Source organism: Hyaena hyaena, unplaced genomic scaffold, assembly GCF_003009895.1.
Source record: "Hyaena hyaena isolate Hyena2069 unplaced genomic scaffold, ASM300989v1 scaffold_96, whole genome shotgun sequence".
Lineage (NCBI taxonomy): Eukaryota > Metazoa > Chordata > Mammalia > Carnivora > Hyaenidae > Hyaena > Hyaena hyaena.
The window spans coordinates 2,948,503-3,067,502 of NW_024080729.1; the positions used below are offsets into that span (position 1 = coordinate 2,948,503).

The 119,000-nt window shown below is 47.4% G+C and overlaps 2 protein-coding genes across 2 annotated transcripts; one reads left to right on the forward strand and one right to left on the reverse strand.

Annotated features, from left to right (window-relative positions):
- Nucleotides 1-28,367: 28,367 nt before the first annotated feature.
- Nucleotides 28,368-40,695, forward strand: BNIP5 (BCL2 interacting protein 5). The gene is made up of 11 exons (XM_039235292.1): nucleotides 28,368-28,989; nucleotides 29,940-30,059; nucleotides 31,580-31,644; nucleotides 31,878-32,118; nucleotides 33,172-33,303; nucleotides 34,830-34,888; nucleotides 35,193-35,433; nucleotides 36,550-36,681; nucleotides 37,578-37,642; nucleotides 38,556-38,801; nucleotides 40,660-40,695. Exons 1-11 carry the CDS (start codon nucleotides 28,368-28,370, stop codon nucleotides 40,693-40,695), a joined length of 1,959 nt encoding a protein of 652 aa, XP_039091223.1.
- An 8,666-nt stretch (nucleotides 40,696-49,361) lies between these two features.
- PNPLA1 (patatin like phospholipase domain containing 1) lies at nucleotides 49,362-91,863 on the reverse strand. Its single transcript, XM_039235314.1, has 8 exons — nucleotides 91,659-91,863; nucleotides 67,362-67,594; nucleotides 66,179-66,244; nucleotides 64,794-65,003; nucleotides 62,797-62,857; nucleotides 54,052-54,615; nucleotides 51,106-51,184; nucleotides 49,362-49,491 (listed from the first exon to the last, which is right to left on the reverse strand). The coding sequence occupies exons 1-8, from the start codon at nucleotides 91,861-91,863 to the stop codon at nucleotides 49,362-49,364; spliced, it is 1,548 nt and encodes a 515-aa protein (XP_039091245.1).
- Between the last annotated feature and the right edge of the window lie 27,137 nt (nucleotides 91,864-119,000).

Below are 119,000 nucleotides of genomic sequence, written 5' to 3' on the forward strand. Positions count from 1 at the left end.
GCACTATTAACAATAGCCAAACTATGGAGAGAGTGATGAATGGATAAAGAAGATGTGGTGTGTACACACACACACACACACACACACACAATGGGATATTGTTCAGCCATCACAAAAATGAAATCTTGCCATTTGCAAGATTTCGACAGGGATGGAGCTAGAGTGTATTATGGAAAGCAAAATAAGTCAGTCAGAGAAAGACAAGTACCATATGATTTCACTCATTTGTGGAATTTAAGAAACAAAACAGATGGACATAGGAGAAGGAAGAAAAGAGAGAGGGGGAAGCAAACCACGAGAGACTCTTGATTATAGAGAACAAACGGAGGGTTGATGGAGGGAGGTGGGTGGGGGATGGGCTAAATGGGTGATGGGCATTAAGGAGGGCACTTGTTGGGATGAGCATCGGTGTTGTATGTAAGAGATGAATCACTAAATCCTACACCTGAAACCAATTGTACCCTATATGTTAACTAACTAGAATTTACATGAAAACTTGAAAACAAGACGAGCCCCCTTATACCAAGATTTTGACATCTCGTTTGGCTCAAAACTCACTTGAACTAAACAACTGATGATCTCTGTCTCTTTTTCTTGTGTAAAATTTATATTTGGAGTGTGAAATGACTTCTTCCTGTGTGTGGGGTCTATAAATTTACCTCTGAAGCCCGGGGAACACAAGCCCTTGAAACCAGAAGTGGTTTCCTTTGATGAGTCCTCGGATATGACTTCAAGTGCTCTGTGTTTGGCTGTTGCTGAAACGAATAGTCTCTTTTTCTACAGGAAGCGCGAAACTCCTGTGTGTTCCAGGAAGTAAGAGTTTCCACGTATTCTCTTGAGAATAATGAGCACTTCCTGGAGGAAACAATATAACTCAATATGTTGAATTTTTTTTCACTTAAGAACCAATCACTCAAGAACACACTCAGTGGTAAGAAGCATTTGAGAAGATGCTTTGCTTCATGAATAATTAAAAGCAAATCAGAAATAAGAGCAGCTCATCAGATCAAGAACAGTGAACAGGCTCAGTGGTGTCTACTGTGTCCGGTATTTTTTGCCGTAAGCATCTTTGCTGCAAGAGTTTTCGCTGCAAACGTTTTTGTCACATAACTAATTGGCCATAAGGTGATTTTGCCATAGAAGATAAAGTAATAACTGGTTGATGTTTGGTTTTGTTTCTCCATGGACACAGTTCCCATTTATATGTTATATAAAACTTTGCTAGCCCTCGTAATGGTCTATACAGCGTTGAGCAGAGATGGTGGTCTTAAAATAGTCGGTGATAACAACTATGTATACCTATTTGATAATAAGTTCGGGTGAGAAAGTTTACTGGCAAGTGTGAAATAGCGTGGAAAGCAGACCGCATACTATACGTCAGAAAATGATACCTTATCAGTTCTGGTGATCACAACGCTTAGTTGTAAATGCTTTACAGCATTGGAATTTCTTCCACATTTCTGTCAGCAGACGTGTACCAACACGCCAAGAACGAAGAACAGTGTGGAAGGTTTTCAGGACGCAACACAGGGCTCGGTTACAAATATGCATCCTAGTGGGGCGCCTGGGTGGCTCAGTCAGTTAAGCGTCCGACTTCGGCTCAGGTCATGATCTCTCGGTTTGTGGGTTCAAGCCCCATGTCGGGCTCTGTGCTGACTGCCAGCTCAGAGCCTGTTTCAGGTTCTGTGTCTCCCTCTCTCTCTGACCCTCCCCTGCTCACACTATCTCTCTCTCTCTCTCAGAAATAAATAAAAAACATTAAAAAAATTTAAAAATCAAATATGCATCCTAGTATTTGGAAACTGATACCTCTCTTAATGAAAATAAGTTTTAATGCAAAAGAAAACCTGCGATTGCATCATGAGGAGACAAATCAACGAGCAAAAAAAAAAAAAAAATGGATACAGTTGTCCCCCCTTATCTGGAGCTTCACTTTTCAGCCTTGGTTAACCCCGGTTTCATTTACCCTAGTCTTGACCTTGGTGGAAACGGACAATTAGACGATTCTCCTTCCTATGTCGTCGGGAAGTCAGGAGTAGCCTAATGCCTTGTCACGGCACCTATGTCCTTGCCCTCATTTGATCTCCTCACGTAGGCATTTTATCATCTCACAACATCCCAAGAGGAAAGGTGAGCAAGATACTTTGAAAGAAAGAGACCCCATTTACATAACTTTCGTTACAATATATTGTTGTGATTATTTTATTATTAGCTATTTTATTAATAGCTATTGTTGTTAGTCTCTTATTGTGCCTAATTGATAAATGAAACTTTGTCATAGGTAGAGGATAGGAAAAAACATCATATATCTAGGGGTGGGTACTCTCCTAGCTTTCAGGCATCCCCTGGGGGTCTTGCATTACTATGGTTGAGAGACTTTGAAGGCAGGCACATGCTTAGGTACCATCCAAAAATAAATTCTATTCTTTGTGCAAAATAAATAAAATGTATTCTTTGTGTTGCCGTGAATCTACGCTCTGTATATTGAATGTATTCAAATATTTTGTATTTCGCAATATTTTTAATTCCAGTATTCATTTTCAAGTTTCATTATTATGCTTTTTAATGAACGTGCCTCTTGTATTTTTTGTCATTTTATTTTTTATGACAAATTGCCTCGTGGCGATTCTGTTCATGTTTTTCATATCTCATTATGTCTTTTTAAATGTCCCCCTTTCGTTTTGCATTATTTTATCATTTATGGCAACATTGCCTTCAGCTACTTAGTTACGCAGTGAAAATGCTTGCGGTAGAGATGTCTGAAGCAACGATGTTTATGGTGAAACTACCTCGACCCGTGTCCATGGAGGGTGTGGGTGTGGAGACCCAGCCACTCTCAGCGACCACGGCTGGAGGGGTAAAGAGCTGCAAAGTTCTGGAAGGAAATTCCGTAGGGCCTGCCAAAAAATGGAATGTCCCCCTCGTGACCGGCCATTCTGTTTCTGAGAAAACACCTTTCAGAGCTCTTCTCACAGACAAGCAAAAATATCCTCATAGAGATAGTCTCTGAAGCCCTAGGTTACAATTAGAAAAACTTGGGAAAAGCCCAAATGGCTAACATTAGGGTTTGGATAAATAAATACAGTGAAATCCTATTTTGTTCTGCAAGAGAGTTGATAGAAATTATTATCAAGAAATCAGACTGGAAGCACAATATATTCTCCAGATTTCGAGTCCTTCAAGAAGTCACAAGGCTCTTACTCACCTCTCAGTGCCCCCAGTGAGAAAGGAAACATTGAACTTGGATGTCCTAATGGTCAAATACCTTAGGTTTAAAAGAAGGAAGGGTGTTACCTTGGAGAGAGAAGCGGAGACCAACTGCCAGACAACTGATTCTGATCCACCCCCTCATCCCCTCTCCCCACACCCCTGCCTGTCTAGGTAGGGGTGGGAGTGGGGCCTGTAAATTTCACTCCAGCTCTTGGAAGGAGAAGGGTCATTAGTGGAAGGCTGAGAAGCCAATGTGGGTAACGGGAAATACAGGGATGCTGCTGAACTCCTGTCCTGGGTATTGACTCTCTCTTGGAGTTCTGAACCCTTTCACTCACTCGCTTGAAAAAAAGAGAAATTCTTTGGAGCTTGGAAGGAAGAAGGGATCTCCCCTGCTCTTTGGGCCCAAACTCCCTTAAGAAACAATTTATTGTGGAATCACCACCACCAGAGGAACATAAACAAGAAAGGGCGAGTGGGAGTGGGGGGCAGGGCACCTGGGTGGCTCAGTCAGTTGAGCTTTGAACTGTTGATTTCTGCTCAGGTCATGATCCTAGGGTTGTGGGACTGAGCCCCGCATCAGGCTCTGTGCTGAGTATGGAGCCTACTTAGGATCCTCTCTCTCTCTCTCTCTCTCTCTCTCTTTCTCTGCCACTCCCCTATTTGTGTGCCTGCTCGCCCGCTCTCTCTTTCTCAAAGTAAAAAAAAATAATAATAATAATAAAAGAAAGGACGAGTTGTAGAACAGTGTGTACTAGATGTTTCTATCTGTGAACATAATAGTGACATTATGTGATGCTACACTATTTTCTAGTAGAAAGAGATCTCAGAAGGGCTTATTCAAAACAATGGCTATCTCTAAGGTGGGGGAGGTGTTATGTGGCCTGCAGCCTCCAGTGTTTTAAGTCACAGACACATTTATTCTCGAAGGAAGCTGCTTTGCTCCCAGCACTCCCAGCAAAGTTGGCCCACGGGCTTGCCTGCCCATCAGCAGGCTCTTGTTTTGATAAGACCTTCAAGAGTCTGTCCTGGACTGCTTGTTTTCCGGTTCCAGGGTAGGAGTGAAGTGATCTTCCTTATCAACTGAGGGACTGTCACCTGCCAGCACAAAAGCCCGCCTTTTCCCTGAAATGCTTGGGCCGAGTACCCAAGATGCTAACAGCTGATCAAATTCCCCAGGGAATTCCAAAGCCTTCAGAAAGGGCTGGCCCTCAGCGATCACCTTGGGGACAACATCTGCAGGTGAGAGCCTGGTCCTGTCTTGGACTTAGCGGGAAGGGTCAGAGCTGACTAAGAGCCTTGTCACTAAGGTCAGACAGTCCTGTGAGTAATGTCTTGCCTCGGCTTTGGTTTCTTTGATACTGGCTTTACGGTTTTTTATTTCAACATTAATTATTTTCCCTTGTAGCTCATTGTATTTTCTTAGTTTTTAGGACCATGAAGGTAAAACGCTTTGAAGGTAGCAGGACGGCACCATCATCTGTCTGGGGCGCACCCTTCTGCAGGACCCTCAAGGCGATTGACCCAGGGCCCTTCTGAGTGCTGCTTATAGCAGGAAGGGGAATATTCCAGGGGGGTCCTGACTCGGGGGAGATGAGCAGATGAACCACGAGCCTGGATGAGAGTTCTGGCAGGGGCTCCGGAACCCAGACTGCTGAACAGCTGGGTCTGAGAGAGAGCGTATCCATTTTGTGCAGCTGCTGCGACAAAGCCACCAAAGACTTGGAGGCTTCACACAGCAGAAATTCATTCTTTTGTAGGAGGCCAGAGGCCCAAGATCAAGGTTTCAGCAGGTTGGTTCCCCCTGGATGCTCGAGGGACAATCGGTTCCATGCCTTTCTTCTAGATTTTGGTAGTTGCCAGCAAGCCCTGGCATTTCTCAGTTTGTACACGCACCTCTGCGACTCTCAAATCTCTTCTGTCTTTCTAAAGACATCGCCATTGGATTCAGAGCCCACTCTAAATCCAGGAAGATCTCATCTTGAGGTCCTTAATGTAATTACATTTGTAAAGACTTTTTTCCAAATAAGGTCACATTCCCATGTTTCAAGGGTTAGTACTTGGTCATATCCTCTTGGGGGCGGTCATTATTCAACCCACTACAGTTAGGGACCCAGTGAGAGAGAGAATGAGAGAGAGAGAGAGAGAGAGACAGAGAGGTTGCTTCTGCTCTCATTGCCCTTCTGGCTACTGGAATTGGTCATGACATGGTGCAAATCTCTCTCTAATAATTTGCATGATCTCATATTTGCAAATGAAGCTGCCTGGAGCCTAAGTTGTAGCCTTTCAGGCAGTTCAGAGCTGGCTGGAAGATGGGCATAATGGGGCCCTTTTGCAGAAGACACAGGGGTGCTTAAGAGAAGGGGAAGTAGACAGGCACTTTGGGACAGGGGATCAGCTCCTGAGGAGCGAGGGCCTACTCCAAGCTCCTCCTCCCCTCTGTTGTTGCCACTCCCTGGCCTCGGCTGGTGGGAAACGCCCACCAACGCTCTCAGATGGGAAGGCCTGCTTTGGGTTTGTTCAGTGTCTGGAGAGCTTGAGCCCCACGTGGCATTCTCTTTGGGAGCGCGGTCATGACAGAGAAAGTCTGGCCTGCAGGTTGAGTTTCTCTGTGAAACTGAGAGACCCAGGGTGGCATGTCTGAAGCCCTGTGTGGAAGGAAGTTTCCACAGGGCTCAACAACCTAGAAGCTGTCACTGAGTGAGTAGCTCTAGGAATCCACCCCTCACACCTCTTTACCAAAGTGGGCAGCCATTTCTATAGTTTGCCTGGTGGGGGACCAAGCCCGGAAAATACTGTTAACCAGTTTTCAGAAATAGAGCATATACGGGTGCCTGGATGGCTCAGCCGGTTAAGTGTCTGATTTTGGTTCAGGTCATGATCTCACGGTTCATGAGTTTGAGCCCCACATCGAGCTCTGTGCTGACAGCTCAGAGCCTGGAGCCTGCTTTGGATTCTGTGTCTCCCTCTCTCTTTCTTGCCCTTCCCCCGCTCATGCTCTGTCTCTCTCTTAAAAAAAATAAACATTAAAAAATGGAGCATATAAATAATATATATGTACTAAAGCAGATGTGGAACATTTGGCAAAAGAAAAAAATGATCACCTATAATTCCATTCCAAATGAAAGTCATTTAAAATATTTAAGTGATTATATTTCCATTAAAACAACACGTGTATGTTATAATATCATTTAGATTATTCCGCATGTGCAATTTTATATCCCGAGTTTTCTACTTAATGTGTCATAACATATATAAGTGGAAATAAACAGTGTATACAAGGTGTAGCTCTACATTAACAATGAAGTTGAACATGTATTATGTGTTTACTGATTACTTTTAAATGTGTAATTATTGTTGCATCCTTTATAAAATAAGGAGAGTAACCGTTTGCCTGTATCATTTGTTGCAAATAATTTTTCCTAGTTTGGCTAATTGCCTTTTAACCTTTGATAGTGATTTTGATTTGCGGAAGTTTATCATTTTGGCTAAGTCAAATCTATCATTATGTTCGACTCTTCTCATTATTTGTTTTTGGTTTTTTGTTTGTTTTGTTTTGAAGTAAGCTCTAGGTCTAACGTGGGACTTGAACTCATGACACTGAGATCAAGAGTCACATGCTCAACCGGCTCAGCCATCCAGGCGCCCCATCTGCAAATTATCATATACGACTGTATAAAGTGGATTGAAATGGGTCCTCCCCACCTTCCAGCTAATTTCTCCAACACCATTCTCTATATAATCCACTTCTTCATGTTGGTTTGTGAGCTTGCTTTCTCATGCATAAAATTCATATATTGTTTGGAATGGTCTCAGAGCTATCTACTTCCTTGTGCTTGATTTGTCCATGAATTCTTGTTGATGCATGCTTGTGTTATTTCTTTAGCTTTATAATACATGTAATATCTGGCAGAGAAAATGTCCCTTCTTTATCTCAGTTATTTTTATCTTCCAAAAATTTTACAGTAAACTTACCTGTTAGTTTTCTAGTGAAATACAGCCAAAGAAAAGTTGCCAGTTTCTAAATTCCAATTCTGTCCAATTTTTTTGAATTTTAACTGAAACTATGATAAACTATGAATTAACCAGCAGAGAATTGGAGGTTTTATTTAATAAGCTTTCCTTTCAAGAATATGGACATTTCTGTATTTTCTCACATCTTTCATACTGCTTATAGATCTCATAACTTCTTCTCATACAATCTTCATACACTGCTGTTGTGGCTGCAATATTTTCTGCCACCACACCTTCTAGCTGGTTATACAGAAATTAAATAGTAAATAGAAAAGATTGTAAATAAGGTTAAATAGAAAAACTTGACATTTTGTGTGTGTATTTATTTCGCACACAGGCTCTTGTGTTTTTAATTCTAAATTTTTTTTTAATGTTTTATTATTTCTAGGAGAGAGAGAGAGAGACAGCATGAGCAGGAGAGGGTCAGAGAGAGAGGGAGTCACAGACTCTGAAACAGGCTCCAGGCTCTGAGCTGGCAGTCAGCACAGAGCCAGACGAGGGGCTCGAACCCACGAACAGCGAGATCATGACCTAAGCGAAAGTCGGACGCTTAACCGACTAAGCCACCCAGGCGCCCCTTGTGTTTTTAATTCTAAACATTTTTAACTGATTCCAGTTTTTTGGCTGTATAATTATATTTCTACAAGTGATAACAATATTGCCTATCTGTATCTATATTATGAAAGGATTTCAAGCTAAAATCGAACCAAAGGATATGAAATGGAGACTCACACACGGACACTCAGAAAAACAGAAATTAAGAACCATGAAATGCCGGAATTAGAGAAGACCAAGACTTATCTCCTAATCAGTAAACATCTGCCAAGAATCTCTCCCTATCCTCAAGCCAGTGAACCCACTGCTTGGACTCTGGCTGCACTTTCCCTCTCTGTGCTGCTTGACTGGAAATACAGCCCAACCCAAACCCTCAGCGGACTCCCCCACAGCTTGTTAAAGCATGTGTTTCCTGAATTGTAATTCCTCTGCTGTTCCAAAATAAACTCAAGTTTCTGATAATTTGAGCATGTCTCAGCTGACCTCCTTATTTAGGTTGACATTCAATGGTGTCAGAAGTGAGATCAGAAAGCCATGACCCTCCCGCCCCAGGAAAGAGGAGCTTCAGAAAAAAGCATGTTGCCTGCATGGAGCCCCTTGAGCTCATTGCTTTCATGAGCAGCCTTCTGCTTCTGGTTTTGTGAGTCTCCTCTCACTTTTTTTTTTTTTTTTTTTGGATTTGGATAAGGACAGATTGTCCTTCTGGTGAGTACTCTTTTGGTTTCTGAATTTAGAATGCACTTGGTTTCCGAATTTAGAATGTGCTTGGTTTATGAATTAGAATGTGCTTGGTTTAGATTTAAACTTGTGAGTTTTCCTGAGAGCAAGATTAAACGAAAATCAACGGGCATGGGTTGAGCACCTTGACGCTGTTAGAGCACTTACCACCTTTCTGTGAGAGAGAGAGCCATCTCCGAAGCACAAGGCTGCTGAGTAAAGATAAGGGGATCACGGATGAGCAAGTTTCATGGTGGGGCACTTGCCACCAGCAAGAAAATTCTGTGCAACGAGGGACACCTAGTCAAAGGTCCGATAACTTGGGCAGCGGCCGTCTGTCGGGAAAAAGGAGTATCTGTGAAAGGCACACTGTCAGACAAAACCGAAGTCTCAACCCCAAACCTGTCTCCTAGGCTACCTAAGATTTTTTTTTCCTTTGGTCTCAGGACAGCTCCAAAATTGGGATCCAGTCATCTAAGTGCTTTAAGGATGGCTTAAAGGATGCCTCCTTAGCAACTATGGTTGGTTTTATGTTAAAACAATTATGGTCTCTCCTCATGTGCATGTGCTAATCTCACGGAAGACAACCTGGAACACCGGCATTATGAGGAATGTTCCAGTTGACAGGATCATTCGTTTAAAAAGTGCACTCGAGGGACACCAGGGTGGCTCAGTCGGTTGAGCATCTGACTCCTGATACTGGCTCAGGTCATGATCTCAGGTGGGATCAAGCCCCGAGTCGGCTCTGTGCTGACTGAGCATGGAAGCTGCTTTAAGATTCTCTCTCTTGGGGCACCTGGGTGGCTCAGTCAGTAAAGCATCTGACATCAGCTCAGGTCATGATCTCACAGCTCGTGGGTTCAAGCCCTGCATTGGGCTCTGTGCTGACAGCTCAGAGCCTGGAGCCTGCTTCACATTCTGTGCCTCCCTCTTTTCTGCCCCTCCCCTGCTCATGCTTAGTCTCTCTCTTCTTCAAAAATAAATAAACATTAAAAAAATAAAATTCTCTCTCTTTCCCTCCGCCTTTCTCTCCTGCTCACGTGTTCTCTCTCCTCTAAAAGAAAAAAAAATGTGTTCGAAAGCAAGGGTTCCCAAATCAAACAGAAGGGGACATGGGACACTTATTTTAATTGGCATGCAGAAGCCCCCAAAGGGCTTCAAATGTCCTAAATAGCTTCATTGAAATATTCATCGCAAAAGGTCAATGAAAAATTAAAGGCATGAGGGGCGCCTGGGTGGCTTAGTCGGTTAAGCATCCGACTTTCGCTTAGGTCATGATCTCGCGGTTCGTGGGTTCGAGCCCTGCGTCGGGCTCTGTGCTGACTGCCAGCTCAGAGCCTGGAGCCTGTTTCGGAGTCTGTGTCTCCGTCTCTCTCTGACCCTCCCCTGTTCACGCTGTCTATCTCTCTCTCTCCTAGAAATAAATAAAGATTAAAAAAATAAAAATAAAAACATAAAAACCATTTAAAAAAAAAAAGAAAAATTAAAGGCATGAGGTACTTAACACAAAAGGCCGTGAGACTCGTGTCCCTTTGCTATTCCTTCGACTCTTCCTTCGCCTGAGTCGTTATTCTTACCCATCCTCTGAGTGGTCTCTCCACTCTGAAGAGGCTACGTGACTGTAAACAAAAGTCGGCTGTTGGTTGTCTTACAGATGCCCCATGTCTACCCTTGAAAGAGAGCCCTCCCGTAGGCCCCTCCCAGGGTCGACGGGATCTGAGGGATTTTCTGGTAAACTGCTACCAGTGATTTCCGGAAACGGTCAAGGGAAATTAAAATTAAAGTTAATGGAGAGGCACCTGGGTGGCTCAGCTGGCTAAGTGTCTGACTTCAGCTCGGGTCATGTTCTCATGGTTCGTGGGTTTGACCCCGGCGTCGGGCTCTCTGCTGTCAGTGTGGAGCCTGCTTGGGATTCTCGGTCTCCCTCTCTCTCTCTGTTCCTCCCCTACTTGCTCTTTGTCTCTCAAAATAAATAACTAAACTTAAAAACAATAAAATAAAGTGAATGGAAAAGCTTTCCAATTTCTGACTAGATACCAGAGCCACACTCTGTAGTTAATACATATATTTTTAAATTTCTGGGTTTTTAAAATTTTTAATTATTACTATTTTTTTAATTTTTGAGAGAGCACAAGAGGGGGAGGGACAGAGAGAAAGGGACAGAAGATCTGAAGCTGGCTCTGCACTGATAGCAGCAAACCTGATATAGGGCTTGAACTCATAAACTATGAGATCATGACCTGAACCAAGGTCAGACGCTCAAAGGACTGAGCCACCCAGGAGCCCCACATACTCTCTATACTTTAAACCCCACTCGCTTTAGATCCTGTAGATGGGATCATAGGAAAGCTGACCACAGCCAGCAAAGGGTGAGAATTCTCACGAGGGTCAGCCTCCGGAACCTCTGTCCTGCTCAGTTGAGAGAGGAAGGTAAAATTTCACATTGTCTCTTCCTTCCCAAAACCAAGTCCATTGGTTACTGATCCTTTTTCTTCCCAGGTAGCTGTTACTTTCTTGTTTTGTGTCCTAAGAACTTGGGAACCATTATGTTGGAAGTCCCAAAATATGGCTTGACAGAAATGTGGGTTGCAACCCATTTGCAGGAAGGGTCTATTGCCAGCCCTCTGTGGGGGAGGGGTGGCTTCCTAAGTCTTTCTTTTATTTATTTACCTTTGGGAGTGGCTTCAGCTCTTTGGCAGGTATCATCTCTCACAGCCTTTGGGGGAATGCCTCTTGGGTCCCTGGTGTTGTTCAATACCACGAGGAATATTTACTGTGAGTCCTGGCTGAAACCTGACAAAATATTTGAAAAGATTTTTTTTTTAAGTAGCTCTACGGTCAGAAGTTAGCTAAATTGTAAGCTGATACAATTCGTATCTATGCATATGTGCGTCTCTGCATCTATATCTATCTGTCTATCCATCTACCTACCTAGTTACCTTTTATGTATAACTTTTATTTCCATCTCGGGTCTTGATGTGTTGGTCAGAAATTCCCGGAACAATGTTCAGCAATTATGAGATAATTGGCTCTATCTTTTCTTCCTGGTTTCAACTGGAAATAGCTCTGATATTTCATTGTCGTGTAATGATATTTGCAGATTGAAGAGATTTGTGTCCTTCTTGTTGATTGTTGTTTTGCTTGTTTTGTTTTTTCCTGGCCTTGAGGGACAGTTCATCGTACATCTTTTGCCTGTGCAAGGCTCCCTCTGGCATGGGTTATACAAGGGGTTTTTTTGTTACTTTTTTTTTAATGTTTATTTATTTTTGAGAGAGAAAGAGACAGAGTGCGAGCAAGGGAGGGGCAGAGAGAGAGGGAGACACAGAATGTGAAGCAGGATCCAGACTCCGAGCTATCAGCACAGAGCCGATACAGGGCTCGAACCCACAAACCGTGAGATCATGACCTGAGCCGAAGTAGGATGCTCAACTGCCTGAGCCACGCAGGCACCCCTGTGTTATGTGTGTTTATCCCAGGTGTGTCTTCCTCTCCCAAACTAACCCTGCTTGTCTGTTGAATATGTATCTTCTCCCATGTATTCTTACAAACTCAGCATTGTCGCTTTGCCTGTTTATCTTCTTCATTTACATAGTGTTCTTTGGTGCATCTCATTCTGTTTCTCACTTTTTTTTTTCCACCAAACACTACATTTTTAGGATACTTCCATATTGCTCTGCGTTCATCCAATCAGATGCCTCTAATGTGGCAATAATTCTTGGGGGTGTAGAAGAATTTTATCCGCCCTCCTCCCCGGAGCTTTTAACTCTCTGTTACCACAAATAGTGCTGCGACGACTCCCTTGTTCATGTGCCCTTGAAGAGCTGTGTGAAAATTTCTAAGAGTAGAACTGCTACATACTGGCACCACAGACATCAGTCCACATGCCCCCTGTCCCCAGCAGAGCATCAAAATTCCTGTATCCCCATAGCCTCACTACCATTCAGGATTTAAAGTCCTGTAACATGTGAAACCCAATTTAAAAAACCACTTTTTTTTCTTTTTTTTAAAGTTTATTTATTTATTTTGAGAAAGAGAGAGTGTGGGGGGGGCAGAGAACAGGGGAGAGAGAGAACCCCAAGAATCCCCTGTACAGTGCAGAGCCTGATGCAGGACTTGATCCCACCAACTGTGAGATCATGACCTGGCCATAAACCAAAAGTTGGATGCTCAACCAACTGAGCCAACCATGCGCCCCAAACCACTGTTTTTTTCAGTGGTTACTTTCATTGATCTAAGTCATATTTTGGGTAGTATTTAAGATAAGTAATTTTATCATGAAAAAGAATATAGTTAAAAAAAAAACAAACCATCAGGGAGTGCCTGGGTGGTTCAGTCAGTTAAACATCAGACTCTTGATTTCAGCTCAGGTCGTGGTCTCACATTCGTGAGTTCGAGCCCTGTGGTGGGCTCTGTGCTGATGGCACAGACCCTGCTTGGGGTTTTCTCCCTCTCTCCCTATCTCTCTGCCCTTTGCACACACTCTCTCTTTCTCTCAAAATAAATAAATTAACTTTTTAAAAAAACATCCATCTTGGGGAGCCTGGGTGGCTCAGTCGGTTAAGCATCCAACTTCGGCTCAGGTCATGATCTCGCGGTTCGTGGGTTCGAGCCCCGCAGCGGGCTCTGTGTGGACAGCTCAGAGCCTGGAACCTGCTTCGGATTCTGTGTCTCCCTCTCTCTCTGCCCCTCTCCCGCTCATGCTCTGTCTCTCTGTGTGTCAAAAATAAATAGACTATAAAAAATTTTTTCTTAAATCCATCTTTTGAAAAAACATCCCCATTGGGATTGCGTGTAGAAATTGTTAAAAAATTTTGTTCAAGCTCACTGACATGGTGCCGTGACAGTCACAGTTTCTTAATCTTAAAGTGCCTTTGATTTCTTAAGATACAGTCTACTGGATGTTATGGCAAAGTCATATAATATTGTTTTAAGTTTAATGTATTGCTTGATATTAAGAAATACTGTTATATCACTGCTCTAAGTGGTTCTGATGTATCCCTGAGAGTGATCTGGAAAACCCAAAGCATGTGACTCTCAGTATTAATTAGGGTCAGTAAACTACGGCTAATCGCCTATTTTTGTATGGCCCAAGAGCCTTTGAGAATGATTTTTACTTTTTTTTTTTTTAATTTTAGAGAGACAGCTGGAGTAAGGGAGAGATGGAGGGGGAGAGGGAGACAGAGAATCCCAAGCAGGCACCACACTGTCAGCACGGAGCCTAACAGGGGGGTTGATCCCACGCCCCCAGGATCGTGACCTGAGCCGAACTCAAGAGTCAGATGCTCAACCAGCTGAGCCACCTAGGCGGCCTGAATTGTACATTTATAGATGGTTGATAGAAAGATTTTTTTTAGAAGAATAATATTTCATGGCATGTAAAACTTATATGAAATTCAAATTCAGTGCCCATAAATACATTTCTGTTGGAACAGAGCCATGATCATTTGTTTACATGTTATCTATGGCTCCTTTCTCGCTCACTCTGTTCACAGAGTTGAAGAGTTGTAGCAGAGGTCGTGGGGCCCACACAGCTGAAAATGTTCACCATCTGTGCCTTTGCATAAAAGCTTTGCCAAACCCTGGTATAAATTTTTTCATCAACAAAAGTTTATGGAGAGCCCACTGGTTCTGAATGTGCTGTTCTGGTCCCCATGGGCGATTACGATGGGAGAAGTCACAACCCAGGGTGACAACTCCTAGGATGAAACAACGTGGGGGGGAGGGGTGCGCAGCAGAGGAATATAGCAGAGATTGCTGAGCCACATCGGGGAGATGAGAGAAAGCTCATGGAGCTGGTCACGCGTAAGCAGACACCTACAGAGTTAGAAAGAGCTGGCCATGGGAAGATGGGTGAGGGGAGGTTGGAGGTGGCAGGAGGAATATTCTGGGCAAAGACAACAGCAAGTCAGAAGTGACCAGGGGGATCATGGCTTGTTGAAGGAACTGGGAGATGTTTGCATTATCATTTGCATTATGGGCTTATTTGCAGTTAAACCAGGTTTAGTTTGCATATGAATAAATAATTGCCTGCATAGGGCTCTTAGTGGTACAAGCAAAGAAGGGGGAGGTGAAATCATTGATTGGTTCACTCATTCATTCAATGAGCATTGACTGAGTACTTTCTCAGTGCTGAGCACTACGTTCTGAGGAAAACCTGAGGAGGTCCCTGTCGTGAAGGTGTCGTCACGTCTAGTGAGGGAAGCAGATAGAAAAATAATTTCCACAGGTATAAAGAGTGCCCATACTGCCATGCCAGGGGGACCCACATCATTTCCTATCCACTTCTCCTTGGCTACCTAGTCATTTTCCCAGCCTCCCTTGCAGCTAAAGACGGACATACAACCAGTTTTAGTCAACAAGACATAGAAGAGATCTGCCGAGAAGTGTCTGGGGAAACTCTTAAGATTAAAGATGAAGCCACACAGGACACCATCACTTTGCCCCTCTTGTCTACCTTTGAATTTGAATGTGTTGGTGGCATGATGGGATCTGTGGAAGCCATCTTGTGATCATGAGGTGACAGTCCTTGTCAGTGTCATCAAGCTGTTGCACCAAACTTGCAACTACCTCCCTTCAGGGACTCCTGGTTGGTTAAGATCATTACATGTTGGGGCGCCTGGGTGGCTCAGTCAGTTAAGCGTCCGACTTTGGCTCAGGTCATGATCTCACCGCTCATGGGTTCGAGCCCCTTGTTTGGCTCTGTGCTGACGGCTCGGAGCCTGGAGTCTGCTTCGGATTCTGTGTCTCCTTCTCTCTCTGTCCCTCCCCTGCTCGTACTTTATCTCTCTCTCAAAAATGAATAAGTGTTAAAAAATGTTTTAATAAAGATTGTTACACATCATTGCTTAAGCGTGTGGTTCTTCCCTGGGGATGATTTCACTCTCCAGGGGATATTTGGTAATATCTGGAGACATTTTTGGTTTTCACTACTGGAAGGGGGGTTACTCCTAGGATCTAGTGGGTAGAGGCCAGGGCCTACAATACACAAGACAACTCACACAACAAATAATTATCTGGCCCCAAATGTCAGGGGAGCCAAGGAGAGAGACCCTGGTATGAGACATTGTTGACCAAGGGTGTCTGGCCAGAGCCCCCGGAGGGTGGGCAGACCAATGTCCACCTCAGGACATGGGAAAGAGGAGTGTGGGGAAGTATTCAAGCTGGCCTCTCTCACACAGCACTCTTAGGCTCAATGCAAGTTCGGTGAGAGAGTTGTGGTCCTCAGGCCCCTCAGCTGCTCCTCTGCACTCAGTGTCGCCACTGCCCGAGAGCCTACTATGTGTCCCAGGCAAGGTGCTCATGGGAATCACCTTCTTGAACTTTCCTGGCAATTCTGCCAAGTCGGTATCATTTATTCCCATTGTACAGCTTGAAAACTGAGGTTCAGAACAGTAGGGTGCCACAGTTAATGACGTGTTTGGAGACTGACAGGTTTTCTTCTGCCATTTAGCCATGTCCCTTAAGCATTTCATCTTTTTGAGTGTCACTTTCCAGGTTTGTAAAATAACAATATCTACTTTATTGTTAATAAATAAACATTATTATGGGGACAAAAATAAATAACAGAAGTAAAAGCTCTTAGTACAAGTCCTGACATCTAGTAAAAATTTCACAAATGGCTGTTAGTAGTAGTAGTAGTATGCCCACTGAGCATGAGGAGGCACTGACCCGTAGTGCAGCTCTGGCCAAAGTCAAAGCTATGCCATCACGATGGTCCTTTGAGTTGCTCACTGGCAGTGGGGACCCAGAAACAACTGCGGATGGGGAGATTCTGGGAGCTACTGGATGACTGGAAGAGTCACTGAGACAGAGGAGAATGGATGGGAATTGAGATTCATTGAGCACTTAAGACACAAGACCTAACTTCAGTCATTTTGCGCAGAAACCAAGAGAAATTGTGAGGACTTTGGTCCTTGGTCCTTGACCAGTCTCGGGAAAGTGTGAGGTCACAGTGTGCAGGTACCTCTCTCACTGAGGGCAAAGCAGACATCTCTCCAGGAAGCTCTGTGAATGGAAAGCCCAAACAGGGTTGGAGTTGAACTTTGAGTTGGTGGATTCCAGGCAGGGGGTGTGGCCAGGGGAAGGAGGGCGTTTCCACGCTCTGCTCTTTGCTCCTGCGGTCACCATTTCCATAATGCAAATCATCTTGCTGGGAGGGAGTTAGATTTCTGGGAATCAGGGTTCTAACCTCAGGCAGATTTGAGTGTCTCTCGTGAAAATTCTTCTTTAAATATATCACTCAGAAAGCCCGTGCCCCTTGGCTCCTGAAACTAGAGCACTCTCTTCTACCTGCCCGTTTTCAGTCAGTACCTTCATTTTCCCCGGAGACCGAGTTTATCTTTTGTGACCTTGTGTTGCATACAAAGGCTACACAAGAGCGTAAATAGTCTTTCTGAAAAAACAAAGATATAGACTCTCAGGGGGGAAAATTTCTCCATTTTGTGAATATGCCATTGTTTTTCCTTTTCTTGTTACAGGGCCTTTGAGTACTTTCACGGTTTTTGAGTTTGGGGCTATTACACATGGTGCTGATATAAGCCCTCCTGTAAGTGTTACGGCAGAGCCCGTGCACACGCTTCTGTGGTGTTTGCATCAGGAATGGACGTGCCCAGGTCTGAGGATGGGTGTCTGTCCATCCATCCAATTGGAGATGTTGCCGCTCAATTTCCCAGAGTGGTCGCGTCAGTTTCCACGGTTCCCATCAGTTTCCGTCCAATCCCAGTTTCTCACAGAAGGGAGCGCTGTCCCAGGGCCATTATGGGTATTTGGCACCTTCTCTAACCAGGCAGAGGCGGCAGCCTAACCCAGTCCCTGCTGCCCGTCAGAGACCAAGGCTTGGGCGAGGGGGTGGAGGTGGGGGATCTGTGGAGAGGCACTGGCTGGCTATGTGATGTGTGAGGCTTGGTGCCACATGAAAACGACAGGCCCCTTGTTCAAAAAGTGCTAATTATTTCCAGACTGAGACAACAGAGCATGAAACCGACCGTGGCTCTTTCTGCCGGCAAGCCCTGGGCCACTGTACAGGTCACATAGCCATGGGCGGGACTCTGATGGGGACAGTTCCCAATCAGTGCTGTGAGGAAAGTGGACAGAAGAAGAGAGGGGGGAAATTGAGAGAAAATATTTTTTGAAAATTGTATTCAAATATAACATATAGAGGGGGCGCCTGGGTGGCTCAGTCGGTTTAGCGATCGACTCTTGATTTCCAGGCAGGTCATAATCTCAGGTTCATGAGTTCAAGCCCTGAGTCATGCTCTGCTCTGCGCTGACAGCACAGAGCCTGCTTGGCATTCTCTCTCTCCTTCTCTCTCTGCCCCTCCCCTGCTCATGCTCACTCTCTCTCAAAATAAATAAAACGTTTGCAAGTAAATACATAAATATAACATATAGAAAAGTGCACAAATCATAACCACTGAGAATTTTTACAAAGAGAATAAACCTGTGGAGCCAGCACCCCAATCAGGAAACAGAACCCAGCAGGTGCTTCTCACGGGTACCACTGTTGGGACCTCTCACAGTTTACATTATGTTTGCCCGTTTGGGGACCTGGGAAGCAGACTGCATGTGTTCGTTCATGTCTGGCTTTTTTCTCTCTAGTTCATGTTTCAGCCACGCTGCTGCGTGGAGCCGCAGCTGTAAATTTCTCAGACTGACAATACCTAGTGTCAGAGAGGATGTGGGGGGCCAGAACTCTCATGCGCTGCTGGAGACAGTGGATACTGATTGTATGTACCTGTGCGTGGACTTACTGGGTCATAGGGGAGGTTTGTGCACAGTGTGCCCTTGACTCTGCCCCTGTTCTTCCATTTGCATTTTTTTAAATTGTGGTAAAATATGCATAACATAAAATTTACTGTTTTTTAAATATTAAAAAAAAATTTTTTTTAATGTTCAGTGTTGAGAGAGAGAGAGAGAGAGAGAGAGAGAGCATGAGCAGGGGAGAGGCAGAGAAAGAGGGAGACACAAAATCCGAAGCAGGCTCCAGGCTCCAAGCTGTCAGCACAGAGCCCAACAGGGGGCTTGAACGCACAAACCGTGAGATCATGACCTGAGCCAAAGTGGGCTGCTCAACCGACTGAGCCACCCAGGTGCCCCTAAAATGTTTTTATTTTTTAAAAATGTTTATTTATTTCTGAGAGAGAGACAGAGCACGAGCAGGGCGGAGACAGAGAGAGAGAGGGAGACACAGAATCTGAAACAGGCTCCAGGCTCTGAGCTGTCAGCCCAGAGCCTAATGCAGAGCTTGAACCCATGAACTGTGAGACCATGACCTGAGCCGAAGTCGGGCACCCAACCAACGGAGGCGTCCAGGTGCCCTTAAAATTTACCGTTTTAACCATTTTTAAGTCTACGGCCCCCGTGACATTACATTGTTCAACACCAGTCTGCCATTCATCTCACGCTCTCTTTCATCCACCCAAACTGAGACTCTCTGCCCATGAGATAATACCCGCCATTCCCTCCCACCTGCTTGTAGGGTTCTTCTGTGTATCTCTCTTCCCAACTACAGTGTGACCGCCATGAGGACTGGGTGGGGCTTATTCACCTCTGAATAAGAAAGAGCAGGTTTGATGCACACGGGGCCTGGAGGACCTGGCTAAGAAAACACAGTTTCATTAAATAAATGAAAAGAAAAAGTGTGCATGTAGGTGGGATATAATTTAACCCTTGTTTGCACTTGGGTCAGCTCTTGAGCTAATAAAGTGTCTAAATTCAGGGTTGAGACAGTGCTCAGCACATAGCTGGATCCAAAACCTGTTTGCTGGCAGGATGGATGAAACATTAAGAAGTGTGCGACCAATAATAAAATACTGGCCCTTTACTGAGCACTTACTAGGTACTAGGAGGCATTGTTAACACAGAAAGGACGGAGAAAAGTGCCTGGCACTATATTTTCTTCTTCTCCTTAGGAAAGTCATCCCATTTGGCCCGACAGTCACCCTCCAAGGTGACTAAGTTTTTGAATGAACTCAGAGACTTTGCGTTCCCCACTGGAGGTCACACAGCTGACACACGGTTCCAGGTCTGTGAGCCTCCGAAGTGCAAGGCTTTCAGTGGGTACTTGGCAACGCCTCCCCATGACAATGAACCAAAATTGGATTTCTGACCATTTTCTGCTTTTGTTTAAATAAAACTAGTTTTCCTTTTTTTGATTGTAAACATGTATAAATTCCCTAAAGAAATTCAGACATTACAGAAAGTGAAAATGTGAATTTTTAAGACTTCTAAGAATGTTCCAGGAGCCTGGGAAGCTCAGTCAGTTAAGTGTTTGACTTCCAGTTTTGGCTCAGGTCGTGATCTCATGGTTTGTGAGATGGAGCCCCGTGTTGAGCTCTGTGCTGATAACTCCCAAGCTCAGAGCCTGCTTGGGATTCTCTGTCTCCCTTTCTCTCTGCCCCTCTCCCACTGGCGCTCGTGCTTGCTCTCAAAATAAATAAATAAACTTAAAAAAAAAAAAGACTTCTTAAGATGTTCTGTCAAGAACACCACGGTGACCCTATCCAGGGATAGTGGGATTTGGAAAATGTGTCCCTTATCAACTCCCCCTTCTGAGTTTTTCTTCCAGCTCAAGGGATATATGTGTTGCATTCAATGACCTTTCTTGTTAGAGCCTTCTCTCTTTGGAGAGAACTGAAGGTTGAGGTGATAAAAACTACCTCCTCCTCCTTCCCCCTACCTGTGCTTCCCATAAGGGTTTGTTTTCTTTTCCAAGGACTGGCCTTCCTCCAGTCAGGTCTAAGGTTGTTTTCTGAGCACTAGTTTCTTATTGAGGTTTGGGTGTGATAGGGAAGTTGTCAAGTGAAACTGTTTTTCTCCAGGTAGCTGAGGTAAGCCTCCTATCGCTGGAAGGGCAGGAAGCAGCCCCGTGATAGGACGGGACGGAGCCATAACTGGCCAAGTTTGGCACGTACTAGCCCTCGGCTCCCTGGATTGGCTGCCTATGAGCTCAGCTCCTGGGACTTCGGGTATATATAGGACCAAAGCATCCTCTGAAACACTAGAAATTGGCAATAACAGCATCTTCTCCCTGGGGAGTGAGGAGGACTACCCCTCGATACGACTTCCAGGCAACAGGGAGTGGACCCAGACGCCGCGGGGCTACCCGACGCAGAACCCCCCCGGTCTGGAGATCTTGGCCGAAGGTGTCCTGTGACAGAAAGAGCGACTTCTGTGGTCTGAGGTTAGTTGAACGATGCTCTCTCCTTAGGGGGCTGGAGTAGTGGGTAGGCATCTTGGGGTCCTAAACGTAAGGTAGAGCCAGGACTCAGACCCTGAGTCTAACCCCAATTCTGCTCCAGCTTGTTGGACCTTCCCTAGACCCCAGTTTCCTCATCTTTAGAAAGATAAAGCAGACTTCAGGGAAGGGATCTCAACCACTGTCATGCAAAGAGCCCTGAACTAACTTGGACTTACAAGCTCTGAATTCAAGTCCCAGCCCTGCCCCTCAGTAGCCCAGCAACCCCGAGCGAGGAATTCCACTTCCTTGAGCCTCAGTTTCCTCATCTGCAGAATGGGAGCAGCATGACCCATCTCTCCTGCTCATTTCTCTACTGAATGTTGTAAAGGTCAAGTCGTAGAGTTTATGTGAAGGTACATAGTAAAGGGAAACCTCACATAAACGGGAGGTGTTATTGTTACCCATGGCCGGATTCGATTTCTATCACTTTAAAGTTCTTGGGGTTTGGTCCAAGGTCAAGAAGATTTTGTGAAGAGTTCTGGGGGCCTGCTGCTCCGGCAGGGATTTGAGGGGAGATTAGCACATTGCGCTGCCTGTGGTCTTGGAGAGAGGACCCAATGGGGTAGGGACAGAACAGGACATCAGCAGAGCACAGCCTCGTGTTGGGGGTGGGGAGGGGTGGTCCTCTTAGGAGGTTTCCAGCTTTGGCAATGAGGACCCCACTGCACCTGCCCAAGTCTGCCCCACTGCGACTCATAGCACCTAAAGTTCCGCCCTCAGGTAGCTCATTCTTTTAGGTTTTGAAAGATCCTCAGGACATGCAAATGCCCAGCCTTTTGGAAAACAGGCACCAGGCGAAAGTGTGTTTGGCGGTGACAATAAGGAACAGGCTGATGGCCAAAGTCCATCCCTTTACACTGAGCGGCAGGTCATCCCGGGCAGGGCTGTCACTCCCAACGGTGCCATGTGGCTGCTCCAATGTCCCTGTGATCTGAGGCTTCGTGCAAAGGTCCCACCATGCTCTGCGGTGGTCGGGCACTGGCTGGAGTCTCTGTCCAGGCTTAACCCTCGTGGTTTGAAGTGGACAAGGACCAGCGGGCGAATATCCAGAGAAGGGTGCCCAGAGACTGGGGTGATGGGGAGGATGGACGGGAACAGAGGTGACTCAAGGGGTGACACCACCTCCCCTCTGGGGCATGCAAGGCTGCCGCGGGTGACTTAAGCTCAGTCTAAGGAGGACTTCCCTTAAAATCTGAGCTGGCTGACAGCGGAATGCTCTGCCTTGATGGGTGGTGAGTTCAGTTCCCATTGCAGGAAATGTTCCAACAGGGCTCCAACTCTCCCCTCCAGGAATGTGGCGTAAAGGAGGGGGGGCTAGACACTTCCAGGTCCCTTCTGGCTCTCAGAGCCTATCAGGAGTCCCAGAAAGGAGAAAGAATACCTTGAACTGTTGCCATCTAACACTGAGAGGTGGGCGTGGGTAGAGGATGGGTCTAGCGTTGAAAGAAGAGTTGATGGCCTTGTCCCCCACTTGAGTCTGGCCAGTGGAGGTTGAGGGTCTTTCCCAAGAAGACCCTCACTACTCGGTATGTGGGGGGTGTGAGCTGGGGGTGGGACCCACATGATTGTGGGAGCCCAGGTTGAAGGCTTTGAACTTGGACAAAACTCTTACTCCGGGAGTTTGGAGTATCCGTGGGGACACTTGTGCCAATGAGAGGTAAGTGTGACCTCAGGGTACAGCCCTTGACCCTTCAGCTTACTGGCTTCCAGCCCGGAGGCCTGTGAGCCCCACCTGGGGTTTACGATCTTTGCCTGTGTGGTGCAGGTGTTTATACACAAGCACGTGTAGACCTGTGACTCCATGTATACAGGTCATGGCATGCATGTGTGTAGACATGGTTATCTGCGCTGGTGTGGAAAGCAGATTTGCTCATCATTAAGTCCTTGTGTGTGTGTTTATGTTTACAGAAAGCAGCTTGGTGTAGGAGAGAGAGGGAAGGCTTTAGAATCCAGTTGGGTTCAAGCCCCAACTCACTATGCGTCCCAGTTGTGGAAGCCCCGGCGGATCTTTCAACCTTTCAGAGGTTCAGTTTCCCATTGCCAGCCTGTCTGGTTCAGCTGGGAACCAGGCAAGCTCAGGTCCTCTCTCTGAACTTAGACATGAGTTAGACTCCCTCTCTCTGAGTGAGACATGAGAGTGGGGCAGGGGAAGGGATGTGTGGCAAACAAACTCGAACAACTATTCCCTTGCATTTGGGGCAAGAAAACTACACGGTGTTATGAATCCACATAGGTTTATGTGTGTTAAGTGTGAATCTATGACACATGAATGTGTGAGCCCATTCAGGCTGCAGTGGCCCAGAGACTAGGGGGCTTAAACAACAAACCTTTATTTCTCACAATTATGGAAGCTGGGAGTTCAAGGACAAGGAGCCAACAGATTTGGTGTTTTAATATTTTTTAATGTTTATTTGTTTTTGAGAGAGACACAGAGTGTGAGCAGGGCAGGGGCAGAGAGAGAGGGAGACAGAATTTGAAGTAGGCTCTGAGCCATTAGCACAGAGCCCAAGGCAGCGCTCAAACCCATAAGATCATGACCTGAGCCAAAGTTGGACGCTTAACCGACTGAGCCACTCAGGCACCCCTTGTTTTTTTTTTAAGTGTTTTTTTTTTCTTTTAAACATCTTTTATCTTGAGAGAGAGAGAGAGAGAGAGAGAGAGAGTGCACACATGGGAGGGGCAGAGAGAAAGGGAGAGAGAGAGAATCCCAAGCAGGCTCTGCACTGTCAGCACAGAGCCCAACGCCGGGGCTCAAACTCACAAACCATGAGATCATGACCTGAGCCAAAGTTGGATGCTTAACCGACTGAGTCACCCAGGCGCCTCCAGATTTAGAGTCTCGTGAGGGCCTCTTGGTTCATAGATGGTCAGCTTCTCAGGGTGCACTTAACATGGTGGAAGGGGTGAGGGAGCCAGTCTCTTCCATGAGGGCTTTGCTCTCATGACCTAATCTCACTGGGACATGAGGATTTAATATATGAACTTGGGGGGTGAGGCATAAACATTCAGTATAATGCAGTGAGTGTCTGTGGGTGTTGACTCTGGGCCCCCACATGGTCACCACCCACACTCCCTTGGGAGGGCAGGGCCAGCTATTTGCTAAACATTTATTGTGTGAAGCCCAGGGGTGGAGAGGCGGAGCGGCAGAATATCCCTGTGGACCAGTGCCAGGGCAGTTAAAGGGTAGTGAAGCCAGATGAATAAATTAGAGAATGGTGTACAGATGAGGTCAGTGTGTAATTTCGAAAATAAAATAAAAGTGGCAGTATGCTTAGAAAAAAAAACAGTGAACTTCCTGCTCCGTAGTAACTCAAGGTCAGCCCCCTGTGCGCTCTCTGGTGGGTGGTTGCTCTTTCTAACATTCTAACACGTCACTGGCCTGTGTCATGTCTTATCAGAAGTCCTGTGATCTGCATGTCACTTGGGCTGGGCGTTCCCACTTGGGCTGGACTTTGTTCTGAAGCCTGCTTTCTGCCAAGGCCATAAACGAGTTTGCAAGAGCCGTTGGGTTTCCACGCAGGAAGAGTTTGCGGCTGTTTCGGGGACACGGGTGTGGAAGCACATCCAGGAATTCCCCGACGGGCTGAATGTGGGTGGACGCCCAGGCAAGGCAGGGGCACAACACATGGAAAAAGAGGAAGGAAAGAGAAGGTCTTGCTTTGATGACTTCTCGATCGGCAGAACTTTACAACCGTAGAGTCTGCAAAGATTTTTTTTTTTAAATTTTTTTAAATATTTATTTTTGAGAGAGAGAGAGAGACAGAGTGTGAGCAGGGGAGGAACAGAGAGAGAGGGAGATGCAGAATCTGAAACAGGGTTCAAGCTCTGAGCGGTCAGCACAGAGCCCGATGCGAGGCTGGAACCCACAAACTGGGGGTTCATGACCTGAGCTGTAGTCAGACGCTTAACTGAGTGAGCCACCCACGCGCCCCTGCAAAGATCTAATTTCAGCACACATAGAATTTGTGTGTGTGTGTGTGTGTGTGTGTGTGCTGCATGCATGTGAAAACACAATCTTTGCAGAGCTTTAAAAGTCTGAGGACACGTTGGCCAAAGGCAGGATCTTCCAGGGGGTCTCCCTGGGGGTGGGTGGGCTTGGCTTCCTTGGCCAGCCACACTCTCTCACCTCCTGGGGCTAGTGTTGGCAGACAGAGGAAGAGCAGGGGTAGGGGGAGAGCAGGCTGGGCTGGGTCACGGCCGCCGGAAGGAGGAAGAGTTGTGGGAAGCATGGAGGGGGCATGTGAACGTGGTACCCAATGCTGCAATCCCGGAGTCTCTCTGGGGAACTGCTCCCATGGCTACAGCCTCTCCCAGCCCTTGGGGCTGCCACAGCTACTGCTCTCCCTCACCACCTCAAGGGCACGGTGGCTCCAGGGAATGGGGTGGCCAAATCAAGGTGGTTTTCTGGAGAAAACATTAAGAAGGAAGCCACCGCTTGGTGGAATTGTACTGATGCTCTGATTCCAAGTAGCGGCGTGTCTTTGAAATGCAGTAGGAGGACACTGCGGCCGTCAGCAATGGCAGAAACCGTTTCCATAGCAATGACAGCTTTTAAACAGATTACTGCGCCTCTTTCCCATTAGCTGGGGAGGATGCTTTGACCCTCTGTGCCATGTCCCCCCCACCCCCACCGCTGGAGCCAAGTTTGCATAGGGGGACTGAGAGGGACAGGGGTGTTCTGTGTGGTCTGCTGGCTCGGTGGTTTTGTGATCGAACAACTTCTCAGCCAACCCCATCCACTGTGCCCTGACCACAGGAACGTACGGAAAAAAGAGAGAGACCCCGACACCATTCAGTAAATATTCCTGGCTCCGTTGACTTGGATCTTAAATTAAATAGAGCTTCAACCTAAATGTATCTTCTCTTAAGACCACATGCTACTAAAGAGAGAGCAGCTGTCAGGGGAATAGAGCTTTCCCGTCACCACCACTTACTAGGGTGCCCATTTGAAGAAGACCAGAGCCTTCTCTCCGAGGGCCCAACCTGTAGTTCGCTATCCCTAGCATCAGCCATAATTCCCGGTGCTTAGTGGGTGCTTATTAAACGTTTGTTGAAAGACATAAACAAGAAGAAAGAGAATATTTTCTTCTATGATTTCTTCTGCTTGCCCCACCCCACACCATATTTCAAAAGGACAACCGTAAAACAGCCCCCGAGGCTTTCAGGAGCATTCGTCAATCTCCATATAAGGTACGGACATGTAGCGCTACAAGTTTTTGTGTAACTCAACTGTTCCTTTTAAGGAACATTAAACAACAAATAAAGCTTTCCAAATTGCCTGCTTCCTCCCCAGCCCATTTTCTCATTTCCTCCAAGACCGTCCATGTGTGGACACCCAGCAACTGCTGGTGCCCGCTGGCCCCTGGCTGCCCTTCACAGCCCCTCCTCCCCCAGATCCGTGCTTGAAGGAGGGAAGACACCCTGAATGGTACAGTCACCTTCAAATCTCTCTGTATTTCCCCATGCTTTTCCTCTCTCTCTTTATGCATTTTCCTCATATACACACGGATCCCTGCACATCCAAAATTGCAAATCATAGATTGTTATATTTGCCTATAAGCTGGGCATGTAATAGAGCACATTTTAGAACAATGAATTAGTCAGTAAATGCAGGAGATATGATGTAAGTACATAATACATGAATATGTAATATGCTAAATAATACTCAGTAAATGCGTGGTGGGGTGATGATTACAGATTAGAAGAGGCAATCCATGTATCTGAACTCCACGGGAAACTCTGGGGGGCTCAGATTTGGGATTCAAGACCATTTTTAAAAATTTTTCTTTTAACTTCCACCAAAGGGCAAAGGGTGTCTGAACAACTTGGGGAAAATTGGGAGGCCACAGGAGTTTTGGATTAAAGACCCACAAATTAAGTGCGCTGCTCACATCCTGGCCTGCTTAAAATGCTGCCCAGGAGGAGATGATTCTTTTTGTCTTTCGCATGGGCAGCTGCCTCCTTCTAGATGGAGAACAAAAGGCCCCCGCTGTTCTCATGTACGTTTGCTGTATGTTAACTATACACCTGAAGGTACCTTATATACATTGCGCGGTTTACTAAGTTTGTGTAGTACATTTACTCACCTGTTGAATGAGTACTTATTGAGTGCTAGTGATGTGCCGAGTGCTGTTCTAGGCACCTGGGACACAAAACCTCACAAAACAGGCAAAGGGAAGGGGGAGAGACTCAGACAATAAGCAATGACACACACGAAGGTGTGATATTGCGTAACATCACGTAGTAAAGGTGGGGACTATGTGCTCATGAGGGATGCACAGAGAGGGCTTCTCTGGGAAGGTGACATTTCAGTAAAGCCCTGAAGGAAAGCGAGTGAACAAACCATTAGAATGTTCTAGAAGAGGGAGCCGTCAGTGTGAAGGCCCTGAGGCAGTGAGCAGCGCTGTGTGATAAGTAGAGTGAGTGACAAGAGTTGGCAGGAGGGGGTAATGGGACCAGGTTGTACAGGGCCTTGCTGGCCACCATAAGGACTTTGACTTTGACTCTGACTGAAAGGGGGGCTGCTGGAGGCAGGAGAGTGACATGCTCTAACTTAGGTTGGAAAATCCCCCGTGGCTGCTGAGGGGAGAATCTGGAAGGAGAAGAGGAGAGCAGAGGAACTAGTTGGGAGGTGATGACGGAAGCCCAGGCCAGCAGAGCTGGGGCCTCGACTCAGGCGGTGTTGGAGGAAGTGGGGAGACAGGCCGGGGTCTGGACCTGCTTTATGGACCCGACAGTCTTTGCTGATGGATGAGATGTGGGGAGTGAGAGAAAGCAAGGAGTCAGGGATGACTTAAATGTCTGGCCCGAGCGATTGGAGGAGTAGAGTTGCCAGATACTGAACTGTCTTGTGAAATATTCTTTTATTTATTTATTTATTTATTTATTTATTTATTTATTTATTTCTAGGAGAGAGAGAGAGACAGCGTGAGCAGGGGAGGGTCAGAGAGAGAGGGAGACACAGACTCTGAAACAGGCTCCAGGCTCTGAGCTGGCAGTCAGCACAGAGCCCAACGCGGGGCTCGAACCCACGAACCGCGAGATCATGACCTAAGCGAAAGTCGGACGCTTAACCGACTAAGCCACCCAGGCGCCCCTGTCTTGTGAAATATTCTTAACGGCCTGTGAGACAGACAGGCAGGTCTCAGGCACATTACAGATGGGGACGGTGGCGCTTGAGCTGCCCAGAGTCCCGAGGGGCAGGACGTGTTTAATCCTAAACTAGGACAACTGTATTAGTTTCCTGTTGCTGCTACAACAAAACGCCAGAAACTCAGAGGCTTTGGAGCAACACGGATTCCTTATCTTTCAGTTCTGGAGGTCAGAGGCCCACAGTCGGTCTCCACGGATGAAAACCAAGGTGTTGGCAGGGTCGTGCTCCTTCCGGAGGCCACGGGGGAGTTACAGACCAGCGGTGCCGGGGCTGACCTCCCGTAGTTTGGTTTCCACCTCTGGGAAAGGCGGACAAGGATAGCCCTCCCTCCCAGGCCTTTTGAGGAATTTAGCAGAGACGGCAGCTCTGAGGGCTGATATCACTCACATTATGGGCAGGGTGGATCGGCGCACGGGTCAGCACCCGCCGCGTCTCTGGCAGGACTCCTGTAAGGGAGCTCTTTGCTTTGTTCGCAGTGCAATGGAGCATCCACGGGGACCCGGGAAGCCTCTGTCAGGGAGGAGAGCCAGGTCTCTGGAGAGGTCACAGAGCCCCAAGAAGTACCGCAGGTGCTTCTCCCTGCCCACCACGCCCTCCAGGAGGATGCTTCACCGGACAGCCAGCGATGGGACCAGATGTCCCCAGAGCCCAGCTCAGTCTGTGGAGGCCCAGGATGCCACGGCCATAGCCCTCAGCCTGGAGGAGACCAGGGAGTTTCTCCCCGGTGACCAGAGGCTTCCACAGGACACCAAGAAGGACAAGGCCCAGAGACGGGGCCAGCAGGGCTGGCTGAAGACCTTGATGAACCTCTTCCTGAGGACAGGCCCTGAAGAGCCCAAGGAAAAGGCCGGCCGGAAGGCAAAGGGGAAGGAGGGCCTCCCCAAGCCCGCGGAAACCCCGGAGGCACCGGGGGACACAGCTCCGAGGAAGAAAGCCCACGACAGGAAGGCCAGCCGCAAGAAACACGGTCACAAGAAGCACGTTGTTGAGGAAACCAAGGGGGCCCAAGATCAGGAAGCCGAAGGCCAAGAGACAGGGCTGCCCAAGATGGCTGCCACCCCACGCTCTGAGGAAGCTGACGTGGGGGGCCCAGCACCCAACGGTGAGCAGACCACGCCTGGTAACCCCACTGCCCCACCCCCAGGGTACTCTAGGCCGACTCCTCAAACCTCTCAACAGAGGGGACATGGAAGTTGGGACAACCATCAGGGACAGCTCCACCGTGAAATTTCTTTGAGGTAGAACAGCACGCTGGCTGAGAGCCTGAGGTCAGACCCCAGTTCCACCACTCATTAGCTGTGTGACCTGGGGCTGGCGACTTTCCTCTCTGAGCCTCAATATTTCTTCATCCATGACATGGAGATGATAACAGTTGCTATCTCAAGGGATAGCAGTGGCCCGGGGCTGTCACGCAGAAAGTGCTCCGTTAAGTGGCAGCTGCTGTTGTTAAGGACTCTAGTGGAAGGAGCACAGACTAAGGAGAAATGGAAGGCAGGGAGGGAGGCGAGGAGGGAAGCCCTGCCCTCAGCGTTATCTGGGGATAATGCAAGGACTGAGGTTGTGGCCAGAGAAGTAATAGTGGGCCACCCTGGGGCGGGGTCTATATTTCACTATTTCTGGAATAAACCTGCTCTGTGACCTTGAACAAATTGCTGCCTGTCTCTGAGACCTTTGGTTCTTCATTTGTAAAGTAAGGAAGCCAGTCCCCGCAAGGTGCCTCTCTGACTCTCAGGTCCTGGAGGTGAATCCCCCGTAGGCGCCTGGAGGGAGACAGAGCCTTGTAGCTCAAAACGCACCACGATTTTAATGGGGAGAAGGATATCTGGGTTGATGCCCCTCTTTTCAGCTGGAAACCTTAGGTTTCTAAATATTTTATTTTATTTTATTTTATTTTATTTTATTTTTGATTAAGCCTATTGCTGGCTGCATCTGTGCCTATCCTCCTGTGAATTTCTGTCATTTTATTGTGCTCATGAACAAAGCCAGAAAAATGTCACTGACGCCACTAACCCCCCTCACCCCCCCATACGCTTGTTCTCATCTTCCTTCCAGGTGGGGAAGGTTCTGATCTCCACCCGTCCTTGCTCATTGAAGATGGGGGTCCTGGAGTGTCAGAGGTTGCTTCTCAAGCCACAGGTCATCGGCGGGAAGAGGATCTCAAAAAGCTTGACCGTAAGTCAGAATCTTCTAAGTGTTCTCTTGCCCTGCAGCCGAGGGGGTGGAGGGGTGGCCGCTGCCAAATGAGATGGATTGTTCCAAATGACTGCTTACACCTTGGATGGTTCCTCTCCAAATGAATGTACTGCTCTTGCTCCTTCTGGCGCTTCTGGTCACATTTACTTATTTTAGAGTTTCACAGAAGGGAGGCTCAGGAATTAGAACGGCCACTGGCAAATGTTCCTGCCTTATGTGTTAATGAGCACGGGACTTTTTTAGTCTTTTGAGATTTATGGAAGGAATGTGGAATGGAGGAACATAGAACTTACATATATTTTTAAATATATGCCAGTGTGGAATAGCTCGACTCACAATTGTCGACCGTAGGCCAATATTTGCTTCATAATTGTGCGTGTGTATCATTTTGCGGCTGAACCATTTTAAGTAAAATGATCCCTCATCCTTAAATATGGAAGCCCACATCTCCAAGAAATGAGTACAGTGTCACGCACAGCCACAATGCTGTTATTGCCCCTAACAAAATCGGTAATGAATGCTCTATTAATCTAATTCCCTATAAGGAATGGGCATATTTTAAGAGACGTCAAACATCTATGTATCTTCCAGAGAATAAACTAAAAGGCATCTAGTTGGCTATTTTGCAGGCTATTTATTTTGCATGCTGGTTTTTCAGACGAGAGGACGTCAGCCGGTAGACTGAGTCAAAGAACAAAAGCCAGACAGGATTTATAAATGAGAGGGAGGTGAGGGAGGGGAATAGAGGGTGAAAAAATCTGCAGTCCCAGGACCAGGGAGGCTTGTTCGCACCTCTTTTCTGTGAACAGATCGGCTGACGGGTAGCAGAGGTAACTCTGGGTTTGTCTTTGGATCAGTGGACTGGAATAGAGAAGAAAACTGTTTATGTGGCCTGTGGTTTCTCTGTAAAGATGTGGTGGTGTGCCTGAGGCACCGATGCAGCCGGCTGTCTGTGTCAGGCCTGCTGGGGTCCCTCTCTCCGGTGCCTCAGTGACACTGGGTCTCTACCATTTCCCCTCCTGGGATTTTTCAGTATTGCCCGTGTAAAGTATTTCCAAGCAGAGTCCCCTGATGGCCGGAGAGCCTGTTGAGTGAAGTGGGACAGGAATGATGATTCTCACATCACAGGGGAAGAGAGGAAGGCCCAGAGAGGTTAAGAGATTTACTCCAGGTCACATGGCTTGCCGAGCCCGAAGCAGAGATGTACAAATCCGTAAAGGTCAAGAGCAATAATGGGGGCACAGGGTGAATGCTTAAAGGGCTGACCTGAAATTGCCTGCATAAAATGTGCTTTGGCCTCCTGCCCTTTCCCTGAGGATCTCCCAAGCGTCTCTCAGAAGGACTAGCTCCTGGGACATGGTGCTTTTCAGCACTTCCATGGCCCAACAGCATCCTCACTTAACACAGGACTCGGTTGATCTCAGAAGGCCAAGACAGTCATTAGAGAGAGTTCTCGGTGCATCTAGAAAGATTAACCAGACACATTTACTTTTTTCCAGAGGATAGTGTCATCAAGAGGATAGTGGAATTCCTCCAAAAAGTGGGAGACCAGTGGGAGCAAGAGGTAAGGAGGGAACGGTCTGTGGAGACCCCCACGGGCTCGCTGCTTCCTCCTCCTCCCCCTGCTCCAGGCCCACTTGCCCTTCTGGGTCACAGGGCTCCTCAGCTCTGGGCTTTGTCGCCTCCCTCGCCTGGGGCCACCTCCAAGCGCCTAGCTGCTTGTTAGCTGTTTCCCAGGGAGCTTTCCCTCTCCTCAAGGTCAAGGGCCTAACTCGGTTTCTCTCATTTCTCCTGCAGCAGCTTCAAGCGCCTCAGCCAGAGGTGGTCCCATACACTGCAGTGCCGGCTGACAGGAAGAAATCCCAAGAGAAAAAGTCGAGCCTCAAGAGAGCCTTTTCTTATAGGAAATATGGCCCCGAGGAGCCTAAGAGAGCAGGGCCTGCAGACGTTTCCAGCCCGGAGTCCCGGGCCCCCAAGAGGCCCAGCTTTCTTCCCCTGTGTGTGGGGGGCCATCAGCCCTCCACCTCCAGCAGCCCTGGTGAGCAGGCTCAGGGTTACCATAGCAACACTGCAGCTGCCTCCAGCTCTGGACCTTTCTCCAGGGCTGGAATGGGCCATTTGAAGGGGCTGCCATCCTTGTTCTGGGTTCTGCTCTGCTCTGAGCAGTGGGGGGGAGGGGAGAGGGAGGGGCATAGAGGCAGGGGAGCAGTAGGGAGGAGAAGGGGCTGCCAGCAGGTCACCTTCTCTGTCTAGGCAATCCAGCTAAACCCCTGGTGGAAATCGTGCTGAGGAATCCCCTAGTCTCCGCATCTCTCCACAGCCTCAGCTGCTATACCCTGGCAGGGGGTAGCACGGGAGGAAGGAACCACAGCCCTGGAGGCAGGAGACCTGGGTTCTGACCTGTGCTTTCTATGTCATTCCCCGTCTCTGTGCCTGACTCAGTCTCCTCACCTGTAAAGTGAAACACTTCCCTACTGTGTGTCTGTACTCTATCAGTTTTCATAGCCATATGATTATCCCCATTTTACAGATGAGAACACTGAGGGTTGGGGGAGGTCAAACAATGTGTTCAAGGTCACGTGGCCCACCAATGATGGAACTGAGCTGCAAGAGGGAAAGGATCTTCCTGGGAGGAACAGCCTAGCCACCTAGCCTTGCCAGCGGAATTCACATTTTAAAAAGGAGGGGCCATGCTTAACACCAAATATGGAGCCCCCGCGGTAGAATATCAGGCCCCACAAGGGGAGACATCTTCATGCAGGGGACCCGGCCCTGCTGCACTCATCTGTGCCATGAAATCAGGCATTTATTTTCTAAGCCAAGACGCCAGAGGGATGAGCTTGCCAGGGAAGCGGGGAGAGGAGGGCCAAGCCCAGGAAAGCCGGTTGTAAGGAGGTGCAAAGGGATAAGGGAGCTAGGTCTGGGCCAGTACATCAGGGCTCTGACCCTGACCCACAGCTCCCCTCTGTCCCAGCAAGGCCTTCGCATGATCTAACCCGGGGGTGAACTTTGGTACCTCTTCTAACATTTGTGTGTTCGTTAACACCCTTACCCTGATGAAACATGCCTGCCATTTCGTCTTGCTTCACAGACTCGGAGGAGCCCAACGTGCAAGAGGTCCTGCCTACAGACAGCGGGGGTCTGAGTCCCTTCGAGCTTTCCACCCCAGCCGGAAGCCAGGGACCCGAAGAGGACTTGCGGACGAACAGAGCCTTGGAATTCAGTTAGTACTCCCTCTTTTTCTCAGAGCCCCCCTCCCCCACCGCCAATTTGGAAATCATCTGGTCTGACTCCATCCTGACCCAGAGAGAGGCAGTAACCTGGCCTTGACTTTCCCTGGGTGCAGCAGGCCTGGGAAGGGGCAGTGGGGGGTCCAGAGCACAGACCCCTGTCCTACCCTGAGTGAGCCTCAGCAGCAGAATCACAGCAGCGAGGACAACCTCCTCGGTGAGGCCGGCCCCGGCCGTGCCCGGAAAAGCCTTGGCCCACGGCACGGGCTCCGAAGACGATGTGATCTTTCGGGCGTGGGTTTGCATTTGGACTCTGACCTCTTCCATCTGTGTGAACTTGGATGAGTTACTTCATCTCTGGTTTCAGTGTCCCCAGCTGCAAGACGAGGGGTTCCTAGATCCTAGTCGTTGGACGATGAATGCTGATAAAGCAGGCAGAGCAGTTAACAAGCTACTTAGAGCTAATAAATGTTAGCTGCCATTTATTGTTATTGTTGTTGTGGTTATGCAGCCCTGTAGCCTCGGGAGAAATGGAGGGGATAGGTGGGGGGTGGGTAGGGGGCCATAGGAGGGAAACACCACAAATGGCAGCTGCTGACTCTATTATTATACCCTTACCAGTGGCAAAGCCATGACTAGAATCATGGAATCATTGTCAGTTGTGTGTTTGAAGACACTTCTCTTTTTTTAGGTTTATTTATTTATTTTTTTGGTGGTGGTAGGGGGGAAGCATGACTAGGGAAGAGGAAGAGAGAGAATTCCAAGCAAATTTCCAAGAAAGAATCTGATGCAAGGCTCGATCCCATGATTTTTTAAATTTTCCTTAAAAAATTTTTTTTAAAATTTTATTTATTTTTGAGAGAGAGAGATCAAGCACAAGCAGGGGAGGGGCGGAGAGAGGAGACACAGAATCCAGAGCAGGCTCCAAGCTCTGAGCTGTCAGCACAAAGCCCAGTGTGGGGCTTGAACTCATAAACTGTGAGATCATGACCTGAGCCAAAGTCAGACGCTTAACTGACGGAGCTTCCCAGGCGCGCCTGAAGATACTTTTAAATCTACCTTCCCCCATATCCCCCATTCTGCCTTGTTTGCTTTTCATAGAAAATGTGCCTTGAAGGGGATTTGAGAAGGGCCCCTGTTCTAAGTAGAAGAGAGGAAGGTGCTGGGTGAAGGGATTTTTGGGAACCAGGCCTTTCCAGACGGCCTTGAGTCACCCTCTCCTGGAGGCAGGGGACCTCTGTTATTTTCCTTAAAGTGGCACATCTAGATGCTCTCAATGAATGGAGAAATGAATATTTTCCCTCTGAACCAGCCCTGCCCTCAGGCTACTTCTGAGGGACCTGGGGTTCCCCCCCCCCCCCCACCGCAGGGCCTGTGACAACAATAAGTGCAAGCTCATTAGCGCCCTGGAGACCTGTGAGAATCACCCAGGGAGCCACGGGGCCTTAGGGAATGAGGACTGACCATAGAAATGCTTTGCTCCACACTAAAGTACAAGCAAACGTTTTATTCTTTTTAGAAGAATTCATCCAGAAGATCATTGCCCTACTCCAGGATGCCGAGGAGCCGGGGGGAGAGGTGAGGAAGCCATTCCCCACATAGATCCTGACCCTCACTATGGACACCCCTGCCCCTACCTGGGATAATAACTTCCCTGTCCTACATCTTTCCAGAGCCTGGCTCCTGTCCCTCCTCCTTCCCCCCCGCGTGCCCCCCCCTTCCCGCAACCAGTGGCTGCCTGCAGCCGCTCTGGCCAGGCCATACCCTCTGGTCTGCAGGGGACCTCAGTCTATCTCAGGGGCGGCTGCTCTCCTTCCCCAGCTCACTTGTAATCTCCTCACGGTCAGGGGCTCTGACTCAGTCTCTCTCATCTTCCCCGCAGCAGCTTCACGTCCAGGAACCAGAGGTGACTGTAGAAAACCTGTCCCCGCCCTCCCGAAGGAGACCCCAAGAGAAGAAGTCTAGCATCAGAAAAGCCTTTTCTCATAAGAGACATGGCCCCAAGGAGCCCAGGAGAGCAGGGCCAGCAGGTGTTGTCAGCCCCGAGTCCCGGCCGCCCAAGAGGCCCAGCTTTCTGCCCCTGTGTGTGGGGGGCCATCAACCCTCCACCTCCAGCAGCCCTGGTGAGCAGGCCCAGCGTTGCCATGGTAACAGAGGCTGCCTCCAGCGCCAGGCTCCCTCCAGGGCGGGCTTGGCTGGCTGTGTGGCCTCTGCTTCAGGCTCAACTCTCTTGGGGGGCCGGGAGGTGTAGGAGGGTTGCGGGGAGGAGGGGCCCGCTGGATGCCGGCTGGACTCACCACCCGACGCACACGCCCTCCCTCCCCCCAGACAAAAACACACCAACACTTAAAAACAAATGCAGTTTGGGGCGCCTGGGTGGCTCTGTCCGTTAAGCCTCTGACTCTTGATTTCAGCTCGGGTCATGATCTCACAGTCTTGAGCTTGAGCGCCGCATAGGGCTTCGTGCTGAGAGCATGGAGCCTGCTTGGGATTCTCTCTCTCTCCCTCTCTCTCTGCCCCTCCCCTGCTCATGTGCATGCACACACACACACACGCACTCATGCACGCACGTACACACACACTCCCTCTGTCAAAATAAACATTAAAACAACAACAACAAGTGCAGTTTGAGAGCAGTGCATTGGTTTAGGGGCTTAAGCGCACCAGACTCACCTGAAAGTGAATACAGAAACACAGACCTCGGTCTAACGAAGGAGGATATGGCCTGGGCCTCTGCTTTTTCACACCAGCCAAGTGTGAGGTATACAGTGATTCCCTTGGCCTTTATGGAGTGCCTACTGCATGCCCCTCTCACACATGTTACCTCGTTCAACCCACTTACAGCCTGGTGAAGTCAGTCTTGTTATGCCCATTGGACAGATGGAGAAAGTGAGGTTCAGACAGGTTCAGTGATTCGGCAAAGCCTCCCAGAGTGACAGGGAAGTGGGCTCCTTTGGTGGGATCTTGACAGGCCTGCTTCGTGTTTCCTCCCAGGCTATGAGGAGGCAGAGGGCGTTAGGAAGAAGAACGAGGTTTCCAGAGGGGGTAAAGAAGGCCCCGTGAATGCCTCTGAAGCGGGCCCAGGGGGCTGGGGGCTCACTGAGGAGCCTGGGAAACCAGGACCCCGGCTGGTGCCTGTGTCTTTGGACAGTTTGTCGTCAGAACCCGGGCTCCGTAATGTACTTGTGGATTTGAAACAGGCGCCAAACACACTCACACCGTCTCCTTTCTGCCCGCAGACCTGGAAGATGTGGAGTTCCAGGAGCCCTCGCCTGCAGAGGGGACGCCTGTGGGCTCCTCAGACGCACCCTCCCAGACCAGAAGCCACCAGCCAGAGAGGGGACCTCAGCCAGATGAAGTGTTCGAATCTAGTTAGTACCACCCCGCCCTCTCCTGGGAGGGATGCCCCGGGGGCTTCTTTTTGCATGGCTCTCACAGGCTGAATTCCAGTGGAGACTGGGAAGGCTGCTGGCAAACACCCCGGGAGACACTAGCAGGGCAGGGAGGAGGCAGGGTTGGCCTTCTGGCGGGTGGATGGGTGCTCTTGGGGCAGAGGTGCAGGCGGAGCATCCCCTTCTCGCAGAGAGCCCCTGTCGGGTCGGTGGATGTAAGTTTGGTGGGTTTATTTGAATGTTTCCTATACAATTCCCGGCTTGCTCTGGGTCTCATAACCTGTGGACTGGCAAATAGGCTGAGGGTGGTTGTTGGGCAGCGAGGGGGGCGGGGGGCACGAAGGGAGCCCTGATTTGCAGCATTTGTAGACCTCTATGGTGTAAATATTCCCGCTGCGGCTGATTTCACGTGGCCAACAGTTGATTACAAAAGGTCCACAAATGTCCTGAATGTTTGCAATTAATTAGGTCGTGGTGTGAGCAGCCACCCGTGCCCAGGCTGGCGGGTGCATTCCTGTTGCATCTGTGGCTGTGGCATCTCCCCCTCCCTGCTTTCTGATGAGCTGCTCCAGGCCCCAGCTCGCATTCCTGACCGCGCTACTCTGTAGCCTGGATCGGGGACGTTGGGAGGTCTCGGGTTCCCTGCCCGTCAAATGGAGCTGACATGACGCTTGACTGGCCAAAGGCCTTTCCATTTCTGTAAAGCAAACTCAGAGAAAGCTTTCGTGCTCCAGCCCTAGTTTTGGGGAAGATTTTTCTTTGCCCTTCGAAACTAATCTGTGTGCTGTGTTTTGGAGACAGTCTGTCTGTAATGGATGGATGTGTGGTTCCAGAACTTGTCAACAGCCCCTGAATCCTTCTTTTCTTTTCCTTAGAGGAGCTGATCATCCAGAATCTGGTGGCCCTTCTCCAGGAAGTGGATGGCCAGCTGGGGGAGCAGGTGGGGGCTGCTGGGTACCCCCGAGGCTGAGGCCCGTGTTCAGTCCCTAGCCCTACATCCAGGGGACCTTGGGTGTCTCCCTCAACCTCTCTGAGCCTCGGTTTTCTCTTTTGCAAATACCTACCTCTATGCAAATACCTTTTGATAAATACCCACCTGCATCTTTTTGCCTGAGGACCCGCCCCTCGCACCATTTTACCACCCCTGTGGGAGGCCAGAATAATCGCTCCCACCTCCTGAGACGCAACCATCAACCCATGGCTCGTGGAAACTGGTGTATACATACGTCAGGTCCCTTGCCCCTCGTGGGGATAACTCTGAGGAGAGTGCTCTGCGCAGGCTCCTGGAGTGTCCTGGGAGGAACAGTCTGCCAGGACTGCCTTCCTGTCCTGCCCCAGATCCACGTTCCCCCGTCACTGTTTCCCAGCGTCACTACCAGCACCCGGGCCCTTGTCTTTGGGGGGGCCCAACCTAGGACTCTTAGGTATTAAGAGGAGACTTAGTCATAGAATGAGAACTAAAATTCATCCAATATCCACTCTGCATGAGACACTTTACATCAACTAGCTCACTTCATCCCCTTCCCCCAACAACATGGCATGCGGGTTGGGGTATCGCTCCTGCCGTTTCCCACATGACTCCACAGAGGCTCAGAGAAGTCACACCGATAGTAAATGCTATTTAAGCATCCGTTATACAAAGCCCTGCACTTTTCTCCCCCCACTTTGTTCTGCTGCTTGGAGTTGAACCTCGCAGAACAGGTTCTGAGAGGATGGAGGTAGTGGAGGCATTTAACAAGGACACTGGAGGTGTCCCGCCCAGTCCAGGTGCATGAAGTTGGGGTGACGGGTAGCCAGTGGGAGGGGGCTACCTGCCAGCAACACTGACGGCCGGCCTTCATTTCTGTTTCCAGATCAGGCGACACCCCAGCTTCAAGAGGTTCTTCTACAAGCTCTCGGACTCCTCCCTCAGGAAGCTGGGAGCCACCCTACAGAGCCAGAGGGCCCGCTCTGCCGAGCCGGGCAAGAGACCCTACCAGTTTGCCTTTGGCTTGACTAACAAATTTCCCGGCAACAACAGCCACGCGGTCTTGAGGGTCATGGGCCTGCACTACAGTGAACACAGTTATACCCACTTCCAGTACAGGGAGGCACAGCAGGTGAGAAAGAGCCTGAAGGCACAAGTGAAGACAAATTCAAGATCCCAACAGGATCTACTCACTGTCCTCTCCCCTCCCCTGCTGAGTTCGTGACTTTTTGGTGTCCCGCTCCAATGTCACCTCCTTGCTGAGGCCTGGTGAGACAATGATACACCCACAGTGACCTTTTTCTTCTCCAAAACCCTCACTGGCTTTACGTGATAATCAGCACCTTCTTTATTCGGCCCTGGTCCATCATTGTATGTACATTTTCGTACTTTTTGATTTCGGCATGGAATAGTGGACCGGGTGCTGTCTTAGCTTGCCCTCTTACTATTTCATGGGTTGTGCTGTTTGGCTTCCCAAATTTAAGACCGTCATAACACTTAAACAACAAGGCGAAGTAAGATTACGTATCAAATAAGGGCTGATTGAGGTAGATGAGGGGTCTTTGGGCTGTTGGTTCTGGAAGGCTTCAAGGGAGCGATCCTTCACTGATCTTGTCTTGGTTAATTGATTAAGAGTAGCTTCTCCCTGCCATCAATCTCTCTTCTGGTTGGTTTCATGGTTTTCTTAATAATCCCTCATCCCCTAAGACTCTGGGATGGTCCTGTTAGAAATAATACTTACCACTGATTAAAAAAAATTTTTTTTAAATGTATATTTATCTTTGAGAGACAGAGAGAGACAGAGTGTGAGCAGGGGAGAGGTAGAGAAAAAGAGCAAGAAACAGAACCCGAAGCAGGCTCTGAGCTATCAGCACAGAACCCAAGGTGGGGCTTGAACTCACGAACCGTGAGATCATGACCTGAGCCAAAGTTGGCCACTTAACCAACTGAGCCACCCAGGCGCCCCAATCACTGATTTTTTTTAAAGTCTGAGTTTTCATGTTTTTTTGGTGGACTTTGATAAAGTGTTCCCCTACGTTTTTAAATTCACTTAGAATAACTTTGCCTACAGACATTTCGATCCAGATCTTTAGTGTGGAAGTTATTGAATGAAGAAGGCATGACATTAAAGGAATAAAATGTTCCATTTGTTGGTTTTGGACAACCAGGACCGGAACTTCTACAGCCATCTGGCCCCCTGGGCAACCAGACCTTTATTGCAATGACATCACCATCATGCAAACACTCTGTCTTCTTCTCCTGGAATTACCTTTAGAAGCCATGTAATAACCCTCTCAAGATAGCTGGTCATTCAAATAGTTTGCTCTATGTTGGTTTGTTTTCCTGATGGGAACTCCTTATGACCTTCAACCTCTCTTTCCTCAGCCTCATTATCTTTGCCCAGATATGGGGGTATTATGGATCATTTGCCATCTAGGAAGGAAGGGTTAGGCAATAGCTTGTGGAACACTTTGTGAAAGACAGTATAGAAACATCAGTTCTGATATCCTCAGTAGCCCTAACATCCATCTTTACTAACCATTTATTCATTCATTCATTCAGTCAGTCACTCACACATTCATTCATTCAAACAATAGGTATTGAGAGCCTCCATTGGCCTAGCTGTGCAAGGTGCTATGAGGACCTGTGGATGGTTCTCCTGTAGAAAAAGACAGCATGTTTACTGATGACAAAATTAAGTATCAGAAAATACCAAATAAGTGCTAACTGAGGCCAATGAAGCCATTGGACATGGAAGATTTCCAAAATCTATGTCAAAAGGCATAGTTTTGTGCTCTTTGAGGATGGCGAGGAGAAAGGAGGGGAGAACGGACCAGGAGAGCACAGCAGGCAGGAGATACCAAGTGAAGATGCAGAGGTGACAGCTAGCGTGCTGTGTTGATACGTTAATCAGGAGTCTGTTGTTACGAGGGTAGGACCCACAGGTAACTGGGCTATGGCTAAAACCTACGTTCTCTTTCTCCCCCCAGAACATCACAAATCCTGACAGCCAGAGTCCAGATTAACAGCCGTGCTTTGCACTCAAGTTCCCTTGAACTGTCCAAACAATGGCAGCTTTAGCCAGAAGCCTCAGAAGATGCCTCACAGTAGCCCATCCAGTGCTTCACAGACATGAATGAAGACAAGAGAGGATGGCCACCGGCGCCCCTGTGCCTTTGTGGCCTCTTGAGACTGAGATACACGGTCTTAACTGGAGGCAGAGTCCACGTAAGGGGAAGAAGAGCTGGAGTGGGGAGCTGGGAGACCAGAGCTCCGCCTGCTGACCTGCCCCAAACTTGCTGCGGGACCCTGTACTTGCGTGCCTTCCTCTGGGCAAGACAGTGTGACCCACTGGACACTTTCTGACTCTATCATGCTGAAATCTCTCTAAAGGGGGGCCCGTCGGTGCTTTCATTATGTGGCCAAATACAACCCCACAGAGCCCGAGGCAGCCTTCAAGTCCTTGTCGGATGAATGCACAAACAGATGAATGAGGGGGAGCACTCATGAGATCCAGGCAATTCTACAAGGCCTTGGTCCTTGGTCCTTGGGAGGCCTTGGTCCTCCACGGGAATTGTGGAACCAGTCATTCTACCTCTAAATTGGGGTTTAGGGAGGAAATGGGGAGCTACTTGGATATTGGTCCTGAGCATTGGGCCAGGGGTCAAGCCTTCACCTTTTGGGGCTAATCCTAGTACCGACTTATGTGGCCTTATTTTTTTACCATCACATATTTTCTTGCTCCATAAGGGCACAGACCATGCCGCACTATCACATAGAAGTCCTGCTGGCATTTTCTAGATGTTAATTTCAAATGCGTCTTAGTTTTTCAAAATACATTTTTGTTTAATCTCTCACCAGAATACACGCAGACATTCATGCATTTAAACAGATGTGCATTTATATGCAACAAATAATTTATTTTTTTGACAACGGTGCTTAATGCCCATATAGATTTGTAGGCACCTCTCAGGAAGGCTGCAGGCCTCAGATAGAGAAGACCTACAGATCGGGGAACCCCGGGCTCTCAGAATCTTTCCAGCCCCGTGTCCTAGGATTCTATGTTCAGAGAAGTGACACTGATGCCTTGCACGTCTCCCATCTCATGCCTTGCCAAGAGTCAGTGAGAAAATGAATGTGAAGAGTTCTGAAAATTACATAGTGCCATGTCCATGTATGTTGTTATTCTTATTATAGTTACCATCTGGGTAGTTTTCAGGAAATGAGGGAGGGCTTTAAGCTGGATTGCCATGGATGGTTGCACAGGTGTGCGCTACTCAAGAGCACCATACCCCAGGTCGTGCTATTCACTTCCTAGACATTGTAGATTTGTGGATTTATGATAATAATTTTCTACCTGATGGCCATAAAGTATCTTGTGAAATATACTTTTTGCATAAAGGTGAAGTGTGAGCTGTTACAGGCTCTGCCTTGTACAAAGCTGAATAGTTTGAACAGCTTGGCTCAGATGGGAAATTTGCCACATGTCCATTATGTACTTGTGTGCCCAACAGGGCTATGAACATAGCCCTTGGACATTGCCTGAAACACATGGTCAAGGGGAGAGGGTGTTAACATCTAGACTCACTCTCATTACCCTTGACAGACATTCTATTGCTATGTTAAACGTTCAGTGATCACTGTGGGGTAAGACTGGGGAGGGGGGTAAAAGCTAGGGCAGAGAGACCTTGGGCACTTAGATGGGACTGGCCTCAACTCTGAGGCGAAGTTTCAGGAAGTTCAACAAAGCATATTCTGGAAGTCATTTCATTTTACTGCTGCTTCTAAGGAGTGGGAGAGAGGTGAGCTATTTATGGATTTAGTTTAGACGGTGTTCAGGAACGCCGCCCCAAAATGTGAAAGATCAGAATCAGACTTGAAATGAGGGTCAGGCACCTTCTGTACATAGTTTCTTATTTAGAATAATATTCTTTAAGCTGTATGACTATTTGATATGAGGTCCTGATGCTGGCATCTGAGTCTCATTTTTGTACTGTTGTTATTTAAGCCAATAAAGAAATTGACAGACAAAGGTCTGACCTGGATCACTCATAGTGGTGGGAAGATGGGGGCCCACCTGCCACAACTAGGCCAGTCTGGTGCCTGCAAGGCTGTGAGGGTCAGTCCCCTTGTTCCCGCCTGGGGACCCTCTCTGGTTGCCTTCCAGATGTCCCATCCTTGAGCACCAAACTGCTAAGACAGCAATGAAGAGCCCTGGGCATCAGGAGACCTGGGTTTTAGTCCAGCTCACCGCAGGCTGAGGACCTCAGGAACATGATATTCACCCTCTGGACCTGACATCCTACAACGCTATGACTTTTAGGATGACGGTCAATTGTATGTCCAGGAAAATCAGGGCCAGTCTTGATTCTACATCATCTGTTTCCCTAAGTCCCTAACTTTGGTGCGCAAACTGCCATTCAGAACCAGGGTACAAATGGACGGAATACGGTGTCTGGCTTTTGGTCCAGAGAATATGGTCTCTACTGGAAGGCGTCGAAGGCCTCCTCTCTCCTCTCTCAGATGACACATGAGTTCTTCCAGGGGCTCCCTGGGGAAGACCACCCTTTGGTGTGCACAGCTTGTCTTCTTTGCCAAACGGCTTTTCCACTTCCCACCCTTGAAGGCTCACTGTAATGCTCCGAGGAGGGCAGAAGAGGGCAGCGTCTCACTTCATAGAAGAGGAAGCTGAGGCTCATAAGGGGCAGGTGCCTCGTTCAAGGTCACGTGGCCACTTACAGACAGAACCAGGCCAAGACCCAGGTCCCCGAACCCTTGTTTTAGTGCCTCCCCTTATTGTCTAATCCATCAGTTCTTTTACTCAACCAATATTTACTGAGCATTTACTATGTGCCAGGGCTGATCTAGCTCTATGGAATACACAAATGCAGAAGGCACGAATGTCCCCCTTGGGATGCTCACGGACCTCACTAGCTATGGGAATCTTGTGCCAATAGGGATGTAGGAGGGTGGGACACCACTGTGTGTATGTGTGGGGGAATGGGGGCTCCCTCGACTCACACCACAGAGGCTCTCAAGAGCATGGAGGCGCATGGGACACGCTATTGCTTCAAATCGCTTTCCAAAGTTGGATAAGTGACGTCAGGACTTAATTAACCTAATTTCTGACCCTGAGACGTCAGGAGGCTCAGTGAGTCAGAGATAATGGGGTCTGCCAAGACCCGGTTGAGTTCGGGATGTTAGCTGAGCTACAGGGAGGGCTGAGCCACACGCAGGGGTCATTTGGATGCATTTGTTTGGAAGACCAGAGTGTACTCTGCCCTTGGCCTCCACTCCAGGAAGACATCCAACTTCAAACTACAGCGACTGACACATCAAAAAACAATCTCCTAGTATTGGCTTAAAAAAAAAAAAAAAAAAAGGAAGGTAAGGAGAAAGGAACTAATTAGAGTTGCCAAATTTAGCAAATAAAAATATGGGTGGCCTAGTTAGATGTGAGTTTCAGATATACAACAAATAATAGCAATACTGGGGCCATACTCATGCTGACTAATTATTCATTGTTTCTCTGAAATTCAAACTTAACAAGACGTCCTGTAGTTCACCTGGCAGCCCTGGGACTAGTGAGAACAATTCTCTCCATTGCCACCTCAGGGGGAAAAGGGACGGACGGAAAATATACACAGGAATTTATTGATTATAACTATAACCTGACTCTAACAGAAGGGCATCTGAATACAGGCTTTCAGTTAAAACAATAGTTACTGTCATATTCAATCCCCCCTTGCACACCAGGGAGTAAGCATTCCTGAAACCCTTCCTCCTTCACACGGCCTCTGGGCGTACAGCTGCTGCAGACCACAAGAGCGCTCCTGGGGGACAAGCCAGGGGACCGCAGCCAGGTGGGACCTTCCCCCCCCCCCCCACGTGGTCCCCAAGGCGCTGCCCTTGACTGGCCTGAGCCACAGACTCGGAGTAGGAAGACGGTGCAAGAACCTCTGAGGTTTGATTCTTCTCAGCTTCTCGAAGGGACAGTTGGATGCTTCCGGGCAGAACCTTCTAAAAGGAGCTTTGGCGACTCCAGCTCTCTGACGTGGTCCGGTCAAGTGCAGGCTCGCCCCAAGCCCCCTTGCCACAGCCCCCTACCTGCCTCGGCTCAAGTTTGCATGCATCCTCCAGAGATCCCAGCCAAGTTCAAGGCTGTCTTCCTTCCGCCCAGTCCTCTGGGTTTGGCATGCCAGGATTGGCTACCCGGGCTTCTTACTGGGCCTGGCTGGGGCTGGAAGCTGTTCACACTCCAGTGAGCAAGGGGGGGCTGGTGTTTTTCTGGCTGGGCTAGAAAATTGGAGGCTGAAGTCTCTGTTGTGGAGCATTTTCACCGAGGTGTGAACGGCAGACAGGGCCTACCCTCGTGTGCTGCCCTCATGCTTGGGGATGGGGGTGGGGGGTGGGGGAAGGACATCTGGTCTCTGTTTCCTCTACAACCACACCAGGACTCAGGGGAGCCCAGGAAGGCCGGCTCCACACGGCCGCCCCACACGAGCCCTGGGGAGCTTGTCATCACCGCATGCCGGATTGGCTCAACGAGCGATTCCAGGGAGCAGCTGAGGCACAGCCCAGCGGTTCCAAGTCAAGCCTTTGGGACACTGTGAGAATTAAAAACCAAACCAAACCAAAGAACTTGGTCTCTTGACAGGAAAGAGGAAAGTGTGTCCATGGCTCAGTACTGCTCCATCCCCAAGGGTTTGGCCCTGTAGACTAGATACTGGGGGCCCGGTGTCTGACATGGCTCATCTCAAAGAAATGAAGTCAGGCTGGGGCTGGGGGGAAGGCCCAGAGCCCAGCGGGCCGGGAGCAGGATGTGCTGTGTGTCCTCAGAGCCCACGCATGTTAGTGTCCATCTGTCTGTCTCGAGCAGAGTATGAAGGACCTCAGGGAAGCTGATAGGATGTTTGGACAAGGAAGTGCTTGCCGGGGGGAATCAGGGTCCTCCACACCAACGGGCTTGGGAGTAGGGAACACCTGGTCCCCAGGGGTGAGGGAAACATATCTGAGAGTCTTGGGGAGAAGGTTCTATGGTGGGGTCATCAAGTTCTCTCCCATTCCAGCTCAAGTTTTCTCTCTCGGCTCAAGGCTTCCTAGAAAAAGGACAGAGATCCGTCATTTCGAAGTCTCTCCTCTAGGACGTTCCTCTCCTTATTTCCACTGAGAACACCCCTCACGGTTTCAATGCCTCAGGCAGCCCCAGGCAGGTAGCCAGGCCCCTTAGAGCCAACTGGATGCATAGACTTCAGAAATCTCAATTTATGCCAAAAAACAGCTATCAAGTCCTGCTTGGTAATTACAAGGGTCTTTTGCAGCTGGAGAATTCCACTGACAGAGCAGGAGTTGATGAGAGTGTTGGAAACATCATTCAATTTACAAAAGTCTGGTTAATATTTGGTTTTTCAGGAAGTGGAAAGAAGTGGAGTGGCCTCCAGAGGGCTGAGTGCAGTTGTGCAGACTGCACACTGTACAAGGAGGCACTGCCAAAACAAAGGGTACACGTTTCATGGACATATTCATCCTGCAGCTTATTTGTACCATTTTCTGTATATTATTTGTACAGTACTGCGGCTCTGCATGTCATTCATACAGATTTCTAGGGGTGGAAGTCAACTGTTTTAACAAAACCAGTATTTATCACAGTCTTCCAGCAGCTGGAAATCAAGGTCTCCAGGAAACCGTACTGTTTTCTCAGTACACAAGGCAATATATGGGCTAGTGTTGGCTTTGACTATGGCCGGGAAGAGGCAGGTGGGGTCAGAAGAGAAATTGGGTGGACAACATCCTGGGACAGACAGGCAGTGTCTGGCCTCCGGGGTCACTCTGGGCAGTTCCACACCTCAGAGCAGCTGTATTCCTGGATCCGGCTGGGATGAGGCCTATAGGTGACCCACACTGTCTCGGAAGTGGAGAGCAGAGAGAAGTCGAGTGGGCAGGAAGCAGGCCTGGTGGGAGAAGCCAAGAAAGCACGTGTGAGAAATGAGACAAAAAGGGGACACTGCAAAGACCTGAGTTTTAAGTATGAAGGAGGAAAATAAATGTTTGTTTTGTAATCCACTAAGAGTGTGTGTGTTGGGGGGGGGTTACTTGTTATGTAACGTTATCATAGCAGCAATAACTGACTAATACAACTAGTATCAGAGTATGAATTTGAACATCTGATTTAAAAAACACACAGCGGGGGCGCCTGGGTGGCTTAGTCGGTTGAGCGTCCGACTTTCGCTTAGGTCATGATCTCGCGGTTCGTGGGTTCGAGCCCTGCGTCGGGCTCTGTGCTGACTGCCAGCTCAGAGCCTGGAGCCTGTTTCAGTCTGTGACTCCCTCTCTCTCTGACCCTCCCCTGCTCACGCTCTCTCTCTCTCTCCTAGAAATAAATAAAACATAAAAAAAAAAACCAATAAAAAACACACAGCGAGAGAGAGAGAGAGAGATTAATGTATGGAACCTTGTAGCTTTTAGCTTTTTACTTTTATTTTTAAGTAGCCTCTAGGGCCAACATGGGGCTTGAACTCAAGACCCTGAGATCAAGAAACACCTGCATTACTGACTGAACCAGCTAGGCACCCCTTACCCTGTAGCTTTTATTCTAGCCTCTCTTCTCTTTGTTGGGTCGTCCCAACAGACTCACCTGGGGACCTGGAGTTTGCACAAGACTAGGCAATGGAGTCCATTGCAATGGACTAGGCAATGTCACTAGGAGTATCACTTGTGATTGTAGATTTCCTCTCTTTCTGGGTTGCTCCTCCTCTCTGCCTAATCTTTTTGAACATCTCTTTTTTTTACCCCCTACCCTGGTTTTTGAAGCCCAGGGTATAAATTTGCATGGAATTGCTTAAGACCATCAATTGGTAAATTGCTTCCAGGCAGTTTCATAATCTGTTCTATAAAGGAACACTGCAGACAGAATGTGTGACCTACTGACAACAGTGTTTCCCACAGCTGTGAAAGTTGTTTTGTTTGTTTTTATCACAGGCTGCTGCTTTATAAAGCTGCTTGAATCCTAGAAGTTTGTCGACCAAGGTAGCGCTGGCTGAATTACATAGTTCCCACTGCTCCAATGTATAGGCAGAGACCTGGCCCTGAAATGAGGGGACCTAAGTCTTGGTCTGGCTTTCAGATGGCACTTCCAGACCCAAGGAAGCTTCCCTACCCCCACAGCAGACCTGCTTATGTCCTCATGACCAAACTGAACCTTGAACTCCTAGAGACAGAGATATGGACACTCCAAAGTCAAAGAAGTCTTGGGCTGAAGACCAAGGAACAGAGTGAGATGCATCCCAGGACACACTAAGCCCATGACCCCTCAGAACCACCAACTGCCTACTGGGTCCTGCACCCTCCTTGCCCATCCTTTAATCCAGAAAATGACACATGCGTCTGCCCCACTTCCTGCAGCAGCTGTGAGAATCCTCCCCACCATACTGCTTCCCACCACCTACCTGCCCAGATCTCAAAGTGGGCCTGTCGCTGCTGGGGTGAGCTTCTGACCCTCATCTATCTGATACATCGCTCTGCCTACCCAGGGATCCCACCTGGGACAGGAACAACACGGAAGGATGCCACTTAGAATGACTTGGGGATTTTTCTGACCAATGGAGGTTTGAATGAATTAGACAGCAGTGTGGGTCTGTCCCATTCAGAGAATATTTTGATAATCCAGTAAAATAGTTGTAAATGATTCCTGGCTTCATTTGTGTTTAAAACTGGCATTTTTGGGGGGAACCTGGGTGGCTCAGTCGGTTAATCATCTGACTCTTGATCTCGGCTCAGGTCATGATCTCATGGTTCATGGGATCGAGCCTTGAATCAGGCTCTGCACTGTCACTGCAGAGCCCACTTGAGATTCCCCCTCTTTCTCTCTTTGCCTCTCCTCCACTTGTGCTCTCTCTCTCTCTCAAAATAAATACACTTAAAAAAAAACCCAAAGGGGGCATTTTTCATTTGTAAGTGTGTATGTATATATGCATGTGTGTATGTATATATGCATGTCTCTTTTACAAAATGTTATGGCTCAATAAAAAATTTAAGACTTGGTTCTTGTCTTTGGTCTAAAATTCAATTTTGAGGGTAAACTTTTAAGTTGGGGATTGAGTTTAATTCATCTTTGCTCTCTCCAGAGCCCAGAGGAGTGCTTGGCATTTATCAGGTGCTCAATAAAGGTTGACTAATGGAATCAACGACAATATAATATAATAAAAAAAAAACTATAGTAAGCAGGCCTAAATTGGTTAGGGTTTTTAGCTGTAGCTTGGCAACAGTTTGGATCTCTACACGTTGAGAGTCACAGGGTCACACACTGTCTAATTTGGTTTCTAAGTAGAGTTCTACTGAGAAGGTAGCTAGTTAACTTCTGCCTATAACCCTAATATCTAACTAAGTTACTGAGGGCTAATTAGACACCTTGCATTCTGCAACAAAGCATTTTACATGTTGACCTCATTAAAGCCTCACGATATTATCCCTATTTTACAGATTGGGAAATAGAGGCTCAGAAAGACCACGCATCCTAAGCATGCTCACTGAGTGAGATAGTGGCAGAGCAGGGATTTTCTGTTGGGTGGATCTGACTCCAAAGCCCAGCTCCTCATCCCTACTTCTACTGATTCCCCCCTACACTTTGTGATCCTCCTGTAGACTGTTCCCAAAGTTTTTCTTCCCTGTGGAATTTGAGAAACATTAGTTATGCTCACTGCACTTTGCTGCCTGGTTTTCTGGATCGTGGATGTCTTGGGAAGCATTTTCTGGTGCCATTTGTCTTTTGTTTGTTTTTCTTGAATATCTTGCTCATCCAACTCGAGTCTTCACCAGGGTTGTCCCTGAGCAAGAGATGAAGCAAATGGTTTTTTAATAGCTTGCATTGTGTTCTCCACTATCAGCTCAGAAGGTAGACAGACACACCAATGCTATGGTTTTTAACCCTGGCTGAACACTGGAGTTCCACACCAAACATTTATTTTATAGTCAGTGACAATTTTCTATTTAATTTTTTAATTTTTTATTTATTTCTGAGACAGAGAGAGAGAGAGAGACAGCATGAGCAGGGAAGAGTCAGAGAGAAAGGGAGATGCAGAATCTGAAGCAGGCTCCAGGCTCTGAGCTAGCTGTCAGCACAGAACCTGACACGAGTTTCGAACTCACGAACCATGAGATCACGACCTGAGCCGAAGTCAGATGCTTAACTGACTGAGCCACCCAGGCACCCTAATGACTATTTATCTAAGTAACATTATGCCAACTTGTCTTTGGAAACTCAATTTAACTTTTATACAGTTATATGTCAATGCAATAAAATTTAAACTATGTGAATAAAAATGCATAGTTTAGGCCCAAGCACAAATTTTTAAAATTTATGCAAACTCTTTCAAAAAGTCTTTTTAAAAAATGTTTATTTATTTCTGACAGAGAGAGAGAGAGAGAGAGAGAGAGAGAGACCAGAGGAGTGGCAGAGAGAGAGAGGGACAGAGGATCCAAAGCAGGCCCTGTGCTGACAGCAGAGAACCTGATGCGGGGCTTGAACTCATGAACCATGAGATCATGACTTGAGCCAAAGATGACGCACAACTGACTGAGCCACCCAGGTGGCCCCAAAAGGTCTTATAATGAAAAGTATACTTAATGTGAGAGACAGGTATGTTTTAATATATTTGATATGATATGGAATGGGAGCATCAGAAGGACCTGCTCTGCCAATACCTGCAACTGTGGCCCCAAGAACCTCAGTCTCTGCCAATGCTGCCCTGGGGCAGGAGGGATCAAGATCAGGGAGGGGAGAGATACCCCTTGACCCACTCTCTGATCTCCTGCTGATGCCTGACAATGGCCAACCCAACTGGCAAGCAGCCAGCAAGGGAGACTGGGTAATGTGGTCCCCAAGAATTTAAAAAACAAAACCCAATCCTCAGACCCTCTCAGAATGACCACAAAGGTAATAATGGAGAACATGTTACACAACCCAGACAACTGATGTGCATTATAAGAAAAGGTTTTCTGGGGACAATCTACAACATAGGAATATTAGCCCTCTTACCATGCTGATAGAAAATAATGTGGATTAAGGGAGGCCTTTGATAGAGGGAGGCCTCTTTGATAAGGGAGGCCTCAATTCATACCACGTAGGGGCTACCTCAGGCTAGGATGTAACATGCCTACTAGCTCTCCTGAACTGAGACAGTTCCAGAGAGTAAGACATAAGAGGCTGAACATTCTCCGGCTGCTTTTGGAGAAGGTACATTGAGCACAAATAGCTCATTTCCCACTCATTGCCCCCACTGAAGAAGAAAGAAGTGTAAAGGGGTGGACTGTAATCATACAAACTGGAAAAGGATCCCAGTGTTCCTAGGGCAGCTAAAGTGAAGGAAAATTTCACTTAGCTGGGCCCCCCCTCCCTTGGCCAAAGGAAAGAATGTGTCCCCAGTTAAGGACAAACTTACATTGCATAAGGCTTGCTGGTGGCTTCCTTCATATTAACCACAGGCATGGCACCTTTCTGATTTGAAGAGGCAAGGCAAGCTACAAAGGCAAAAACCGAGGAGACATGAGTGAGATGGGGATGAGGAGGAAAACTTGGTCATTTTTGAAATAACAATAGGACATAAGCAAGAGTGTCCAGAAACAGAAAACAATTCTCTTAATCTCAAATTCTCATATTTAGGACCAGAACTATGCTGTTGGATTTGACAGAGACCCAAGGTAGTGGCATCTTGTGGCAGGACAAATGCTAACCTTCGGTGTAATGTTACCAACAATCCTCTCACAAAGAAGCAGCTGTGTTAGGGCAAATTGTCAGGAAAATGACCTTCCATCACCTGCTATATGTAAAGCTGTTTTTCTTTTTTAATGGAATAGGAAATATTAACAGTTTCATGACCATTGTTCTTAAGTAAGCTCTTTTCCTATTTTCTGTGAATATGGGGATAGATAATATATGAAGATGACTTTGTAATTTTGTAATATGTGTAAATAAAAATACGTAAAATATTTAAGTTCCTCTACTTGAAGTTCTTTCATTAGGGGTCTCATTGGATATCCCTGGCTCTCCCAAATCTATTGGCAGCTCCTTTGTTTATGGATTTTCCTGGGACTTTTTGCAACCCCCTCCACCCCCAACAATAACATGGCCATCACTAAATGACAGATCACACTAACCTCTAAGAGGCTCTCTTCTGCCCAACTCCCACAGATGGCCTAAGCTGTCATTACTGAGGCTCAGCCCAAGACTATAACTTTACAGCACTACTCAATGTAAGGGCCAGATAGTTCTCCATTGTGATGCTCTGCACTGCAAAATGTTCAGCAGCATCCCTGATCTCTACATACCAGATGTTACCCACTACCAGATGTTTCACTACTAAGTGAAAATCAAAAATGTCTCCTGATATTGCCAAGCGTCTCCGGGGGATAAAATGGCCCCTCATTGAGAACCACTGGACTGTCTGTCTCTTCTGTCTACCCCCAGTATGAGCAAGGAGTGCCAACCCAGGTCCCAGAATTGCCCAGGCTACCCAAAGATGGCTATCTTTAGGCACAAGTGTGAATAACATAAATAAATGCATTTCATTTAACAGCACATAAGAGAGCATGTGAAACACTTTGGCCAATTGTCTTACTTTTAATGTCCTGATATTTTTGTCTCACTGTGATTCCAAGAGTCAAATCTATTCCAGAGAACGTCTACCCCTGACTTGGGGCAGATCTGCCAAGAAGGAAACCGTCATGTTAATCTGTGCTAATGTTTGTCCTAATAACTATGGGAGTTTGGTGGATGGGTTCAGTCCAGGTCCCCTCTCCCTTTGCCCCCACACAGGCCATCCACAGTACCCAAACAGGTATCTTTTTCCTCCCGAATGATCCTTGCACTTTCCTTCTCTGTAATAGAGCCTCTAGAATAAACAAAACCTGAAATTCTCATTCTACTCTGCCCCATCCTGTCTCACAAACCATGATCATCCAAATCTTGTCCATTTCAGCTCACCTGTCTCCTACAAGAAGCCTTCCTCAGGGGCGCCTGGGTGGCTCAGTTGGTTAAGCGTCCGACTTTCGCTTAGGTCGTGATCTCGCGGTTCGTGGGTTCGAGCCCCGCGTCGGGCTCTGTGCTGACTGCCAGCTCAGAGCCTGGAGCCTATTTCAGAGCCAGTGTCTCCCTCTCTCTCTGACCCTCCCCTGCTCACACTGTCTCTCTCTCTCTCTCTCCTAGAAATAAATAAAAATATTTAAAAAAAAAAGAAGCCTTCCTCAATCTCTCAGAAGAGAACTTAAAAAAATCTTTTTTAAATGTTTTATTCATTTTTGAGAGAGAGAGAGAGGCAGAGAGACAGAGACATAGAGTACGGGTGGGTAGGGACAGAGAGAGAGGGAGACACAGCATCCAAAGCAGGCTCCAGGCCCTGAGCTGTCAACACAGAGCCTGATGCAGGGCTTGAACTCACTAACCGTGAGATCATGACCTGAGCCAAAGCCAATGCTTAACGATTTGAGCCACCCAGGTGCCCCAGAAGTAATCTTAAGCTCTATGACTACTTGACTACCTCCCACACTCCGGTTTTGTTAGTGATGGGGCAGTTACTAATTTTTTCTGTATTTTTGAGGCTGGTATCTCTGTCACTACTGGAGGGGAGATTTCTTGAGAGTAAGGAACTGAAAACTGTTCCTCTCTGAAGACTCAAGAGCAGTACCTTTCAAGCTGTCTGTAGAAGATGTTAGTTGTGAAGATTCAGTTTTAAAAAATCTTTTTTTTTGCAAGCCATAATGGACTAGTACTTTTGTGAAATACAATACAACGAATTAGTAGGAAAATGATCAAGATCTTAGATGTCCTGACAATATTTATTGCTAAAAATAGTCTTAAATGCTACCTCTGTGCTCATTTCGTTGTTAATTGGTAACAAATAGTTTGGGGATGAGCACTGGTCTCCAGAGCGCTCTTTGAGTACCACTGCCCCAGCATAGTGGCCATCACAATAAAAACCTCCTGGTACAGTGCTTCTCAAACATGGTTCTCAGAAGAACCACCTGGAAGGCTTATAAAAAATATAGGTAGCTGGGTCTCACTCCCTGAGTTAATAGGTCTGTAGTAGGGCCCGAGAATTTGCATTTCTAACAAGTTCCCAGATGATGAGTTTACTATCATGGTCTCTGACCAACCTTTGAAAAATCACTAACTAAAGACCTGAACAAATGTCAAGAACACTGTCCCCTTGTGGTGGCCTGTCTTCAAAACAGGTAAAGCTGCTAAAGCTAACTGCTCACGTCACCAAAGCACCTCTCTCAAGCAATGGTTATCAGCTGCCATGTTGTTGCACAGTTGCCAAGGGGCTCCAGACATAAGAAAAATACTTCTGGCTTCTTCTGTGAGAAGAAGTGTCCAGAAGTGTCCATACCTTGGGGCTGTTCTGGGCCCAGGTCCTCCAAAGGCAGCTGTGTAGGAGAACACTGGGGCAATGTTTGAGATGCCACTACAGCCGAAGGCCCCAGGGATGGCCTGGGTGACATAGATGGCTGGGAGGGCGGGGATCTTGGTGGTGATCCAGTCATTTGTACTTGCTGCTGTGATGGTGCTCGTGACTGGGCAGGTGTTGAGCTGAGTGTTAAGGGCACAGCTGGGAGGGAGGCAGGCGGCAGATCAGCCGGAGAATGTGCAGTCACCTGCAACTGCTCTGGCCACTCAAATGAAGAGGCAGCTGGTGAAACAGGTGATTCGACAGGACACTCATGTGTGGATTCAGGTGTTTCCACAGGTGAGGGCACACGTGGACCATGGCCGCCCTTTCCTTCCTCTTTGGGAGCCCACTGTGCGTGAAGTTGTATGGATTCCTCCTGCTCTGTTTGCAGGCTTGATTGGCTGCCTTCAGGGCACTCATTGCCAAGGGCAAGTTCTATGTTGCAGTACACTTCTACACGGGGGAACATCACTCTCTTGGACGGAGAATTGAGGTAAGCAGCATCTAGGAAAACAGATGGGGTCATAGATGGCATTACTAACCCCTGGCATCAGCATGGTATTTGCAGAAAGTGATTTCCCAAATTATTTTCATAAGCAGAATTAGTGCTTTTCAATGGCTTTTTCTTTACTTACTCAAGTTTATATTTGATTGTGGATTGATTCACTTATTCAATGGATACTTATTGAGCATCTGTACCTATGCTGGGCTTATACCAGGCATTGAGGAGTGAAGGAGACAAAAACAGTGTGATGGCTCCTGACCTCTTAGAGGGTACAGTCTGGCCTGGGGGGTGGGCATAGACCACCCAAAGAATCTCAAGTTGTGACCAAGACAAATTCTAGGCAAGAGTGAAAAATGATGTTAGGAGAGAGGGAAGCAGGGAGGACTTAATCAAGAGGGCTTCCCTGAGGGAGTGATGTTTGAGCTGAGATCTGAAGAGCGAGTGAGGGTCAGGTGGTGGTCAGGATGGGATGGGGAAGAGTGTTTCAGACACAAATGGGTGGGGGGGAACAGTACACACAAATGCCACAGGTTCAAGGGAGCATGAGGAGCACCTGAAAGGTCAGTGTGGTTAGAGCAGGGGTGGGGGCACTGTGGGGAGAGATAGGGCTGAGGAGGCCACAGGGGCCAGATAATGCTTATAGACAACATTGAGGGTCCTTGGTTTCCATGGAGACCATGAAAGACTTATAGGCGGGAGGATGTTGCACTGCTTCCGGGTTTGACAAGATCACTGTGGCTGCTGTATGGAGACTCACTGAAAAGGGCCTAAGGGACCCAGGGACACCTGTAAGGCTGCTCTGGAGAGGGATTTAGGGCTTGCACCTGGAAGGAGATAGAAAGAAATAGAAGATTCCGTTTCGGAGGTAAGATTCTGTTTCAGAGGTAAGATAAATGAGAATTAGCAATGGGTCGATTGAGAGAAGAGAGTAGCTGGTTTGCACAACCAGATGGATGCTGGTTGTTGAGAGGGTGACCACGGAGGGGATGGGTTGGGGGAGCAGTGAGGAGAGCACAGGCTATGAGGTTGTTTGGGGGCATGTAGATTTTAGGGGGCCTTAGAGATGTCCAAGGAGAGATGACAAGTGTGCGGTTGGATACATAGGTTTGGATCTCAGAGAAGGGATGAGGGTTAGAGGTGTACATCTGGGAGCCCCATCTATGGGTAGTAACTGCAGATGTGCTGGTGGCTGTGGAGAATGTGGTTCAGGGAGGAAAAGCACAGTGGAGACAGGAGGGAGCAAGGACCGGGTGAGGAGAGGGGGAGAGTGGAACCCAGGCCAAGTTTCTAAAATATGCAAGAATGGGATAGACCTGCAAATTGCTAGTAAGCATCCAGTCAAGAGTTGGGGGTTTGATATATAAAAGAGAGATAGAATAAGGGATAATTCAAGAGTCCTGAGATCTGAGGAAGGGGTCTGAGCGCAGGCTTTAGGCAAGAAGAGGGTTGCTTCCTTTAACATTCTCGAAGGAGGGAGGCAGAGAAGGGTGAGTCTGTATGTTTGGTGGCACAAAGTTGAGAAACTTCCCTCTGTTGGCTTTGTTTTCTTCTGTGACGTTGTTTGGAGACAAATCCCTCTGCTGGGGATGAGGGAGGAGGGGGTAGTCTTGAGGTGGTGATTGCAGAAGAGGAGACAATAGGTTGACAAGACAAACACTGCACGATGTAATTTGTGTAGAAATTCACAAGCTAGTTCTAAAATTCATATGGGATTAGAAAGGCTCTGGAATATCCCAAACACCTTTGAAACAAACAAACAAACAAACAAACAAACAAAACAACGTTGGAGAACTAAGATCTGGAATATCCCAAACAAGTTGGAAAAAAATAAATGTTGGAGAACTAAGACTACCTGATACCAAGATTTATTATAAAGCTGCAGTGATCAAGACAGTACGATATTGACATAAAGGCAGAGAAATTGATCAATGGCACAAAACAGAAGGTCTAGACGTGGATTCATGACATACATAGATAACCAACATTACTCAAAGGTGTAAAGTCACTTCAATATAGAAAGCATAGCCTTTTCAATGGACAATACTGGAGGAACTGGATATTCACATGCCAGAAAGAAAAGAAAGAAAGAAAGAAAGAAAGAAAGAAAGAAAGAAAGAAAGAAAGAAAGAAGGAAAGAAAGAAAGAAAGAAAGAAAGAAAGAAAGAAAGAAAGAAAGAAAGAAAGAAAGAAAGAAAGAAAGAAAGAAGGAAAGAAAGAAAGAAGGAAAGAGAAAAAGAACTTTGCTTTATACCTTGAACCATATCCGAAAATGAACTCAAAATGGAATATAGACACAAATGAGAAGCCAAAAAACTATAAAACTTCTAGAAGGAAACATAAGCAAAAACATTTTTGTGATGGTGAATAAGGCAAAGATTTCTTAGATAAGAAACGAAAAGCATGATTCATAAAGGAAGCAAATTAATAATAAGGGTCCCATGAAAATTAAGAACTCCTTTTCAGAAGACTGTTAAGGAATTGGAAAGAGAAATCTAGACTGAAAGAAAATATTTGAAAATCATATTTCTGATAAAGGACATTTCCCTGGGACCATCACCTGAGCCAAAATCAAGAGTCAGATGCTCAGGGCGCCTGGGTGGCTTAGTCGGTTAAGTGTCTGACTTTCGCTTAGGTCATGATCTTGCGGTTCGTGGGTTCGAGCCCCGTGTTGGGCTCTGTGCTGACTGCCAGCTCAGAGCCTGGAGCCTGTTTCAGAGTCTGTATCTCCCTCTGTCTCTGACCCTCCCCTGCTCACGTTGTCTCTCTCTCTCCTAGAAATAAATAAGAATATTAAAAAAAAAAAAAAAAGAGTCAGATGCTCAACCAACTGAGCCACCCAGGTGCCCCTCATTTCTTAAACATTTAAATCATTATTAAAATATTGTCAAACGAAAAAGCAAAAACTATATACTATAGCAGGTATAGAGAAGGCCTTCTATGTTCCCATAATCTTTCCTACATACCCTGTCCTGAGTTTGAGTTTTATAATTTCTATACATTTTGTATTTTCCATATTTATGTACTATAAAAATATACACCATTCTGTATATTTTAAAAATTTGTATCAATTGAAATAAATCACCATACATTTGCCTTTTAAAAAAAAGAATATATAAAACATTTTAAATAAAACAATTCAATTTTTAGTTAGGCAAAAGAGCCCACTCAAAGAGTTTCCAGTGACCAAAGCAGGAACAATTTGAGTAGCAAAATAAAAGTAAGATTGAATAATAACCCAAAGTATAAACTAAGTATCCATGAGTCCATACTGAAACAAACAAGCAGTTGAAGAAGAGCACAAATGGTGGAGAAGAGACAAATCTCCCAAGCAGAGAGATTTATGTAGATATCCTGCTACTTTGCCCTCAAGGAAGGAAAACCTAACTCTCACCCCTAAGTGTGGGCTGTGCACAGTGACTTCTTTCCAAAGGGCATATTATAGAAAGGGGGAGAAAGAGCAACTTCACAATGGAGAAACCCAATAAACACCATTGCATGCAGGTGCAAGGCCAACATCATGGGTGATATGCCATGGGGATAGCATGTACCCTTGATATAATGTGATGACAATGGCAGTTTGCCTCTGTGGTCTTCCTCTCTGGAACCCAGAACCCTAGTCTAATCATGAGAAAAACATAAGACAAACCCCAACTAAGGAAATTCTGCAAAATATCTGGCCAATATTCAAATCTGCAAAGGTCATTAAAAACAAGGAGAGTCGGGTGCTTAGGTGGCACAGTTGGTTGAGGGTCTGACTTAGGCTCAGGTCATGATCTCACAGTTTGGTTTGTGTGTTCAAGCCCTACATCGGTCTTGGTGCTGTCAGCGCAGAGCCTGCTTCAGATCCTCTGTCCCTCTCTCTGTCACTCCCTCACTTGTGCTTCTCAAAAATAAACATTAAAAACAAACATAAAACAAGGAGAGTCTGAGAAAGTGTCACGGATAAGAGGAACCTAAAGAGACATCATGGCAGAATGTGATGTGGTCTCCTGAAGGGGGTCCTGGATCAGAAAAAGGACATTAGCTTAAAAAGTAAGGAAACCCAGGGGCCCCTGGGTGGCTTGGTTGGTTGAGCATCTGACTTCGGCTCAGGTCATGATCACACGGTTTGTGAGTTTGAGCCCCGCATTGGGTTCTGTGCTGACAGCTCAGAGCTGGAGCCTATTTCTGATTCTGTGTCTCCCTCTCTCTCTGCCTCTCCCCGACTCATGCTCTGTCTCTCTCTGTCTCAAAAATAAATTAAAAAAAATTTTTTTAAAAAGTAAGGAAATCTGAATATATGGCTTCAATTAATAACTTATTAATATTAATTAATTGTAAACACTACACTATACTATGTACCAAATTTTACATGTACCATAAAATAACATCTAACAGATATGAAACATTATAAAAGGGAATGGGGAATATATGGAAGCTCTCCATACCATTTTCATATTTTTTTCTGTAAATCTAGAACTATTCTTTTTTTAAAAATTTTAAAAATGTTTTTATTTATTTCTGAGAGAAAGAGAGAGAGAGAGAGACAGCGAGAGCAGGGGAGGGCCAGAGAGAGAGGGAGACACAGAATCTGAAACAGGCTCCAGCACAGAGCCCAATGCAGGGCTCAAACCCAGGAACCTGAGATTATGACCTGAGCCGAAGTCGGACGCTCAACTGACTGAGCCACCCAGGCGCCCCTAGAACTATTCTTAAATAGTGGGAAATGACCACCAGAATTGAACACTTCAACAAAGAAGATAAATAGATAGCAAATAAGCACATGGAAAGATGCTGAACATCATTAGTCATTAAGGAAATGCAAATTAAAATCACAATAAAATACCACCATACCACCATTAAAATGGCTACAATGGAAAAGACTGACCATTTCAAGTGTTGGTGTACACACACACACATATGTACATTCACCATACCCCCTTGACATTCCACTCCTAGGTATTTACTCAGGAGAAATGAGAGCATATGTTTGTACAAAGATTCCATGAGTATTCATAGCAGCTTTACTCATGAGAGCCGCAAACTGGATATGACCTAAATATCCATGAATGGGGGAATGGATAAACGAACTGTGGTATCTTCATAAATGGAACGGAATTTAAAAAGGAGTGAACCATTTATACATGCAATAACACAAGGAATCTCAGAATAATTATACTGAGTGAAAGAATGCAGACCATAAAGAGCCCATACTGTAAGTCCATACTGGAAATGTCTACAATGACAGAAAGTGGGGGAAGGAGGGAAGGGTCACAAAGGAGCATGAAGAAACTTTGGGCATGATGGATGATGGTTCACTCTCTTGATTGTGGTGCTGGTTTCTCGTGTGTGTGTGTGTGTGTGTGTGTGTGTGAGAGAGAGAGAGAGAGAGAGAGAGAGAGAGAGAAGTTAAGCTGTGAGAGAAGGAAGGGTGCAAGAGAAGGAAGAAGGCCAAGATGGAAGGAAGGAAGGAATGAAGGAAGGAAGGAAGGAAGGAAGGAAGGGAGGGAGGGAGGGAGGAAAGAAGTCGGTCAGCCTGGCCAGGCATGCCTGGATGCCAGATGGATATTTTGGACACGGCATCCTCTGAGCTCCAACCTCGCTCATCCAACCTCACTCAACGCCCACAGGCACACGTCTGTGTGGGGAATGTGGATTTTCAAGCACTCCGGCAGGCAGTGCCCTTCCCTTTGGCAGAAGGCTCTGCCAGGAGAGGCCAAGGGTGGAGAGGGAAGCTTGCCCAGCAGCAGGAATAATTAGGAGGATTGAGTCTTTAGGAGGGCGGAAAAGGGGGATGCCAGGAGGTGGGTGGAGGCATCTAGGATGACGAGGTGACGCTGCAGGTGTGGCTTGCTGCTGGAGCTGAGCCCCCTCCAGAAACCAGTAGGGCGGAAGGCTGGAGCCGACTCCCATTTTTCTGTTCCCAGATGGCAGGTGGGAATTAAGAGTGTGGCTCTGGGCACCAGCCACCATTTCTCAGGATGTGTCATACCTCCTGCTCGCATCTGGTGCCGAGAGGAAAATCCAGCCCCACCAAACCCAAGAGGACTTAGGGGTGGAGCTGAAGGCCACACTGACAAAGCCATGCAAACAGTGGCAGATCAGAAGAGGAGTCAAAAATAGCTGGTAGCCAGCACGAGACATTTTCTTCCTTATGAGTTGTGTCTGTTCCTACTTGGAGTGATTCCAGGACCTCTGGGAAAGCCCGCCATCCTCCACACACTGCCCTAATTCTTTAGTGGATGCCCGAAATGCTACTATTAGAATTTTGTCCTTGGCTTTGAGACTGCCATTTACAGCATGATGTCCACAGCAGTTAACAGTAAAAGGATGGGGGGAGAGGGAGACAGCTCTGGGTTCCTCCCAGAGGCTCACAGAGGGGCTACTGAGAAATGGGGGAGACCAGAGATGCTTAGCAAGGCACTTTGTAACTCTCCCCAGGGCTTGTCCCGAGACGAAGAGAAAGAAATTCTAGGGGAGAGACAGGCAGCCAGCCTGCAACCTGAAGTGCAGTGGGGTCTCCTGAGGCAGGGAACTGATATCTGCTCTAAAATCTTGGCCCCAGATCAGGGGATTCCCCCAACCCCAGTCCCCAGTACATGCCATCATAGAGGAAAGAGTGAAGGGGCTCCCCAGCTGGTAGTGGGACGGACTCCAGGCCCTTGCCAGCCCCTCCTATTCCCCAGGCTCTGTAGATGAGACCCCATTTCTACCCTTCGGGTGGTCATCCTTTTGGAAACTTGGGGCTCAGTTCTCACATCTGTCACCCATGTCAGTGTGTGGGGGGTATTGTCAGAGAAGAGTCAGGGTCAGGGGGAGTCTGTCCTGCAGAGAGCTGAGAAGAGGTGCCTGTCTCCAAGGTCAGAGGGTCAGTGGGCTGGATTGACTGTGTCTAGGAATAAAATTCTGACGTAGGTCCCAAGATCAGTCTCCTGATACAGAAGAGAAAACCGAGGTGTTGGGAGATGAATTGCCTACTCAAGGTCAGCAGGATTAGTACTGCCAGGAACCAGGATTTAACCCTCTTTACAGATTAGGAACCAGGATTGAGAGGACAAGTGATTTCCCTGAGTTCACACAGCCGGTGGGGTGGGGGCTGAGAATCCTGATCCAGGCCTTCTTGCATCCATAACCCACGTTACCTCCATCCTTCTCTCCTGCTTCTCCTACCCCTTGTGGGGAGAATGGACTCAGGAGAAAGGAAAGAGTCAGGACAAGGGGAGCTTGGGAAAGCAGGAAGCAACTTTGAAGGAAATAAAGACAACACATCCTACCACGTTCGATCCCTTAACCCTCACTTCTAAAACATATATGTTTTAAACTACATACCCAAGAAGTTCACCACAGCATTCCTTACAATAGTCAACATTTGCTAACTCAAAGGAATGATCAAAATTTGCTATACGACTACAGTGAAATATCAAACAATTGCCCAAAAAGACAGTCACAAAGACCATATGACAACATGGGGGGGGATGGGGGACGGGGAAACACTTCCAATACAACATTAGTAAACACTCATTGATCCAGGAATCCCTTTTTCTGGAAATATGTTCTATGGGCACAATAATAAGTATGGGGAAAGCCTTTTTTCTTCCCTTTTATCAAGGATGTTTGCCATGGTCTTCATGGAGTTAGCGTGTGTAATACACGCCACTGGAATCTTCCACACATGAAAGCCCGGAGGATGTACAAGTGTAGGGACCATACTTGCTAAACCAACACAGGGCACAGGCACTTCCCTCTCATTTGTTGATCAATATGTCACTCGGGGTCTTACACAAATGTAATCTAGTCACATCTAGTTCTACATTAACAACATGATTGTCTTTGAAAAGAATAAACTGAAATGACACGAGAATGGAATCCTCCATGAAGATACCAGCTATGTGTTTCCTAAACATGGTTCTTAAATCCAGAAATATGTCTGTACAAAAGCCTATCCACTGACCCAGCAGTTACCCTAAAAAGCACTTTCCCACAGAGATCCCAGTTTCTGGCCACAGCGGCCTGCCCTGAACAACGCAGGCTGCCGGATCCCTGCGCCCATTTCGAGAACTCCTGGGAAAGGCAATCTCCGGTTCACAAAGGGGAGGGAAGGCTCCTCGACTCAGCCCTTCTACTTCCTGTCTTTGCCCCGCCCTTCCTGTCTTTGCCCCGCCCCCAACCCACCCCTTCCTTGGGGCCCACCTGGTACTTACTCAGCCGCCTCAAGTAGGAAACGGCATCTTCGTACCCTCGGTAGTAGTAGTTGTGCAGGATCTGCAAGGACGAGACAGCGGGAGAAACAACTAAGGCTCAGCAATGGAGAGAGCCAACGTCCCTTCACCCAAAGCAGCTACTTTTCATTGCTCTTGAGCTTTTATTTGATGAGCTTTTCAAAATGTACGCATCCAGCATTCCATCCTTCACTCTCTGCTAAGAAGTGGGGAGCAGTTCCTGATCATGTGTCCATAGTGACAGCGCATTAGTGTGTTAAACCATTTACAGCGATCATCAGCTTCCCTTGGGCAGGAGAGAGGGAGATGTTTCTTGTAGAACCAGAGAAGGTGCATTTGGGTCATATGAAGAACAGAGTTTGGAGACTGGGTTCAAACTCCAGTGCTGTCACTTCTTGGCTCACAGCCTTCAGTTTCTTTACCTCTAAAATGAGAATAATAATAATAATAGTAGTAGTATCTACTACAGAGGATGCTGGAGGATTACATGAGATATTGCTCACAAAGCCTATTCATAAGGGGCCAGATAATAAATATTTTGGGCCTGGAAGCCACAGATAGTCTCTGTCTCTTCTTGTTGTTCTTCATGTTCTTATTCTCATTCTTCTTGGTCTTCTCCCTCTCCTCCTCCTCCTCCTCCTTCTCCTCCTCTGCCTCCCCCTCTTCCTCCTCTTCCTCCTCCTTCTCTTCCTCTTCTTGTTTTTCATCTTGTTCTTCTTCCTCCTCTTCTTCATCTCCTTCTGCTCTCTCTTCTTGTTCTTCTTCTCCTTCTTGTTCTTCTTCTTGTTCTCCCCCTCCCTCTCCTCTTCCTCCTCCTCCTCCTCCTCCTCCTCCTTCCTTTTCTCCTTTTCCTTCTCTTCCTTCTTCTTCTACAACCCTCTAAAAATGGAAAGCTTCTTCTGAGCTCACAGGCCAGAACAAAACACAATGCACCCTGAGAATGGAAGTCAAGTACTGATTGTGAGCAGAAAGTCGAGTTCGAGGCTCTGATGGATGCATTTCTTCCATCTTTCTTGAACTGCCTATCTGTGGATTGCTTTTAGGAGAATATTTGACACAGTCTTTACTGATAAATTAGTATAAGGCAGATGCTAGAATTCCTAATGCAACAGTTGGAGGCCAAAGAATCAATCAGATTAATAAAATTCTTGTGTGTCCATAGCCTGACTAAGCATAATAGTGTTTTGCCTATGAGTTTTATAAATAATAATTAGACTGTAAGTCACAAAACTGGCTTAGAGGAGTTATCATTCAAACAACAATTACTGAGAAACTTCTGTAAACAATGCCCTCTGTAGACATAGTGAATGTAGTCAAAGAAATGAGTAAAGCTTGATGCTTGCTTCTAGGATCACACTTCTGTGCTGAAGAAAGACATGCATTTTGTAAGTGATTAAAAAAACATTTTTTAAAAAATAAACTTTATTTTGGGGGCACCTGGCAGGCTCAGTTGGTTAAGCGTCTGACTTGGCTCAGGTCACGATCTCACAGTTCGTGAGTTCGAGCCCCGTATCAGGCTCTGTGATGTAGCACAGAGCCCACTTTGGATCATCTGTCCCTCTCTCTCTCTGCCCCTATCTCGCTCACACTCTCTCTCTCAAAAATAAAGGAAGAGTAAAAAAAAAAATAGACTTTATATTTTTGAGTAGTTTTGGAAATTTAAAAATAAAAACAAAAAACAAGCCACTGGCTGGATTTGGCCCATGGGCCATAGTGGCTGATGCCTACATTGCATGTCAGAGGGGAAGAGTTCAGGTGACATTCTTATCATCAGTTCTGACATCATCTCATTTTATGGGGGAGAAAATTGAGGCTGGAGCACTTAGGGGCCTCATTCAAGGTCACATAGCTGGTTAGGGGCAAGGCCACGATACAGGTTTAGAAGGAAGTATAAGGAGATATAGATGGAGCTGCGTGAGTCCCATTGGCTCCCTGGCCACATCTCCCAGTCCCGCTCCCTTCCAGGTCGGTCCTCTCACCAGCAGGTCTGGCGGGAACAGGGCATGGGTCATCCTGGCGATGTTCTCCAGGGAGAACTGGAAGGAGCAGTTGAACATGCGGAAGTCATGGAAGATGGCAGGGCAGTCCCGGGGGCAGATGTCCTGCTGCCCGCTGAAGGTGGAGATGGTGATGGAATCGGTCCAGAAGGAGCAGGGCTGCATGCCCGTGAAGCCCCCGTCGATGTAGCGCTATGAGGGGCAGGCAGATTGATACATGCTCATCAGGGGTCAGGGGTCCTCTTTCCCACCCAGGGAGTTCACCCAGGAAATGGGTCCCTTGGGACAAACCTTGAGACCCAGGTCCAGGTGGGTGAGTGGTTGTACCCACGGTGGCCCCTGAACGCCCAGCCCAGTGCTCTGTCTCTATGCTGTTTCCCCACAGCCGTCTCAGTGATGCTGAGATGGGGCTCCCAGGCCTCTGTGGGGAGAAGGCCTTCTGAACTCTGGATACAGCAAGAGCAAGTGCTGTCCCATCACACCTCCCCCACCCTGGCTACCCCACCCGAGCCATTCAACTGTTGAGAGCAGGCTTGCGAATGGAGCCTGTTCCCATGGCCTTTTGAGAAGATGAACACATGGTGGGTCTCTGCAGGTCTCTCCAGATTCCCGTGAGTCCAAACTGCCTCCCTCTTTTGAGGTCAGGTCCCCTCAGCACCCCTGATCATGGCCTAGCCACCAGCCACCCCACGTTCCTTCCCTCCTGGTGCTTCTGTTTCCTCAGCTATGAACAAAGGACCACAGATACTGAGACTCTAACTCTCTGCGGTGCCTGAGAAGTACCCAACTGACATGTAATATGTGCTCCATCTATTAGCTGAATCCTGGATCTCATTTTCTTCGCATATAACATGAGAAGGGGGCACAGGTTAGATCCTTCTCCTCAGAGTGTGGTGCCTGGACCAGCAGCCCTGGCATCCGCTGAAGCTGGTTAGAGGGGCAGAGTCTCTGGCCCCAGGCCTAGTGGATCAGATTGTACATTATTTTACAAGACCTCCCTGGGTGATTCATATGCACTAGCCTAGATGACTTTAAAGGTCCACCTCATTCCCGGTTCCGGGTACCAATGTCACAGGGTCTGTATCCTACACTCTCTGTCAAGTATGAGAAAATCCAGCAAGCCTATGGAGTTTTGACTAGCCAGGCTCAGAAATGAGTTGGTGGGTCTAGAGTCAAGCCCACTATATGGAGGGGAATCTCATCTGAAAGTCCCAGAAACCCATCTACACTGCGGATTCTAAGTAGAAAAATCCAAGAATCTTTCCAACTCTTGGTCTTCCCATTGGATTGTGAGACCACCCCCTACTCTCCCAGATGGGGGCCGCACCCCGGGGCCTGGCTTGCCCCCTCCTACTGCAAACACTCACCACGCCCCGGTAAGTTGGAGGAATGAGGCCGCAGTACACGGGGACGAAGCAGCTGCAGTAAAGTGCCTGTGGGAAGAGAAGGAGCTGAGATACCCTGGTGGCTGGGTGGTGAGGGCTCACCGGCAGGCCTCTGGGCCACCAGCGTCCTGGCCTTTCCTGGCCCTGGGGAGCAGAGTGCCCAGTTCAATTCCTGGCCTGGCCCTAACTAGCTGGGTGCTTGTTAGCCTCCTAGGTAGTCTGGGCCTGATATGCCAGCTTTAAAGAGAGGGTACTGCCTCAGTGACCCCCAGGGTCCCTCCTAGCACCATATCTCCATGAATCCAATGGAACTCAATAATCATTCATGTATATGTGGCCAGGGCCAGGCTCTGAGAGCAAAGGAGGGTGAGATGCCCGCCCTTGGGAATGCTCAACGAGGGAGAGTAAGCATGTCATTTACTAATGACAGCACATGGTGTGACAGGCGCTGTAATGGAGATGAGCAAGGGCATGTGGCCCCTACGGAGGAGTATCCAGCCCAGGGGAGTGTGGTGCAGGTTGGTGATGAAGGAAAGTTCCCAGGCAGAGTGGCTAGAGTCTTGTCAAGAAGGTGAAGTGAGCTGGGAAAGAGGGAAGGGCATCCCGGGCAGAGGGCGTTGCAGGTGCAAAGGCACAGAGGCCTGTTTTGTGTGGTTTGCTCTGGTTGGCATGAGTAAGAGCAGAGCCGATAGAAGGAGGCTAGGAGAGAAACATTTTGAAGAGCTGAGTGTTAATAAATCCAGGGGGACACGAGGTAGGTAGAGGAGGTGTCCATGCCCATTGCCTGTTCGTTCTCTCACCCAGAGGATCATGGCCATGCCAGCGTGGGGCTGTGAGGATGGCTGGCAAGGGCCTTGTATTCCAAGAGGAGAGGAGAGGAGAGGGGGGCGGAGATATGGGATGGAGGGTCATGCCACTTAACCCTTTTGTCCTGAAAATTGGGAATATCCACAGCGCTTTCCAACATAATAATTCATAACTAAAATTTATATTGATGAGCCTAGGACAGTGCACAGAGTGCCCTTTCCTAAGTGACAACCTATGTGGTGATAATTCAATCCTTTTATCAAGGGCCATTGGAAGATGGGACAGAATGGGGGACTGTCTCCCCAAACTGGGACCTGCTCCCTCGTCCAGCCCCCACACCCCGGGCCCCGCCCCTTGCCTCAATGAGCTCCTCCTTGGATGTGTACTCTGACACCACGACACTCTCTCCATCTGTGAACCGAGTGAGGGACACATGGAGCTTTCCTGTGGCCGCTTTGTAGGAGTCCTCAGGCAGGACCTTGTACAGAAACTGCCTCATCATCTGCACCATCTTGCAGGATGGGGACAGGGGTCCCAGGAAGGATTTCTTCACCTCGGCCACACCTACATTGAGGACTCTGAGGTACTCATCTGTGGAGGAAGCAGAGGGGGACCGGCGGTCAGCAGCTCATGGGTAAGAGAGGTCACCGGCAATTAATGCCACCTCACTGTGTCTCCGACAGGGGGGAAACTCTAGAATCCGGAAGCAGGGCTGGCCTCCGGAGTCGGCTTGTCGCTCTGCACACGAGGAAAACGAGGCACATGGAAGAATTAAGTCACTGGCTCCAGAGAGTCCCCAGGCTAGTCAATGGCAGAGCCAGACCCAGGCATCCTGAGCCATTTCATATCGAGGACAAGGGACCACGTTTCTACCCCACACTATTTTCTCCAGCTTCCTGTCACCACATCTGGAAATCTACCACCAGACTACATTCTTCTGGGCTCGTATGGGCTTTTTGCCCTGTGTGAGATTCCTCTTGAAACACTGATACAGTGCAAACCCTTCACCGAGTGACACCCTCTGACACTTGCTTCATGCCCCCTAAACTTGTGGGCAGGGAAGGGGCGTCGGCCTTGAGGCAGGTGAATTACAAGGAGGGGCCAACTTAGTCTTGAAACAATTGCATCATCTTCCCTTTATAGCCCCTGGTACAGGCCTGAGAGAGGGAAGGCCGTGAGCACAAGCTATGCCAGGCCAGGCTGTAGGCACCTCTGGGATGGGGAGAAGACCCTTCTCCCTCTTTCTTAGAGGAACACAGCCAGGTCACATACAGGCCTGCACGTGCCAGAAGGGGCTTGGAGGGCAGACGTATTGTTGAGGGAATTGCAGAGGAAGGTGTAACCTGTCCCCAGAATTCCCCTGGGGAAGTTAGGGTTGTAATTACAAAAAGAAACGGTTATCTTGCCGGATTCTCACAGCAACACCATAAGGTAGGTATTTCCATCCTCATTTTACTGATCAGAAGACTGAGGCTCAGAGACATACTATAACTGACCCAAGGTCAGATCCCTGGCGAGTGAACAAAGTGGGATTTTAACCTGGAGTGTGTGACCCTCGAACCCATAGTGCTTCCACTACACTAAGCCACAAGCTTCTAGAACCAGGCCTGTACCTACTACTTTGCCAGTTGCTGTTAATTTCTACCCCGTGCAAGCCCTCTGGGAAAATCAGAAGCAGAAATAGCTCTGAAAAGGACTGCTGACTTCTTAAAACAAACATTTAACTGGAAAACATCCTATGCAGAAGAACTTTCTTACAAGTAGTGTCACGTAGCATTTGGGAAGTTGGGCGGTCGTGAGCTCTCCTGCCGCTGGAGGTAATCAAGCAGAGGTGGGGCAAGTACCTCAGTCAGAGACCTTATCAAAGAGATTCCTGCATGAGTGCTAACACTCCTTCCAACATGGAGATTCTGAGATTCTCATGGGTGCCTGGCAATATATCTGGGGAGTTATCACGGTAGGTATTATTTTCCTACTTATAAATAGAGCAGCTAAGGCACAGAGAGGTTAAGTGATTTGCCCAAAGTTACACATAGCAATTTAGAGACAAACCAAAGCTCGGGACTCTCTCCTCCTTCATGTTTTACAGTTGAGATTATTCCCCATTAATCCCGGAGGTGGATAGGGTAAAGAGATTTAGCATCATTTTACAGATGTAGAAACTGAGGCAGAGAGAAGCTAAGCGCCTTGTCTGAGATCAGAGAGCCAGGCAATGTTTGCCCCCACTCTAAACCCCACCTTCTTTCCCTGGGTGTTGGGCTGATCCCAGAGGCTGAGCAAGCTTGGGTTGCCATGGCGACAGCCTTTTTTTTTTTTTTCTTTCCCCACTGACATCCAGAATCACAGCTGCCTGTGTGTAGTAGGGATTGACCCGAGCAACAGAGCATCTTAGCTGTCACCCTCTTACAGGAGAGGGTGCTCCTGAGAGATGGGAAGGCCCAGTGGTTTGGGTACGGTTAGCTTTGCCGTGTGCCAACTTGTACCAGCAGTTTCCCCTCGAGGGAGGGCGATGACGGACTCACCAGTAGTTACCAAGCAACTGCTCATTTGGACGCCAAGGGGCTAGGTCACAGGGTCACAGAGTTCTCGCCCACAAGACCGGTCAGGATGGGGAGGCAAACCAGGGTGGGGACATGCTGTTTTAATGAGCAGCTTGAGTGGCCTTACATGGGTTGGTGCCTTCCCCACAAGGCCTCTGAGCCGGGGGCACCTGGTTCAGGACTCTGGGCAAGAGATGCTTACTAGGACTGCTGGAAGAACATGTGCTCCCATTGCACAAAAAACGCACGTTCCTTGTGGAAAAAAAATAATTTCGGAACATGCAGGTCAGCAAAAAGAAAAAAATTAAAGGGTTTAGGGATCCCTCCAACCAGAGATTAACATCTAGCTTATGTCCTCCTCGACGATATATTTCATATGTATTCTACTTATAAGAATACTTAGATGGAGTCATACTATACACACTGTTTTGTAATTGATTGGGTTGTGGGGTTTTTTTAACCTAATAAATCATGTCTTTCCACATCGGTAAGTACCTATTTATAACCCAATTTACAGCAGCGTGGAAAGCTATTGTAAGGTTGTACCATTATTTACTGAGCAGGTCCCCAGTAGGGGGGCGGTTATTTATTTTGTTTCTTTGCTTTTTCTAAACAATGTTGCAGTAAAGAATCTCGTGCTAATTGTGCGCGTGAGCTGGCGCCTGTGTGTGTGTGCGTGTGTATGTGTGTGTGCCCCTATGTCTTGTCCTTAATTATTTTCCTTAGGATAAATTCCTAGAGGTGGGGATGCTAGGTCAAAGGCATGCATATTTCATCTTGTAATGCTTATTTGAATCATAGCATTTGTGTATTATTCATTTACAGTTTACTCTCAGCTCTTCACCAGTGGTGATGGGTGACAGGGCCAAAGCAGTGGCCAGATAATAGAAGTAATATAGACCTCTCCTACATGCTTACATCTGAAAATGGTGCTGTCTAGAAATTAGCAGTGCTCTAGCCAGAATCATGTAGCCGGGGAGTGAGGGGGCAAGAGATGGTCTGATTTCTCTCCCTCCGGTGCCCAGTTTAATATTCTTTCTTGCTGCACGGAGGGACCGTACAGCAAAGGATGCCTTTACCTCTGCCTCTCCTTGCTCCTTTTCAGGGCTCTCTGTGTGTCTCTCTGTCATCAAAGTCTCTGACCATCCCTTTCTCTGTCTCTCTTTGTCTCTCTCTCTCTCCCTTCTTTCTCTCTCTTTTCTCAGCCGAGGAAGAAGCAACTAATCTTCTGGTGAAACAAGTCTCTGTTGGTAGAGAGTCAAGTGTTAAGCATAGCAATTGCTGGGTGCTGGGAGGAGGGATAAATTTAGCTTGCTTCTTTATCTCTGTGCTTTCCAGCACCTTCTCCCATTTAACGGCCTCCTTCCAAGCTGCAGGCTGCTGGACTCGGAGACACAGTATCCTACATTGACCACAGCAAGATGGGACTTAAAAGCAGCACCACGGGAAACTCAAGGTTGGCTCTCCCACCCCCAACCCACATTTGCCACATTCATTTCTGCTTCCTCCCACCTCCTTTCACACCTTTTATTATCTAAGTGCAGTCTGTCTCCCAAGCCAAGAAGAAGATTCTTTGGGGGAAGATCCTTATGGTCCTCGCCTCGCTAAGGCCTGTGGAAGTCCCTTCAGAAACCTTTGCTAGAAGCTGGAAACTCCTCAAGGACAAGGACATACTCACCTTTGCCCACCAAACCTTCCATGACACTTGATGGGTGTTCAATGTTTATTCAGTATGTGAACAAAGACACATAAAAACCTGTCAGGGAGGAAGAGCAGGTGATGCAGATACTCCCAGGGAAGAGCTAACTTGACTTAATTACGTACTAAAAGCCTGAAGGCAAGGTCATCCCAGATAGATGTATGGTTCAATGGTATTGATAACCATGGCCAATTGACCAAATTTTATGTGTCTGTCGTGCCACGAATTTCAATAGAAAAATAAAGAAATAAGATCCTGAGACTAGGAGGTTTTGAAGGGCATTTGAAACCCACTCCAGGTCTCAGCCACTCAGAGAGTCTTTTTACTCTTTTCCAGGACCAGATCCATGTCCTGGAAAGAGCTCAGGCTTTGGAGCCAGGGAGGTGGGATTAAAATCCCAGCTTTGCCACATACTATCTGGGCCATCACTGGCAAGTCAGATAACTTCTTCCAGCCTCCGTTTTACAATCTGTAAAATGGGAATAATAATACCTTGCTGGGTTGTTATGAGGCAGATGGTTTTTTAAGTGCCTGCCCATAGTAAGTGCTCACTATCAGTTATGCCAAGAATTCTCCTTGTGACCACAGAGAAGTCTTCCTGATGTTTCTGGCTTTCAGCTTTCTCATTTGAACAGGGGACAATGATCCCTGCCCTGCATCTTTATCGAGGTGTGCTCGGGCTCACTTTTGGATGCAAAGGAGCAAAGTAAAAGCACTGTGGAGATGAGAGTGTGCCTCTGTTTCACAGTGCAGTAAGGTGCTAGGTCAGCTGTAATGTAGTACTGTTGAAATTAGCACTCTCTCCTTCTGTCAACTTGGGGGGCTCTCCAGACTTAGTAGGGAAAAGGGGCAGAGCTCAGAAATATCACTGAAGAAGAAGGAAAGGAATTAGATGTATGTTTATCTTATTTATTTGCTTAAATGTCTAATGTTTTCCCACCCCCACCCAGATCCCCTGCTTTGTGAGAGCAAGGATGGTCTCTATCTTGTTTATCCATCTGTCCCTAGCGCCTGATACGGTACCCGGAACAGGGTAGGCCCTTAATAAACATGATTGCATGCATGGACAATGAATAGATGAATGAACCTCAGGAATCAGAGGACACTGAGGTCCAGAGAGAGAAGCAGCTTATTCGAGGTGACCTGAGAATAGAACACGCTTCTCTTCCCCTCCTCCACACGGCCTCTTGCGAAGTGAAAAATCCTAGGAAGATGGGCACGTGGCGGCTGACAACTTAAACTGCTGGGGAATCTCCTTCACAGGGTGCCCATATGGGGTCTGCAGCGCGGGATGGATCTGTGGTGGAGGATGGGACGGCGCGGAGGCCCCCAGTCTCCCGCGGACTGGTAGCCTAGCAACAACCTCCGGCTCAGCCAATCACCGCCGGGCGCGCCCCCCTGCCTCCCCACCCCCGCAGCCCCCCCTCCCTGCCTCTGGCCAAGCTCCCCAGCAGCGGGCCTGGTAAGCAGGGGGGAAGCAGGCAGCACAGCAGCCCCAGGGGAGGTGGCTGCGAGCAGAGCTGCGTTCCCAGGAAAAGCCCTGCAATTCTCAGAGTCCCTGTGTGGAGCACCTGGGAGGGTGCTGCTCCTACCTGGTCCCTAATTGTAGGCTGAATTATAGGCTGCGTATCCCTGTGGGTGTATCTGGACTGCGCGACTGCACTATAATAATAAAAATTCCTATTATCTTAACAACAGTCATTTACCCATTCACACTTACGGTCTCAGTCTTTCTTCACAGTGACAGCGGGCCCCTGAGGGGTAGTGACCCTGGATTTATTCACCATTTGATATTTATTCACCATTTCCATACCCCACATGGCAGGGGCATTGATTGAAAAACAATTTGGCTTGAAGCGGCAGCGTGGCCACTGGAAAATCCAGAGAGACCTTCTGGGGGCAGCGATTTTTCAGGGAGCCTTTGTTCACAAGAAACCTGAAGCGGAAATCCAATATATGCAACAGTTAAAAGCAGGGCTGTTCTAAGTGGAAGCCAAGTGGGATCTCAGACCTGCCCGATCGCCCCATCCCACCCTAGGAAGGAGGCTGCTAAAAGCCACGGAAGATTCTAGGAGCCTAGGTCAAAATACTACACCAGACTAAATCCTCTTATTTTACAAATTAGAAATGAAGCCCAGGATAAAGATGAAATTCGATAAATATGGCTGGATGGCTGGATGGATGGGGACATGAATAAAAGATGGTTATCCCATGGGCCACACAGTCTATGTTAACAGAAACTGGAACTAGAATGTGTGAGAAAATTCACATTTTTCTACTCTGTTCTGAATGCATTACAGGCTTTCGCCAAAGGCAAAACCACTCTGACCTAGTAAGCACTTAAAAAAACAAAACCTCAAAGCCGACACTCTTCTACGGATAATAACAATCTGTCACACAGACGTTTTTCTAGCCCGAAGAGTTTACCAAAGAATTGGCTTTAAAAGTTCATATCGGCTTCTGTCAGGTTGCCATGGAGACAGCAGTGCCTCCCAGTGGTTCACCTCCTGGGTTCCCATCAAGGTGCCCATAGGGTGCTTTTCAGGACCGGGGCCTCACCCTGCCCCACCGTGTGCCTCTTTCCCGGAATTCAGGCACAATCTCCCCAACTTGCCACTGAAGGATCTAGTGACCACTTGGAGATAAAACAGGCAGAAGGGGAATGTATCTAGAAGGTTCTCCGGAACCTCAGAATGTTCTCAAGGTCATTGCCTCTGCACTTTTCTCTGGGTTTTCTGTGGTGGACCCAGAAGCCTCTTCGGGATCTTGCTCCAAGATAGAAACCAATATTTTCCCCTTTTCAGGTTGTGGCCCATCCTACCCTACAGACTCTCCTTGAGGGGACCCTAGGATAGTGCAAGAGCTGAGAATTAGTCCCTCTAGTCTTTAAAAAATTTTTTAAAAATGTTTTATTTATTTTTTGAGAGAGACAGTGTGAGCAGGGGAGGGAGAAAGAGAGAGGGAGAGACAGAATCTGAAGACAGGCTCCAGGCTCCAAGCTGTCAGTACAGAGCCCAACATGAGCTCGAACCCACGAGCCGCGAGATCATGACCTGAGCTGAAGTCGGGAGGCTCAACCGACTGAGCCACCGAGGCGCCCCAGTCAGCTTCTAGTCTTAAGCGTTGTTTTTGTTTTATTTTGTATTTTGTTTTTTTGTTTGTTTCGTTTTCTGTGTGTATGGAGAGAGGTGGGGTCAAGACACTTCCAAGTCATGTCTGCTAAATAGCAAAAAGGCCGTCTCTGAATATTTCCTCATTCAAGATATGTTCAAATTAGGGTGCGACTACAGAGGAACACCCATGTCTCCCTCTCTCCAAACCATGGGAAGGAGAGGTCATCTCCGCTCACAGGAGACATCCTCTGCCCCCGCTGTCCCAGATGTCGGATGGTCGGGTCTTTACCTACTGCTCTGTCCATCCATGTCATGGGAGTCTTTTTTTTGACGCTCTCTAAACACATTTTTATTTTTATTAAGTGGCTCATTTACGGCCCTTACCACATTTGCTACCACTTTCTGGAATCTCCTTGGTGCTGAGTGCTGTGCTGGGCTCTGAGGCCTCAGTGTCTCATTTAATCTTCACGGCACACCTTGAGGTAGGTTCTAGGGTTATCTCTTTACCGGTGAGGAAACAGAGGCTCCCCAGTAACTTGCTGCAGGGCCAGGCCCCCCGGAGCTTCCTCACGTTCTTTCCACCGCAGCTGGCTGCTTCCACAAGGGCTTCGTCTCTCAGAGCCTCTGTTTCCCACTGTGGGGCAAGGGGGCGCTTCCACAAAGGCTCTTGGGACCTGCCTTTCCTAGGACTTAGCACACTTCCTAAGGGCTCAATGTCCCTGGGGGATCAGAAGACTCCCTTTTGAGCAACTGAACCCCAACCACACCCTCAGACATAAACTCTCCTAGCCCCATACCCAAAGCCCCTCCTCGGGACAGTCTGTCTCAACGCTCCTGGATAAACACAAGGGCGCAGTCCTGCTTATATCCCTTCTACACACACTTTTTTAATTTTTTTAAGATTTTATTTTTAAGTAATCTCTATACTCAACGTGGGGCTCAAACTCACAACCCTGAGATCAAGAGCCACATGGTCCTGACGGAGCCAGCCAGGCACCGCCCCCCTCACTTTTTTTAAACATGCTGATCTCACCCTTAAGCCCAGCTTGAGATCTAGGCCTCCTCCTTGAAGCCCTCCCTGCTCACCTCCCCCCCTCTCCCCGCTCTTAGCTCTCCATATCCCCTTCTGTCCACATCATTTATCTCAGGCTATCTTGACTGGCTTGTCCTCCGTCTCTGCCCAGCTGCATCCCTTGAGGACAGGGCCTGTATTAAACCTCCCCCCCCCGCCCCCCAGCCCTGCATTACTGCCTAGAGCAGTGTTGAACACTCAGTATTCAAGGTATTCAAGAATGAATAAATAAATTATTTAATGTTCCATAAACAGGGACTATTCCGGTTTTGTTCTCCATTATGCCCTAAGCACTTAATTCAGTACCCGGCACAGTATAAGAACTTAATAAATGTTTGCTAAAAGAATTAATAATACATGTTCTAAAAATGAATGAATGAGGGGCACCTGGCTGGCTCAGTCGGTTAAGCATCAGACTTGATTTCCACTTAGGTCATGATCTCAAGGTTCATGAGTTGGAGGCCCCATCAGGCTCTGCGCTGACAGTGTGGAGCCTGCTTGGGATTCTCTCTCTCTCCCTCTCTCTCTCTGCCCCTCCCCAACTCTCATTCTCTCTCTTTCTCTCTCTCTCTGCCCCTCCCCCACTTGCATTCTCCCTCTCTCTCACTCTCTCTTTCTCTCTCTCTTCCCCCTCTCTCTGCCCCTTCTCTACTCTCATTCTCTCTCTCTCCCTCTCTTTCAAAATAAATAAATAAACTAAAAAAATGAATGAATGATGAGCTCAAGAAGGAGATCAAAGAATGTCTTTTCTACTGCACTGAGAGGAATCTTTCCAGCTGGTGGTCAGGAAGGTGGAACATTCAGTGACTTAGCCGGACCAGGGGTTGTGAGGAAGCAAACCGCAGGCAGTTTTCTCTGTAAGCCTGGTCCTAATTCTCACCCCCACACCGAGGGACACAGCCCCTGAGCTGGGGCTTAGGAGGAGATTCTCCCTTACAGGGTGGTTTCATGAGGGCAGAGTAGGAGCGACGGGTCATCCTGAGTCAAACGGGAATCAAACTGGTCCGGAGGTGTGTTTATTGTTCGTTTGCCTGTTTTCCCTATAAAACTGGAAATGGAGCTCACTGTCTTTGCTGAATTTAATCCCAAAGCGAGGCAAGAAGGACAATGCTATTTTAATAAGAGTGAGCTGGTTTAGAAATGGATCCACCAAACACAGTGACGGATCCCGAATTAGATCCTGGGGCAGAAAAAAGGACATTGCTAGAAAAAAACTGGTGAAATCTATAATGATAGTAGTGTGCCAATGTTGATGGCTTAGTGTTGACAAACATATCATAGTTATGAAGATGCTCACATTACGGGGAGGACTTGGGTGAAGGACATATCAAACTATCTGTACAATCCCGACAACTTTTCTGTAAATCTAGTGATATTCCAGAATTAAAATGGAAAGAAACCAAACGTCCATTGGCTGATAAATGGATAAAGAAGATGTGGTGTATACACACACACACACACACACACACACACAATGGAATACTAGTTAACGATGAAAAAGAATAAAATCTTGCCATTTGCAACAACATGGATGAAACCAGAGTATGTCACGCAAAGTGAAATCAGTTAGAGAAAGACAAATATATGATTTCACCCCTGCGTGAAATTTAAGAAACAAAACAAGGGGCACCTGGGTGGCTCAGTTGGTTAAGCATCTGACTTCGGCTCAGCTCATGATGTCACAGTTCGTGGGTGTTTGAGCCCCGTGCTGGGCTCTGTGCTGACAGCTCAGAGCCTGGAGCCTGCTTCAGATTCTGTGTCTCCCTCTCTCTCTGTCCCTTTCCCGCTCATGCTCTGTCTCTATCTCCCAACAATAAATAAAAAAACATTAAAAAAAAAAGAAACAAAACAGATGTACATAGAGGAAGGAAGGAAAAATAAGATAAAAACAGAGAAGGAGGCAAATCATAAGAGACTCTTGGATACAGACAACAAACTGAGGGTTACTGGAGGTGGGTGATGGGAGATGGGCTAAATGGGTGATGGGCATGAAGGAGGGCACTTGTTGGGATGAATTCGGGGTGTTTATATGTGAGTGATGAATCACTAAATTCTACTCCTGAAATCATTATTATACTATATGTTAACTAACTTGAATTTAAATAAAATTTTAAAATTAAAAAAAAGTTTATTATATTTGAAGTAGAAGAAAAAAAAAAGACACACACACAGATGACCATGACTGTTAGCCACACAGTGCCTGCCACTCAGCCTGCCACTCAGGGGCTCAGTTAATGCCTGCTGATGTGAGGGGAACAGACTGCAGGATGTCACCCCCTTGAGTTGCTTTGCAAATTGTTAAATGTTTCTACTGTGTAACGAACATATTCACGGGGTTTTTTTGTTTTTGTTTTTGTTTTTTTTTTACCAACTTTGGCATTCAATTTTCTTCAACTTGAGAATCCAGAAGACTATTTGGGGGAAAATAACCTTTTATCCACTTGGTTGGAAAGGTTAAATACATAAAACACATTACTTGGAGTGAGTTAAAAGATCTTGATCTCAACACAGTAGTTGTAACCACCATGCAAGGATGTTATTTCTAGCATTTTATAAAAAGTCCTTTTTGCACTTATCATGTCATTTGATCTCATGTTCTTAACCAATGTGCAAATGATGGTTTAGCCACAGTGTTTGACAGGAAAGCTGTTGAGTCATTTGCAAAGCAACATCTAAACTCGTGATTTACGAGGGGGATGGAGAAGGTAGAAATGAAGAGAGAGCTCAGTCTTGACTTTGCTGTGTAAACCCTGGCAAGTTAGCTAATCTGTCTAAATACCTGTTTCCTCATTTCTAAAGTGGGTAGAAATTTAGTGTCTGCCTCATGGGGCTGTGAAAAGATGAGAATAAATATTTCATGCAAGGCGTTTAGCCCAGTGCCCGGCACATTCTACGTGCTTGATACATAGCTGTTAATAGCATGACACTAAGACATGAAGCAGAGCAGAGTACTTTTTAAAGGACATGCTGCCCTTTTGGGTAGATAGGTAACTCTGGGAGTGATTTCTGATGAAGATGCTTTGATTCTGACAGCGCACCCACTGCCAGGATTGAACACTTGGTTACATCTGGGACATGAACACATATATAAGCATGTGTGCAAGCGCAGACGCCCACAGACACACGCAAGCACTGGGAAAAAATGGAGGTTCTCGTTCCAGTCTTAAAGAACTTTGGGGAGACATTCTGCTCTAGCAGGAAAGGAAATTTTCCAGCTTCAGGAATAACCGTAACAACAGAGATAGAAAATAAAATTGTGAGACACGAGTGAACTCACCAGAAAGAAGGAGAAGACATGAAAGAACTGGAAGCCAGTGCCATGAGAAGAAAGTTGGCAATGTAGTCATCAGACCGGAAACTGGCAAGGGCACAGGGGCACCGAGACCCCCACTTAAAGTCAGGACACTCCAATAATTGCTGGCCCAGTGAAAGGTGTCAGTAGCTTATCTCTGCTCAGGGCTCTGGGTGAAAAGATAGTCTCCCATAAAAATTCAAAGCCCCCCCCCAAGCCTGCAATGGGGTTTAGACTTTGAATTGACACAGCCGACCATCATAATGACCATGAAAATTGATCCTGAGTGGGTGATAACCCAGGGGTGCTTGGCCAGGGCTGGGGCAAGCCAGCCCAGTTGGGTCCTGTCACTGCCCAGACCACATAGAATTTACAAAAAAAAGTCCTTGTACAGATGAGCTCACAATTAAAATAAATATTAGGGGTGCCTGGATGGCTCAGTCGGTTGAGCATCTGACTCTTGATTTTGGCTCAGGTCATGATCCCAGGGTCGTGGGATCAAGATTCGTGTCGGGCTCCACGCTGAGCGTGGAGCCTGCTTGAGATTCTCTCCTCTGCCCCTCCCCTGCTCGTGCTTACTTGCGCACACTCTCTCTTTCTCTTTCTCAAAAAATAAAATTAATTGGACAAGGTTGGAGTCTAGCAATTTTTTTGTGTGTGTGGTTGTTGTTGTTGTTGTTTTGAGAGACAGGGAGACACACAGAGAGAGAGAAAGAGAGAGAGAGAGAGAGAGAGACACTCTCAAGCAGGCTCCATGCTCAGTGTGGAGCCCAACAAGGGGCTCAATCCCATGACTCTGGCATCATGACCTGAGCCAAAGGCAACAGTTGGATTCTCCACCAAATAAGCGACCCAGGGGCCCCTAGCAATCTTTGTTTAACTAAGTTTAATAAGTTCATTAGGACATTCTTTGGTGAAATGTGAAAAATGCTGCTTCACCTATGCTTTTCTATTTCAAGATAATTTTCTTTGTGCTAATTCCTCAACATGCATTCGTCAAAGGCTTGTTTTGCCAGGCACCATGCCAGGAACACCCATGCCTTCTTTTTCCTTCACTGTAATGTCTAGAGGATGTGCTTGCACCCCCAAGTTAGAGATGGGGAGACTGAGGGGGAGGCAGTCACTGGCTGGCCAAGGACCCACAGGGATGTATGGCCAGAGGTGGAGTGCCAGCCCCATACTCCTCCTTCCTGGGAACCGCAGTCTCCGCCACCCCTGGGTGTCTTCTTCCTCGACTCACCCACCATGGGTGACCCAAGAAAGGAGCCACCAGAGCCACGGTGCTCAAAAGGTCGTCTTGTCCTCCCAGGACAGGCCCCTGAGGGCTCAGTGGGTCCACTGCTTGGGACACATCTGGCTACCTGCCAATGACAATAACTTCAGGCTTGGCTCCAGGGCCCCAGGGGACCTTTGGTCATTGGCATGGCAGGTGGAAGGGAGACCAGGACACCTGTAATGGACCCTCATCTCCAGGGAGGGCTCTGCTGTGCCACGTATGGGGGACGGGGCCCCGCCTCTACCCCTCTGATCCTCGCATGTGCTTTGCAGGGCCCTTTGGAAGCTCTCTTCCTATGCAGAAGGACAGCTGCCTTCCTTTCTGAGACTTAAAGCACCTTTGCACCGCTGGTCTCTCAGCCTGGAACATTCTTCTCTCTGAACTCATGTGGCCCCTCCTCCCTTCCTTCCACCTCAGAGAGGCCTCCCCTGACCAGCACACCTGAAACGTCACCCTTGAATTATTTACCACACCCTTCTCCTGCTTTATTTTCTCCCTGGAGCGCGCACGCTGACGTTTTTCCATGTGTTTGGTTATTTATGGCTTGATTCCATCAAGACAATGTCAGCCTCATGTGGGCACACAGCTGTTTTGTTTGCGGTTGGATCCCTGCAACCTGGAATGAGTGAATGACTGGTCTATTTTATCACTGTGAGTCAGCCAGATTCTGGTCCTCAACTTCTTGGTCTGCACGTTAAGTGGATTAGACTCAAACGGTGCCTTTTAAACTTAAAAATAAGAAAAAAAATACATCAGTGGAAACTTCCTCTAAATGAAATTTTAAAAGGAATGGATAACAGTAGGATTATACTTCTTAAAAAGTTTTTTAGATGTTCATTTGCATTTGATAAAGAGACAGAGCCCAAGTGGGGGAAGGGCAGAGAGAGACAGAGACAGAATCTGAGGCAGGCTCCAGGCTCTGAGCTGTCAGCACAGAGCCTGATGTGGGGCTTGAACCCACGAACTGTGGGATCATGATCTGAGCTGATGTCAGACACTCAACCGACTGAGTTGCCCAGGCACCCCTGGGACTATCCTTTTTGAAGCTGAGGGAAGGTCCCAGGGCCTCTGTGTGTATCTCCCTATTCCCTGGCTTCCCCCTCCCCTCAACCTCCTTTATTCTCATAGATCGATGGAGTGCTTCAGAACACAGTTTGGAAACCATTGGCCAAAGCAAGGTTCACCTCCAACCAGTTACTTCCTCTCCCAAAGTCGAAATATAATCATTGGTAAAATGAAACAGTTGGACTTACTGAACTTCCGTCTATGAAATTCTAGTATTATAAGTTTAATCATCTCCATAAATACAGAAAATTATCTAAGAGTCAGATAGCCTCCAAAATAGAATTGCAAAAACACATTCAACATCACGCCTGCCAATAGCCAGAAATCATCAGGAGTTTATCAAGCATTTCTTGTTTGACAAGCAGTTTGTGGAGCCACGGGACTCATAAGATTGCAGATTGCTCAACCAAGCTAGTTGATGAAATGAGACACAGCACTCAAAATCATTAGGACCGTCGTCCATTATCAAGTGCTAGAACAGGTGAACAGGTTCTGTGGGCAAATGAGAGATCATGGAAAGAGACCCAGTGGGATCAAATGGGAAGGCATCTTGGGAGGAGGTAACATCTCTCAAGAGAAAACCAGAAGATCATTTTTGGTAGAGGATGTAATGGGTGCTGTGGCGCACGGCCCGGGCCCCTAGCAGGACTGAGGCTCTCACACCCTCAGCTGCCAGGAGGGAAGCCTACTGATGGTTTGGGGCTGAGACACTCCCCAGCCAACAGGGTGGACTTGGCCTGGTGGTTATGGAGTCATGGTCTTGGTCCCAAGCAGAGACTGAGTTTCCCACCGTTGCCATATCTCCAATTATGGTCCTTGTGGCAGAGATGGCTGATTGTCCCCACATCCGTTCCCCACTTCTTCCTTAGGAACTGAGCCTACAGTTTTTAGCCAGACACATGGTTTCCCAGAACAAAGTCTGTATTTCCCCATTTCCTCTGCAGTCAGGTGTGGCCACGTGACTAAGTTCAGATCCACAAGAGCTAAGGGGACATGATGTGTGTCACCCCCAAGGCCTGCCCTTAAAGAGAAGAGGCGTGCCCTCCACTTTTCCCTCCCAAACTAGCTGGAATAAAGTCCCTACTGACTATGGGCAGCACAAGGGAAAGGACCCTGGTTCTAATTCTGGGGAGCCACCACACCAGTCTTGGGAGGCTGGAGTGCAAAGGCTGCATGAGCGGGTGATGCTCTTCTGTCTTGCTGAAGTCTCCGCTCACCTAACCAGAGCAACGGTAGTAACACCCCTTAGTGAGCTAAGGGGTCACAAAGCTCACTCTCAGGAACCACTGTGATTCCCAGAGCCGGGCCGTGGAGAGGGGAAGGCAGGCAAGGCTCTCTCCCACTGAACAGCATCTGAGCTGAACTCAAGATGGCTTGTCCAGGGTCACTCACTGCTGAGTGGATTCATAGGCCCAGAAGGAAAGGAGGGCTGGAGAGAGTTTAGACGTCGGGATCATACCAGCTTTGGTCTGAACCCCACCTCCCTCCTTGCTGAACCCTACTGTGAAAGACCATGTGAAAACAATCTGTGTGGCAAACTCGGCTCATGAGCTGCTTGTGGGACACTTTGGGGTCTCAGAATCCAGAGAGCCAGATTCCTAATCAGGTGCTCCTTCCCATGGGGCCTCTGGCCTCTGAGGCAAGAGGCTCTATCCTAGAGCAGGCTCTGGGAACAAGAGGGGATCAGGATTCACTCTCAGAGGAGGGAGTGTCTGAGATAGGCCTTGGAGAACGGGGAGACGTTACATGGGGAGAGAAGGAGGGATGGTGCTCCTCAGAGAGGGACCAGCTAGAGCAAAGGCTCAGGGATGGGACGCATCCTGAGACTACGTACCCTGAAAGTGAAAAGAAAAACTCCCAATGCCAGCCCTGATCCTGAGCCCCGCCCTTTTAATATTTTACTTAGTGGTTTGGGTGTTTGGGGTGGTGAGGGCTGGGCAGAGGTTGGGAGCTGGCAATGCTGAGAAGGCAGCATGACAGTGTTTGGAAAATAATTACTTAAAAAATATTTTTAAGTTTGTTCATTTTGAGAGAGAGAGAAAGAGAGAGAGAGAGACTGTGAGCAGGGGAGGAGCAGGGAGAGACAATCCCAAGCAGGCTCCGTGTGCTGCCACAGCAGAGCCCCATGTGGGGCTCAAACTCACAACCTGTGAGATCATGACCTGAGCCGAAACCAAGAATCAGATGCCTAACCAACTGAGCCACCCAGGTGCCCCCATGAAAATAATGACTTTTAGAGGACAAAACAAAGTCACTTGATGAGCTCATGGTCCCTCCCCTCAACCCACTGAGAGTTGCTGGGCAACAGCCCCTGAAGCAGGTGCCTGCCCCTCACGGTCTCATCCAGACTCTGTGCCCCTCGGCTTCCTCAGACTCAGTCCTTTTCTGCACAGAGATACATACTCTGAGACATTCTCGCAAGAAAACAAAGCCTGGTGAGGCTACGTGCAACTTCCACGTGAGCTTAATGTTATTATAACATTAAAAATAAAACAAACAAAGAAGGCAGGGTGAGGGGGCTCTGGATGAAACCCAGGTGGTAAATGCTGATAACCATTGAAGTTACAATCTGGGTTCTTGGGAGTCCATGATTTTGCCCTTTCTCCAACATGTCTGAATTTTTTTTTGTTAAAAAAGTTATTAATAAGTTTTTTTAATGTACATGTATTTTTATAGCAGCATTATTCATAATAGCCCAAAGAGAAAAACAACCCAAATGTATATTATTTGGTGAATACATAAGTGAAATGTGTTATATCCACACAGTGGAATACTGGATAATAAAAAGAATGAAACAACGACATAGGCAACAATATGGGTGGATTTGAAAACGTTCTGCTAAATAAAAGAAGCCAAACACAAATGACCACATATTGTGTGAGTCCATTGATAGGAAATGTTCAAACAGACAAATCTACAGTGGCTTCCAGGCACTTGGTGGGAGGGGCGGGTAGGGGGAAGGTAGGAATTGAGAGGCGACAGCTAAGGGATATGGGGTTTCCTTTGGAGGTAATAAAAATGTTCTAGAACTGATGGAAATTGAATGGGAAAAGCCATTCCCCACTAATAATCGGACGGAGAATTTTCTCGAGGCCAGTACTGTGATGGGCATTTTACAGGTTTCCTTACAAAATGCCATAGCCATTTCCACTGCCTGGTCAGACATTCATAGAGTCTTAAAGAAGCAGCACATCTAGTTTTCCAAAGCTCACTGGGTCTCAACCTTGGCTACACACTGGAAGCCCCTGGGGGTTGGATAAACACTGGTGCCTGGGTTCCGCCCCTGCCCCAGGGGGATCGTGATTTAATGTGCTTGGGGAGAAGCCTGAGCAGTGAGCCTTTAAAGAAATTTTTTTTATGTTTAATTATTAGAGAAAGAGAGAGAGACAGAGAGCAACCGGTGAGGGGCAAAGAGAGAGGGAGACACAGAATCCGAAGCAGGCCCCAGGCTCTGAGCTGTCAGCATAGGACCCCACACGGGGCTCGAACTCACAAACCATGAGATCATGACCTAAACTGCAGTCAGACGCTAAACCAACTGAGCCACCCAGGTGCCCCATGGGCTGTGGGCATTTTAAAAGTGCTCTGGGTCATTGAGGAGGGCACTTGTTGGGATGAGCACTGGGTGTTGTATGGAAACCAATTTGACAATAAACTATATTTAAAAAATAATAAAAAAATAAATAAAAGTGCCCTGGGTGATTTGAATGTGCAGCTGAGGAGAAGACTGTTTTCATGAGTAGAAGAGGATATTAAAATTACCTGTGGAACTTCTCCTCACCATTTTTTTATGCTTATTTTTGAGAGAGCACAAGCGGAGGAGGGGCAGAGAGAGAGGGGGCCAGAGGATCTGAAGCGGGTTCTTCACAGACAGCAGAGATCACGATGCGGGGCTCGAACTCACGAACCATGAGGTCATGACCTGAGCTGAAACGAGACACTCAACCGACTGAGCAGCCCAGGCACTCGTCTCCTCACCTTTCAGGCACCATCTCAGGTGCCATTTCCACGAGGCCTCCTGGCACTGGAGATGTTGCCCCTTCCTCTGCACGCCTATGCCTTTGAGTTTTCTTTTTTTTTTTTTTTAAATGTTTTATTTATTTCTAGGAGAGAGAGAGAGAGACAGCGCGAGCAGGGGAGGGTCAGAGAGAGAGGGAGTCACAGACTGAAACAGGCTCCAGGCTCTGAGCCGGCAGTCAGCACAGAGCCCGACGCGGGGCCCGAACCCACGAACCGCGAGATCATGACCTAAGCGAAAGTCGGACGCTTAACCGACTAAGCCACTCAGGCGCCCCTATGCCTTTGAGTTTTCTAACATTCAGCTGGAACTCTCCTGTGTTACACCTGCCGGGAGGCTGCCTTTAAGTCCGAGTAGACTGTAAGTTCCTTGAGGGTGAAGGCAGAGCTTCATTTTAGGTTGCATCTCCGTGTCCTCTGCAGAGCCTAGCATGTGCTCAGCAAACACTCATTAAATGCATGAACGGATGAATGGATGAACGAAGGAATGAATGGCTTGCCGTGTAGATTTTACAGGGGGAAAGGCGCCAAGTAGTAGCTGAGGTGGGGATGGGGTAGTAACTCCACCAAATCCCCATTCTTTAACGAGAAACAATTTTATTTTTCAAAATTATACGACCACAGCTTGGAGGCAAGCTCCCGGCCCCACTCCTGGCAGAACTGGAAATTCTGAGAACTTCCACCAGTTGTCATGAAGACTAACTGTCCTCACGTGAATGAATGAATGAACACAGACCTTTACTGCATCACTAATGGAAACCAGGCCCCGTGCTGAGCGGTTTTAGGTATGTTTTCACGTACCCCAAATCGGTCCTATCACAGAGCTTGGCACACATCTCCAGAAGATGGACCTTCTGCCTTCTGCAGCTTTCATAGGAACAAAACATGCAATCTCAGGGCAGAGAGCCCAGGCTGGGCACAAGCCTGACCTGGAGGCAGGAGGCCCCCGCGTGCCACGTGTTGAAGAATTTTTTTAAAAAACAGACAAGTGTCGGGGATGGCTGAATGGCTCAGTCGGTGAAGCATCCAACTTGTGGTTTTGGCTCAGGTCATGATCTCAGGTTGGTGGGTTCAAGCCCTCCATCGAACTCTCCCTTCCCTTCGACCCCCCCATCAAGTCTGGCGGTGGACCCTGCTTGGGATTCTCTCTCTCCCTCTCTCTCTGCCCTTCCTCTGTTAGTGCTCTCTCTCTATTTCTCTCAAAAATAAATAAACTTAAAAAAATAAAAAGAGACAAACTCTGGTTACATGGAGATACAGTGATTATTTGTACCTAAAATATGAGACTTTTAGAACCATTGGGAATGTTCACAAGTTTGTTTAAAACAAGATCAATATGTAAAAACAGTCAACCTTCCTTTATATCAGCAATAATCAATTGCATTAGAAAATGCCATAGGGGGAAAAAACCCCGTATTGCATAGAAACAAAAACTAATACAGTAAAGGCCAGAAGAAATAGAGAGACTATATTTATAAGTGGGAAGATATAATTTCAATAAAATTCCCAACAGAGCTTTTCACAGTTGGAGAAGCAGGGTCAAGAATGACAGAGACAATATTTAAAGAAGAATTAAAAGAGGAGCAGAGGAGGAGAGGGGTTGCCATGTATAATAAGGCTTCAGTGATTAAAACAGTGAGATGCAGTGCAGAAATACACAAATTCACCAGTGGGAGAGAAGAGAGACTCCAGGGATAGGCCCTTGAGAGTCTGAAGCTTGATTAAGCCAGAGGCGGCATCTCAAACCAGTGTGAAGAGAGTTGCCTGTAAATGGTGTGCAGAAATTGGTTATCACACGGCAAAATGATGAAAAAGTTTGTTGCTATTGTTTTTATTTTTTAAAAAAGTGTTTATACCTTTGAGAGACATAGAGAGCCACAATGCAAGCACGAGAAGGGCAGAGAGAGAGAGAGGGAGACACAGAATCCAAAGAAAGCTCCAGTCTCTGAGCTGTTATCACAGAGCCTGACGGGGGGCTTGAACTCACAATCTGTGAGATCATGACCTGAGCTGAAGTCAGACACTCAACCGCCTGAGCCACCCAGGTGCCCCTGAAAAACTTTGATTTCTACCTCAAGCTAGCCACAAAATAAATTGCGGCTGGATTGATAAAAGAGCAAAAACCTTCAGAACTTTTGAAAGAAAATGTAGAAGAAACCATTGTAACCAAGTAAAGATATTAAAACGCAGAAACTAAAAGAGGAAAAGACTGATACATTTGTGTTAAAACTGACATTTTCTGAATGACAAAAGACATCCTAAAATAAAAAGACGAGCCATGGAGTGGAATAAAAGAGCTGTGATGCTTATAACTGCCACAGGATTCATGTGCTGACTATATAAAGAACATCTACTACAAGTTAAAGAGAACAAGATAATGGTGGGGGGGAAGACAGGAAAAGGTCACAAGCAGACAGGTAAGTCATAGAAGAGGGCACACAGTGGGCAGGAAATACACAGAGATGCTGAACATTATGACCAGTCAGGATATGAAAATTAAATAAGCAAAATAAAATGTGATATAGTTTCACATGCATTAGATTGACTTAAAACTTTGAGGTCTGACAATACCAGAAATTGATGACATTGTGGGGAAAATTAGAACTCGCACACGCTACTAGCGGTTAGGAATGATTTAGTCAAGTCTGGTACGTTAACGTGAATGCATATTCTAGAGAAACATTCTATGTGGGCATGAGAGAGACACAAACAAGGATGTTCACTGCAGTGTTGTTTATAACGAAACCTTGACTGTTCCATCAATGGAATGGCTAAATGAGCCATGATATGGTCTTTTTTTTTTTTTAATTTTGTTAATGTTTATTTCTGAGACAGAGAGAGACAGAGCATGAGTGGGGAAGGGGGAGAGAGAGAGAGAGAGGGAGACACAGACTCCAAAGCAGGGTCTAGGCTCTGAGCTGTCAGCACAGAGCCCGGCGCAGGGCTTGAACTCATGAACTGTGAGATCATGACCTAAGCCGAAGTCGGACGCTTAACTGACTGAGCCCCCCAGGCGCTCCTAACCACGATATAGTCTTAATGGAATATATACTGAAAGGGGTAAAGATCCTCAAAGAAAGTCAGGAAGTGGAGTCCTCATTCTTGTTCTGCTTCTGATGATGGATGTTACACAAGCCGCCTGTCTGTCTTTCTAGAATGCTCTCCCCAGATATTCTCACAGCTGGCTCCCTCCAGGTCCGTGTGCAAATTCCACCTGCTCAGAGAGACTTCCCTGACCCCAGGACCAATGGAACCAGCATCTGCACTCCCTGGCATTGCTTTGTCAAGAAGCAGCGTGTTTTGGGGCCGCCTGGGTGGCTCAGTTGATTAAGCATCCACTTTGGCTCAAGTCATGATCTCACAGTTCGTGAGTTTGAGCCCCGTGTCAGGCTCTCTGCTGTGAGTGCAGAGCCCACTTCAGATCCTGTCTCCCTCTCTCTCTGCCCCTCCCACACTCGCTCTCTCTCTCTCAAAAGTAAATAAACATTTAAAAACAACAACGCAAAGAAGCAGAGCGGTTTAAAAGGTGAGTGTGTAGACTGGGTTCGAATCCCAGCTTTACCAAGTACTGCATTATCACCTTAGGTAAGTCAGTTAAGCTTTCTGTGACTCAGTTTCCTCCTCTGTAAATGGAGATAATAATAGTTTTCACCTCATAGGGTTGTCGTGAGGACTGAATGAGTGGATATGCCAAAGACTTAGAACAGTGCCTGATATAGAGGAAGTGCTAGCACATTATATGGCAGTTAATGAAATGAAGCAGACTGGAATGATGTGAAATAATAAATCTCACAAGTGTTATGACAAGGGCAAATCCCACGTGCACCTCACTCCCGCTTGAACTACTCTCCTGATCATGGGCAGTGCACGATCCAGGCCTTGGTCGCAACTACAATTGGGTGTTCTCATGGGTTTCGGTGCCTCGCACCCTACTGTCCATGCCTGTCACAGCCCGCCCATGTCAGCTTTTGGCAGTATTGGTTGAGCTGATTGAATTGAATGAGTTCTGACAAGGCCTTGAATGCCAGTGGATGGAAACACCACTTAACTCTTCCAGATGGTGTATTTTAAGAAATTGCAATAAAGCCAGGACGCGGGTGGGACAACAGAGCAGGTGAGTGACACAGATACCCAGAAAGGGACAGAATCCCAGAGGCAGGATGTCTCCAAGGGCTGGGACTCTGGGACTCTCAGACGAAGGAGTGGGGGCTCTCACCCAGCCCCTTTCTGAAGGTGTGTTCTAGGGCCCATTGTGTGACTGAAACATCAACTGCTACATTCAGAGGACTCTCTGAATTAAAAAAAAAAGATGTACAAGGACCAACAGACACCTGAAAAGACGCTCAACTTCACTCATCATCAGGGAAATGCAAATCAAAACCACAATGAGATATTACCTACATCTGTCAGAATGGCTAAAATCAAAAACATGCAAAACAACAAGTGCTGGCGAGGATGTGGAGAAAAAGGAACCCTCGAGCACTGTTGGTGGGAATGCAAACTGGTACAGCCACCGTGGAAGACAGTATGGAGGGTCCTCAAAATAATGAAAAATAGAGTTACTAGATGATCTAGTATTTCCACTACTGGATATTTACCCAAAGAATAGGAAACACTAATTCAAAAGGATACATGCACCCCTATGATTACTGCGGCGTTATTTACAATAGCTAAATTACGGAAGCAGCCCAAGTGCCCATCGATTGATGAGCGGATAATTACTCAGCCATACCAAAGAAGGACATCTTGCCCTTTCTTATTGTACTCCTGAAATGAGTACGACATTCTATGTTAACTATACTGGAATTTAAATGAGAAAAAAAAAATCTAGAAGGATCTAAGCAGAGCCCTTAGCACTGGCTACAGGAAGGAGGCTTAAAAAAAAAAAACTCCACATACTTTTGCACTGTTTGAGTTTTGTACAGTGAGGAAGAGTTGATTACTTGTGAAATATTAGAAAGAAAATATTATTTGCCTGTAAAAGGTACTCAGTAAGTGGGCATTACTATTATTCTTTACAATGAAGACAGACAGACTTCTCACCAGGCACAGGGGCCCCCGGGAGGGGAAGGCAGCCCGCTGGCACCCTCTCCTCACACTATGCAGCGGGACCTTCTGCAAGGCTCACTGGCTCTACCTTCAAAGTGTGTCCTGAGCCCATTGGCTTCATTCTGTCTTCATCACCCAGCCACCTGCTGTGCTCATCCCCCGCTGGACACACCAGAGGCTCCCTGGTGCTGCCCTTCCCCCTCCGCCTGACTCTGCGCAGCCGCTGAGTGAGGTTCCTGAAAAACCCCAGCAGGGTAGTAGATCCGCACGCACCAAAGCGATTCCCGGGTGCCAGACTCAGTGATAAGCCGGTCACTCTAGCTCAGTTAATCCTCTAACGACACTGAGAATCAGGTACACGCAGAGTCTCCACCTTACAGGTGCAGAAACGGAGCCACAGGAGTGTGCCCCCAGCCCACGTGGCGTAATGGCCAAGCTGGGATCCAATGCACGTGGAGCGCGTGCTCTGAGCCGCCTCCCCATGTCGCCCCTCACAGCGTGCCTGTGCTCCCCTGCTCTCCGAGCTCCGGCCCCAAGAGTCCTGTGCGTGCCATCTGACCCCCGCCTGCCTCTCCAGCCTTGGCGCCCAACCCCCTTCTCGCCCCCACTCCCTGGCTCCCTGGCTGTTTCTCCACCTGGAACGTTCTTTCCCCCATCTTCCAATGACTGGTTCTGTCACATCACTCAGGGCTCCGTTGGGATGTCGCCTTCTCCGAAAGGGCTTCCCTGACCACCTTTGCTCAAACAGCCCCCACTTTGTTCTCTGACTCTTTCTTGCCATAATTGTATTTCTAGGTCTTATCACGTCCTGATGTGGCATCATAAGGTTACCTATCTGAATGCTTAATGTCTCCTGTCTCTAGAATTTCTGCTTCTGGAGGGCGCGGACGTCGTATGATAGCACAGTAAATGAATAAATGCGCTCCGAGGCGCCCATGGGGATGCTGGTGTAGACCCACAATATGGGACTGGCAGGAACACGTGCGCTTCCCCTACACCGGACGCCCCTTCTGCCCTCCGGTCCTCGTCTCTGGGGAAGAAGGTGACCTGAGATCCTCTGTATTCCTTCCCCGTCTCGCCCCCTCCGGCTCATCCCTGAAGCCACAAGGCTTGTACCTCTCCAGCCGCCTGGATGCCGGCCCCACCACAGTGATGAAGATGTGAAGTGTTGCCCCGCCCAAGGATGTGTGCATTTCAAACAAGGCCCAACAGGAATGCCAGGGTATGACCGTGTCATGGTGTCACTTCCAAGCCCAGGGTGTTTGAGGGAGGTATTGCCTTTCTCTCTCCCTGGCAGACAGAGCGTTGAGGGAGAGATGGGTTCACGCTCGCCCAGTGGGTCAGACTCTGGGACCTGGCAGACCCCGACCTCAGATGTGCCAGGTGATTGCTGTCCCGCTGAACCCCCTTCTTCCTTTCCCGCCACCCGGAATGCCTGTCTTTGTTCCCCAAAGCGTCCCAAGCCATCTTCAGGCTCCGCCTGGGGGAATCCCCCCAGAAGTTCCCCCAGGGAACCAGAACCAAGGCCTTACCCATTTCAATCCCGCAGATGACCAGGGCCGCAATCACTGCCCCCGCCGACGTCCCGGCGAAGCGATGGGTTGTTTCCAGCATCCGGGGGGCCAGGTCTCGAAGGGCATCCACCGCCCCGGCCTGGTAGAAGGAGAGAAATCCACTGCCAGAAAAGGAGATGGAATGAGGAGTGTCGGGGTCCCCCTTGAACACCTGTTCTTCCATCGCTTTGGCCCCTCAGCGCCTGCCTCCGGCTGCTCTCCTGCTAGAACTCAGGGCCGAGCCTCGCTGCCGGCCCGGAGCCGAGAATGGGGCCGTCTCTCCCGGATCGGCTGGGACACCCACGGGCGGCTCAGGCAGCCACCGCCTGGGCCTGTCGGGCTCCTCCAGGAGGCAGTCCCAAAGGCTGGTACAAGGTGTCAGGCCCAGGAGGGGTTGTAGAAGGCACCCCGAATGTGTGAGCGGCGTCCTGGACCTCCCAGCACGTCCCCGACTTCATTGCGTGGCTGGATTCATCTCTGTGCCAGACTCCTGAGCACTGGTCCCGTGCTGCGCACAGCTAGCAGCCCTGGCAGCTGCCACCAGGGCCATCCCCAAGAGGCAGGCACGACGCAGCCCTCAGCCCAGGAGGCTTCACACACTGAGTTGCAAAAGCTCCACCAATGGTTATCACAGCGTGCCTCTCTGACAGCTGCGGCAGCCGAGGAATGATACGCTGGCCTCACTCCGAGAGGACCGTGTCCCCTCCCCCACAGGGGCAGGGCCGGCAGGTGGCCTATGGTGCTTGAGGGGGACACGCTCACACCACGCGTGCCCCCCGACAGCATTGCCCCTCCCCAGGCTCCTTCTCCAGGCTCCGTGGGCCCCGCACGGTGTGTTACACAATCGTTTTCATTTGTTCTTACGTAAGACCGTGTGTGTGTTCACATGTTAGGACCGGCCACGGGCAAAATTGTAAAGGAAGAGAAGTCAGGCTTCAGGGCCCAACCCAGCACCGCCTCGCCATCTCTCCCCACCTTGGCTCCCGAGCCCTATGCGGACCCACTCACCCTTAGTACCTTCCCACCCACCAAGTCCCAGACTTCCATGCTGTCTCCTAAGTGTACAGGAGAAAATCAGCCTGAAATCTAGATCATTCTAAGTGTTTAGAGCTTCATACTGTATGCTCTTCTGATGATAACTTTGAGATGGCAACATTTAACCCCAAGAATGAACAGCTTTGCGAGGCCAGATGTGGGGGCACAGGGATGAGGGCCGAGAGGTACTTTGGAGCCCAGAGGGCAAAGGAAGTGGTGCATGGGGACCGCGACTGGCTCCAGGGAGCACTGGCCATGCCCCTTCTGGAGCCGTGCAGTGCGGCCCAGGAGAGGAGGGCCCCTCCTCAGTCCACAAATTTCTCTGCCTAGGATACCACAAAGCTGCAAAGTGGCAAAATCACATCTCCCCCCTCCCTCCCACCCAAGACCATGCGGTGTCAGGACCTGAATTAGAATTGAGACACCGTGGGGCGCCTGGGTGGCTTAGTCGGTTAAGCGTCCAACTTGCGATTGGGTCATGATCTCGCGGTTCGTGGGTTCGAGCCCCGCATCGGGCTCTGTGCTGACTGCCAGCTCAGAGCCTGGAGCCTGTTTCGGTCTGTGACTCCCTCTCTCTCTGACTCTCCCCTGCTCACGCTGTCTCGCTCTCTCCTAGAAATAAATAAAACATTTGGAAAAAAAAAAAAGAATTGAGACACCGAGTCCCCCACTCAGTGCTCAGCCCAGCCCCACACACTCTGTTAGGATGTGATGTCGATGCTTCTCCCCAGTCCCAGGGAGCCCCCACCGACTCGTGGCCTCACTGATCCACACCGGAATCCACAAGGAGGGTGACCCCCCCAGGACTCAGTTAGGAGAAAGTTTTTTCTCTTGGGTGGATATTCCAGTTCTATAACTGCTTCCTGCATCTGGGAAGAGAACTTTGGATTAACTGTGTGTGTGACAGGGACAATGTGAGTCCTGACACAGGCATGCAGAGAGGGATACGAGGCTTTGCTGCTGGCGGGGGGCGGGGGAGGGCGAAGGTGGGTCGCGACAGGCTGGAGTTCAGCCAGCTTTTGGAATGTGGGGATCCTGCCTCCTTCCTCGGACACCAGGTCAGCTCCACCGAGTATTTGAGCACCGAGCTCTGTGTCAGGCGCCTCGGGGACAGGGTGGGTACCAGCACCATCCCCTCACTCGGACGCTCACAGGCTTCTTGGGAACAAGACAAGCAAACGTGAAACAACCAGAGAACCGCACACGGCAGTCTGTAATTAAGGACCAAGTCGCGCGGGGCTGAGATTCCTGCCAGGGAAGGTAAGACGCGAGGGTGACTAGCGTGGGCGGGAACCACCCGAGAAGCTATGCGCTGGACCCCTGGGCTGGGGGGATTCAAAGAAGCTGGAAGGAAGAGGGAGGGTTTAGTGGCAAGGAACAGCACAAACTCCCCGCAGAAGACAGAATGGGCGTGATGGAGGGCAGTTACACAGGATGAAGGGCTTTGAATCACGCCGACACGAGCTGAATCCCAGCTCTGCTCTTTACAGGCAGCGTGACCTGTGTGTGAGGCTCCTGGCCTCTGTTTTCCTCATCTGTGAAAGGGACAATAATACCGTTGCTGTAGCTATAAAGGTTAAAGATATGGCTGTCAAATGCCTGGCATGTGGTACCTCTGTTATGATTAAAGGGTAGCAAGGGTCCAGGCTTCTGGAACAGATGGACCTGGGAGGTAAGGCGGAATAGAAAGGGGAGCTCTGGAGAGGAAGGCGTGATTCACTTGTGATCCGCAGGAGGAGTGGGCAGAGGGCTCAGACAGGCGACGAGACCAGGACTGGAAGACGAGGAAGCAGAACTGTATCCTTCTAGAGAGGCTGGCGACCGGGCCAGTGCAGAAGCCGAAGGGAAACAAGGTAAGGAAGTCAGTGCTGCAGACACTCTCAGGACGGGGCGACTGGTTGGGTGAAGATGAGTCACTGCGGATACCTCGGTTTCAGCCTGGGGGTCGGGAGGGGTAGGGCAGCCTTTGGCTGACTTAAGGAAACTGAGACAGGGCTGGGGAAACCGAGGGACCTTTAAGACGTGTCTGAGAGAACAAGATGAGGTGGGCGCTGGAGGTAGGGGGGCGGGAAGTCTCCAGAAGGGGGCAGAGACCCGTGCCACTGAGGCAGCAGAGAAGGGTAAGCAGTTAAAGGTTGGCACAGGGTTCTGGTGAAGAAAGACCACGTTGGGCCCGTATTCTCCTTCCAGGTTCATGTTGCCATCCCCAAGGCAACGGGAGGCCAGACCACCTTGCTCTGCACAGGCTGCGAGGGCTTGAGATGGGCTGCGAAAGGCTGGGGCCCGCCATCCTTTCGAGGATGGTGTCTTGATCTGACGTGGCCTCAGACGTCCCCACCACCTCGGCCTGGCTATTGGGTTGGGCCATCGTCTTCGCTGAGTGCGCTTATCCCACAGGGGATGATGGGGGCCCCAGCAGGTGCACCACAGCCTCTCTGCAGACGAGCAAACCAGAAAGTCAGGCTAGCCCACGAGAAGGCCCCATGGGCGCTGCTAACGTGTTCACGGAGCGCTGACCCTGGCGGAGTGGCCCGCACACCTTCTCCTGTGCCTCGGAGTCAAGCCGCTGAGAAGGCTGATCTCCTTTCCCCTTGTTCCTGAGGTTAGACTGAAAGCCCTAAGGAAGACACCAAGAAAGGATCCGTTGCAACATTTCTGCGTTTTCAAGTCAGCTTGGAATCGTCTCAGGTGCTTTGAGCTGACTTAGCCCTGCCCGTGTGACTCATCAGCCCCTGGGGCAATCACAGGCAGGAGGGGGTGACTGCCTACCACATGCAGTCCCAACAAGATGACCCCAAAGGAATTTATGGAAGAACCTGGAGTTCTCATAAGTATAAAATGTGCCAAGCCACCAGGACATGGCCCTGGGGGAGGAACGCAGCGTTGAGACTGTGGGGTTAGCCTTTCATTGATGATACCTCGCCCTCCGCTTGAATCTTATAAAATGTCTCTTTAGTGTAGAAACTGGTTGTTTCTTGAGGTGAGAGAGGATGAAGGTCACGGCATCACCCATGGATGATCTTGCCAATAATGTTTAACCTGAATCTGATTAAGACTTACTTTCCAGCTGACGGTGAATACAGAGCGTGAAGGAAAAAGCTAAGGGTGCCCGGTGAAAACGACCAGACAAATTGAAACTGTGGGCAGGGCTGATTAGATACTGTTGTTGCTACATAGCAGCCATTCCCGGGCCACTTGTTCTCTGCCCACTTCCCTATAAAGCAGCTAAAACACCTGAGACTTGATTTTCCAGCCGCTCCCCCCTCCCCTTGCATCTAGAAACAATCATGAGATCCAGTTCTGGTCAATGTGAAGTAAGGGGAAATCTGCTGGTGGCTTCTCAGAAAGATTCTCCTCCTTGGTGAAGGAAAAAGGTGTACACAGAGAAAGCCCCTTTTCCTCTCTCCTCCATTTTTCCTGCCTGAGGTGCTGCTCTGTGAGAATGTGATGTTTGGAGCTATGGCAGCCACCTTGTGTCCATCAGGGGAAGCATGGTGGACACATGGAGTGTATTCCTTATCTATTGCTGTGTCACAGATTACCTCAAAACTTAATCTCTTAAGGTAACATTTATGATCTCACAGAATTCCTGAAATGGCATATTTGAGTGGTTCTGGCCCAGGATCTCTCATGAGGTTGTAGGTAAACTGATTCTCAAGGTTGCAGTCGTTCCAAGGGTCATTGGGGTGGAAGAATCCACTTCCAAACGCACTCTCACAGTCGTTGGTAGGCATCAGCTGTTGGCTGGCTATTGATAGAAAGCTCTGATGCCTCACCACATGGACCTCTCCAGTGGGCTGCTCACAAGATGGCAGTTTGCTTTCCCCAGAGTGAGAGATGCAAGAAAGTGAAAGAGAGTAAGAGACAGAGATAGAGGAGACAGAGAGAACTGTGTGAACCCAAGATGGAGATTGTCGTCTTTTTATAACCTAATCTCAGGAGCCATACCATCCCTTCTATCATATTCTACTGGGCACACTGACCAACACTGGTAAAATGTAGGAGGGCGTATGAATACCAAGGCGGGAATTGTTGAGGGCCAATTTGGAGGCTGGCTACCACCGTGCGGATAGCAAAAGAGAAAGAAAGCAAAAGCCTGAGTCCTTGAGAAGATTGTTGAGTGACTGTACCCATCCCTAAACCATTTGTGACTGTCCTATTATGCCAGACAGCTGAGTATCTCTATTGTTTAAGCCACTGTTGATCTGATATTTGCTGCTGAAAACCTCATGACTAATGCAAGGGCTATTAAATATTTTCAGTAAAATGTAACCTTCATCTTGAAAAGAACAAATAAAATATGCCATCTGTTTCTAGTAAAAACAAAAAGAAATACTTTAAGGTAGTCTGTTCTTCTAGATGAAAGGATCCCGATTTGTGAAAATTCTGAAAACTTTAAAAAAATTTCAGGAAATTCTTATTATGCCTTTTAGAAACTGCTTATCAACAAAGACCTTTGTTGGAAGAAGTAGATTAGTCTCTTCTGTATTCCTCCTGAAAAGGAAGTGGGGCTCTGCTACTTAATCAAGCAGGGCTCTAACAGAGCCCTTGGACGTGTGTGACTTAATTTCCAAACACTCGATCTACTGTAGGTGTATTCTCTGTGTGGTGCACGTGTTTACACCTTTTCTAAAAAGTCGGTAATTTTTAAAAAGAAGGCTGAGGGAGAGAGGAGAAAATCTGACACAAGGGGGGTGGGGACAGAGCTTTGCCAGCCTGCTGTCATGGTGTCCTTTATATGACCTTGAGATCATTCAGGCAGCCTAAGTCATATCTTCTCATTATAAAATAGACTCAACATAAAGTACCAAAAATAGAACAGCAAATATCTAAGGACCTCCCAGACATCTTGGACGATCTTAACATTGCACCACATCTCAGTCAAATATTTGTTTGGTTTTAAAGAAACGCAACATCACAGATGGAGTTAAAATCTCCTTTTGAACTCTTCCCTAACCTTCCCTGCCTCCTCCACCCCCGCCCCCACTCTCCTTCCCACAGGAACCCAGGTCCCAGATCGGACAGAATCTATCTCTTCCATGTTTTTATACTTTTATTACATGGATATGATTTATAACCATGTACAGTATCGTTTTATAAATGTTTCTAAATTTCATGTAAGCCAACACATTGATTTATTCTGCGATTTGCCATTTTCACTCGTGTTGTGACACACGGTTCTCGTCCTTTCCATTTCGCTGCTTTTGGGTAACCCATTATGGGACCACGGGACAACATATTTATCATTCTCCTACTGACAGACATTCTGGTCGTTTCCAATGCTTCACTATAGCTGCAGTGAGCACCCTGGTACACATCTCCGTCTGCAGGGTATGGGAATTTTTCAGGTCACGGTGTGTGTGTATCAATTGCACCCACAAAATCTGAATTTACGGAGGGGGAAGGCCAACGCCATTGAAAGCAATTTCTTTTACAGTGGTTCCCCATGTCAGCAGAGAAGCCTTCCAAGACCCCCCCAGTGGATCCCCAAAACCCTGGTTAGTACTGAGCCCTCTATGCATTATGCTTTTTCCTGTACATACACACCTGTGATAAAGTTTAATTTATAAATTAGGTACAGTAAGGACGCCTGGGTGGCTCAGTCGGTTGAGCGGTGGCTTCGGCTCAGGTCATGATCTTGTGGTTTGTCAGTTCGGACCCTGCGTCAGGGTCTGTGCTGACAGCTCAGAGCCTGGAGCCTGCTACGGATTCTGTGCCTCCTCCCTCCCCTCTCACTCATGCTCTGTCTCTCTCTCTCTCAAAAATTAATAAACATTGAAAAATTTAAAAAAATAAATTAGGCACAGTAAGTTAAGAGATTAACAACAACAAGAATAAAACCATTGTCACAAAATTCTGTAATAAAAGCTACGTGAATGTGGTCTCTCTCTCAAAATATCTTAGTGTACTGTGCTCACCCTCCTTCCTGTGCTGATGTGAGAGGACAAGATGCCTGCGTGAGGAGATGCCACGAAGAGAATGACGCAGGCGTTGTGACAGAGCACCGGGCCACCACTGACTTTCTGGCAACGTATCAGGAGGGCGATAGCCTGCTTCCGGACCGTGGTCAGCCACTGGTAACTGAAACCACAGAAAGCGAACCAGTGGTTAAGCGGGGATACAGCCCTTACATCATCTCCAGAGATCAGGACACAAGCAGGCCTACTTGGGGAAGCAACAGGTTTGGTCAGAAAGAGGAGGGATAAAGGGAAAGCAGGGCCCAGAGCCTTTACTGTGTTTTCTGTGAGAAACGCAAGGCAGGGGCGCCTGGGTGGCTCAGTTGATTAAGCGCCCACCTTCGTCTTAGGTCATGATCTCACGGTTCGTGGGTTCAAGCCCCGCGTCGGGCTCTGTGCTGACAGCTCAGAGCCTGGAGCCAATCTTCGGATTCTGTGTCTCCCTCTCTCTCTGCTCTCACTCTCTCTCTCTCTCTCTCTCTCTCTCAAAAATAAATAAAACATTAAAAACTTTTAAAAAAGAGAGAAATGCAAGGCAGGTCGGAGGAAACAGCTTGGGATTGGCTAGTTTGAATAATAATGTCAGCGGACTGTAGGAGTGGTCTCTGGCTGGTACCTGGCCCGGGGTGATTAGAGCAGAGGAATATTGCCTCCTGGAAAATAGGAGCAGAGTCTGGGCTTGTGATGGCTTGTTTGCATAGGAAAGATGTGTTCCCAGCCCTTTCCTCTGATTGGCTAGCCCTGGGGGCTTGGGGGCGTGGGCAGTGGCTCAGTCAGGGAATTCACACGGGCTAGAACACCAAGAATATACAAAATAACTGGGCATCTGGGTGGCTCAGTCGGTTAAGTGTCAAACTTGGACTCAGGTCATGATCTCATGGTTCATGGGTTTGAGCCTCGCTCACAGCTCTGTGCTAGACACTTGCTCGGAGCCTGGAGCCTGCTTCAGATTTTGTCTCCTTCTCTCTCTGCCCCTCCCCTGCTGGCACCCTGTCTCACTCTCTCTCAAAAATAAATAAATGTAAAAAAACCACAAAGAATATACAAAATAAGAAAATATAGTTAATGCAGAGGGCACCTCTTCAATCTGACTATTGCTCTCTAGAATGGTTGGGCCAATTTACGTTCCCACTGAGAGAGATCTAACTGGTTGCATCTCTTGGTATTGCCAGAATTAAACAGTTGCCAATCTGGGGTGCCTGGGTGGCTTAGTCGGTTAAGCGGCCGACTTTCGCTTAGGTCATGATCTCGCGGTTCGTGGGTTCGAGCCCCGCGTCGGGCTCTGTGCTGACTGCCAGCTCAGAGCCTGGAGCCTATTTCAGAGTCTGTGTCTCCCTCTCTCTCTGACCCTCCCCTGTTCACGTTCTCTCTCTCTCTCTCTCTCTCTCTCTCTCCCCTAGAAATGAATTAAAAGAAAAAAAAAGTTGCCAATCTGAGTGATGTGAAATGCTATCTCATTGTTCACCTGATATTTTCCTGGTTATTTGTGAGGCTGGGCATTATTTCAGCCATCCATTGGTCAATCCAGTTGCCTCTTCTTTGAATTGCTTGTTCTTAGTCTTTTCCCTTTGGGGTGGGGGCAGTATTTGTCTCTTGTCAATAATGAGTAGATGTTGGTACTAATACTAGCTAATTTTAAATGCGTTGCAAATATCCTCTCCCAGTTTGTGACTTGTAACTTAAAATTTTTTTAATGTTTATTTGTTTATTTTGAGAGAGATAGTACAAGCGGCGGGGGGGAGAGAGAGAGAAAGAGAGAGAGAGAATCCCAAGCTGTCCTCACTGTCAGCACAGAGCCTGAAGCGGGGCTCGAACTCACAAAACCATGAGATCATGACCTGAGCCCAAACCAAGAGTCGGAGGCTTAACCAACTAACCGACCCAAGCACCCCTTAATTTTTTTATGTTATCTCTATGGTATAGAAGTTTAAAATGTATCATTCTTTTTCCGTTATGATTTATGTTTTTGTGGCTTGAAGTTATAAAAATGCTCTCCCATATAAAATAGAGTCTTGGTTATCTTAAATGATTTAACCATCAAGCTATCGGTTCAGTCTCCATTGAAAAACTACAGTCTGGTGGGCAACTTGGCACCCTTTATTTTAAAATAAATACTTGGAGAAATCTATCCTACAGACGTACTCACAAGAGTCCCCAAAAATATATGCATGGGGTTGTTAAATACAGCAACATTTGTAATAGCAAAAATCTAGAAGGCACTAAATATCCATCCGTGGAAAGCTAGCTAAATGAGTTATGGCAGAGTCATATAATGTAATTCTCCACAGCCATAGAAAAGAATCAGGGAGATCTGGAAGTGCTCATATGGAAAGTTCTCCAAGATATATCGGTAAGTAGGAAAAATGCAAATAAAAAACCAGGGATCCAAACAGCATGCTATCATTTATGTTGGAAAAAAAAAATGTGTACGCAGGTAACATTTCAGAAAGAAAACTACTGAGGGTGGTTACTTTGGAGGAGCGGGGGCCGGGGTTTGAGGGCAGCAAGGAAACTCATTTTTCACTGCCAATCTTTTGTGCTGTTTTCACTGTTACTTCCATTCCTGTAAACAAAGAAGAATCGCTGTGGACGGTCCCATTTGCTGTAAGTTGCTGTTTGTTTCGGCATTTGAAATATTCGAGGTGAAGAGGGCCTTTCGTTCCAATAGCTGCGATGAAATTGAATTATTAGAAATGGGCCAGGAGACGGGGCATCCAGGACACTTTCATTACGTGTGTTCTGGAGCTGGGGCGGAAGGGCAGCGCTCCCGGCAGAGAGCGGGGAGCCGCCGTTGTCTGGGGGACAGGGTGGTTGTCTGAGGAGAGCTGAGCGAGGTGGGGGATGGGGAGCCGAGACGGGGGGGGGGGGGGGGGGGGGGGGGGCGGGGGGCGGGGGAGAGACAATGGAAGGGCAATCCGCGCGGTCCCTGCAGTCTTGGGCTGTCTGAGTCCCGAGGTCTGGGCCACCTTGCGCTGCTTGGCTGCGGGGTAAGAGGAGGCACCCCTGTCCGCAGTGGAGGAGGGGAGACCCCCGCTCAATGCTGCTGGCAGGCAGTTCTCTGGAGAGGAAGAAAAGCCATGCTCAAAGTAGGAAAATGCTCATCCCATAAATGAGTACTAAAGGCACTTGAGTTTATTTACCCTGGAGATTTAGGAAGGAAAAGGAATCGGGTCAGCAGTCACCGAACAAAGACAAGAAGTGCTGCCGGGGTGAAACCCAGCTGCCCCTCTCAGGACAGAGTAGTGCAGCTGGTGAGGGGCCCGGGCTTTGGGGGTTCGAATCACAGCTGTATCCCTGCACCGCTGACAAGTTACTTCACATCTCTGTGCCTCAGTTTTCTTATCTATAAAATGGGAAGGTAATAATATTTAGCCCCTAGGGGGCTGCCCTGGCATATAGTAAATGCTATGAAGCATTAACCACTGTTGTTATTTTCACTGTAGCGGAGGTCCTGGCAGTGACAGGGTCAGCCGTGGAGGCGTGTCCGTCAGACACGTCTGTTGTGGATGACTCTATTCACCACGTTCAGAAGCCTGAGGAGTCAGCTGTAAGCCAACTTGTCCATTGACACAGGCCAGCACAGTGGGTGGGTCCATCATCATCCTTCTCTGCACTCCCTATGTGGGAGCCTAGACTGGTGCCCAGAGGCTCCCTGGGGAGTGGGGCCGGTTCTGTGCTCTCCTTCAATTCCACCTGCTTGCCTGTCAGTCCCTTAGGGGAAAGCACCTTGGTATCTAGGAGGATCACAGTTTATGGTTGTCAAATAAGTAGCTGTTGAATGAGTAAGTGGTCATAGCGCATCCCCTGTCATAGCAACACTGGAAACGATCTCCATGCTCGACACCAGGGAGTTATTATTAAATGTGGTCCAGTCACCCCACAAAATCACACAGTCATTGAAAAGGATGATTATCGCAATTATATAAAAAGATCGAGATATGCTTGTGATGTAGTCTTAGAAAAGCAAAAGAAATCCATAGAGTCTGGACATGGTGTTGATCTATCTTGGTGATATTTTGTTAAGTGAAAAAGCAATGCTCTGAAGAGGGAGTACAATAAGCTAGTATTTGTGTCAAAAAGGGGGCAGAGAATATAAGGTTTGACTCACAATTATAAGCATAAAATGCTTCTGAATGACACACAAGAGACTGAAAACACTGAGGGCCTGTAGGGAGGGGACAGAGAGGTGAGCAGTGGGGGACAAGTCACTGACAATGCTTCTGTACCTTCTGACTATTGAGCCATCTGAGAATGTTTCCAATTCAAAAATCAAATAATTTAAAACACCTGCTGGTAAGAAGGAAGGAAGGAAAGGAAGGAAGGAAGGAAGGAAGGAAGGAAGGAAGGAAGGAAGGAAGGAAGGAAGGAAGAAAGGAAGAAAGGAAGAAAGGAAGAAAGGAAGAAAGAAAGAAAGAAAGAAAGAAAGAAAGGGAAAAGTTTAGGGGGTGCCTGGCTGGCTCCATCAGGAGATCAGACAATTCTTGATCTCAGGGTCATGAGTTTGAGTCCCACGTTGGGTGTGGAGATTACTTCAAAAAAAAAAAAGTGAAAAGTAAAATAAAACACTTGCTGATACATAGCAAAGTGAAACCAATCAGTAATTTTTTCCTACTTATAGTCCTCAATTCTAAGGCATGGGTTTTGCTCCCTACATTTTAAAGTTTCTGATATTGGAATGAATCTTACAATCAATGGACATTCTTTTTTTTTTTTTTTTAATTTATTTCTGAGAGAGAGAGGCAGCATGAGCAGGGTAGGGTAGAGAGAGAGGGAGACACAGAATCTGAAGCAGGCTCCAGGCTCCGAGCTGTCAGCACACAGCCCGACGTGGGGCTTGAACCCGCAAACCGTGAGATCATGACCTGAGCCGAAGTCGGACGCCCTACCAACTGAGCCACCCAGGTGCCCCAATGGACATTCTTAATAGGTTCTTGGGGTGGTTTCTCTTTTTCCCTAAAATGCTTTTAGTAAACTGATGCTCAGTCTTAACATTGATGGTATTTTAGAATCAAGGAAAAATGGTACATAAAAATGTGGCATGTGGAAAGGGACTGTACCAACAAAATCTGTTGTGTGGTAGGATTATAGGGATCTTTCTACTTTAAAAAGGCCCTGACTCATATTTTTGTATCATCTTTTCAATAATTTGTGGGGTTTTTAAGCATATTAAAAAAATTTTTTTTTGATGTTTATTTATTTTTGAGAGAGAGAGAGAGAGAGAGACAGAGTGTGAGTGCGTGAAGGGCAGAGAGGGAGACACAGAACCTGAAGCAGGCTCCAGGCTCCTAGCTGTCAGCACAGAGCCCGATGTGGGGCTTGAACTCACGAACTGTGAGATCATGACCTGAGTCAAAGTCGGATGCTTAACCGACTGAGCCATCCAGGCACCCCTACACATATTTTAAACCTTTCTTGGGATAGTCAGTGGTTTGAGAGGGAACTATTCCCTGGCACCAGAGCCTAACCTGCAAAGCAGTAAATCCAGGAAAATCACTTCCTCAGCTTAGTTTAATTAAATAATTATCAGAGCCAAGTCCTGGGCCCTCCATTTAGCTGTGGTTTCAAGGAAAGACTCATTTCCTTGGATTTTCTCCGAGATACTCACCTTCCAGGAATAGTCAGTCAAAAATTGAGGCAACACTTACTTCACCACTAAGCGTATTTATTCCAGCAACTGGTTTGGAACTCGGGTTTTAGTCCAACCCATCGCCATGGTTCACAAACAGTTGTTGAGTTGAGAACGCTGATAAAGCCCAGTGCCTGCTGGTCAGGCTGTCAGAGCGGTGAAGCACGCCGAATGTTATTACCAGAAGGTGGCCCAGGAAACCTGTGGCTTCCAGTTGAGACCAGTGTGCTGAGTGTACCCTGCAGAACACAGTTCTGACACAGGGTCTGTGGACAAAGGATTTCTTCGTCAAAGGAACAAGTTTAAGAAATAATGCAGATGAGATTGGGGATAAGAACTTGGTGATCCACAATGCAAACTTTCATATTAAAGGCTCTGGGAAGTCCCTGGTGGCAAGTTCTTTTGGTTTCCTGCTTAACAGAGATTCTTAATTTATTCCTGGCTAATCAAACCCTAAATCTGTTTACCCTCCTCAGGGCAACCGTGTCCCTCAGGGCAACTAAATCCCAGAACAGGGAGGATTAAGAAAGAGCAGAGAACACAATTGTGGCCAATGAGACAGAGGCAATCTGCTGGGGAATTCTAAAAAAGCCCTCTTTGCTTTTTAAAGAGACACTAATAAAAAGTATGTATCCAGGATGACAGGATATTATAATAGAAAATCCTAAAGGAGGGGCGCCCGGTTTGCTCAGTTGGTAGAGCATGTGACTCTTGATCTCGGCATTGTGAGACTGAGCACCATGTTGGATATAGAGATTACTTAAAAATAAAATCTTTAGGGGCGCCTGGATGGCTCAGTTGGTTAAGCGTCGAACTTCAGCTCAGGTCATGATCTCATGGTTCAAGCCGGATGTTGGGCTCTGTGCTGACAGCTCAGAGCCTGGAGCCTGCTTCAGATTATGTGTCTCCCTCTCTCTCTCTGCCCTTTCCTTCCTTGCTCTCTGTCTCTCTTTCTATCTCTCAAAAATAAACAAAGATTCAGTAAATAAATAAATAAATAAAATCTTTTTTTAAAAAAAGAAAGGAAATCCTAAAGAATCCACCAAAAACACTAATAGATCTAATCAATGAATTCAATAAAATTTCAGGATAGAAAATCAATATAAAAAATCTGTTGCATTTCTATTTACTAATAACAAACTATTGAAAAAGAGAAATTAAGAAGACAATCCCATTTATAATCGCATCAAAAAGAATAAAATGCCTAAGAACAAATTTAACCAAGGAGGTGAAAGACCTGTACACTGAAAACTGTAAGACATTAATGAATGAAACTGAAGAAGATACAAATAAATGAAAAGAAATTCTGTACTCATGGACTGGAAGAATTAACATTGTTAAAATATCCATACTACCCAATGCAATATACAGATTCAATGGAGTCCTCATCAGGAAATCCGATACAGTTTTCATAGAAATAGAAGAAGTCCTAAAATTTATATGGAATGAGAAAAGATGCCAAATAGCCAAAGTAATCTTGTGAAAGAAGAACACAGTGGGAGCATCATGCTCCCTGATTCAAACTCTATTACAAACTATAGTATTCAAAACAGTATGGTACTTACATAAAAACAGACACACAGATCCAAGGAACAGAACGGAGAGCCCAGAAATCAATTCACACATATACAGTCAATTTGTGACAAAGGAACTAAGAACATACAAATGAGGGAAGGAGAGTCCCTTCGGGATGGTGCTGGGAAAACAGGACAGCCACCTGCAAAAGAATGAAACTGGACCATTATCTCACACTATACGCAAAGTTAACTCAAAATGGGTTAAAGACTTGAACATTGTGGCACCTGGGTGGCTTAGCTGGTTAAGCCTCCAACTTCCGCTCAGGTCACGATCTCCCAGTTCGTGGGTTCAAGCCCCATGTCAGACTCTGTGCTGGCAGCTCAGAGCTTGGAGCCTGCTTCAGATTCTCTGTCTCCTTCTCTCTCTGCCTCTTTCCTGTCTCTACTCTCTCTCTCTCTCTCTCTCTCAAAAATAAACATTTAAAAAAAAAAGACTTGAACATAAGACTCTGAAATCATAAAACACCTAAAAGAAAACATAGGCAGTAGCTCCTTGACACTGGTCTGGGTGACAAGTTTTTAGATTTGACACCAAAAGCAAATGCAACGAAAGGAAAAAATAAATAATAGGGGCTACATCAAACTGAAAAATTTCCATATAGCAATGGAGACCATGAACAAAATGAAAAGACAACTTGTGGAATGAGAAAAATATTTGCAAATCATAAATCTGCTAAGGGGTCAATACCTAAAATGTATATAAAGGACTCATACAACTCAATAGCAAAACAAAAACAAAAACAAAAACCCTCATCTGATTAAAAAATGGGAAGAGGATCTGAATAGACATTTTCCAAAGAAGTGCTCAGTATCAGTAAATGTCAGGGAAATACAAATCAAAACATCAATGAGATACCATCTCACACTTGTTAGAATGGCTATTATCAAAAAGACAGGAAACAACAAATGCTGGCAAAAGTGTGGGAACAAGGAAACTCTTGTGTACTGTTTTTGGGAACGTAAGTTAGTACAACCACTATGGAAAAGTATGAAGAGTCCTCAAAAAAAAAAAAAAATAAAAACAGAAAATACACTCCAACGATTCCAATCTGGGTTTTTATTCAAATAAAATTGAAACAATAACTCAAAAAGGTACCTGCACCTCTCTGTTAACTGCAGCATTATTTACAATAGCCAACACAAGGAAACAACGTTAAGTGTCCACCGATGGATATATGGATAAAGGACTTGGGGTGTGTGTGTATATAAAAAAGAATGAAATCTTGCCATTGCAACAACATGGACGGACCTTGAGGGCAGTATACTAACCAAAAGAAGTCAGATTGAGAAAGACAATACCATGTGATCTCACTTACATGTGAAATCTAAATGAACAAACAAAGAACCAAAAACACAAAACCCAAAGAGGCTCATAGACACAGAGAACCGATGGCTGGTTGCCAGAGAAAATGGAGGGGTGTGGGTGTTGGGGGGGGGGGGGGGGACAAAATGAATGAGGGAACTCAAAGGTATAAACTTCCAGTCCTAAAATAAATAAGTCCTGGGGGTGTAATATACAGCATGGTGGTTATAGTTAATACTGTATTGCATATTTGGAAAATAGTTGCTAAGAGAATAAATCCTAAATGTTCTCATCACAAGAAAAACATTTGTAACTATGTGTGGTGACAGATATTCTCTAGACTTATTGGGGTGATCGTGATCATTTTACAATATATACAAATATCCTAACCGTTATGTTGTAAACTGTTATATATCAATTACATGTAATTAAAAAAAAAAAAACAAAAAACGTTCTGCATCTGGTAATGGGTGAGCAGCTCCTATTGGACCACAAACTGCCCACATGACAAAATTATAAAAGGCAACTATGAGGACACTGAAGAATGATCAAAGCACACAGCTCTGGTAAGAAGGGAGTAGCTCTGGATAGGCTTTTTTTGTTTTTGGGTTTTTTGTTTTGTTTTTTGTAACTTTTTACCTGAGGGAAGGCCCATCAAGTACATGTGAGGTGGTGAAAATTGGAATATAACCCAGTTGTGCTGGCATGAAAAACAAGAGGACAGAGTTCCTGGGAACACATGGGGTGGAGAACGAGGAGTGAGATTCTAGAAAGGAGAAGGAGGGGCGCCTGGGTGGCTTAGTCGGTTAAGCGTCCGACTTTCGCTTAGGTCATGATCTCGTGGTTCATGGGTTCGAGCCCCGCGTCGGGCTCTGTGCTGACTGCCAGCTCAGAGCCTGGAGCCTGTTTCAGAGTCTGTGTCTCCCTCTCTCTCTGACCCTCCCCTGCTCACGCTGTCATTCTCTCTCTCTCTCCTAGAAATAAATAAAAAAAATATTTTAAAAAAATTGTCAAAAATAGAAAGGAGAAGGAGCCACAAAATGGGAGCCCCAAACTCTGTACGTAGACCGCACAAATCTCTGAAGCCCACTTGTGTGGGACAGACTTCAAGCAGCCCAGTTAAGGCTAAAAAGCACTATACAGATAGACAGATGTCCACCCGCTTACATTCACCAGAAGGGAGACCGTGTTTGCAGAGCAGTTCAGCCTAGCCAACTGCCTGCTGAAACAAACCAACACAAAAAGCAACACCCTTTAGAAGAATGACAAGAATCGAGAGTCCACAGCATATGGTTTGCAATGTTCAGGATACAATCCAAAGTTACTTGACATTAGAATAAACAGGAAAAAGTGGCCCATATGGCAAAGAAAACTCAACCAATGGAGACCAGGCTCAAGATGATCAGGATGTTAGAATGAGCAGACGAATTGTGAAGCAGCGATTATAACTATAATTGAGAACATAAAAGAAAATAAAGGAAAGGACTTGCAATGAAAGAAAAGATAGGAAATCTCAGGAAAGAAACAGAAACTAGGAAAGACTAAAATGGAAATTCTAGAACTGAAAAAAAAAAAATACCCCAAAGAAAAAAGACTAAAAGAAGAAACAGCCCATGTTTTGCCTTTGGCCAGCATCAAGAGGTGATGATCCTTTTACTGCTGTCATCTGGTCGCTCACGACCTAACTAGCCCAAGGATGGGGTCCATGTGTCATATATGGCAGAAGAAGAAGGTGGATGGGACCTGGGTCCTTAATGATATCAATCAGCCACTGGATTAACCGGCCTAGGACCTTCCCCGATCTCTTGTATTGGGAGAAAAAGAAAAAGTGCTTATACAAACAATTTCTATTTGGGTTTTAAATTACTTAACACGGAAAGAAAGCATTACAACACTATAGTAAAGAGCTTGGTTTAATTTCGCTTAACCCAAGGTTTACCAAATTTATGTGATCTCATCCTTTTTTAACTATTATCTATGGAAATGTCAACCACACTTAATAAGTCCTGTGTAGACCCTAGTTTCTACCTTCTAAATCTGTGCCATTCAATTACATCACCACAGCCTGTTTTGCTCATATGAAAATGTAACAACTGGAATATATAACAACTGTCCAGACTGAGGATTTTGAAGTCTGCCCAGAATCTTCTTCTTCTTTTAAAAAAAATTTTTTTATGTTTACTTTTGAAAGACAGAGCACAGAGGGGCAGAGGGAGAGGGAGACACAGAATCCAAAGCAGGCTCCAGGCTCTGAGCTGTCAGCACAGAGCCCGACACGGGGCTTGAACTTACGAGCCGTGAGATCATGACCTGAGCCGAAGCTGGACGTTTAACTGACTGAGCCACCCAGGCGCCCCTACCTGGAATCTTCTATTAGAAGATGTCATGTTTGCAAATTACTGCAAACCCTTGTCACTGAAAGTGTGGTGTGTGAACCAGCAGTAACAGCAGCTCATACCCAAGGTGCACTGAATTGAAGATCTGCATTTATTTTTTATTTTTTTAGAAAGAGAGCACAAGCAGGGGAGAAGAGCAAAGGGTGAGGGAGAGAATCATAAGCAGGCTCCATGCCTGACATGGGGCTCGATCCCATGACCCTGAGATCATTACCTGAGCTGAAATCAAGAGTTGGATGGACTGAGACACCCAGGCGCCCCTAAGACCTGCATTTAAAGAAGACTTCCAGACGATTCATACACACACTGGAGTCTGAGAAGAACTACATGTAGACATGTGCTACAGTGTTAGCTGCATTATTATTAATGAAAAAAAAATAGTAATTAGTTAATTTCTAATCTGCTTCCAAAGACCTTCAGATAATCATCTATTTGGTGTTCAATACTGTATTAGAGGGTTTTTTAAACCTGTTTACAGAAAAGAAAATGAGATTCAGAGTCATATTTATTATATTGAGTTTCACTAGTCCTATCCTAGGGGTAAAGGGGACCAGTTCATTATTCAGATGCTGTCATGGTGTTCGATGATGCAGACATTTGATGTCTAAACTGGGCAGTCAGTCTGTTCCACCCCTTCGAACATCCCTTCTGGTCTCTGCTGGGATTGGACTCCTCTCAACACCCAGGGCTGTCCTGCCCCTCAGGAGGAAAAATACGACAATCCAGTTCACATAGCCCTTCCTGTCTGTGTAGCCGGGTCTCAGAGGGGTCTCAAGCCCTTGTGGGGGTTCTTGAGTCCGTGGCTGAATAGCCAGGATAACAGATTCCAGGTCTAGAAAGCCAGCTGGGTGCTTACACCAGCCTAGCAAGGACTTTTAAACTCCACTCCAGTTGGAATGGCCCATTCTAATCATTTAGAGGATCAAGGCCACGATGGTATTAAGCTGTGACTGAGAATAATTCAGGATTCAAGAGAAAAGAACAGAAGCATTTATTTCTCATGAAATTTAAGTATTGTTTAAACCTCAGAGTTTATTTTTTTAAAACAACTGATGATGTTGGATTATTTGCTTGGTTATTTAATGGTTACTTTGTTTAGCTGTTTGACAAAGGGTGGCAATTTTGTTGTAAATTTTTTAAATGTTTATTTATTTTTGAGAGGGGGAAGAGAGAGAGGGAGACACAGAATCTAAAATAGGCTCCAGGCTCTGAGTAGTCAGCACAGAGCCTGACGTGGGGCTCAACCCCACAGACCATGAGATCATGACCTCAGCTGAAGTTGGATGCTTAACCAACTGAGCCACCCAGGTGCCCCTAGATTTTGGTTTTGTTTTTAAAAAATTTTTTTTAATGTTTTATTTATTCCTGAGAGAGAAAGACAACATGAGCAGGGGAGGGTCAGAGAGAGAGGGGGACACAGAATCTGAAGCAGGCTCAAGGCTCTGAGCAGTCAGCACAGAGCCTGATGTGGGGCTCGAACCCACGAACCGTGAGATCATGACCTGAGCCGAAGTTGGACGCTTAACCAACTGAGCCACCCAGGCGCCCCCTTGAGATTTTGGTTTTTAGAGAAAATATTTTGCCTTCTAGCTCAGTTAACAATATCTACAACTTAAGCCCCATATTCAAATCATATGAGCTCAGGACCAGAGCAGCATACCCTGACTATAAGGATCCTAAGGTGAAAAAGGCAGTTGAAGGCTCAGCTTATACGGCAAAAATACTCATAAAGTTCTTCCTGAGTCAGGTGATCCCGTCTTGCATTTTTAACATAAAACAAATTCCTGGGTGCGATCATAGAAGCATTTGGGTTCTACCAGTTTGCAAAAGCGATCTGCCTGTTCAGAATCATCGCACCATTTTGGAAAGCAATTTGGCTATTTACCAAAAATCATAGCAGTTGTGTCTTGGGTGAGGTCCACTGCCTCCAACTCCTTTCTTTGAATGAGTTATTCCATCTCTGGAAACTTATCCTCATAATCTTAAGTCATAGGAAAAACTCTGGCTGGAACTCAGCACGGCACTATGTTAAATAGTCACACATTGGAAATTCGTAACATCTAAGAGTAGAGAATAGTTGAATGACCTACCATGTATCTGCCTAACGATATGTTAAGTAGCCATATTTAAATGATGCTTACCTTCAAAGTATATTCTGTATTAAACTGGATTGTCCCGCTATTGCCTTTCCATTCAATAGCTGACAATGGTTGAAGGAAAACTAAAAATGTTTTGTAAGTAGTAAGGCAAAGATCATTTGTAAAGCACTAGCTATACAATTTTGTATAAGATATACTAGGAAGACCTGTTCCCAGACTATAATCATCTGCTCTCTCCTTCGCAGCCCAGGGCCCCGCTGTCCTGACTGCTCAGTCCTCCGGTCTCCTCACAACGCCTTCAGCACACACCATGTGTCTCCTTCACTGAGATCCTTGACATCAGCGACTGGGTTTTCGGACTCCTTTTATTTCGCACAGCCTGTGGGCCACCCCCTCCACCCAATCACTGAGTCCTATTCATTCTACCTCCTAGCGTCCCTGAGCCCAGTCTCTATTCCTTCAACCAAGGCCCATATCCAGGGTCCCCTTAAATCTCTCAGGTGGACTCCTGCAATACGGTGGCTAACGGTGCTGTATCATTTAGCTTGCTCTTGGCTGCAAGTAACAGAAAACTCAATGCAGACTGGCTTAAGTCATGAGGAGAGTCTATTCTTTTTATTTGGGAGAAAACTCCTTTCCAGAAAGCCCTCCAGAAGACTCTCCCTCAGGGTCCACTGACCAGCATTGGGTCACACATCCATGCCTTAGCTGCAGGAGAGACTGGGAAAGCCATCAGGTGATATTTTCATTTAGAAAACTTTTTAAATCTTTATTTGTTTTGAGAGAGAGTACGAGGGGGGAAGGGGAGGAACAGAGAGACACACACACAGACACAGAATCCGAAGCAGGCTCCAGGCCCCGAGCTGTCAGCACAGAGACCGACAACGGGGCTCGAACTCAGAAACCGTGAGATCATGACCTGGGCCAAAGTTGGATGCTTAACTGACTGAGCCACCCAGGTGCCCCACATGTGGCATTTTCAAACTCTACAGTGGGATTCAGGCTCTGCCAGCTGGAAGGAGGGAAGGCTGAAGGGGAAGTTTCTATTAGGTCAGAGACTCAACAGTATCTGTCTCAAAGTCCCTATGTGAGTCTCCCCACCCCTTTAATCCATTTCCCACACTGCCATTATTCCTTCCTTCCTTCCTTCCTCACTCCCTCCCTTCCTTCCTCCCTCCCTCCCTTTCTTTTTCCTTCTTTCCTTCCTTCAGTTAATGATTCATCCATTGATGAATCAGGCTGATTTTCAATGGCCATGGGCCACAGAGGGGAAACAGCATAGAGAGCCATACCAGCTCTCACCTGCTTCTCTCTACAATCAACATGTGTGAATTCTGCTCACATTTTATTGCCTACAGCAGGTAGTACAGCCGCACCTATTCAGAAAGGCATAAAAGTGAGGTCATCTTTTGTGCAGGGTAAACAGCGCTACCAGTTACCACATTCAACAAATATTTATTGAGCACTGGTTATATACTAGGCGAGGTGCTGGGAAGAAAAACAAAGCACTGTATCTGTTCAGAGAGCATTTACAGTCTAGAAAGGAAGTAAGGTCTTCCTCCGTGCCTTCATGCTAACATATAGAGACCAACTATATGCTGGTACCACCCTTTACATTTTTATTGCATTACAAACAATCAAAAAATTTGGCTGTCTGCTCAAATAGGCTGTAAAACCTTAAAGAGGTCTTCTCCCTCCCTGTGAACCTGATACGTGGAGTGGAGCCTAACGCTAGTCGACACTTAATAAGTGTTTGCTAAATGATATATGAGCTAGGATGGGCTCAGCTATAAGCAACAGGAAGCCCAGCTGACAGCGGCTTAAAAAAACAGGACTTGCACGGTCACAAGGTGACGAATCCAACAGCCAGCAGCCGCCGTGGTTGGTTTCTCTGGACCCAAGCTCCTTCAAGCCTTATGCTGGAACATGCTGGACTTGCTGGCTTATTCTCCTTGTGACTGTGCCTCAGGGTCACAAGATGGCTACCACTGCTCCGCATAATATATTCACATTTAAGGGGAGAAAAAATAGAAGCCGCAGTGGCCAGGGACTCTCCTCTGGTGACTGTCCTTTATCTCAAGATACCGAAGCTTCCCCTAGAAGCCCCCCAGGGGCGTATGTCTCACAGCAAAGCATGGATCATAGGACCACCCCAAGCCTCAAGTAAGGCTGAGATCAAGAATCCCTGGATTTCCAGTGTCTGTGGTCGGACATGGCAAAGAAAGGACTGGGGATGGTGTGGGCTTCCAGCCGAAAGGGGTCACCACAGACACAAAATTTGTGCTCAATAAATATTTATTGGCAGAAGTTCAGGTTTTCATGAACTAGCTCTTTATTGATTTTTCACCACCTGTAAAGTGTTGTGTCAAACCGATGTGAGTGTCTTCTGTTCACACTGGCCCCATGCCACGCAAGTTACCTGGATTTTCCAATCCAGTCTTTGCAACCTTATGACAAAGTTCTGATCAATCTGTTTTACATATGAAGCAATTGCATCCCGGGGTAGGTAAGCAACCCGTCCAACCTGCTCACTAACCGGCTAATAAATGACAAAACGGAGGCTTGAACTTCAGTGTCTGAGTCCAGAGCCTCTGTTCCTACAATAGAGCTTTAGGTCTAGACGGCAATGGAGAGCTCATTAGAACTAAACCCTTTATTTTCATGGTGCCAAAGTCCAGAGATGGGAGATAACCTGCTCAAGGTCACTCAGCAAGCCCAGGTCAGAACCAGATCCAGGCCCCAGGAGTCATGATCTGACTTGCAGGTTCTTTCTGCCACGGTGTGCCGCCTCTATTTAGAAATCTCACCAATCCTCTGATCTTTAAAAAGACAAAATGGCAAACTTGGGATCCCATTGACAATTCAGTTAAAACAAACAAACAAAACAAAACAAAAAAACTATGGTACTTAAGGTTGGGGGAATGAAAAACAAGTTGTTTCCTTTTTTGGAGTCAAAACTTGGTGATGAGTTGGTTCAGATTGCTTTACCCATCTCAGTGGAAACTCCAGTCTGCATAAATATTTTCTGTTTCTCAAGTGATAAGAGAAAAGAAAGGATAAAATGGTCAGAGCTTAAGCTAGGACTCCCTGAGATGGCTTCAGACTACAAGCTCATGGCCCAGAAATGCCTTCTATGTGGTGTTTAAGTATGTCTTGTCTATACCCCAGCCTTGGGTAGCCTCTCAATAGAGTAGAATGTGTCTGATTTGAATCCCACTTCCACCACGGACTAGCTGTGGGTACGCACCAAGCAGGGCTCGTGTGCAGAAGGCCTCTTGCACAAAATGGCATGTGGTAGGTATCACTCTCCTTTCCCGATCTACTTCCCCTTCTGACTCAGGGCTGAAAGTGCAGCCGACAGGCGACCTTACCAGCAGTGGCTGCCTTGCCCGTACCATGCCCTGTTTCAGGAGGGTCAACTTCCTTTTGCTGACAGGACTCACAGCTGTTGGGGGAAGAGTTTGCTCGAATTGAAAAGTCACGTGGGTGTGACCTTTAAGACCCTGAAGAGTGAGGGTGATGGGCATAGGCCCTTGAATCACACAAGAGTTTGAATATAGACTCTGGCACTTCCCAACTATGTGTTCCGCTGTGTAACTTCCTTGCGTCTCAGTGTCCCTCTCCATTCAATGGGGATAATGATAGTGTCTGCCTTTGGGGGGAGGGGCAGGGGTTGGTGTGGGGGTGAGATGAGAGAACGTGGCCCAAGAGCCAAGGACTGAGAGTCTGCCCCACAGGGAACACTGAGTTCACGTTCGATGCAGGCTTGTCCGACCCTTCAGTCTCATCCACAGACAACATTTTTCATCTGAGCATTGAGTGTGGCATAGACAAAACATTTTCTCTGCCTCTTTTAGGGGTAAGGACAGTCAGGCAAGTGACAACAGAGGGAGGTGGCATAGCAGACAGTAGTGGAGACCCCATGGGGCAAGAGACCTGGGTTCGAGTCCTGGCTCTGTCACCAGAGCCCATGTGTCCTTCTTCCTCTGGGCTTCGATTCCCTGCTTGTAAAATCTGGGGGTTGGAAGAAGTGACCAGGCGGGTCATTCCTGGCCTTAGACATCTGTGCTAATCATGACCATCCAAAAGTTTTCTTGGAAGCCTTAAATAACAAAGACTGGCAGGAAACTACAGATTAGTAAAGGTTCAGAATCCTGTAACTGGGTCAGAAATGGAAGAACTTTCAAGATCTGCCCCCAGACCAAGAAGTGCCAATTAGGGGGGCATCCGGGTGCCTCAGTGGGTTGAGTGATTCATGAGTTCGGGCCCCACATCGGGCTCGCTGCTGTCAGTGCAGAGCCCGCTTCGGATCCTCCGTCTCCCTCTCTGCCCCTCCCCGGCTCATGTTCTGTCTCTCAAAAATAAATACAACATAAAAAAGTTTTTAAAAAGTGCCAATTAGGAAGGAGGAACAGCGTCCTTCTCCTTGGGGAAACTTGAGGAGTCCCTGGGCTTTTCCTCCTCCTTCGGGCCTCCCATCCTCTCTCTCTAGATGCCCTTGGACACAACGTGACTTCCATCCTCCACCTTCTTCTCCACCTACTACCCTAAGTAGGTTCTCAGATCCTTCGCACTCTGAAAGAAATCCATTCAACACACATGCACGTTCACCCAATGGGTACCCACTGTGCACAGGGTGGATGGGGTACGGCCGACAGAAGACACAGCCCCTGCCTGTGGGGCTGACATTCTTAGAGGGCAGCCAGGGGCAAGCAACATAAACCAGTAGGGCCCACAGTAGAGCCGGTGGAGTTAGCAGAGAGTTGGATTTAACTGGGTGGGGGGTTTGCAGAGTGAGGAGGATCTAGCAAGCTTGAGGCGCGAGAGGTGTCGGCAAGAAAGAACAATGTGTGATAACTGACTGTGGAGTTGAGGCTGGCAAAGGAGGAGAGGTGGGACTTGAAGGGGACAGTGAAAAGGTGGTGAGTCCGTCACTGTGGGGACCGTGGCGCCAACCCTTGAAGGAAGGAGCTTGGGAGAAACTTGAGCATGGGATCTTCGGAGGGCCCAGGGCTTGATCTTGGGGCCGAGTAGCTGAGCCACTGCAGGAGAGGAGATCAGGGAACGGGGAGGCCAGGACGTCAGTGAATGACAGAAGCGCCGAGCATTGTGGCAGGACCGGTGGAGAGAAGATACTAGGCAGGGAGCTCAGACTCTCAGGGAATCCGTAAAACTGACAGTGGTGAGCGGTGGAGTTAATAAAGACATACTTAGCAGTGCTATTTAATGTTCCATTTGGAGGAGTCTTCTCTTGCTTTGATAAGACCCACAGGAAGGGAGAGCTCTGTTCATGTCAAGAAAGGCAGGCCTGAGCATTAAAGGGAGGGGAAGTACCAGGAAGGGTCTTGTTTCGTCCAGGACCCAAGCTGTCAGCCTAAGAGATGGAGCTTGACGTGTGCCATGGAAAGTAGCCCCAAGCTGATGGGAAGCTGTTTTCTTGTTCATGGGAGAAGGGTCTTCTCGCTTCCCCTGAAATGCCAAGGAGAGAGCCTCCATTCCAAAAGAAACCTGAAATAATATTACAATGATAATTTAGGAGGGTCATCTATTGAAAGCCATTGAGTGAGAGGCCCCTGGTGTAGCGGAGTTAAGAATATGGGCTCTGCCTGGGCTTAAATCCCAGCCCTGCTCCTCACTAGTCTTCAGTTCACCTCATCGGGACAATGGGTAATAACAGCATCTACCCCTTCTGCTTCTGAGAAGCAAGTGAGCGGATATATGCAGAGTGATTAGCCTGGAGTGTGGGAGGACTAAAAAATGCTGGCTAGATAGTCTGCTCTTTCTCATCTCTGTTGGCAAATAAACAAGCAGGTAAAAGCCGGCGTGGAAGGCCCCGGGACCTTCCTAGTTCCCTGCGTGGCAAACGAGCCAGAGTAGAGCTGAGACACTCATTGCATCTCGAGAGCCGCTGGGAGGCAGTGTGGCCCAGGGGCAGGGAGGCCACTGGGAGTGAGGAGCCCTGGGTTTTAGTTCCTCCTCAGCCTCCGAGGCCCCCAGCTGGGCCGAATGTACCCAAGGTCATGGCCGGTGTCCCTGAGCCTCAGCTTGCCCACCTGCAAAGGGGGGGTGGGTGATCATCCCCCTTTGAGGAAAGCTTCCATGAGGGTAAGTGACTCTCTGGAAGAGTGTACGCAGCTCACTCACTGTGTTGGGTGCCTGCATCCTGCGTCCTGGGCACAGAGATTCGGAATTCGGCCCGTGGAATTTCCCTTCCCAAGAAGTAGCCCAAAGATAGTCAGAGTCACTGGGAGAAAGTGCTGGGTGGGGGGCGGGGGTCGTCAGGTTCCAGGAGGAAGAAGTGTTTTATTGCCAAGCCTATGAACAGAATTGGGGAGAATATAATGGTGCTGCTGAGCGTGGTCAGTAGTCCTTCTTCAAGAGCTTCTCCCAACAGATATTCCTGCTCATGGAAGATGACCCGAGCTCAAGGCTGTTCCCTGCAGAATGATTTAGAGCAGCATGAGTTCAGAGGTCCCCTGAATACCCACCAGAATGAGGACTAGATGCATATATGGGCTATAAAGCAGAATAAAGGAGGGGAGCCTGGCTGGTTCAGTCGGTGGAGCATGGGACTCTTGATCTCAGGGAAGCAGGTTCAAGCCCTGCGTTGGGCATGGAGCCTATGTGAAAAGAAAAGAAAAGAAAAGAAAAGAAAAGAAAAGAAAAGAAAAGAAAAGAAAAGAAAAGAAAAGAAAAGAAAAGAAAAGAAAAAGCTCTTCGTGAACGGATGTAGAAAGACTGCTGAGAATACTAAGTGAGAAAAAAAAATCTAGGTGCAAAGCAGTATGTAGGATGCTGCCATTTTTTGTTCCGAGAAGCCGGGGAGAGTATCTATGGAATATATTTATTTATATAGACACAGAAGATGCTAAAACTAGTTATAAGAAACTAGCCCCATTAGTTGTCTCTAGGAAGGGGAGGAAGAGGAATATCACCGTATATCCATCAGAATTTTTTGATTTTGGAGCCTCTGTAAATGCAGTATATACAGGGGAGACAAGGCGAGAACACTGTGTGGGCTCTAGAATCGGGGAGCCGGGCATTCCACTGCTTCCCAGCTGTGGGAACTTGCATAAGCCACTCAGCCTCTCTGAGGCTCTTTTCCTGCATGAAAGGGGCATAATAATATGGCGATACCTCCTGGTATAACCCACCTGAACTTGGGACACCGAGGGTGAGGTTAAAGTGCTCGAATGGAAAATGGTCGCGGTAGCTGTTTCAACCACCTAAGGCTTCCCACTCTCCAGATGGGTTTCCAGACTTCCTGGGGGGTACACGCAATGCCCCAGGCACCCATCCCCAAGCTGTGCCTCCAGGCCACTGGGTCA

Bases quoted from the DNA above. Each gene is read 5' to 3' on its own strand.
- BNIP5 (XM_039235292.1), top strand. From the start codon at position 28,368: ATGGAGCATCCACGGGGACCCGGGAAGCCTCTGTCAGGGAGGAGAGCC. The intron at 33,304-34,829 runs GTTAGTACTCCC...TATTCTTTTTAG, and splicing joins GAACAGAGCCTTGGAATTCA to AAGAATTCATCCAGAAGATC. The intron at 37,643-38,555 runs GTGGGGGCTGCT...TTCTGTTTCCAG, and splicing joins ATGGCCAGCTGGGGGAGCAG to ATCAGGCGACACCCCAGCTT.
- PNPLA1 (XM_039235314.1), bottom strand. From the start codon at position 91,863: ATGGAAGAACAGGTGTTCAAGGGGGACCCCGACACTCCTCATTCCATC. The intron at 67,595-91,658 runs GTAAGGCCTTGG...CTTCCTCCACAG, and splicing joins CATCTGCGGGATTGAAATGG to ATGAGTACCTCAGAGTCCTC. The intron at 51,185-54,051 runs GTATGGACACTT...TTGCCTTTGTAG, and splicing joins GGGCCCAGAACAGCCCCAAG to CTTGCCTTGCCTCTTCAAAT.